Source organism: Diabrotica virgifera, chromosome 10 (genome assembly GCF_917563875.1).
Source record: "Diabrotica virgifera virgifera chromosome 10, PGI_DIABVI_V3a".
Classification (NCBI taxonomy): Eukaryota; Metazoa; Arthropoda; class Insecta; order Coleoptera; family Chrysomelidae; genus Diabrotica; species Diabrotica virgifera.
In genome coordinates this window covers 137,879,786-138,023,964 of record NC_065452.1, presented here as the reverse complement: position 1 = coordinate 138,023,964, position 144,179 = coordinate 137,879,786, and the positions used below count along the sequence as shown (strand labels likewise).

At 33.9% G+C, this 144,179-nt stretch overlaps 1 protein-coding gene across 1 annotated transcript; it reads right to left on the bottom strand.

Moving 5' to 3' along the window:
• Positions 1-81,944: 81,944 nt before the first annotated feature.
• LOC126893156 (uncharacterized) lies at positions 81,945-141,464 on the bottom strand. Its single transcript, XM_050663108.1, has 2 exons — positions 140,909-141,464; positions 81,945-82,132 (listed from the first exon to the last, which is right to left on the bottom strand). The coding sequence occupies exons 1-2, from the start codon at positions 141,462-141,464 to the stop codon at positions 81,945-81,947; spliced, it is 744 nt and encodes a 247-aa protein (XP_050519065.1).
• Positions 141,465-144,179: the final 2,715 nt, after the last annotated feature.

The window sequence follows — 144,179 nt, the reverse complement described above, 5'->3', positions numbered from 1 at the left end:
TCTCCATTAAGACAGAACGATAATGCATGGGCTCGATCAAATGAGGAAAAAGCAAGAGTTTTTGTAGAACACCTTGAAAAAGTGTTTGCACCAGTAGATTTATTCGAAGATGAAGAAATAAATAGCTATTTAGATGCTCCCTGTCAACTATCACCACCTGCTAGATCAATTAGTCCATCAGAAATTATGGAAGAGATAAAGAAAATCAACTCCCATAAAGCTCCAGGTTATGATCTAATAGTGGGAGAAATTCTCAAACATTTACCAAGAAGAGCTATCGTGTTTCTCACTACTTTATACAACCGAATTCTTCATATTTCCTACTATCCAACGCAATGGAAATTTGCTGAAATTATCATGATCGCCAAACCTGGAAAGCCACCAACAGAAGCTGCCTCTTACAGACCTATAAGCCTGCTGCCTATACTCTCTAAACTATTTGAGCGACTACTGCAAAGTAGAATAAATAGTATAACCTCCATAAATAATTTAATACCAAATCATCAATTTGGCTTTAGGGAAAAACACACCACAACTCAGCAATGCCATAGGATAGTAAATTTAATCAGAGACGGTTTAGAAAACAAGAACATTTGCACTGCAGCATTTCTAGATATTCAGCAAGCCTTTGATAAAGTTTGGCACCAAGGGCTGTTATACAAATTAAAAACAAACATGCCGAGTCAGATTTACTTACTTCTAAAATCATACCTTTCCGACAGACATTTCGATGTCAAAATGGAAAAAGATAACAGAAGCTACCAACTCATAAGGGCAGGAGTACCCCAAGGCAGTGTTTTGGGACCATTTTTGTACTTATTATACACCGCTGATATACCAACTACCAACGAAACAACTATCGCCACGTTTGCCGATGATACAGCAATAAGTGCGCTTGACCATGATCCAGTAGTGGCCTCTAACAAGCTACAAACACATTTAGATCGATTACAAAACTGGCTCCAAAAATGGAAAATCAAAGTCAACCACGAAAAATCGGCTCACATAACATTTATGAACAGACATGTAAATTGTCCACATGTTACAATAAACCACCAAGTTATCCCAGTGAAGGCTGAAGTCAAATATTTAGGTATTCACCTTGATCAGAAACTAACATGGAAAGCGCACATTAAAGCTAAAAAACAACAACTCCAAATAAAAACCAGACAAATGAATTGGCTTCTTGGTAGAAGATCACAATTATCCATACTGGCAATATACAAAATAATACTAAAACCTATATGGACCTATGGGATTGAACTATGGGGATGTACGAAACCATCAAACACCAAAATTCTGCAGACATACCAATCAAAAACTTTAAGAATCATTGCAAATGCACCCTGGTATATTTCAAACCAAACATTACATGAGGACTTAAAAATACCATTCATAAAGGATGTAATAGGACTGCATGCGAACAAACATAGAAAAAGAATTATCAATCACAACAACAAGCTGATTTCCACGCTTTCCAATCGTCCATTACCAGTTAGGAGACTCAAGAGACAGTGGCCAGAAGACTTGTGTGAGTGACATTTGTGTTAGTGAATACAGTGGTGAATAACTGGCCGGCAACACCTACAAAACATTACATAATTATCAGTTTTACTTAATACTCTTTTGTACAGAGTAGATTGTAAATCTGCAAGTTTTCAAATAAAAAAAAAAAAAATTTAGCTGCTGAACAGACAGTGGACCTGTGGAACAGTGGAATTTGCCAGCTGAACAGACGGGGTCGTGAATTGTAAGTTTTTGAATTCCCTCTTGTCTTCTTCGCTTCAGCATCCATCTGGTTTGCAAATTTTAGAAGCCATGGAGGTGTTACCAGGGAAATGAACCAATAAGTTTTCAATTAAAAATCTTTTAGTAATATTTTTAATATTTTTCAATATTATCAATGTTTCTATTAGGTTGAAAACTTTTTTAATTACAAGTTGTTAATGATCTATTTTCTTCCTCGTCTTTATAATTTCCAAAAATCTATAGCCCGCTATGATAATTTTTTGCTATTAATGTGAATTTTTATTTGAGCCAGTTGCATAAATTGATTGGAGTAATATTGGCGAGTTGGTTGCTTCGTAGTTTTAATCAGGGGATAATTGAAGAATATAAAAGGAACAGGTGGCTATGGCAGCGTCTTTGTAGCGACAAAGCAACTGTTTCCGGTTGCAGGCAAGGAGGCGGGCGACGCGACGTTGACGCTGACGGTGGGGTTGCGGTACCGTTAGTTAATGACGTAACCGAATATTAAAGTCAGCTGGGCTTCTTTCTTTATTTCTTTCTCCCATTACTTTACGCCAGCGAGTCAATTTTTGTATATAATAATATTTGAGCCGTGGTATTCCATTTAAAATTTAATAACGGGCAGTTTTTTACTTTATATAGAAATTAATGACACTCGTGCGTGGAAAACAAGATGGAAGACAAACATTGACAAAAAACTATGCTTTATAGACGAATTTGTTTTTTTTTGTACATAGACATAGGTATATTTAAAACAGTAAAGGAATTTAAAAGGCAGCTCAAAGCTAATAAAGAAGACTTAGAAGACTTGGAAGATAGATAACATATTGGATTTGATGGAGCAACAGCGACTAGCAAAAAACAACGAACCACTTTATAAAAGGATACAAAAAGACATTCGACGTAAAATACGAAAAGCAAAGAGTAAAATCAGTTCTAGTAGACGGTTTGGAATCACAGGCTCTTAATATTAAAAGGGGAGTACGGCAGGGATGCCTCTTGTCGCCCCTGCTTTTCAACGTTTACTCCGAAAGAATTTTCAGAATTCCACTTCCTGAAAAACAAGAAGAAATAATTGTGAACGGTGCAGTTATCAATAATTTGCAATATGCGAACGACAAAGTACTCCTAGCTTCTACTTCTTCTTCTTCAGGTGCCATCTCCGCTACGGAGGTTGGCCATCATCATAGCTATTTTAATTTTTGAGGCAGTAGCTCTAAATAGTTGTTTTGAGCTGCATCCAAACCATTCTCTCAGGTTCTTCAGCCATGAAATTCGTCTTATTCCGATGCTTCTTCTGCAATCTATCTTTCCTTGTATTATGAGTCTCAGGATGCCATACTTCTCGCGCCGCATCACATGTCCGAGATACTGTAGCTTTCTTTCTTTAATTGTAAGTTCAACTTCTTTCTCTTTACCTATTCTTCTCAGTACTTCATTGTTCGTAACTCTATCTACTCAGGAAACCCCCATAATTCTTCTATAGGTCCACATTTCAAAGGCGTTAAGTCGTCTCATTGTCTCTACATTTAACGTCCATGATTCCACTCCATAGTATAGTAAACTGCATACGTAACATTTTGTTAGGCGTACTTTCAGAGCTAATGTTAAATATTTGCTACATAGGACCTTTTTCATTTTCATAAAATTAGAACGTGCTTTTTCGATTCAGACTTTGATTTCTGCAGTGTAGTCATTATTTTCTGTTATAAGTGTTCGTGTGTACAGAGCCGTGCGGTACATCTTTTCAATATGATGCAAGTCTTCGAAATGTCGCCCCTTAAGTATGATTGAAACTTAACTTTTATTTTTATTAAATGAACCTACACAAAATGAAGGGCAACTTTTATTTTAAAGACAAAACCTTTAATGAAATATGTATTAACATTAAATAGCATTTACAAAAATTACAATTTTGCCCTTCTTTACTGACTTTAATTTTGGCAAACTCGTCAATCACTTTGGTTAAAGTAGCAGCTAGTGAGGACTCTATTGAAATGAGTGCTATATTTTTAGTTTTGTTTGTCTTATGGACTTTAGTAAATAGTTTTTAATAATTTTTAAGTTTGAAAATCATCTTTACCCACAAGCTACCGAGACAGCGAGTGTTAATAAAATTCTTAGTGGTACTATATTTGGGTATAAAGAAATTAGGTTATTTTGGCACAAACAGTTCAAAATCTCCAAACCTTAAAAAAGTTTTCATGGAGTACGGTATCATTAGAGATATATCACGCAATTTTTCTAGAATATCATTTGACTCTATATATGATTCTTATTCTTTTTCTATTGAAAGTATCGAATGAAAATTCACACAATATTTTTCTGGTGTTTTATCATCTATTTTCCTCCATTAAAAATATCATATAAAAATTAAAAAATTTTATTATAAAAATCGGCCATTCAAAGAATTAATGGCAATGTCTAAAATATAGATGAACCATTATTTATTTTAAATTTATCTTCCTTCGCTAAGAACTCGCATCCACAGATTCTTCGTAATCAAATTGGCGATTTTTTCTCCTGGCTCGAATTTCATTTTCAGCTGGAAATTCGGAACTTATATCAAGATTTTCTGCAATTCCATTAACAATAATTTTCATTTGGTCTTAGCCAGATTGTCTGTAACTTTTCATTTTTTCTGTAGTCTCTGACAACATTTTTACACAATCTGACAGATTCATAGTTACATGTTATAACATCTTCGAGACTGAATTTATATGAAATAGCCAAATGCCAAAGAACAACACCGCATATAAATTTATAATTTTAAATAAGTAGTTTTTGCTAATCCTCGTGCTTTGACTTTAGTTTCTGGATCTTTGTTGATATCTTCTATTGATTCGAATAAGGCATCATATATTTTACAAAATTTAAATCTTAAAGATTTCAATGCATCTATTCGATTTGACCATCTAGTTACACTCAACGGTTTTAGAGTTAGTTTGAAACATGTTTTTTCAGAACTTCCAACGCTTTGTAGAACCAGAAAAAAGTGCACCTATAGTTCTTGTATAATAAAAAAAGGTTGTTGTTTCTATAGAAGAAGACGCTGCGTCAATTATGACTAATTTTAAAGAGTGGCAAGCGCAGAGCACCTAAACCTCGGATATTTTTGCATTTCTGCTATTCTATTTTGCACACCCTTTCTTATTCCTTTCATATCAGTCCCGTTATCATAGCCTTGTCCTCTAAGCCATTCTAACTCAAGACCTAACTTTTCCCAATTTGTCAAAATAAGTTCCGTTAAACCTTCACTGGTTGAATCACTAGCTTCAAAAAAAAAAACAATAAAAAATCCTTCGATATTATAATTAGGTATTTGTTCTGACATCAAGAATTAAAAGCGACAACTCTTATCGTCAATGCGAGCTGTTTAATATGACTTACGTCTGGGGTACAATCGGCGATTATCGAAAAATGTTTGGCGATTTTTGTATTTCGACAATTTTGTTTATATTACTCATTATACTTATCAATTCATCTTGCCTACTGTTGCTTAAATAAGTCACAAACCATGTATCAGACTCTCTTTGAACTATCCTGATATGTTCTTCCATTACTTGATTAAACTCAGAGAGCAATTGTACTAACTTAAAAAAGTTTCCATTATTAGGTAGAAACAAATGATCAGTTGTTCCATGAAAAGCTAAACATTGTGAGGCCAAAAGTTTAATTCTTTTCAAAACTTCTCTCCAATAATGTTGAATTAAGTATATATTATTATATTAGATTTTACTGATTATGCCGCCCCCCTTGTGATGCCGCCTGATGCGGCTGCCTCACCGCATCATAGCACGGCACGGCCCTGTGTTCGTAGGTAAGTGTACTTTTTTACTCTTTCGATCTGCTGGCCCTCTACTATTAGCTTCTACCAGTGGCATGCGGTGACATTTTCGGAAGAGGAAGCGATTCAATAAGGGTTTAACAAATATTTTCTTACGAGGGTCGAGATCAAAACATATACCTACTTAATAGGTGTATACCTAATGTATTACCTCTTAACTTATATCGACTAAAAACAAGAACTACAAAAAATTAGGTATAGTGTTTAACCCAGTCTGAGAGACATGCACACGCCTTGAGAATGAGATTCGGGTGATACAAATTCATTGAGGCAAGGAGGATTTACTCTTATAAGCGGGCGTCACTCCATCCCGCCCCAATGCTTCATACTATCCACTTCCCCTCCGACAGCACTCTGATGCGCTATATGGGCTCTCTATCAGCAAAGTGCTTATTATGTGGGAGTCCTGGATACAAGGACTCACAAACGAAATCCTACCCCGATCAATGCAGGTTAGTGACTCTAGTGACTTAGTATATCGTATATCTAGTAACTTATCATCGATCACTGCTTGCTCAGGGTCGAGTCCCTGCTCCAGGCTTGGTTTCTTTAAACTTAAAAAGAAGAGTTCTATTCAAAATTGTTTTTATATTCCGATTTCGAATCACCTTCCATAACACACAACTTTCAACAATATGACACTTATTTACTTATACTTGAGTCCTATTCTCTTATCAACCAATGCAAATTTTTTGTCGATAACATCGTCGTAAAATTTTGGATTTTCTGATAATTGTTTAATAAATCACTCTTTTTCAATGGATAATAGGGCTAACTTGGAAAGTCTGTCTTCACTTGTAAAATTTATTGTAAAACTTTTGATGCGTTTTAATACTGAAAAACTTCGTTCAACTGATGGACTTGTAGCTGGGATAGTTAGTACCTATTACTTAATTCACACAACTTGCCCACTTCACACAGAGACTGATTTAAACCAGTAGTATTCAAAAAATTCAACCGATTCCTAAGTATTTCTTTATCACTAATTTCAGGTGTTTTATAAATGACATTTAACTGAGAATGCAAAGCTAGATTATAAAAAAAAATCATAATTTAATCGTACTGAATTAAATAGGTACATACCTCGGTGGGAGATTTTAATGAATTATAATTAGACATATTAAAATTGCATAATTCTACATATTTTATTTCTTTAAAATTTTCAAAGTGATAATTCATTTGTTGTAGAATATTATCAAAAATTTCGATGTATAATCGTCGATAGGTCTCTCTTTCGCCGACAATATCAATCATCATTATTTTTCTTTTAGGTTCGAAGCCCATATTTTCAGCTTTATCCCAATTATTTTTAAACAGCTCATTTTTTTAATCATTATACATATATATATATATATATATATATATATATATATATATATATATATATATATATATATAATCATCAAAATTGTCTTATACAAAATGCAATGTCACTTGACTTCGTCTGTAAAATGTCGTAGGTACTATAAAATATCAGTAAAAGGAAAAATCTCAAAATGTCAAATAAAATATTAGTAAAAATATTTATTAAGCAAAAAATTGAAATCGAGCAATTTTTACCTAAATACCTACCCCTTATAGCAGCAGTAACAGACTCCGCATCTCGTTTTCGAATCGGAAGCGGTCGGACGAGCGCTTCCAGGCGTATCAAAATTCGCGTGAAAGGAACATGACTAGCGAGTGAGGTTATTAAACCCTGACCAATTTTTGAACGGGACAAATGCATGACAAGCAGCGATTTTGAGATGCGCTTCCGTCAGGACCGGACTGAATCGTTGAATTGTGTGCTTATTTGAGACCGTTCGTATGCGATCAAATTTTAATAATGTTTCAATGCCTATTAGTTACATAATAGATTAGGGAAACATTGTTGATAATTAAATACTAATTAATAAGATATGTATTTTCTTATATGGAAGTATAGGGAAGCGGAGCTTCCCCCGCTTCCATGGACCGCACGCCTCTGGCTTCTACTGAAGATCTGTAAACATTCCTTGATAGCGGTGTTGAGAGCTGTAAGGAAGCAGGCCTGAATCTGGACATACGGAAAACCAAAATACTTGTAATAAGTAAACAACAGAATATAAATCGTCTATATACGTAAATAGTACCAACCTTGAGTAAGTTGATCAAATTTTTTACCTTGGATATTAAATAAATTGTAACGCAGAGGGTCACGGTGAAATTAGATTCAGAATAGAGTAGGCCAGAGCCGCTTTTAGAAGAATGTCTAAGGTATTATGTAACAGAAACTTAAAATTGGCATTGACGATCAGTCCCGGATTAAGAATCTTGAGGCCCCTATTTTATTTATTTTTTTTTATTTAGCGTATGGCTTAAGTATATCACAGAATATATTTAGATTTATGCATTATACAATGCATCACAAACAGATGTCCAATTTTTTTATATATTCGATTGACCCTTCGGTTGCCATTACAAAGTCTATAGGGTCGCCTGTGTATGCTCTGCGTGGGCAGTCCTGAACAATGTGACTGATCGTCTGTCTTGCAGCGCCGCAGTCACAAGAAGGCGAGGGGAGTTTACCCCATCTGTGGAGGGAGTCGGCGCATCTTCCACAGTTTGTTCGAATTCGATTAAGGGCTGCCCAAATCTTACGGGGACGTTCAAATTCGCCAGGTTTCCCTATGATGTCCGGTAGACTATGGTAATGCGGATCTGTCCTACTTTCCCAATCTTCTCTCCATCGGGTATTTAAGTCAAAGTTGGATTGCTGCAGCGCTTGAGCAGATTGTAGAGGGGGTAACCTGGATCGGAGACGGTTTCCAAGAATATCGGGGATATCGTTGTGGACTAGAAGCTGGCGACTGTCCATTATTTTGTTATATTCTTTAACCAATGCATGTTCGCGGCGTAGGTTGGGTGGTGCTATATTACTAAGGGTAGGTAGCCACATTGTAGGGGTGGGCTTAATTGTGTTTGTTATCATACGCATAGTACGGTTTAGTTGGGTGTCGACCAGGTGGGTATGCCTGCTATTTAGCCACACTGGAGCACAGTATTCTGCCACCGGATATATCAGGCCAAGAGCAGAGGATCTTAATGTTGATGCTGTGGACCCCCATGTAGTGTTGCAGAGTTTCTGTATTATATTGTTGCGTGTTTTCAATTTTTCTGCTGTTTTCGTCAGGTGTTCTCTGAATGTGAGCGTTCTGTCTAGAGTAACCCCAAGGTATTTCGGGTATTTATTGTGTTTTAACAGCTTGTTATTAAAATACACTCGCAATTCTCTGTTTGCCAACTTGTTGTTTAGATGAAAAGCTGATACTTCAGTTTTTGTAGTACTTGGCTGTAGTCTCCATTTCTTAAGGTATTCGCTGAGGATGGATAAGTCATTCGTGAGAGTGATTTCTGTAGTTTCTAAAGATTGGTGGCTTGTTGCAAGGGTCCAGTCGTCAGCATATCCAAACTTCCGAGATTCGGTTTCAGGCATGTCAGCAATATAGAGGCTGAAAAGTAAAGGGGCAAGGACAGAACCCTGTGGAAGACCATTGTTAAGTTTCATCTGTCTACTCGTCTCCTTTCCCATTATAACCTGGAAGGCTCTGTTGGTCAGCATGTTGTCAATGAGGTTAATTATCTTTCTGCAGGGGATAATGCGGGCCAGTTTATATATTAATCCCTGTCTCCAAACAGTATCATATGCTGCTGTTAGATCTATAAATACTGTTGCTGTCTTTTGTTTCTTTTGAAAACTAGCTTCTATAAAAGTTGTTAATGACAGCACTTGGTCCGTACAGCTTCGATGAGGGCGGAAGCCAGCTTGTTCAATGGGGACATTTTCTAGTATCCTGTGACTAATTCTGTTGAGGAGAAGCTTTTCTAATAGTTTATATACCATGCTGAGTAGAGCTATGGGGCGGTAGTTTTCTGGCTTATCGTTTGATTTGCCCGGTTTCGGAATTGCAATTATCTTTGTTCGCTTAAGTGAGAAAGGAATTGTTGCCTAAGCAACAAAGATAGAAGGGCCCTTAAGAAACTTTAGTCTTTTCCCTCCAAAATAATTTTTTATCTCAGAGCGGTATTCCTTTGATATAATAGTGGACATTTTGTAGATTTAAATTTAATTTTTGTTTCATTTTGTAAAACGTGTTACTTGAAGAAATAAAACAAAAAATAGTCAAGAAACTGTTTATTTATATAATTTTGCTTAAATTAAAACCAAATTAAGTTAAGGTATTTTAAAGCATAAAAAATTATTTTAGTTTTTTTTTTGTTATAGTTGTCAATAAACGAACGATTTATTTTAAAGTACAATAATTTTTATAGTAATGAAACAAACAGATATTTATATTTATTAAGCGCAACAGGCCTTGCAGGCCTAGGGCTAAAATGTTTACATTTTTGATTACATAAATAATATAATAAATAACTTAGTATAACTTACATAACTTATAAAACTTGTAAATTTTATTTAAATACACTTCAGTCTTTTTATACACTCCTTCACCACCTCTCTCCATCTCCTTCTGTCCAATGCTAGTTCTTTCCATCTCTCAATGTTACTTTTCTTCAAGTCTTCATATACACTGTCCTTCCATCTTTTCCTTGGCCTGCCTTTCCTCCTCTTTTGTATTGGTCTTCGTGAGAGTACCATTTTTGGCATTCGTTTACTTCCCATTCTCTCTATGTGCCCCAAGTATCGTATTCTCTGTGCTTTGATCGTCGTCGTAATCGTTGGCGCTTGATATAGTTCTTCCAATTCTTTATTGGTTCTTCTTCTCCACTGAGCTTCTATTTTCACACCTCCATATATTGCTCTTTGCATTTTTCTCTCCCATCTTTCTAAAAGGTCTGTTTCTGACTTTTTGAGCACCCATGTTTCGCTTGCGTATGTTACTGTAGGTCTGATAGCAGTCTTATAAATTCTTATTTTTGTTTTTCTTGATACGTATTTGGATTTCAATAATGTGCGTAATGCTCCATATTTTTTATTTCCTTTAGCTATTCTTGCCTTTATCTCCCCTTCTTCATGACCATTTTCATCTATTTTGGCTCCCAGGTAAATAATTTCTTTGGCTCTTTTGAACGAGTATGTTTTTTCTCCATCTATTTGTACTATGATGTTATTCTCTTTTTCTTTTTGGATCTCTCCCATTATCATATACTTTGTCTTTTCTTCATTTATTTTAAGTCCGAATTTTTTGGCTTCCGTTATTATGTTTTTCGTTAACTTTTGTAGTTCTTTTTTGCTTGTTGCTAATAGCGTCAGATCATCTGCAAATGCTATGCATTGGTGGCCGTTTTTAAATATCGTTTCTAGCATGTTTTTTCTGCTTTTCCTGATTATTCCTTCCAATGTTAGATTGAATGCCATTGTTGATAGTGGGTCTCCTTGTGGTAATCCTTCCTTGGTTTCAAACTTTTTGGATGTATACCCTTTCCAAGCTATTTCGTTTGTTGTGTTTTCCATCGTCATCTTTATCATCCTAACAATTTTACTTGGTATCCCCAGTTCTTTCATCAGTTCGTACATCTGCTGTCTATGTACTGTGTCGTAAGCCTGCTTAAAGTCTATGAACAAAGCATATAGTACTGTTTTATGTTCGTAACAGGTAGTCTGTATTTCTTTTAAGGCAAATATTTGGTCAGTCGTTGATCTGTTGTTTCTAAAACCTGCCTGGTATTCCCCCAGTATTTTTCCGAATAATGACTTAGCCTTTTTCTTATACTTTGTGCCAAGATTTTGTAAACTATTTCTAATAGTGCGATGCCTCTGTAGTTTTCGCATAGCATTCTATCACCTTTTTTATGTATAGGGCATATTCTTGCTATGGTCCACTCTTCTGGCATTTTTTCTACTTCCCATATTCTTTTTATCAGGTCATATATCTCTTTCTGTAGTCTTTTCCCTCCTGATTTTATCATTTCGGCGGATATTTCTGTTATTCCCGGGCTTTTGTTATTTTTCAAGCTCTTTATTTCGTTCTTTATTTCTTGTTCTGTGGGTATTTCTATTGCTATCTGATCATCTTCAATTTCATGGCTTGTTTCCTTTTGTACTTCGCTCTTATTTAGCAGTTCTGTGAAATAGTTTTGCCAGTTTTCCATTATTTTTTCCGGCTCATTTAGCAACATCCCTTTATCATCTCTCATATATGGGTTGTTTTTTTGATATCTCCTTTCCATTTTTTTTGCTTCCTGCTAGAATGATCTTATTTCTTTTTTTTGAAATTTTTCTTCTCTTTCTTTCAGTTTGTTCTCTTTGTATTTTCTCTTTTTGCTTCTACATTTTCTTTTCATGATTTTTCTCAATTCTCTGTATTCTTCTCTAGTGCTTTCTTCGTCATTTGTGAGATTTTTGAGTCTTACTTTTCTTATTGCTTCTGCTACTTCTTGACATTCTTCATCATACCAATCTTTTGTTTTGTGTTTTCTTTTGGTTTTCGCTAGGATTGCTTTACATTGCTTGTGTTCAAGATTGCTTCTTTGATATTTTGCCATTGTTTGTCTGGGCTTGACGTTTCTTGTTCCCTGATTAATCTGTTGGTTATTCCCTGTTCATACTTCTTCTGTGTGTTGTTATCTTTTTGTAGTCCTATGTTGAATTGTTTTCCAATTTTTTCCGTTGTTTTATTGTTTCGCTTTATGTTATGCTCGATTTTGTATTCTGCTCTCACCAAGTAGTGGTCAGAGTTACAGTCCGCTCCTCTTATGCTCTTTACATTTATTACATTACATTGTTTGCATGCTTCTTCTCTATTAAAATATGGTCTATCTGATTTACTGTCTTCTTATCAGGGGAAATCCACGTTCCTTTATATATATCTTTTCGGCGTAATTGTGTGCTTCTTATCACCATTTGCCTTTCTGTTGCAAAGCCTATTATTCTTTGGCCATTATCGTTCGACACCTCATGCTTACTATATTTCCCTATTATGTGTTCGTATATATTCTCTCTTCCGACTTTGGCGTTGCAGTCTCCCATTATTATTTTGATGTCAAACCCTGGTAATTTATCATATTCTCTTTCCAATTGCTCGTAGAATTCATCTTTTTCTTCTTCTGTGGCATCTTCAATCGGTGCGTGTACATTTATTATACTTATGTTTCGTTTGTCCCCTTTTAATCTTATTGTGCATAATCTATCTGATATTGGTTGGAATGCCATTACTCTTTCCTTCCATTTTCGCTGTATTGTAAAACCTGTTCCTAACCTTCTGGTTTCTCCCCCGCTTTTAAAAAATACCACGTATTCTATTTCTACTATTTCTGTCTCCAATTGTTTTGTCTCTTGTAAAGCTATTATTTCTACATTATATCTTTTAATTTCTCTAATTAATTCTTTGAGTTTTCCTGTTTCGTATGTGCCTCTTACATTCCATGTACCCAAGTTGACTTTAGTTTTCTTTTTGTTATCTTTACTTATTTCCTTGTCCATTGCCTGCGTCGTTTCCAAACAAACAGAAGGCCGTAGAAAAAATTTAGTATTCTTTTCACATGTAATGGCTGTTATTCACTGATGAATAACGACACTCGCCTTCGGCTCGTGTCGCAAACTTCATCATCGTGAGTATACCCATCATTACATGCTCGCTGAATAATATACTATTTACCTATTACATGATTATTACGTAATAATAAATAATTATGTATTAAATTTAGTTTGAGTTTTCAAAGCCTTATAATTATAAAGCAACTTTTATGAGTTTCATACAAACAAAACTTCTTAAACTATCTTCAAATTCCAAATTTTCGAGCACATCACTCTCAATAGCCATAATTGAGGGAAATGCTAGCCTATTTTGTGCTACCTACTTTCGAACGGTGATAGTTTTTAATTTTTTTTAAGGAACGTTCGTTTGTTACATTTTTGTAATCATTAGCGTAAAATAAAAAATCTTAAAAGCTACTGACAAATTTGGAAACTACGATTCGAATTTGGTCTCATAAATAACCCGAAAAGACCATGAAGCAGGAATAAATAATTGTTTTCGCTACAAGTCCCAAAGATGGACTATAAAATATTTGGACTGCAGTAGTTCATCTTAACTTTCAGGTTCAATATCATCAGTATCGTTTTCATGTAGTTTTGAACCACACTTCCTTATTTGAGTATCACTCAGTTTTGGAAAAACACACAAAACTCCAAATACTGAGTTCACAGTTCACTGACTTGTACGCTGTCAACTGACTACTCAGCTCAATAATTAGCTTATCCAAAATTGGTAGATTCGTTTCAACCTTACTTTTCTCCACCCTGTAGATAAACTTCATTGGGATTAGCATCATCAAAATGTAGTTCTCTTGCTCGCTTTCGTTTACTCTCGTCGGAATATTCAGAATATTGTAGATCGCAGGCCTTCTGCTCGTAATAAGCAAAATTATCTCTTTGGGATTTTAAGAACTCCAAAAGTCAATTTAGAAGCTGAACTGCAGTTTAAAGTTCAACCTCTTCTATCTGTAATGATTTTGACAGCGTTGATAAGTTCTAAAATTGTTAACCAAAACGCATTTGTTATGAATGTTTCTGTTTTGACATTTCTTTCAACAAACACTTAGCCTCATGAACTGTTTCAGCTTTCTGACTAGGGTATACAGCAAGAGTATGAAGAGCAGATTTGAATGCGTTGTAACCTTTAGACAAAGATCTTGTTGCATCAGCCATTGCAGTCAATCTAGTGCTGCGTGCTGCTTGTTCTTTTAAGGACAATGTTTAGATCGTGACGAATGGGATCGCTTAGTGGAGTTTCATTTAAGCATTTGATCGTAGCTCCCCATGGTGGGTAGAAGCTGAAAAAAATTGTACACCGACTGAACAAATCCAAAATATGATATTGCTCCAACGCAACCTTTAGCGCCACTTACTACAACTAAAGCGAGTATGCGGCACAAGAGATGTAAATTGCTAGTTTGTTAGTCTTAGATAAATGAACCTGGAGACCATTGTATTTGCCTGAAATGAACGGCATGGGTAATGAAGAAGAGGGTAGCGAGGGGGCACAGACTCATTTGCTGCTATTGCTTTTATTACTTTTCTAAGAAACCGTGCAGATTGACAGATAGTACTGTTATTTCTACCAAACGACATTCAATAGCGACTTATTCTCACAACATAGGCTTTCTGTGTCCTATGTGAAGAAAAGTATGCATTCTAATGTAGTTTTATGCGTCAACCATCACTTTTATGGTATTGCGCGATATTTGAATTTGTCAACTTAATATGATTTATAATTTTTATTTAAATCTAATTATTATTTTTTCCTCGTGTTCCTCGTAATACGAGAGATGTCGCTAGATTGCGTCTCAAAAGGTGGAATCATTGTATCGCGATGGTTTCCCTTAAATAGGCAGATTGTTTATGTTCCTTTCAGAGTTGTGACTGCATAGCTTCACTGAGGAGGCATGAGGATGCTGAAATAGCTATATGGAGATGGTGGTCCAACTCTGAACCGAATATAAACAAAAACTGCCTTTATCTTTTCCATTTTTACTCAGTTTTGAGTATTTAGAAACTGTCTTTCGGTCTTTTTCCTAGACGAAGAGAAGGTAAATGCGTGACCTAAGTGTCCTCTATTTGCTTTCTCCTATTTTCGTCGTCTCTGTGATTATATATTGTAAAATCCGGAGATACGGGATGCAGCCAGAAAGCAGTTTATTAACGAAAAGTCTTGGATTTAAAATATTGTTTATTATATTTTTATTTCAATTATTCTAATTGTTTAAAAAGTAGTAAACTTTTTATCTAGGGCTTTTCGTTGTTTTCCTCGTACTACGAGAGATGTCGCTAGATTGCGTCTCAAAAGGTGGAATCATTGTATCGCGATGGTTTCCCTTAAATAGGCAGATTTTTTATGTTCCTTTCAGAGTTGTGACTGCATAGCTTCACTGAAGAGGCATGAGGATGCTGAAATTGGTATATGGAGATGGTGGTCCAACTCTGAATCGAATATAAACAAAAACTGCCTTTATCTTTTCCATTTTTACTCAGTTTTGAGTATTTAGAAACTGTCTTTCGGTCCTTTTCTTAGACGAAGAGAAGGTAAATGCATGGCCTAAGTGTCCTCTATTTGCTTTCTCCTATTTTCGTCGTCTCTGTGATTATATATTGTAAAATCCGGAGATACGGGATACAGCCAGAAAGCAGTTTATTAACGAAAAGTCTTGGATTTAAAATATTGTTTATTATATCTTTATTTCAATTATTCTAATTGTTTAAAAAGTAGTAAACTTTGTATCTAGGGCTTTTCGTTGTTTTCCTCGTAATACGAGAGATGTCGCTAGATTGCGTCTCAAAAGGTGGAATCATTGTATCACGATGGTTTCCCTTAAATAGGCAGATTGTTTATCTTCCTTTCAGAGTTGTGACTGCATAGCTTCACTGAAGAGGCATGAGGATGCTGAAATAGCTATATGGAGATGGTGGTCCAACTCTGAATCGAATATAAACAAAAACTGCCTTTATCTTTTTTATTATTTTTTCATTTTAGGCCCTGCGAGGCCCCCTTTAGGGTCGAGGCCCCTAGGCAACTGCCTACTTTGCCTAATGGTTAATCCGGCACTGTTGACGATCCACCTACCTCGCTCCTACTTGTTCTCGGTTTTACTTTATGGTGTCTGTAGAGTCTTGGAGTGTTAATAAAATTAATCTAAATCGCCTTGAGGCTTTCAAAAGATTTTAAAAGTGTCTTGGGTGGAAAAAATTCGAATCTCCACAATACTAAAACATCTCAGCAATTCTGCTGATATTATAAAAACTGTTAAATAGAGAAAGCTGGAGTATTTTCGGACATGTAATGAGAGGTCCCAAATATAGGTTACTACAAAATATTATGCAAGAGAAAATATTATGCAAACGCAGTCCAGGACGAAGGAGGACTTCATGGTTGAAAAATTTGCGAGATTGGTATGGTATTGATACAAGCATGCTTTTTAGGATGGTAAAGGACATGGTACATGAAGAAGAAGAAGTGGAAAATAAGATAAAAGACAAACATTGAAAAAAAACTTTACTTTCTAAAAGAATTTCTACTTCGAATTATTAATTGTACTTAACTTGCCGAAATAAACACAGTTACTAGTACTTGTAACGGTGACAGAGGGAACGATATCTTTTTATAACTGTTACAAACCAAACTAACCCGACTCTACTACGTGCTCTCTTTCAAGGCTATCTGAAAATTATTTTTATTGTTCAAGTTCACACCATTAATCAAGCTGATAAAATAGAATAAAATCTTAATTTCCTTAGGACCGAAAAAGAAGCCTCAATTATCGCAACTTTGTATCAACTTGCATTGTTTTAAATGGACCATCATCCATTAATTCTATTGTTTTCGTTTTGTGAACTTTTCTGGACGTGTGACACAGATGTTTGAAGCCAGTGCAATAATTAGTATAAATTACAACTTTTTGTGTTCGTACGATCTATTCTTCGTCTAAACGAGGATGTATTGTATTCAAATTTCTGCGGCACACAAAATCAACAACACATCATTTTCATGCCAATATGCTTGAAGATTCCTTTTCAAATAACCCTAATCTTTAAATCTCATCCATAAACATACGGTGAATACAATTTTCATCAACTTTACAGACACACACACACACATACACAACGATATTTCAAAAACCATTGATTTGGAGTAGAAGACAAAAAAATATCCTGCCAGCTGCTAGCCGAAAGACTGAGCCATAGAAAGTGAGAAGAAGAATCAGAAACTAGTAAATTTGAATTAAAGAGACCATATCTGTTAATATCTGCATATAAAATATTGGGCAACGTACTTTCTGACAGTCTTAAATCCTTTATCTTGTTCTTCTTCATCTTTATAAGCAATTCTGCTTATTCATTGGCGGATTGATATCTTTATGAAAGGTTGTCACTCCTTCTTTTACGAGGTCGTCCGATATTTCTTCTGCAAATTGGTGAGTTATCTCTTGCTTGTTTTAATCACACGGGTCTCCCCTATTCTGTTTATGTAGTTATTCCATTCTTTTTTCTATTTCATTTGTCCATTTGTTTATACACTGTACGTTATACGTCATTTTCTTCACTTCTCTTTCGATCTATCAGCGTTTTTTCTGTAATTTTTCTCAGTACTCTCATCACTTCCATTTCCAGTAGTCTTCGTGTTGTAGCTCTCTTTGCCGGGTTTTGTTTTTAATGTATGTGCCATTATTGGTTTTACACTGGCTTTATTAATTCTTGACTTCATCTCTGTTGTTCAACACAAATGTTGTGTCTCATGTTGTTGATAACAGCCGCGTGACACACCGTAGTTGTCTTAAAAGCATAGAAACGGGATACTCGTGTCCGTAGGGACCCACTTTTTTAATCTTATGGCAGCCAACGTGTTAATATGTCGGTTTTGCCATGTAGTGTTATTGAGGCATCCTGCCAGTCTATTTACTATTTGTACTTCATCTCTCACTTCCTTGTCCAGGTCTCTATAGCTGGACAGTGTAATTCCAACGTATTTTATTTCCATTAGATACGTGTTCACCTCTGATGCCATTAATTTCTATTTTATCTCAATTGGTTCTTTGCTGATTACTATAGTTTAAGTTTTCTGAGATGAGATTCTCATATTAAATTCTATTGCTCTTAATTTAAATTTGTAGACATCTTCATATTGGGCTATCAATATTGCGTCGTCTGCATAACTGAATCTAAGTAATTTTACTTCTGTGTTTCCCATATATCCTCTTCCTTGGTTGATACTTTTAATAATTTCATCTATGATTAAATTGAGCCTCCTGTCTTATTCTGCTACCTATGTCTATATATTTTGTAAGTTGTTCATTTATTCGACTTCCATTTTGTTGCTTGAGGGCAGAAGAAGTAGAGGACGGTCGCGTAGAAGATGGATTGTGGAAGAAGACCTTAATATTCAAGGACCAGAAGATGGATGCATGATTTTATATAAGTTAAGTTTTTGTGAAAGTGGTACATACAAGTAAGTGATATACGGCATATTATCTACTTTTCACGTAAATATTTGAAACAATAAATATTTTTATTGTATTATAATATTCAATCGTATATACTAGTAACATTTTAGACACATTTTCAATTTTATTGCGATCTATACTGACAAGAACTGGAGTCGGTTACCAATAGAGGGACAGGGCCGCACTCAATCTTGCGGGTGATACCTGCTCTTCTAAAATGATTTCCACCGAAGCAAGCATGGATCAACAATCTCAACACAACATAAATTCACCGAAAAGCTACTCACAGGTGACAAATCAATTCAAATTCCCTTCAAGAGACCAGGCACTAGTCTTCAGTGCAATCAAAAATACTCCACTTCATGACTACCTAACCCCCCTTGGTAACATTATTCAATCTAAAAACATAATTTTCGCCTCCCGCCTCTCTAACAACCGGGTTTGCATGTACCTCGCGAATAAAAATATCCTAGATCAGTTTTTAGATAACTACATATGGCCAAATCACTATCCGAGGAGAACCTTTAAAGGCTAGACGACTTATAACACCAGCCGAACGAATTGTCATGTCAAATGTATCCCCGACCATTCCACACCATGTTCTTGAAAAAGAATTGCTAAAAATCGGTCTACATCTTGTATCTCCCATAACATTTCTAAAAATCGGCGCAAATCTTCCCGAGTACAGCCATATCCTAAGATTTCGACGGCAAGTATATATTAGCCCTCACAATTTAACCATCCCAAGCGCCATAACAATAATATTCGAAAACACAAACCAAACAATATTCTTTTCTCAAGATGGAAACATCTGTTTCAAATGCAAAAAACCAGGACATATGGCAGCAGCCTGCACCGAACCTACAAATATATCTACGACACAATAAACTCCACTAAGCTCTACAGCTTCAAGTACTACAACTGTAGCTGATTCGGCTGCACAAACAACAACAGCATCGATTCCTACGCCAACCCTTACCAGTACGACTAACCAACCTGAAACGTCCCAATCTAATCAAGCTCCAACTACATCATCACACCAAAGTACCTTTTCAGAACATACTGAGTCAAAATTACCAAACGTAAATACAGAAGTAACCGAAAACAAAGACACTCATTTAAAACGCTCTATCAGTGAAGTCGCCTCTCCAGAAACCGACAATACACTTCAAGAAAACCCATTTACAGTACCAAAATCTACAGCAACTCAAAAGAAGCCAAAGACATCTAAACTTGAAGAAACGCATTCGGATGTATCCATTTTGTCCATGATAAAGCCTGCCAAAACCTTCATCGATAATCACGAATCACCATTTCCGCTGAACAGTGATCAATTAGTCCTCCTCCTAGAAAACATAGCTGGCTTATCGAACCCCATAATCCCAATCAATGACTTCACTTCTGATTTTAGAGGTCTCAGTGACATGTGACATGTTAAAGGAAATCCGTCCCTACTTAAAAGAAAGATCGATAAAAACAAGGCTGACTAACTTGAATAAAAAAATACTTGCTCATCTTAGAGAGGTGGGCTCCAGTATAGAAAGTGATGCATCACAGTCATCATAGATCAGCATCTGGTTTCTATCCATTGTTATATTTTTTTTACATTCAACTCGTCCAGTGAAGGTATTGGTTGTGCATTTGTAACTCCATCGTCTACTTTTCAATTTAAACTACCGCCTAGTTCAAGCGTTTTCACCGCTGAACTATTTGCTCTGTATCGCGCCCTAAAACATGCAAACCTTTCAAATATTTCAAAGCCTCTGTTTCTCTGTATCAAAGCATCTGTATCCTGAAAGTCCTTTAGAGAAACTAATCAAAATTGAACTACAAATTCCCCAAGAGAACAACACAACTCCGAAATTTATATGGATCCCATCACATATAGGAATTATCGGCAATGAAGAGGCAGACAGAAGTTCTAGTAATGCAGCAACAAGTGCGAAATCCGAATTAGTGCGCGAGTGTGTATCTAAAGATCTCAAAACGTTTTTTAAACAAAAAGTGATCGGTCAGTGGCAACGCGAATGGTTTCTATCGCAATCTAAATTAAAATCGGTAAAACCAGATACACGACAGTGGAAAACAAGTGCTAGTTCGAGGTTTATTCAAACGGTTCTAACGCGCCTACGTATTATATATATAGGGCACACCAAGATTACACACTCATATTTACTTACGGCCAGTGAACGTGTCCCATGTGCGACCTATGTGCTACGCCTCTTACCGTCACCCATCTGTTAATTGAGTGTCCAAAATATCAAAGTGAACGTTCAATGAACAATCTACCAGCTTTATTTGGAGAAAACTGTCCAGTAAAAGACTTACTCAACTATCTAATTTCAATCAATATTTTTTATCAAATCTAGTTATTCTTTTATTTGTTAAAAATCATTGTTAACCTTTGTTTATCAAGTAATGCCGCTAATAACCTGTTGGTGGATGCGGTAATTTTTCTTTAATAAAAAAAAGATGGATGAATGTAGCTAGGAATGATGAGAGTGATGACTTCTCTCCGAGCAGTACAAGATTTACCAAGGATTATTGAGCCAATTATGACGATAATGAAAAGAATAACCAAATTTTAAACCTTGGATAAGAGGACCTTGGATAAAAGGACCTTACTGCAGAAATGATAAAAGGTCAGTAATTGGTTAGAAAAACAGCAATACGAGTAAACGATGCCGAATGCGACCATCATCAATTATGAGGAATCATGAGTAAATCAAATTTGCATTCCAACCAAGTAATATACTATATTTTATCTACGACTAAAAATTATGAATAAAAAATTAAATCGCAACAAAACCATTCTATTACAAATTGATTTAATATTTATTTTGTACGAGATTAGTAAACGAAAAAAAAGGGGACTATGTCTAAAGATTAACTGAATAAATTACAATAAGTAGACAAATCTTAAATGTAATGAAGAAGAGCCTTGTAAATACGTTTTATTTTAGCCGGATCTTGTATCATAATGTTTTTACGAGTTGCATTTCTCTCCACTCTCCCTCTTTAAAATTTAACCATCAACTCACAGCAAAAAGTGTTTGGAGCAAATATTTTATAAAATATAATAAAGTGGTCTCTTGCGGTCGTAGGAATTCATCCGAAATACCTTTTACTTTTACTTGCGTACCACTTTGAAATGAGAACAGAAAATTGGTTGAAACGCAGAGTGTTTTATTAATATTCATTTCTGTGTACAACAAATTAAGATCCAATTAACTGATACAAAATAAGGAGCTACTTAATTACATTAAGACGAGCCAAATTGGAGAGATAAAGTAATTGTACAATTAAATTAACGAAACTAATGAAAATATCAGTGTTTTGAAAGTCATTTTATATATCTACCCACTGATGGCCAAAAAATGCAACACTTTGTATAAGGTTATTTATTTGGATCAAAATTATTTCTTTGTAAGTCTTATCTAAAAGTATATATTATGTGATAAAGTTTTTATCTCGTTACCTTTTCTTTAACCTTCCGATGACCAACCTTTTTTTGTTACACGGATGACCAACGGGGGTAAAAAATGACCCCCAATTTTGACCGGGGGTCAAAATTGGGGGTCAAAAAAATGAAGTTGTTTTAAGAAATGTAATAATGTATTCGTAATTTTAATGTTACTATTGTATCAATTAATTATAAATAAACATTAGTAAAAACTATTTTTAATTACAACTGAACAAAAACAGGAATCATCGTTCTGAACTTAGAACTAAAGAAATTTTCAAATATAAACTAATTACTTCGCCACAGGTTCTGCAAACAATTTTTTTTTCAATATTGAAATGTTTCTTACATACAATTCCACATAATAGACGGTAATTACTTAATATAAAATTGGAATATGGAAGGCCAAGGGAGTTCGTCTTTGACCCCAAATTCAGAAAATATTTTTTTTCGTAAAATATAGGGAATTTTATTATTACAAAATATGAGGGTATCTGGAATGATATTAAAGTCACATAAAAAAATAATGAGTTTAAAATCGAAAATATTTCTGCATTTATTAAATAAAAACATGCATTGGGGTCCAAATTTACCCTTCTTGGTCATCCGAAGGTTAACTGAAGTTTGTTTCTTTTTTTTTTCGTAAAAACTAAAAAGATAAGAAAGGTTATTTCTGTGTATTTAACTTCAGTTTATTTGTAATTTTTTAGTCATTTTGGATTTTTTTTGATTTTCACCCAAACATTTTAAAATTCCAGGAGTTCGCGGTCGTCAGCAATTTCGCGATTTAAGCGACTTCGAAAAAGGACGCATTGTAGACATGAAAGAGGCCGGTTTTGCGGTGAGGCAGTCGCATCAGGCGGCATCACAAGGGGGGCGGCATAATAAGTAAAATGAAAATACATCAAAATAATCATAGAATATTTGAAAAATGTCCGATGGCGTGTGTTACTCGAGTTAAAAAGTGGCGCATGCCACTCTGTAAACTTAGTTTTAAAAGTGAAAGCGTTTTATTCTACAGAAACAAAAGCCTTTTTTGTATTATACAAGAACTTTACACTTTTTTTCTGGTTCTACAAAGCGTGGAAAGTTCTGAAAAACCATGTTTCACAACTAACTCTAACACTGTTAAACAATATTAGATGGTCAAGTCGAATAGATGCATTGAAACCTTTAAGGTTTCAATTTTGTGAAATATATGATGCCTTATTCGAAATAATAGAAGAAGTCAACAAAGATACAGAAAATAAAGTCAAAGCACGAGGATTAGCAAAAAATATTAAAAATTATAAATTTATATGAGGTTTAGTTCTTTGGCATGATATTTTATTTTATATAAATTCATTCTCGAAGATGTTGCAACATGTAATTATAAATTTGTCAGATTGTGTAAAAAGGTTGTCAGAAACAATAAAAAAAAAATTAAAAGTTACAGACAATCTGGCTATAACCAAACGAATATTACTGCTAATGAAATTGCAAAAAATCTTGACATAGGCTCCGAATTTCCAGCTGAAAATGAAATTCGAGCCAGGGGAAAAAGCGTCAATTTAATTACGAAAAATCTATGGATGAGCTCTTAACAGAAGAAGATAAATTTAAAATAAATTTTTTTATCAATATTTTAGACATTGCCATTAATTCTTTGATTTGTCAATTTTCGCTTCTAGAATTTCATAAATAAATAAATTTTTGATGATATTTTTAAATTAAGGGAAATAAATGATAAAACACTAAAAAATATTGTATGCATCTTCATTCAATACTTTCAATAGAAAAAGTAAAAGAATCGGATATACAGGCAAATGATCTTCTAGAAGAATTGCGTGATATATCCCGAATGATAACATAGTCAATGAAACCTTTAGAAGTTTTGAATGATTTCTGTATAGGTACCCAAATGTATGGCTAAGAATTTTATTAACACTCCCTGTCTCCGTAGCTAGTGGGGAAGGAAGTTTTTCAAAGTTAAAAATTATTAAAACTATTTACGAAGTTCCATAAGACAAATAAAACTAAAAAAATTAGCACTCATTTCAATAGAGTCCTCACTAGCTACTACTTTAGACTACGCCAATATGATTAACGAATTTACCAAAATTAAAGTCAGAAGGTCCTAAAACCAAAAAAAAGTTGAGTTAAGTTTTCCATAAAATGGGGGACTTTCCATTTTTTAATTTAATTTTCCATTTCCAACAATCATTTTTTCCGTCTATAGCGCCATCAATCCATAATTCGAAAAGATTTCTCGAATAAAAGTTCTTTTATTTAAGATTTTAAAACAACCTCCGTGGGGGTCGTGTTTGGTGCCATTCGATAAAATTTTCAAAAATACTGGATACGTGTATTTTGCAGTTTTTTGATCTGATGTTCATTTCGCGAAATATCACGGGGTTCGTATTTAAAATTTTAAATTTACCCCCACTCCTCTCAGTGGGAGGGGGGTCGTATTCTTACAATTAATTCCGTTCATTCCCACAATAAATACGGTTATTCTTACAAGTAATTCTATTCATTCTTACAATCAGTTTCGTTCATTCCTACTATGAACGTATTTTATATTAATAATTACTGAATGCATTAGCCCAATGTATGATATTGATTAATAATAATTTTTTAAATCCCCCTTTTTTGTCCTAAACCTAATGGACTTTACACTGTGTGATTTCTCATAATATGAGAAATCATATTATGATTTCACTTATACAGTGCGCTGGAATAAGTGTTAACCTTATTAACTTATTTATTTTTAGAACATAAGCAAAACGCTCGGACAGGTCGATTTTTAAAGGTGACAGCTTCAGGTGACAGGCATAACTTCGATTTTTTTAAATGGAAAAGTACATCATGTGACAGCTCATTTAAAAGCGTTTGAAATAGTGATTCCAAAAATGAATAACACTTTAATCCTTTTTGAGAGCGCAGGTGCAAAATTTCGATCGAATTCTTTTTAAACGCATTCATTCTTTTTGGAATCCTGAGAAAACTAATAGGTATTTTTGAAAAATTTAAAAGCAGAATAAAAGATTACATTATTAACGAGGGCTGAAAGTTCCTTAGAGTAAACAAAAAGTTTCTTTTGAATGGTATCTTTGAAATTAAAAATCATACTGAATTTTCTCTTTTTCACCCCTGTGACTTATTAAAATAATCATTATAGAAGTTCTCAGGGACTTCAGACCCTCGATACTACTGTAATATTTTATTCTGCGTTTAAATTTTCAAAAATACTAATTAGTTTTGTCAGGATTCGAAAAAAATTTAAAAACAATTCGACCGAAATTTCACGATAATAGACACACGGAAACTTCCTTCTACTACGGACTACACTTGGAAACGAAATGCAGTTATTATTGGGCACTTCGGCAGAGGTAACAGCATTGTTTAAAAAAGAATTCTTTTTTAAACAATGGTAACACAGAGAAGCTAGGGGTATCACGATAAGGAAAAGCCGTTACATTTCAAATGGTCAAGCAAAACATTTATTGTCTCAACAACTACGTTTATTGTCACCATGAACGCATTGATTGTGGTTATTAAATGCAGTAGTAGATTGATTAATGCATTCGTTGTCACAACAATCAGTTTACATCTATACAATAATCATATATTCCTCTATATTAACAACATTTTTACATTGTTTTAATGAAATCTGTACGTTGTCACGATAAATCAAGGTAATTGCTTGTCATCTACGAAATCAAGATAGTGAGTTTCTGCCAGAATTAATATTATTTATTAAATATACAAAACTAAGTTATTGGCTGAATAAATTGAGTGTTATTGATTAATGTACTCTAGTTATTTTCACAATTATTATTCAATCATTGCGACAATAACCAAATACATTGGTCAATGTCTAAAAGTTCGTTGAAACAAAAAATTAAATTGTTGTTACAACGAAATACTATTCAATAATAGAGAGATATCGCAAATGCATTTTTATCGCACGCTAATAGCGGAATACGCTATTTTGACATGTACGCAAGCGCAGAATGAATGTTACGGTAATACCGGATAGCGTGTCCCGCTATTTAGGTTGAAATAAGGGACGGTAATAACGTTAACGCTAATTTGACATTTGGGATGAAACATAAAAATAATGTATAGAATACAAATTTTATAAACTAAATACTGTGAATCATCTTATGTTGGGAAACACGTGCATTTTTATTTTGTCTACAATAGACTACTTTTTGTGGTTAGGATATTATTTATTCAGATATTTTATATTATTTTTATACTAACTATTTATATTTATTGTTGGTTAAATCATTAAAATTAAAATGCATGTCAACCAGCTCAATATCCAAATTCATTTTTCAATAAAAAACAATTACAGTATTCCTCAAAATTAATTTCTAGGTTACTTTGTAATACCAAACGTCGGTTGTCATAATAACGTTAATCCCCGCCCCAGAACATTTGCGATAACTCTCTTGTTGCCTGTGCTGAAATAGAACGTTATACGTTATTTACGTCTTGACACGATATTATCGTTTGCATTTGCGATATCTCTCTAATCACTGTTAATCAATATTACGAACTAAATTTTTTTGAGTGTATTCCGCAATATGATATGACCACTCAATTCGATCAATGTCCCATAGAGTAACTGAGTGTATAGAAAACTAAGAAGGAGTCACTCTTTATTAATTTTTTGACGAAAACGATGTTTCAAATTTGTTTAAATGTTATCAAATATTAAGAATATAACAATGTATAGTTCCATACATAAATATTTAAAAAAATAATTGTCGTTCTAGGTGTTGCATTTTTTTCGCCATTTGTATTATATAAAGTAAGGCAAATCTTTAATAATGGTATAAGTAATAAAAGTACAGTAAAACCTCGATATAACGGACCTCTATATAACGGACTTCGGATATAACGGACGAAAAATCCGGTCAAATGTAAAAAAATTCAAAACGTCCTGTTGGTATGATACATGCTTGACCTGTCATATACCAAGATACATTGAATACCAACGGGGTCCCCCGTGGACCCCAAATGCTACAGCTACCTAGAAACTTTAGTTGTATGTTTCTGCCAAAAATACAACATCGCATATTCAACCCATGGATCAGGGAATAATTTTGGAAACCAAACGAATATCTAGTAAAAAAAATTGTCTGTTGGCCAAGATACAGACATAAGATTAGAAGGGTTGGAAATTCCTGATTTCTGTAAGACAATACATATCTAATAATGCCGGAGAAAAAGTAGATAGCTGAGATGTTTTATTTTACAATGGCTAGAAGTAGATGAAGGTGTCCCTGGGTACAATATCACTACTGAAAGTGAAATAGCAGATGAAGTTATGAACCTAAAACATGAGGATGGAAGTGAAGATAGCAAAGAAGGCAAAACAACACTGCAAAAAATGAAGTTCTCAGAGGTAAGATCGCATCTTGACGATCTAATAACATTTATTGATTATTCGGACAACGAAGTTCAACTGTATTATACGCAATTTCGTAATTTTAGAGAGTTGATTATAAAAAAACAGCAAACTTCAAAAGTGCAAACAAAACTTGATTCCTTTTTCAAAGCAGGATTACCGAAAGCAAGCGTGTCGATATCAAACAACGTCACTTCACGACTAATTTCTGAAGATAATTAAATAGAATTTTGTTTGTGTTTTTTATTTATATTTAAATACAGTGTACATATTTTCAAAAAAGAAGTTTTTTTATTTATTTTAAACCTATTTTTATATAACGGACTTTCGGCTTTAACGGACACCCCTTCCCCCCAATTAGTCCGTTATATCGAGGTTTTACTGTAATATCAAATCACTAAAATTAAATAAATTACCGAAAACTTGAAAAAAACGGCATTTATGAATTTATAGTATTCTACACTATAATAAACACATTACTTTCATAAAATTTAGTCTAATACACCTCATATCGACCAAATTTTCAATAAGTCACCCCTCATATCACTGCATTCATTCAAGATCAATTTTGCTCTGATTCTATTCTGCCTAAACCAGATTAGCCTGAAGCCCTGCTGCCACCCCAAGTATCATCTTCTCATGACTAGGACTATATTATTAACTATTTCTACATTTTCATTAAAATAGGGAAACTAGGGGAACATAGGGAAACTAATAATAAGGGAGCTAATATTACAACGAAAAGAAGTTCATGTGAGAAATCCAATTTTAGACAAGCCTACGATTAGAATAAATAGGAAGCAAGTGCATAAAATAATGTATCATTCATTAAAATTAAAAAGTAATTACAGAGTGGTGTATACTGAGACAGAATATATAAAGGAATTATTCGATGATGAAAGAAGCGAACTAGAAACGCTAAATGACATAAGCGGTCCTCCAATATCTAAGGAAGAAGTGCAATACGCTATAAAGAACGCAAAAAACGGGAAGGCGATCGGACCAGATGGGATTTACGTAGAAACACTAAAGCTTTTAGGTGTCGAGGGCATTAAGATACTTACGAAATTGTTCAACTTAATCTATGAAAGCGGAAAAATTCCTAAAGATTGGCTTAAATCCTCATTTGTTGTACTACCAAAAAAACACAGAGCCATAAAATGCAGCGACTATCGCACCATCAGCCTAATGAGTCATGTATTGAAAACGTTTCTTAGAATCATTCATCAAAGAACATAATATATAAAAATTGAGGAAAGAATCTCAAGTACTCAATTCGGTTTTCGCTGTGGCCTTGGAACGCGTGATGCACTATTCGCAACCCAAGTTTTAATTCAAAGATGCAGAGATGTAAATCATGACGTTTTCATGTGCGCGATTGATTTTGAAAAGGCCTTTGATAAAGTTCGCCATGAAAAAATGTTACATATTCTCAAAACTACCGGTCTGGACGGTAGGGACATTAGAATAATCGCAAATTTGTATTGGGGCCAGGCTGCATGTATTAGGGTTGCGAATCAGTGCTCTGAAGAAGTAAAAATCAAGCGCGGAGTTCGACAAGGCTGTATATTGTCACCAATGTTGTTTAATCTTTACGCTGAAACAATCTTAAATGAAGTCTTGGAAAACGCAAAAGAGGGAATACTCATTAATGGTATGCTTATGAACAATATCAGATACGCAGATGACACCTTGTTGCTGACTGGATCAATTGAACATCTTCAAGCGTTATTGAATCGAATGGTGGCATTCTGCGCGATACATGGATTCAAACTCAACGCAAGAAAAACAAAGTTTATGGTTATTACTAAAAAGGCAGCCGTAAATAATAATAACTATAACGTAACAATCGGTAATGACTCAATTGAACGAGTAAGTAATCTTGTATATCTGGGTACTCATATTAATGAAAGCTGGAACCCTAGTACAGAAATAAAAATTAGAATTGCCAAAGCAAGAACAAGTTTTATGAAATTTAAGAAAATCCTGTGCAGTCATGATCTAAATTTGGAACTTCGCATAAGAATGGTCCGATATTATATATTCCCAGTACTACTTTACGGGGTTGAAGCATGGACACTGACAGAATCGCTTTTAAAAAACCTAGAAGCATTAGAAATGTGGGTCTACCGCCGTATTCTGAAGATCAGTTGGGTAGAAAGAGTCACAAACGAAAGGGTTTTGCAACGTTTGAATAAAAGTTGCGAAGTAGTGAACACGGTTAAAAGGCGCAAATTGGAATACTTTGGTCATATAATGCGTCACCCAGAAAAATATGACATACTTCACCTTGTCATGCAAGGTATAATAATGGGAAAAAGAAGTGTGGGCCGCCGTACAACTTCTTGGCTTAAAAACCTACGCCAATGGTTTGGGAAAACTAGCACTGAACTATTTCGTGCGGCTGTAAATAAGACAATGACTGTTAATATGCTGCGCAACATGAGAGCCAACGATCGACAAGCGGTCTCGGCACCTTAAGAAGAAGAAATATACTGAGATGTGGTGACTGTCCAAAAAACACTTACATCGGTAAAATTGGCAGAACTTTTACAAACGTATAGCAGAACACAAAACGGCTTTCAATAATAGAAAACCAGATTTTACGTACGCACTTCACCTTATAGATCATAATCATTCTTTTAATAAACAGTATCAAATGTTTCATATTCAAAAAAAGGGCCCTAAGCTATCTTTATTAGAATCTATGCAAACTATCAAATAAATTAAAAAATAGAAATATAATTCTGAAAGACCAATTAGAAGGGGTGGCTGCAATAACCAGGCAGCTCCACTTTTTTACGAAAATGAGATTTTCAGTGACTTACTCTTAACAAAAATCGGCCGATCGTTCCCTGCAACAAAAGGGTATCTCTTAATAACGGCACATAACTGGCAACGATATTTGGAGCTACCTTGCTTTCGGTTTGTAGCAAGAACCGGGCAGCTCCTGGAGCTGCCTGGTTCTTGCACTTAACTGTTGGCAAAATAATATAATAGAAAATATAGAAAAGATATAAAAATATGCATGGAATATAAAAAATAAGTTTGATTCCTTCATGTATTTGTTTAGTTTCTTTTGAATTTTATGTAATAATAGTATACAATAATTTTAATATTATTCTATTTCTAAACAGTTTGTAATACGGTCCTTAACCTTTGGCCACCCTAGAACAGATACTTGCAAAACTTGCGATATCCTTGACAATAAAATAAAATGTGCCAAAGATGATGAAACTCAAAACACATTGAAGGCAAAAAAAAGTGCACCTGACTAAATCTGATACTTTCTATAAAGATTTAACAGAAAAAACTGCTTTGGCTAAGGAAGATCCCAGAGTTGAAGTCATGTCATTTGATTTTGAACAAAACATGCCCCTGCCACATGTTCCTTCTAGTGACGTGTTCTACAAGCGCCAGTTGTGGTTTTATCCATTTTGTATCCATAAGGGCAGCGTTTCGAAGAGTTACTTTAATGTTTTCGATGAAATAACGGGTCGGAAATCTCCAAATGAAGTGATAAGTTGCTTACACGATTTTATTAATAACTACATTGATCGGCAGGTAACAACCCTTTACGTTTATAGTGACAACTGCGATGCGCAGAACAAGAACTCCGTTCTTGTTCACTTTTGGCAATCTCTTTTATTGCATGGTAGATTCAAGAGAATAAGACATCGTTATCCCGAACCTGGGCATAGTTTTTTGCCCTGCGACAGGTCGTTTGCTCTGGTGGAAAAAGAAAGAGTTTATCTGCCAGAGAAATGGAGTCGAATGATAGCAAATACCAGGAAGAAGTTTATTGTGAAAACTGTTAAACAAGATATGATTCTAAACTATAAAGTTTCCATGTTCTTGGGCCATGTTTTAAGAAAAGCAATATTAAGAATAGTTCTGGTGCAAAATTTACCATATCGAAATATAAAGTTATCGAATTTAGTGATACACATAGAGAGACTGTTACGTGTTCAGAGTCAGCGAATGGTTTTGTGACTGAGGATTTCGTTCTTCCAAAGAAATCTTGTGTACCGATTTTTCCACAAGTACACAATAAGGTTTATAATGCACCGTTGCCTTTGAAAAGGGATAAGCTATTAAATGTCATGGAATTGGCCAGACAGTATGTTGGCGAGGCTGAAATGTGGTACTACCAACAACTTGTTCCTGTAGAGCCAGAAGAATGCCAAACTTCCGAAACTGAAGATGAACACTAGTAACCTAAGAAGAATATTACCTGTTTTTTATGTTTTCATATTCCACTGATTAGTTTGTATTTTGATAATAATGTAATAAGGACATTTTATTTAGTTTCTTTACTTTTTGTATCCAAATAACATATAAATAAACCTAAAACTATTTTCAACGAAAACTTTTCGTTTATAAATTTGCAAAAGTCTGTGTGTTATTGCGTTGCCGCTCCTGCAATACTTAGAGCAGGTGTATCGATGGATTCTTATGTAGTTTTACCTTCTGAATCCAAATCTGAAAACGACATTTCGATATATCTAACCGTCTTCGAGATAATCGACCTCAAAGTCTAAAATGTGACGTCACAATCCGGTTATCTCCTACAGACGCACTAAACGTCAGCTCAAATGGTTGATTAGGAAGTAGGCTACTTTTTTTTAAATCTCGATTTGCCAAGCATAAGTTATTTACATTTGAGTTTGACACTTCGTGAATGTCAAACTAAATTTTAAATTAAGTATTAATAAACCATCAATGACATTTGATAGTGAATTTAATTATTATGTAAAATAAATAAGATGTTCAAAAATACAATTTGAGTATAAATATTTTAAAAGCAATAATTTATTAACAGTTTTAAAAAGGTTTATACCAGTATAAATACGGCCTCCCCTTTATGATAAATGGACTGTTCCATTGGCTATAAAATTAAAATATTATGTATACCTAGTCGTTCCCTAAACTCGACACAACTGGCTAGTGATTGTAGAAGGTAATTTTTTTGTTTTTTGAGAATTTTGCCGAAATTGGCAAAATTACTAATTATTTAGTAATAATTATTAACTATTTAGAAATTATTTTTTTGTCGAATTGGCAAAATTATTATCTAAAATCACTAGCCAGTATTGTGTCTGTGTACATCCTTCTAATGGAAAAAAATATTTGAAGATTTTTCTCAAATTATGGATACCAAGAACATTTTCATTTATAACTTATTTATTTTTAATTTGACAAATAAAAGTTATTCTTCATAAAAAGCTCTTCATGTTCTAAGATTTATGATGCAACCATCATATATAGAGTGTCCCAAAAGTAGGGGAACGGTCGAATATTTCGCGAACTAAAGATCGGATGGAAAAACTGAAAAATACGTGTTCAATCATTTTCAAAAATCTATCCAATGACACCAAACACCAACTCCCACTACACCCCCTGGAGGTGGGGTGGGGGGTAACTTTAAAATCTTAAATGGAAACCCCTAGTTTTTCTTGCAGATTTGCATTCGTTACGTAAAAGTAAGCAACTTTTATCCAAGACAATTTTTCGAACTGTGGATAGATGGCGCTATAATTCGGAAAAACGATTTATCCTGATACCATAGGTAAATTACGGTTTAATATCTCGAGAAATACACTTCCAAATAAGAAACCAAAAAACAGGTTTTTAATATTTTTCGAAAACCTATCGATAAACACTAAACATGACGCTCCAACCCACCCCCTGGAGGTGGGGTGGGGGGTAACTTTGAAATCTTAAATAGCAAACCCCACTTTTATTGCAGATTCGAATTCGTCATGAAAAATTAAGCAACATTTATTCGAAACATTTTTTAAAAATGCTGATAGATGGCGCTAATAAATCGTATTTTTCCAATTAAAGCGCCATCTCTCAACAATTCTAAAAAATGTTTCGAATAAATGTTGCTTAGTTTTTTATGACAAATCCGAATCTGTAATAAAAAGTGGGGGTTTGTAATATTTTAAAGATACCCCCCACCCCACCTCCAGGGGGTGGGTTGGAGGGTTATGTTTAGTGTTATTCGATAGGTTTTCGAAAAGTATTAAAAAAATTTGTTTGGTTTCTCATTTGGAAGTGTATTTCTCGAGATATTAGACGGTTTCTATAACTTACCCATGGTATCAGGATAAATCGTTTTTCCCAATTATAGCGCCATCTATCCACAGTTCGAAAAAATGTTTTGAATAAAAGTTGCTTACTTTTACGTAACGAATCCAAATCTGCAAAAAAATCTAGGGGTTTCTATTTGAGATTTTAAAGTTACCTCCCACCCCACCTCCAGGGGGTGTAGTGGAGGTTGGTGTTTGGTGTCATTGGATAGATTTTTGAAAATGATTGAACACCTATTTTTCAGTTTTTCGATCCGATGTTTAGTTCGCGAAATATTCGATCGTTCCACTACTTTTGGGACACCTTGTATAAAATTTTATTAATTTTATACGAGGTATATAAAAAAATATGAATTTCGATCAAGAGTAAACTACCTTTATAGTTCATAACATTTAAATTAGAATGATATAATTGCACATTAAAACATAATTATTAATTCTAAACTACTTTTCATAATAGAAATTTTCCATATTATGAATTAAAATACGTAAATATACAAAGTTTTCGTTATGACAATGCTCGCATTTTCAGCTTGTTTTTGTATATTTTTGGCAAAGCAGCTCCAATTTTTTTTTTATTTTATTAAAATATGATATTTATAATATTTACAAAAACTATGTAAAAACTTTTTCTTTACATGCAGGAAAAAAAAATAATCAAAAATAAACACACAGTAAAATACATCCCTTGAGAAAGGCACTCTGCCGAAACAACTGTAGTGATGTTAAATTACAATAAATTGTGTGGAAATATTGAAAACCAAAGTTTTTCAGCGTTTTTAAAAAGTTTCTTTGTTCTCGGGATATAAGGTTAGAACTACGCCTAAGGATGCTTCGGTGTTACGTGTTCTCTACTGTTCTTTGGAACGTTACAAACGTCACATCTTTGTTATTTTATTTTTAAATAATTATTTTACTTTATTTTCTTTAATATTAAATTAATAATTATCTTCTGTATTCGTTTTAACTTGTTTTTCCGTTAAAAACCTGTTTGGCGCCCGTTCTATAGGCAACTCTCTTAACATTTTAGAATCTCATCTAAACTTGTGTTCTGTGTTCATTACCTCATACTTACTTAGTCGTTATTTCAAATTTCACGATCTGTGTGTGTTTCGCTAATATGACACTGACACTTCGTCTCTCAACAACACAGAGTGATGGAATAGCTATTTGTATAACAAGGGAAGACAGTGCTACTTTTCCTCCCGAGAATGAAGTTTAGCCCTCCGCTACACGTCGGGCAGTAATCATTCATAGGAGGAAAAGGCACTTTATTCCCATGTTATACATTGATTTTTCCACCTTCCTCAAATAACAAGTCATTTTTTCATTTTTAAATAATTTATTTATGTAACTAACTAACAAAATTAATTAAAGAACTACAACTAACAAGTAGGTACAGTAGAACTGTCAACTGTCAAATATACGTCAAACTATTAATGTAATCATTGTTAAACCAAAATAATAATTTACGGTTTTTTACTATTCTGCAAAATACAGGGCGTTCTACAAATAAACGTTAAAATGTATAGATACCTACGTAATAGATAATAGAATATTCTATAGGGCGTCAATAAGTTATCTTATCAATGACATACCAGGACGTCATTTTTACTTTTCCTCCCTAGGGAGGAAAAGTACGACTTTGCTCCCTACAATCAGGTCAGGAAAAGTACACTTTCGGTAGAGATAGGTGGAAATAGCTATTTGTATAACATGGGAGGAAAGTGCTACGTTTCCTCCCCAGAATGAAGGGAATTCAAGAAAATTCAAGGGAGGAAAAGGTACTTTACTACTATGTTATACATATGGTTTTTCCAGCTTCCTCAAATAACAAGTAATTTTTCATTTTTACTTAATTTATTTATGTAACTAACCAACAAAATTTATTAGAACTAAAACTAACAAGTAGGTACAATATAACTGTCAACTGTCAAATATAAGTCAAATTATTAATGTAAACATTGTTAAATCAAAATAACAATTTACTGTTTTTTACCATTCTGCAAACAAACTGTTCTGTTCTGTTTTATAAACAAACGTAAAAATGTATAGATACTTACGTAATATAAAATAGATATTGTACAGGGCGTCAATAAGTTATATTTCATGAATGAAATACCATGACGTCACTTTTACTTTTCCTTTCTAGGGAGGAAAAGTACGACTTTGCTCCCTACAATCAGGTCAGGAAAAGTACACTTTCGGTAGAGGTAGGTGGAAAAATTAATTTATCTATAAAAGCCAGGCTTTACAAGGCTGATACCAGCTATTTATTTCCAGACTTTCATATTCTCTCTTGGGGTAAGTTTTAACCATTACTGTACAAGATTTTCTAAGCCTGTATTAATTTTTTATGCTTAACCTTTTTTGTTTCTATACCTAACCTCGACGTTACTCTCCAAGTGTATTGGTATCGTAATTTTGAATATTTCATTTCATTCATTAATATGCTTTTAGTAATCAAATTATTTGACTAGTCCCCGTTAGTATTCTTTTAATTTTCCTTTGCCAATTACTACCTTTTATGATTATTTGGCAAAGGCTCGTTTCTGTTTTTTATTTCTTGATGTTTGATACGTGTTTTATCTTCTAGTTTTTGGATAGAAATCACTTTTCTCCCTTCGGGAGCCTCCAGTCTTCATCACCGATGATGCTACGCATAAGGCAAAGACGACAGGATGCATCGCAACTAGACTGCAGCGACCAACACCACCAGTAAACTAGAGCTGCACTGACCTGAGGCCTACCATCGAGCCCAGGTCAAGAGGAGTCAACAGCTGTACCATTGGACATCAAGAAGTTACCATCGAACCAATACCAAACGCCATAAATATAAAAATTGTTAGTTTTTTGCAAGAATTTGAATATACCTATTTGTTAATGCATTTAATAAGTCACATTTTTATTATATCTTTATTGATATAAATTGAAAACATTATAAATTGAAAACGAAATATATTGAAAACAATGACAAAACAATGACACACACACAAGATAATAGAAACGTAATACTAAACGACACACAATAGAAGCGGTTAATGATTATAATATATTTGGGACAGATGATAAAAATAAATAAGGAAAACCAAACAGCGGAGGTAAAAAGAAGGGTCAGATTAGCCTGGGCAGGATTTGGAAAATTAAAATGGGTCCTAAAGAATAAAAAAATACAACAATACTTAAAAACAAGAGTGTTTGACCAGTGCATACTCCCAATTCTCACATACGCATGCCAAACATGGACCTTGACCAAGGCAAATATGGATAAAATAATGAAGACACAAAGAGCCATGGAGAGAACAATGTTAGGAGTAAAATTGACAGACAAAAAGCAAAACAACTGGGTAAGAAATAAAACAAAAGTCAAAGACGCAGGACAACATATAGCCAGACTAAAATGGAGCTTCGCAGGTCATAACGCTAGACAAACGGACAATAGGTGGATATCTATTGTACAACAGCTAGACACGATACAACAATGGAGACCATGGACAGGAAAGAGAGCAAGAGGACGACCCCAGATGAGATGGGGAGACGACATTAAAAAGATAGGAGGAACGCACTGGAAACAGGAAACACTAAACAGAAGCGAATGGAGGAAACTGGGGGAAGCCTATGTTCAAAATTGGACGAATTAAAGGGCAAAAGAAGAAGAAGAAACATGATTGGTTAAAATATTGTTTTGTTTCCTTCCATTCTGAATTTTCATAGTTCATATCTAAGATTAGGACAAGACGAACACACACCTTGGGAGACCCAGCTAAGCTAGGGTGAACGATAGCTATCTTGGTTGGTTGAAATATTATTTTCGAATGGTATTTCAATTAGCTGGGGTAGTCTATCGCGTTCTTAATTACAAGTCTCTTTATGCCTTGGACACGTGGACACTAAAAAAAACAAGTGCATTTGAATAAGTTGGCCGCCTTTGAATTTTTGTGTTACAGAAGAATCCTACGAATATCATGGATTCAAAGAATATCAAACGTGAAAGTGACTAGAAGGATAGGAAATGAAGCGGAAATAATATTAACTATCAATAGACGAAAACATGAGTACTTCGAGGAAAGCGAGATGTGGGAAGATGAAGAATGGTTTAAAATCAGTAGTACAGTACAGAAGAAGAAGGAGACCTGTTAACCACAATAAAGACAGCCAAAATCGAATACTTCGGTCACATCATGAGGAACAGCGAGATATATATGGACTGCTGCAACTAAGTTTACAGGGAAAATTAAAAAAAAAACGGGGACCAGGAAGGCGAAGGATTTCCTGGCTGAAAAATCTACGTACGTGGTTCAACACAACCACTACAACTTTTTTCAGAGCAGCAGTGTGCAAAGTACAGATTGCCATGACGGTCGCCAACATCCGAAACGGATAGTCACTACAAGAAGAAGTGCAGAACTATTTGGAGCTGCAGTCAACAGGGTTTGGATAGCCATGATGACTTCCAACCTTCGATAGAAAATTGAACGTAAAGAAGAAGAACGAATAATGAAGAAGAGATGCATTATTGGACTTGAAATATCGGAAAATATAAAGGGTTTTTAAACGGGGACGATAGTATGGTCCATTATTTCTAGATGTTTTAAAGAAATTATTGGTAAGCAAAGTCCACCAGGGCCTATTTTACCACTAGGCCCGTGAGGCACCTGCCTCGGGCACACATTTTAATGGGGCCCGGAAAGATCACCAAAAAAATGTTTATTGCAATAACAAAATAAATTTTCAAAATTCTTTCATTTTACGAACAGGGAACATGATAACAATAAGAGTTATATTCATAAACCATTCTTATCAATTTTTTTTAAAACGATATGAAAATTTTGTGATATTTTAATTGCGCAACTATCTATACAAAAAATTGCTTATAGTTTTGTAAACGATATTTTTAACATATTGTTCACAGACAATAGTGAAACAGTAAACTTAAAAACTTTTACCGAATATGAGAACGATATCGATGTTGATGATTTAGTGGAAGAAGTGGCACATTTTAAAAAACTTTACAACACATCTAATATCTTACAAAATCCGCAAATTATGATGACTTTTTTGATTGAAAATAACATCATATTGACGTTGACGTTATTTTCTGTAGAGACAGTATTTGTTTTATTAAAATTATATTTTAGTTGTAGGCAGTGCCGGATTTAGCACTAGGCCGACTAGGCCGCGGCCTAGGGCCGCAAGCAAAAGGGGGCCGCAGCGTTTTGTAAAAAAGGCTAATTGGATAGATAGGTTAGAAGTTATCGGGGCCGCTTGTGGCAATTTGGCCTAGGGCCGCAAGTGCCTTAAATCCGGCAGTGGTTGTAGGTTATTTTTGTATATATTAGTTTTTGGTAATTATTTTTTTTTGTTATCTATAATGTACCAATAATGCACTATATATAGTCGGTTCTCGAAACTCTACCAATTTGGTAAAATTTTCAAAAAAATAATTACTAAATAGTTAGTAATTTTGCCAATTTTAGCAAAATTGGCCAAAAACAAAAAAATTACCTACTAAAATCACTAGCCAGTTGTGTCTGAGTTTAGCGAACCGACATACCTATTCAATATTTACTCATGATTTAACGGATGTTTATTTATTGTTAATAAAAAATTTAATGTCTGGTGGAACTATATTTTTATTAAAATAATTAATAAATTTAAAAATAGTTATTATTGGTATTAAATTATATTTAGGGGCCCGAAATTTGTGTAGTGCCTCGGGCCTGATTTGAAGTAAAATAGACTCTGAAGTCCACCAATTTAGAAAGTAAATACAAAAATCTATTTGCATTTTAAACTGAATAAATATTTACGAACCAAAATTAATTTAAAGCAATTATAATTGCTATAATTATATACTCATGTGAACAATGTCAAATGCATTCAAAAACCTAGTAACATAGTTAAAACAACTGAATGTATAAAAATATGCTACCATCATATTTTAGAAGAATTTTTATTAGAAGTTTTAGACAGACGCAAGTAGCGTGCTCGATCTTGGGAACCCGAAAGTGTGATTCATTGTATGTAAATAAAGAAGAAGAACAATAACAAAACACGCCCGAGTCCGAGGATCCCAAACTAAAACTGTGATGATACGCCGAGCCGTTTTTTTAATGAACGGCTGAATTGGTATTATGAATAAAAGGGAAAAAGAAGGCTCAATTATACTCGGCTAACATGTGGAACTTTCTCTTGAAGAGGAAGCTGCAAGTGGGTCACTGCTTGACACTGAATACTGCGCTTAGAGCAAGCGAACCAGTAACACCAATCGCACTTACGACTCGAGATGGGTGCGGTACCAAATAACGCTCGATACGACAGTGTCAACTTTGGAAAAAAATAGAAAAGCTATTTTTAAACGCTTTTCTTTAATTCAATAGTTTGAATCTAATCTTTAGACGTTAATTTGGCTGACTTTTCATCAATGCAAATGAATAAAAATTTGCAGACATATGCATTCGCGGGAACAAACAAGAAAACAAACATACAAACAAGCATACATTTGGGAAATGTGCCGATAGAAAGGGTTGATAAATACAAATACCTAGGAACCTGGATTTCAGAGAAAAATGATCAAACAACAGAAATAAGGACCAGGATAGAAATAGCAAGAAATGCGTTTGTAAAGATGAAAACAGTTCTCTGCAACAAAGACCTTAGTTTAGAACTGAGAGCAAGAGCTTTGAGATGTTACGTGTTCTCGATACTACAATATGGACTTGAAAGCTGGACATTAAAGCAAGAACACATAAATAAGCTACAGTCATTTGAAATGTGGTGTTACAGAAGAATGCTTAGAATAGCATGGACACAGAGGAAAACGAACACGGAAGTACTGCGAGAAATGGGTAAAGAATGCGAAATAATAAACACAATAAAAATAAGAAAGTTACAATATCTGGGACACGTAATGAGGGGACCGCGATATGAAATTCTAAGACTGATAATACAGGGAAAGATAAGAGGCGGAAGGAGTATAGGAAGAAGGAGAGTGTCATGGTTAAATAATTTAAGGGACTGGTTTAGATGCAGTTCTATAGAACTCTTTAGAGCAGCGGTGGATAGAGTAAAGATAGTGATGATGATATCCAACCTCCGATTAGGAGACGGCACTTGAAGAAGAAGAAGAAGCATTCGCGGGATCAATACACGAATAGTCAATAATTTTTTTATGTTTATTAATTGTTTAAATAAAAAAAACGATTTTAATGGAAAATGCTTAAATTCTCTGGTTTTTTACAATGTAGAAACTTGAAACTTTTGCAGATTGTAGCTAATGATATGAACTATATATAATTTCACTTTTTACGTTAATTGTTTACGTTATGCTTCATAAATAAACAATAAAGTTTCAAATTTTGAACGCTCATATATTTGTTTATATATAAATCGGCCTTTATTCGTGTCAAATTTCAATATGATACGAAAGAAAACTTCAACCAAAACTCGAATTCAAAAAATTCGTGTTTTATCGTAGTCTTAGAAAAACCACCGGTAGAGACGTTTTGTGCTGCGATTAACATTAAAATTCGTTTTGTCGTATTAATTAATTAAACGCTGTTCTTTAGTTCAATCGTTTGGGTCAAATCTTTGGACGTTAATTTGACTGCCTTTTCTTCAATGCAAATGACTAAAAATTTGCAGACATATGAATTCGCGGGAACAATACACGAATAGTCAATAAAATTTTTTTTGTTTATTGTTTAAATAAAAAACGATTTTAACGGAAAATGTTTAAATTCTCTTGTTTTTTACATTGAAGAAACTTAAAACTTTTACAAATTGTAGCTAATTATATGAACTTTTCATAATTTCACTTTTTACGTTAATTGTTTACGTTATGCTTCATAAGTAAACAATAAAGTTTCAAATTTTTTGCCAATTCCGACTACTTTTCATGTTTGTACATCGTATGTTTTATACATATTTTAATAAACATGACGATATATTTTAATGTTTGAAAAGTGTAAAACTAAAAGGTAAAAAATAAAGAAATATGACAAAAATATTTTTAAGAAACGCTTTTCTTTAGTTACGAGTGACTAAAATTAAACATATAAAAAAATCAACTAAAAAGCCAAAAATAAAAAAACGAATGTGTGTACTTGTACGCACGTAAGAAGTTATACTTCTATTATATGATTTCAACGAAATCAATATACTTTAAACAGCTTCTCTACTACTTTCCAAAAATTTTAATTAAATACGTATTTTCTGAAAAAAATTATATAATAATATACTTACAATCATAAAATCTATAAAAAAATAAAAAAATGATATAACTTGCATTGGGCTTGAACCTACTTCCCGTGTATCCTACCGTACGAGAGTCGAAGCGATTTCAAACTGCACCACCTTCGCGTATACGTCATGTGGGAATATACACAAACTGAACAACATTTTGACATTTTGTTTACATGAATTTTTATTAGTTTGATTTTTGTCGAATTAAAATACAACAATATATAGAGTAAGAAAACGATACATTAGATGAAAATTTGTAGAAAGTTTGTTCGTAATCAGATTATGTAAATTAAAGTATTGCCTACTAGGGGTATAGCATAGCAAGTACTAGGTAAGTAAATTATTTTTTTTTACATTTTCCAAATAGGTATGAAGATAATTTTTTATTGGAATACAACTGAAACATTTAGAATTACGTACCTGTGGCTTTTCAAAACGATTTAAAAAGTCACTATAATTATAAATTTGATTTTATTTCTGTCCTCACAACCATAAAAACTAATATATTATACATTTTTGTTTACCGATAACCTCCATATTGAACAATTATTGACAGATCATTTCAACACCCAATCAGAGCCCGTATTAAGACTAATACCAAACTGTCGGTGTGCGCATGCGCGCAGATCAATATAAATTTACCCTCAATCTCAATCGCGCTTAAAGAAGTATAACTTCAAAAAAATTGAAAAAACCTAACACATTCGTTAAGGAAAAGCGTGGTGCGAAAACCGTTTATTCGATGAAGACGCGCCACGCTTTTTTTTTGACGAATGTGTTAGATTTTTTCAAATTTTTTTATTTTTTGATTTTTAGTTGATTTTTTATAATATGTTTAATTTTAGTCACTCGTAACTAAAGAAAAGCGTATCTTAAAAATATTTTTTTCATATTTTTTTATCTATTATCCTCTTTGCCTTTATCCTAATGCGGGTCATCTTCTCGAATTTAATTTTTCCATGATGGCATTTGTTATCTTGTATATATCATCAACCTTCTTTATAAATGCATCTTTCAGTACATTTTCCTTAAGGGGGGGGGGGGTGTTTTGAAATCAACATATCAAGCACATTTTTGTGAATTTTTTTCGAAGCTGTGGTAGAATTATTTTAATTTTTAAATTAAATAAACATATTAAGTACAATTCGAAGAATATTTAGGAAAAAATTCAATCCAAAATATTGAAAAATAAGCCATTGGTGACAAATTTTGGCAGGCTGCTCAAAAAAATGGATTTTGCGGTGGACATCAGATCTCATCACTGGATCATACGAAACAAAAAATTCAAAAAGATTTAATTAGCTTAGTTTCGAGTTTCGCGAGGTAACAACGTCGAGTTTTTTTTATTTTTTATGATTTTTGAATTTTTGGTATCACTCAGAAATCAAAAATACGAAATTTTTGATAAAAATTTTGTGAAAACCAACAGATTTAATATTGTTCAACAAAAAATAAGCACAAAACGAAAAATATCTCGACGTTTTTACCTAACGAAATGTCTAAAGAAAATCTGCGCAAAATTTCAGGTAGATCGGTCAAGTAGTTTTTCAGTTACAATGTCCACCGCATTTGAAAAAGCAGTTTTGAGAAAAATGCGTTTAAAGTTTTGGCAACTGCATCTTCATCTTCCTATTTGTCTGCCAAATCGTAAAGTGATGAAAATTGGAATATGTTTTTTGAATTGCGGAGTAATCTACAAAAGAGAAGGCGAACATTTGTTTAACGTTTCTCACTACGCTCAAGCGTGCTGGCGCGAAGCCGCAGCAAAGCGGCTCGAAGGTCGGGATACTCAACACTCTGTATCTCGGGTAATTTTACTCCGATCAATCTGAAATTTTTAGAGAGTATACCAGTTTGACATGCTTGGTGCCATACCTGGACTTACTTACTCCGTGGCGTTACAATCCTTCCTTTTAGCAGGGTTAACAACATACCTCCATTCATCTCTGTTTTGAACAATCTCCTTCCAATTCTCTACGCCTATAGCTTTAAGGTCTTCTGATATATTATCTCGCCATCGGAGTCGAGGACTTCACTTGGTCTTCTTCCAGTTGGGACTTCCTTACATACCAGCCTTGCTAAAATTATTTCGTCAGAATGTCTTTTGTGGTTTCCTGGCCATTGGAACCTTCTGGATTTTATTTCTTTTATTATACTATGTTATCGTCTGGATATAGTTCTTCGACCTCTTTGTTAGTTATTATAATCAATATATTATATTGCTGCTTCATCAAGCACCTTTCACGTTTATACGTTATTATGCGAGTATTCACTTGAGTATTCACTGTTATTATGCAAGGGATTTTGTAACATGCCCCTTCTAGCCATGCTTCTTTCTTTTATGAATCTCAGGCATTCGTTATCGAACCACTTTTTTGTTTTCTTTTTGTGTCCTAGTATTTCATCTGATAGGCCTTTATAGCAGTTTATATTAATATAATCCTCTGTCTGGATTAGCGCTATGTGTATAGCCTTGGTGATCGTTTAGTTCAGTTTTGTTAAAGTGAAGATTTAATAATAACTAATATATTCTTTAAATTACCCCCAAGGCGACTGTATACGTGGACGTCACCTCAACACACACACAAGAAAAAGTAATCAGAAACCAAATAGATTACATAATGGTGACAAAAAGATACCGTAATGCCGTGAAATCTACTAAAACTTACCCTGTAACTGATATTGGTTCGGATCATAATCCAGTAGTATCTGTGTTAGAAGCTAGACCAAAGAAAATGAGAAAAGCCATCATCCCAGCGTTAGACTTAAGCCAGCTTAAAAGTGAACACCTACGACAAATAGTGCGAGAAGAAATCAACACCAGCCTCAGTGTAGTAGAAAACCAAATCCGCAGAACAGACAACATAGATGAAAAACTGAAGTATAGAAACACTATAATAAGAACTACGGGAAAGAAACACCTAACCAAATCTACAAAGAAACATAAGGTGTGGATGACACCAGACATACTAGAACTAATGGATGAAAGATGTAAAATGAAGAATAATGCAAAAAAATACAGAGAGGTTGATAAGAGCATAAAGCAAAGAATAAAGAAGGCCAAAGAATCAAGGATTAAAGAACAATGTGTAGAAATGGAAGACTATGAAAGAAAGTATGACACATTCAATATAGGTACACAAAAAAGTAAAAGAAATTACAGGAACCCAAAGAAGACATCAAATAAGTTTGCTTAAGAACAAAGAGGGAAATATTATTATAGATTTAACAGAGAAAATTAATAGATGGAGTGAATAAATAAGGGAATTGTTTGAGGACAACAGAAATAACATTGTCCAGGTAAATGGCGAAACGGGAACTAAAATCCTAAAATGTGAAGTAGAAATGGCACTTACAAATTCCAAAACTGGAAAGGCAAATGGACCTGATGAGGTTCCTACTGAATTGCTAAAGCTCTTGAATGATGAATTAATAGGTATAATATTGCACTTATTTAACACAGTATACAATACTGGTATTGTACCTCAAGAATGGATGTTGTCTACACTCGTTACACTGCCAAAGAAATCCAATGCAAAAGAATCTTCAGAACATCGAACAATATCTTTAATGAGCCATCTACTTATTATTTATATTTCTAAAAATCATCCACAACCGAGTTTATCAAAAGTTGTAGTAGGATATTAGTAATACACAAATGGGGTTCAGAAAAGGACTAGGTACTCGAGAAGCTCTCATAGGTTTGAATGTTCTTACACAAAGATGCCTAGACGTTAATCAAGAAGTACATGCATGTGTTATCGACTTTGGAAAAGCGTTTGAAAGAGTACGCCACGATAAGCTAAGAGACATTCTTGAAAGAAAAGTCATAGATAATAAAGATCTGAGAATAATTCTCAATTTATTTGGAATCAAAAAGCTAACGTCAAAATAGAAAATGAGACATCACAAGCAATAGAAATACGTAGATGAGTACGACAGGGATGCATTTTGTCATCACTGTTATTTAATGTATATAGTGAAAGCCTCTGCCAGGAAGCCCTTTTGCAAGCAAACGAAGGAATCGTAATCAATGGAGAGATTGTAAATAATATTCGATACGCGGACGACACTTTACTAGTTGCAAGAACAGTAGAAGAATTACAACGATTACTTACAAACATAAATATTGCTTGCAACAATTATGGCATAAACATCAATACCAAAAAAACCAAGTATATGGTCTTCAGTAAAAACATGACACAATATTAGTATAAACGGCATTCAAATTGAAAAAGTATCAAGTTACAAATACTTGGGAACTTTAATAAACGAAACTGGAGTCCAAAACAATGAAACAAAAAGACGTATCGAAATTGCCAGGGCCACCTTCATAAAGATGAGAACATTCTTCTGCTACAGAGATATAAGCATCCCTCTACGATTAAGAATGCTAAGAGGCTACGTATTTAACACGCTATTATACGGTGTAGAGGCGTGGACTCTCAAACAAAACAACATAAAAAATATTGAAAGTTTCGAGATGTGGTGCTACCGTCGAATGCTGAAGATAAGTTGGGTTGAAAGAGTCACAAACTTTGAAGTAATACGAAGGACAGGAAAAGACCCAGAAATTTTGTCAACGATAAAACGAAGAAAACTCGAATATCTGGATCACCTGATGAGAGGACGTAAATACGCATTGATTCAAAATATAAGGCAAAGAAAAATAGAAGGAAAACGCAATCCAGGTCGTAGAAGAATGTCATGGTTGCGGAATTTGAGAGAGTGGTTTGGCTGCACCACTAATGAACTTTTTAGGTCAGCCGTAAACAAGGTCAGGATAGCCTTGATGATTTCTAATCTCCTATAGGAGTGGCACAAGAAGAAGAAGAAGCAGTATAGCCTTTTGAAATTCCTGGTCTTTCTCATTATCCCGCAGAACTCATCCCACGGTATTATATAATATTGTAGGCGTATCCTTGTTGATTTTTTGGGACGCTATTCTTCTTACCTTCGTTTTTACCAGAAAATTATGCACTCTACTTAGGCTTCTTACGTCCAGCCAGTTACTATCCCTCCTGGCATCTACTAGAACAAGATTTATCTGAGTTATTTTGATGTCGTCATTGGAGTTTCACGTTTCTTCGTGTATTTTCTTGTTTTCTAACATTGTTGATTTTATTAGTAGGTTGTGGGATGCTGCAAAGTTTAACCTTGTTCCATTATCGTTACCGACATCGTGGAGACTATGGTTACCTATTGTTGGTATGTACGCTGCATCTTTCCCAATATTTCCATTGAAATCTACCAAGATAATATGTTAAGAGGTCCTCGTTATAGTCTGCTGCGTTTGATTATAGAGGCCAAAATAAAAAAGATGAAAGAGATGTAGGAAGAAGATGAACCTCCTGGTTACGAAATCTAAGGGAATGGTTGAGTCTGAGCTCCAAACAACTATTTAGAGCTGCTGTAAGTAAAATAAGGATTGCCATGCTGATATCTAACCTTCCACCATAGAAGATGAAACCTTAAGAAGAAGATAATGTGCATGTCCTTTTTGGGAATATTATTTGTCAGTTTCTCTAGATATTATAGAACAATGATGAAAACATTGGATTTTTCATAACTTGTGTGATGTAAAATCTGTGTGATGATTAAATAAAAAGTATAAATGAGATTGCAGATTCAGAGTTGCAATCAGACCAGTAGTTACGTACGCAGCTGAGACAATGTGCCTTACGGAAAAAGATGCAGAAAAATTGAGAATATTCGAAAGGAAAATCCTTAGACGGATTATGGGCCCGATAAGAACGGGCAACGTAGAAATGAGAAGAAGAATGAACCATAAACTAAGAGACATAATGAAGGGAGAAGATATAGTTAGATTTATTAAAACACAGAGGTTGAGATGGCTGGTACACATAGAGAGAACTAAAAACGACCTACTGATTAAGAAGATAACCAGATGGAAACCAAAAACTGAAAGACCAAGGGGAAGACACAGAGAGAGATGGGAGGACCAGGTTATGAGAGATATCAAAATTCTGGAAGTGAGAAACTGGAGGGAATTATGCACATATCGAAATGAGTCGAAGAAAATTGTAACGAATGCCAAGTCATACAACAAACTTATACATGATATTAAACATTATAGATAGATGATAAATGAGATTTGTCTTAAATTAATAATTTGCAGAACATTATTTATAACGTAGTTGTGCTTTCTCGAAACTCCCATCTCTTTTTTTAAGTAGCATTTGTTATTAAAGTTTTGCTCAGCCTTTCATCAGTTTCTTCTTTCTAATCTATATAAGCCTATTGACGGAATTGGTTAATATTTGGCTATAAAATAATTAAGATTTGATAAAGGAATATCGAACAACTATTCTTAAGATAAAAATGGAGGTAGGTACTTATTAAAAATGTAAAGGTACTTAAATTTCTTGGCACAATGTACTTATTGTTTTGTTTGATCCATAACAGGAATAAGTTTTCACTTCAAAGAAGTTAGAATAATAGATTTGAACAACAGGTCTCGTGTTGTTGACGTCTGATTGAAAGATTTCCAAATTTTACGAGTGTAATTGAGGCTGTTATTGTATTAAGTGCACAAAAGAATCAACACAGTCTTCTTTGTTGATATCGCCAAAATAAACTCTAATATAGAAAAATAAAGCTTTCTCTTCCATAATAACCACTCTTTTTTAACGTTAGTAGCTGCAGTTCCTTGCAGTGAACATATTATACCTACACTGAACATATAGCATTGGTATTTAAAGAAGTGCTAAATTTTCGTAACGGTGTTAACAAAAAAGGGGGATTTTATTTAAAAAAATTATGCTTTGAAAACAATAAATCTCATCAAACGAACGATCACAGATAGTCCAGGGCGCATCTGTTTTGAGATGGACGTTGAGAGGTGACTCATATTTTTTTGCAGAAATTGCTTGGAATGAACTCATATAATAATAATTGAGTTATCCTCCCACTCATAAAGGTCCGGAACATTGTTTAAATAATCAAAATGTCAAAAAATTAAGGAAAAATTCGATTTTTTTCTTCGTTTTTCGATTATAACTTTCAAAGTATTCACTTCGGAGAAATATTGCACTGACATAAGTTGCGTAATTAAATTTCCTACAATAAAGTATTGATTAAAAAATTTAAAAATTGTCACCCTTGTTGCAAAATAGCAATAATTGCGAAAAAACCATAAAAAACAACTATTCGTATTTTACTTCTTTCAACCATTTATACTACACTTAGGACCTTCATATTTTACCCAGAAAAGCTTTATGATATAGTAAAGCAATATTGTAAATTACATTAAGGTCGGATTAATAGATTTTGCAAAATGAATGTTGCAATCCAGCTTTCGCAAAAAAAAATCATTTTTTCAAAATGTTGCAGGACTGAAAATAAAGTAGATAGCAAGTTGATTTTTTTTTACAGATAGAAGAATACTGTACCTTTCATTTGCAATTTGCAAAATTAAAATCGATTAACGACCACGGCGTCACTAATTTTTTTAAATAAACATTAATTTTTGGTGCTCCGCGCAGGACAGCGATGTTCGGTTCACACAAGTTGATTTCCACCAAAATTTCTTCCAATTTTTATCTAATATATGATTTTTTTACTCTATATTTCGTTGTATTTTAATATTTTAATTCCACAAAAATAAAACTAATTTGATTATTTCTTGTGAAATATTATTTAAATAATTGCATATGTTTAAAAATAATAAACTTTTATTCTTTAAGTTAAAATATATGAACAAAGAAAATTTTTGCTAAAAAAGTGTTATTTCAAAGGACAGAGTATGTGTTTTTATTTTGCAATAAACAAATTTATTTATTTATATCGAAATGTACTAAAAATTAAAATTTATCAATCATTATCAAAGGTCACTGGAATGCCCAATCAGAGCAAACGTATCCGCTGTCCTGCGCGTAGCACCAAAAGTTAATGTTTATTTAAGAAATTCCTGACGCAGTGGTAGTTAACCGATTTTAATTTTGTAAATTGCAAATGAAAGGCACAGTATCTTCTATATGAAAAAAAACTCAACTTGCTGTCTGCTTTGTTTTCAATCCTGCAACATTTTGAAAAAATGAATTTTTTTGCGAACGCTGGATTGCAAAATTAATTTTGCAAAATCTATTGAACGGATCTTAATGAAATTCACAGCATTGTTTTACTATATTATATAGTTTTTCTGGGTAAAACACGAAGGTCCTAAGTGTAGCATAAATGGTTGAAAAACGTAAAATGCGAATACTTGTTTTTTTATTGTTTTTTCGCAATTATTGCTATTTTGCAACAAGGGTGACAATTTTTAAAATTTTTAACGAATTCTATATTGTAGGAAATTTAATTGCGCAACTTTTATGTCAATACAGCGCTTTTCTCAGAAATGAATACTTTCAAAGTTATAATCAAAAAACGAAGAAAAAAATCGAATTTTTCCTTCATTTTTTGACATTTTGATTAAACAATGTTCCGGGCCTTTTTGAGTGGGAGGATAACTCAAATATTATTATATGAGGTATTTTCAAGCAATTTTTGCAAAAAATATGAGTCACCTCTCAACGTCCAATTGTACTAATATTTTTACAGATGCGCCCTGGTCTAAGATGACTTATCAACAAAACAACTTATCAGTCTATATTATCCCGCATTATTGGATCGACTCGACGCCTACTTGCAGAAAAAACCGCCCCAATTGGGGAAGAAAAAAGTGCCCTTCCACCATGACAACACACCGGCTCACACCTTCGCCGTCGCTATGGCCAAACTGGTCGATTTAAGTTACGAAATATTGTTCTATCCTCCGTATTCTCCAGATTTGGCCCTGTACGTCTACTTTTTGTTTCCAAACTTGAAAACGTTACTTGTCGGGCAGAAATTTAAGTCGTATGAGGAGTTCATTGCCGCCTTGGAAGCCTGCTTTGCAGACCTCGAGATAACGTGTGTTTCAGACGGGCTAAAGAAGTTGGAGCATCGCTGGGTTAATAGTCCAGGGTAATAAGGTTTTTTCCATGACACTTGAACAGCCAGGGTACTGAAGCGTTTTTTCGACAGGTAATACCTATAAGAGCAAATTGTAACTATTTTCTGCGTAGGATCTGGCGGCCATTTTTATTTATAAACAATTAACTGTCAAAGAACTGCCTTTTTTCCTTTTTTTTTCAAATCAATGGAAAACAGTGAAACTTGTGGTTTTTTTAGTACAAACATCTTTGAGAGTATGAAAAAAGCTTTAACAAAATTTTATATGCTCATTTATTTTTCATATAATTGCGAAAAAAGGTCGCAATTGCAAAAAAAATATTTCCGCAATAACTGTTGTAAAAATTAGTGTACAGCTTTGAAATTTTTGTAAAATAAGGGTTCTTTGGTGCTTAATATGTGATAAAAATTTCAAAGCGATTCATTCAATTGTTTAAATTTTATTCAAATTGTTTATCCCAGAGAGCATTTTTTTTGCGATAACATAAGTCAGAAGAAAATGACGTTAGAACCATTCCACAGGTGTCAAATAAAAGAGCATGAGCTATGTTTTTAACTTGGTTTAAAAAAAGTGAATAAACAATGCATTTATTGGTAATAAAGAATTATGCAAAAGTATCGTAAATCTTTCCTTATAAACTTTTTATTTTGTTATATAAGAAATTATACATATTTATTACAATTTTTTATCAATTATGATATAGATAACATTACTTGGTATTTGTGCACTTAAAACAGGGTAAAAAAGTTAATTTTTTTGGAAAAAGTTATTCAAAAAGTTTTTAAAGAAAAATTGACGATACTTTTGCATAATTATTTATTACTAATAGATGCATTTTTTATTCACTTTTTTAAACCAAGTTAAAAATGTAGCTCATGCTCTTGCATTTGACATCTGTTGAATGGTTCTAAGGTCATTTTATTGTCTGTCTGGGATAAACAATTTGAATGAAATTTAAACAATTGAATGAATCACTTTGAAATTTTTATCACATATTAAGTACCAAAGAACCCTCATCTGACAAAAATTTCAAAGCTTTACACTAATTTTACCAAAAGTTATTGAGAAAATATTTTTCTTGCAATTCCGACCTTTTTTCGCAATTATATTAGCAATAAATGAGTATATCAAACTTTGTAATACGTCATTTTAAAGCTTATTCCATAATCTCGAAGATATTTATACTAAAAAAATCATAAGTTTCACTGTTTTCCGTTGATTAAAAAAAATGGGAAAATGCCATTTTTGACAGTTAATTGTTTATAAATAAAAATGGCCGCCAGATCCTACGCAGAAAATAGTTATAATTTGTTCTTATAGGTATTACCTGTCGAAAAAATGCTTCAGTACCCTGGCTGCTGAAGTGTCACGAACAGGGTATATTTTTGTCTTATTACCCTGGCCTATAACAATATCCCGTTAAAATGGACAATATTGAAAAATAAATCACCACTTTTCCAAAAGTTTTATTATTTTGGAGGTTAAGTACAGTAGCGTACTGATAGATCAGCGGACCCTGGTTCCAGTTGGAATGCGGGCCCCCTCCCAATAAAAACACACATTGTATATCAAAAGTTTTTAATAAACATTAAATATAAATCAACATATAAAAACTCAAGTTAATTTAAAACAGTAAAATAATATTAATCCTATCGTTTTTCATACTAACATGACTGATCACTTTACTCCAGCCGTTTTTATACCTAAATACTAAATAATGAAACTCAAAAATTTTCTATATCTAAGGTCTGGATCCCGCATACCAAAAAAAGTTCATTCAATAGCAAACTTTATACAATATATGAAAAAATGTTTGTCCGACAAATATGTTAGGCATTTTAATAAGTCCGACACGTAGAACATGTCAAATGGCGGGAATTATGTTGGTGATAGATAGCAAGACAGCAGTCTGATTTTTGCATGAGAGTTTAATGAAAGGGTAACAAATCAATTGGAAGTTCTGTCCGACAAAATACATGGGACGTGTTCGTAGTCTGAAGTTCGAAACCTGTAGACTGTTCCACAATTAAAACTTCCCCTGTTCCAGTGTTCCCGTACATCAAAGTTTGTCCGACTAGACACCGTTAAGCTATTAACAAATTTTCAGCTTGCTATTAATAAACTTTTTCTGGTTCGCGGGATCCAGGCAACATCAAACAACAACAACATCAACATCATATTGGAATCAAACAACATCAGTTTTAGTAGATGGTGTGGAATCACAGGCTCTTAATATTAAAAGAGGAGTAAGGCAGGGATGCCTCTTGTTACCACTGCTTTTCAACGTTTACTCCGAAAGAATTTTCAGAAAAGCTCTTTCTGAAAAACAAGAAGGAATACTTGTGAACGGTGAAGTCATCAATAATTTGCGATATGCGGACGATACAGTACTCCTAGCTTCTAGTCAAGAAGATCTGCAAACACTACTTGATAGTGTCGTGGAGAGTTGTAGGGAGGCAGGTCTGGATCTGAACATACGGAAAACCAAAATACTCGTAATAAGTAAACAGCAGCATATAAAACCGTATATATATATATATATATATATATATATATATATATATATATATATACATATATATATATATATATATATATATATATTGTTGTGATCTTGATTATTGATATGAGATAATATTTTTATATGTCATTTAATTTAATCAATGCATTAATAATAATCTAATTAATTTACCAGATCACATATCAATATGTTTTCAATCTCAGGGCTTTTTATAAAATTAATTACTTACATACGTGGCTTCTAAGTATTTCTTAATGGTTCCTAATCGGGATAGGAAAGAAAAGAGTAAAATAATAACACATATGGGTTACAATTGTAATCAAAATATTGTTTATTTTATTTAAATGGCAATCACTGCTTAATATTTGCTATATCTTATTTTTCTTAAACATAACATTTACACATGGGAATCTTATTTTCTTTTGAGTTCCAATTGAAAGTTTTTATTAACATTTAACTATTATGATTTATTAGCAACAATTCTATTTAAGTTTGATGAAGCTTTTCTGATATTATTGATTATGTTTCTTCAATTTTAAATGTGGTATTTACTACGAAAAACCCATACATTCATGTCCAAACAAATGAGACTGACCTTTTTCTGGTGCACTGAGAATGTCTTCACACAAGACCCGTTTCCTGCTATCCTTGGCTGCAATCCAAACCTCGTCCTGGCTTCCAGTAATGTTCTCCTCTGAAACTAGCTCGTATAGCTCTCGTTTCCTGCTTCTGTCGTGATGCTGTGTTCTACCTTTTTCGAAACTGCAATCAGCTACCGGGAACTCTTGGCTCAAGGAGGTTCTTTTACTCTCAACCTGGCCTACCTCTCGTTCTACGATAGATACTTCACACTCACGGAACTACACAGGCTTTCTCACTCTCCGTACACTACCGTCTACTACTCGACTTCACTTCTCGACAGCTCAAAACATTCTGATCTCTATTTGTCATTCATTCCCCTACTTTCTAAATATCCCTTCCAGATGCACAAATCAAACTTCCACCACCAACTCTCATTCGCAGTATTCCTCAAAACCAATTTTTAAACTTTCTAAATATGCTTAATGGATTTCAAAGAAAATAGTTAATTCCCATTCTAAAATTACTTTCTACTATATACAAATTTTAATGACCTATTCTCTATTTCCACTTAGTCGTATTTAGCATCGGCTAATGACCGATCCTTCCGCGAACAAACGATAATGACCTATTAACGATTTCACTTGAGTCTTATTTAATCACTTCTTAAAATTAAATATAACAATTTGTTGTATACAGGTTGTTCTAAATTTATATGCCCGTGGTTGAGAAAATTGAAAATATTTTATATTAAATTGAATTTTGTCTATAATTATCAAATTTTAATTTTCATATCAAATAGAAATATAACAATATATATATATATATATATATATATATATATATATATATATATATATATATATATATATATATATATATATATATAAAGAGAGAATGTGTATATATATATATATATATATATATGTAAATAATACCAAACTTGAGCAAGTTGATAAAATCGTTTACCTTGGACAGCAACTAAATTGTAACGCAGAAAGTCACGGCGAAATTAGATCTAGGATAGAGCAGGCTAGAGCCGCTTTTAGAAGGATGTCCAAGGTGTTATGTAACAGAGACCTAAAATTGGCATTGAGGATCCGCCTACTTCGCTGCTACGTGTTCTCGGTCTTACTTTATGGTGTAGAGTCCTGGACTGTGAATAAAATCGATCTAAATCGCTTTGAGGCTTTCGAAATGTGGTGCTATAGAAGAATTTTAAAAGTTTCCTGGGTGGAGAAGATTCTAAACTCCACAATACTAGAACGTCTCAGCAAGACTACTGAGATCATAAAAAGCATCAAGCAGAGAAAGCTGGAGTACTTCGGACATGTAATGAGAGGTCCCAAATATAGGTTGCTGCAAAATATTATGCAAGGAAAAATAGCAGGCAAACGCTGTCCAGGACGAAGAAGAACCTCATGGTTAAAGAACTTGCGAGATTGGTGTGGTGTTGATACAAGCATGTTATTTAGGGTGGCAGTGAATAAAATTAAGATAGCTATGATGGTAACCAACGTTCTGAAAGGACATGGTACATGAAGAAAAAGAAGAAGGGATCCAGGCCTGTCCAGTTCCTGAATATCGGAAAACAGCCTTTAAAAAATGAACATTAGATGCAATTTATATCAACAAAATAGATTCTCAAATTGCACATAATATATATCATATGTATGATACATTTATAATTAAGTTAAATAATTACAGACAAACCTCTAGGAGTATGGAGATAAAAAGCTTAAATAAAAATAGCAAAAATAAAACCTTGGATAACGGTGGGGTAGATATCTGTAATCAAACGACGAGATTTTCTTAAAAAGAAATTAATATCTAAAGCCATTTTGGCCAATACTTAGGAATAGACGCAAATTTCGGCTCCAATGTATTTTAAATGCATTCATTTTTTTCGAATCCTAAGAAAGCTAATAGGTATTTTTTAAAAATTTAAACGCAAAATGAATGATTACGCTATTACCGAGGGCTGAAAGTCCCTAAAAACTTCTATAATGTTTATTTTAATAAGTTAAAAGGGTGAAAATAAAAAGAGAAGATTGAGTGTGATTTTTAATTTCAAATATCTCATTCAAAAGAAACTTTTTATTTATTCTAAGGGACTTTCGGCCCTCGGTAATAAGCTGACGGTAATAAGATAGCCGGTGGTATCCAATAGATGCCGCACAGCGTGTATTGGAGAACACAGCCTATCACGGTCTTAGCTCTTAGATATTTCAAACTGTAACTGTACTGAGTAAACTTACTAACTGCAGTGACTACTTCCACACATGAAGGGCGAAAGTTCTGATACGTACCTGTAAGTTCGGTTGTCCTCATTTTTGTCTATATTTAGAATTTAATTTCAGTTATTTTATAAGAATTACCTAAAAGTAGGAAAATCTGAAGAATGAAGGTGCTATAAATACGAACAACAGGAGCACCGAGCGTCTAATTTATTGTCTTGGGATTATTTTTATAACGCCACGTATAAAACTTACATTGAATATCTCAATTTCCAAATTTCTACAACTTTGTAGTTTACAACAACTATTCATGGATCGTGCTGATATAAACACAAGTGTTTGAGTTAGTAGTTACAGGCGGTTATTCTTTAAACAAGTGTTGAAACCAGGGCTTCGGCTTAAGCAGGTAAAAAGAGTACAGAACCTGACAAAAGCGTTCCCTATGTTTCTTAATAATTTTGTTTTCAAACCCTTTGAGAAATTGGTATTATTCGTTTTTATTTATAATTACCTACACAAGAATAAAAATTTATTAAGCAGTTACATTTCCTAGTGTGTATTTGTGTAATTCAAAATGTCCTCATCAAATTATAAAAAAAAAACAAACAAAAGCGTATTAGAGCGGGCCCTGGTTCTGCGGAGCCCGAGGAAACATGCTCAGGACGCCACTGGTTAAGTACTAAGTACTTATTGGACCATCTTAGTAGTGTACGCATTATTAAAACACATCTTTAACTAAACCTAAAATTCACAAAAATAACATTCATACCCTCATCTATTGAAAGCAGAATTAATGAGACTTAATATACAACTTGTAGATATCATAAATAGTATGCGCTGTTTCAAGCCCAAGGTGACCTACCTACGGTACTTATGACATTCCATCACTTTCTCTGCATGTACATACTACTCGACTTTGTTCAGTACTTTATCAAGCTGACATTTTTATTTTCATGGGTTGAATAGACTCTGTAGTTCGTTGTTAAAAATAGCTTCTACGTATATGTTTTGGGTTTAATATAAAATGGTACATAAAATGAATTGTTTTTGTATCAGATAAAATAGAAGAAGTACAAAAACAAAGTTAATTTACTAAATAAGGAACAAATAAAAGTATAAAAATAAGGAGAATGCTGAATCATTTATCAAAAAATATTCCAGAAAACAATACCTAACAAAGTCTTATTCGATGTTAGCGGAGCATTCGACACAACAAATGTGTTGTGAAGTTTGTTCAAGGAAGCATTCAAAAGGGGTTTGGCAATAAATCAAAACAAAACAAATTACCTAATATGCTCCGGAAAAATACAGATAATGTGGCAAAATTAAATATTGGCGAATGTTAGTTTAAAATGGTAGAACACTTTAAATATATTGGGGTCTCAGTTAATGGAAGTAATGATAGAAGCATAGTAATCAATAGTCGAAGCAATAAAGCACTGAACCTCCGAAAAAAAAAACGACAAGACGGATCTTAATAATTCTTTTTGCATTCGATTCGTGAATGCACCAGGAAACTTTGTGAACCGGAGCCATGATATAATATTGAAAAACTGCATACAAAAAATGCATTCTTAAAGTGCATCTCAAATAGACAATAAAAAAATTCAGAACTCGTCAATTATCGACCGAAGTGAGTTCAATTTTGTTACTCGGGGGTTTTTGGGGTCGCTGAAAACGAATATGACATTAACAGTGATCTCCGGATAGTGTTACCAGGTCCGATTTGTTTTTAATCGGTACATAAGCAAAAACAAATCGGGATTTAGGGTTGTAGATCGGGACAAATAAACAACAATAGCCCAGTAAATGACCGTTTTGGAGTGTAATTTTCAGTCAACTCCTAATTGCATGAAAATCTGGTTTTAGGTTCTACTTACTGTCTACTTCAAAGTTGAACTTGTACCGTTGGTTGCTTTTACTTGAGAGGTGGCAGTTACAGTTACTCCTTTTCGGGGGTAAAAAACGCTCGTTTAAAGTAAGTCTCAAAATGGATCAACTGACTAACTCTAAAAAACTTTGGTTCTATATAATTTTTAATCTAAGTCAATACTTATCGAGTAATTTTATCGAAAAAATATTCTTAGTAAAAATGTAGCTTTTAAAAAAGCAAAAAAATTTGTATGTTCAGAAAGTCTATAAAACCAGTAAAAGCAAATTTGTAGGTCATCAAAAATACGTTCTTATTAATCGCATTCCAAATCGAATTTTTCAACTTGAAACAACCAAAAAATTAAGCAATTTTCGAGAAAAAAGTGTTTAAAAAAATCTTTAGCCCCTTTTTTGGTAAAAAAAATCGTGAAAATCTCCCCCTATTTAGCACCGTAAATAAGGTTAATCGTTACCGCTTACCATTTACTTTATATGTGTATTGTTTATACGATCTGTAAGGTTTACCGGTTGGGAGTGCTTAGTTTTGAAAAAAATTGGTTTTATATTAAAAAAAATTTTTCCCAAAATATTGGAAAATAAAAATATTAGGGATACTAAAAATCTCAAGGAGTAAAAAGTAGGTGAGTTTTGCTTTTATAAATATGATAGATTCATTTTGTTTTTCTGTAAGACAAAAATTGATTAAAATACGGCTGTCCATATTTTGCATACACTCGTAATTATTGACTCGTTCAGGCCCTTTCAATCATGTAAAAAATACAAATTGTTTGTAAAGCGGTAACGATTAATGTCATTTGGGGTGCTAAGCAGAGGGAGATTTTCACGATTTGTTTACCAAAAAAAGGAGTCAACTTGATTTTGAGCATAACTCGCTTAACTTTTTTAAAAATAATAAAGCTTTATTAAAAAAGATTTAATTGGGTTTTCCCGAAAAGTGCTTTATATCTTGGTTATTTCACGTTGAAACATTTTATTTGGAATTTGACGAATAAGAACGTTTTTTTCATGAGCTACTGCTTTTGCTGGGTCTATAGCCTTTACGAGTTCACAATTTTTTTCATTTTTTTATATTATGCTACATTTTTGCTAAGAATATTTTTTTCGATCAAATACTTATTTTTGAGTTATTTGTGAAAATCGCCTGAAAACGTGATTTTTTTGTCGAAAAATAAACATTTTCAATCGTAAATAACTCGAAAAGTATTAACTAAGTTAAAATTCTATAGAACTAAAATTGCTTAGAATTAGTCAATTTATCCATCTTCGGACTTATTTTAAACGCGCGGTTTTTCACCCCCAACTAGGGGTGACTGTCACCCCCCGAGTAAAAGCAACCAACGGCACAAGCGGTCCAAATTTTCCCGTTCATTACCCGTTCCCGTACGTTCCCGTTCATTACTGCACTACAAGTTGTTTCTATAATTAATCTGTATTTAATCCTACATAATAATAATAATCAGACGAAATTACAAAAAAAATCGTAGATTAAGTAAATTATTAATTTTTTATTAAAATTATATTTTTCATTCGATTTTGTCGCTTTTAAGAGTGCCTTGTTTTTATAACGTAGTTATAAAATTTACTGTAAGTCCTCCTAAAAATTGGTTTTCGTGGGTGAAAATCGGGACATTTAGTGTCCCGATCAGGTACAAATCGGTACGCGTCCACAGACCCTTTAAAATCGGGACGTCCCGCGCAAATCGGGACACCTGGTAACGCTAGTCTCCGGAGTACCTGGTGCCTAGGGTACCTACTGTGTACCTCGTCTTGTGGAGTTTTCGGCAAATTCATTAAAGTTAGTCATAAATCATTTCTCGGGGGCATTTGGGGCCGTTAACGACGAATAAGACATCGGAAGTAATTTCCGGAGTACCTGGTGCCCAGGGTACCTACTGTTTACTTCGTTTTCTGAGGTTTTTGGCAAATTCATTAAAAAATTAGTCAAAATTCATTACTCAAGGGTTTTTGGGGTCTCTGACGACGAATATGACATCGGAAGTGATCTCCGGTGTACCTGGTGAACAGAGTACCTACTGTTTATCTCATGACTAATGATTTTTGACTAATTTTTTAAGGAATTTGCCGAAAACTCCAGAAACCGAGGTAAACAGTAGGTACCCCGGGTACCAGGTACTCCGTAGATCACTTCCGCTGTCATATTCGTCGTCAGCGACCAAAAAACCCCCGAGTAATGATTTTTGGCTAATTTTTTAATGAATTTGCCGAAAACTCAAAGGGAAGTAGGTACCCTGGGCACCAGGTATTCCGGAGATCACTTCCGATATCATATTCGTCGTTAGCGACCCCAAAAACTCCCGAGTAATTATTTTTGACTAATTTTTTAATAAATTTTTGCCGAAAACTCCACAAGAGAGGTAAAAAGTAGGTACCCTCGGCACCAGGTACTTCGAAAATCACTTCCGATGTCATATTCGGCGGTAGCGGCCCCAAAAACCCCCCGAGTAATGATTTTTCACTAATTTTTAATGAATTTGACGAAAACTTCACAAGACGATGTAAACAGTAGGTACCCTGGGCATGAGGTACTCCGGGGATCACTTTAGACGTCATATTCGTTTTCAGCGACCCCAAAAATCCCGAGTAACAAAATTGAACTCATTTCCGCCGATAACTGACGAGTTCTGAATTTTTTTTATTGTCTGTTTGAGATGCACTTTAGGAATGCATTTTTTGTATGCAGTTTTTCAATATTATATCATGGCTCCGGGTCACAAAGTTTCCTGGCGCATTCACGAATTGAATGCAAAAAGAATTATTAAGATCCGTCTTATCCTTTTTTTTTCGGAGGTAAGGCCGATTTTAGTGCTTTATTGCTTCGTCTATAATAATGAAAGAATCCTGACAGGAAACAGAACCTACTGGAAATACAGCAACTTCTTCAAAGATAAGAAGCTTACTGAGAATACTAAACTGAAAATTTACAGAGCAGCAATTAGACCAGTAATCACATAGGGTGCTGAAGTAATGGGTCTGACTCAGAAAGATGAAAAAAAATTGAGGATCCTAGAGCCTAGAGAAAATAATTCGGAGAATAGCAGACCCACTAAACTTTGAGAATAATAATGAATTTAGAAAACTGATGAATTACGAAGTAAGAGAAATAATATATCGTCGGATTTATCAAGGCACAGGTGCTCAGATGAAGGGAACATATAGAATGGAGAAATCCAGAAGCAGTTATCAAGAAAATCACCAAATGGTGTATGGAATACCTGGTGCCCAGGGACCTACTTCTTGTGGAGTTTTCGGCAAATTCATTAAAAAATTAGCCAAAAATCATTACTCGGGGGTTTTTGGGTAGCTGACGACGAATATGACATCGGAAGTGCTCTACGGAGTACTTGGTACCCAGGGTACCTACTGTTTACTTCGTTTTCTGGGGTTTTTGTCAAATTCATTAAAAAATTAGTCAAAATTAATTACTCAAGGGTTTTTGGGGTCTCTGACGAAGAATATGACATCGGAAGTGATCTCCGGTGTACCAAGATCAAGGTGTTATCAAGAAAATCACCAAATGGAGACTGGCATCAGCCAGACCACGAGGAAGAACCAAAACCATATGGGAAAACCAAATAGTTGAGAACCTTGAGAAGATGGGAGTTAGAGAATGGGCAACCATAAGCAAAACCAGAAACGAATGGAGAAATATTGTAGAAGATGCCAAGTTACACAACCAATTGTAAAACCAAAATGTTAATGGGGACTTATTCTCCGCGACAAATAAATCGGAAGAGCCCAATGAGGACAGCAATCATTCCGCTAGGAATGTAGATGCCATGATGCTGATTCGACATAACTCGTAACTGTTCTCCCTGTAAACTATGAATCTCATACAATCAAGCCAAAAATCTGGGTGTCTTCTTTAAGCCAGATTTAAAATCTGAATCTCATGTAGATGACATGTTACAATAAGGAATGTATATTTATATAAGGAAGTTTGCTTGTTTTTTGGCTTTCTTGTAACTTGTTTGACATTTCTTGCATTTTCTTTATGTTTTGCTTTTATTTTTTCTTTCGCCCAGAGCAGCTTTTCCTGAGTAAGATATTTTCTTTAATTTTTACCCAGCTTTCCTCGACTCCATCGCTTTGGATGGTATATATGTTTCTACAATTTTCTCATATTGTTTTTTGGTATAAATACTTTGTTTTGTCATCCTACAGATTTTCAACTTTCATCTTTGTCAAAAAGAATGCTAGAAACGTCAGAGATGAAAACCCCTCGAAAAATCGATGGTAAGACACTATGGTACAGAGCTATAAATGCAGATATACGACGGAGATGCAAGGTGGACAGCAATAATAACTGGGTAAAAAACAGAAGAGTAGAATGGAACGACCACATAAGTCGAGTGACAACAAATAGAGTAGCAAGGACAGCGAGAGACGGTGATTCAATAGGAAGACGATCAGTGGGAAGACCACGGAAACGATGGAATGACAACTTACTGGAGGCACATTGAAAAACAAACAGGGTCATGTCTACACAAAAACGCTTATGCGTTTCTTAGATCAGGTCAACACATGTTCTTTCTTATTTATTCTCTGGATAAACCGCGTACTAGTTTCTTCCACTCTCCTCTATGTCTTGCTCTATTTTTGGCTTCGTCCCATCTTAGTCCAAGTTTTTCGTATTCTCTCGTTGTAGTTCTTTTGCAGCTGTTATCTGATCTTTCTCTCTCCTTTTCCTCCTTTTTCTCCTTTTCTCCTCTGGTTGGTATTTAACTGCTTGCGTCGCTATGTTGCTCTGATCTTTCCTTAAATATGGGCAATCCATTTCCACTTTCTTTCCTTTATTGTAGTAGATATGTTACTTTTGTTCAGCATTTTGTTCGTTCCGATAGTTTTGTGTTAGTTATTCTTTTGGGCCAGTATTTTTTCAAGATTTGTTTACCCAAATGATGAAAGGGTTGCCAATGCGAGTCCATTATACAAATAGGATATAGTAATTGAGTCAATACTCGCAATCTTAAGTAATTAACAGTTGTTAATGATAAAAAAAATACACCACTTCGAACACAGGAATTTATGCCAGGTTCCACATTGAACATAACAAACAATTTAAGAGACTAAGGGCTGTTTGACTGGTCAACTGTTCTTATGGGGCTGATGACTTCCAGGTACATCTTTGGCTATAGAACAGTTTCAGTAGCTGTTATGTAAGTACATACCGATTACTAATAACTTTATATTATGTCGTTTGATCGCATACCATCTTGTCAGGACTCCTCTTCTAAAAGTGCCTATCTTCTAGAGATGTTGGCGACCACATTGACCCATCTTATTCTATTTACGGCAGCTCGAAATAGATCAGTTGACGTTAGACCAGTCCACTTCCTAAAATTGGCCAGCCAGGATATACGTCTACGTCCAGGGCCTCTCCTGCCCTCAATCTTGCCTTGTAGAATCAACTGCAGCAGTCGGTATTTTTCATTACGCATAATGTGGCCGAAGTAAGCCAATTTTCTGTTCTTTACGGTGTTAATTATTTCTTTGTCTTTTCCTAGCCTCTGGAGAATAGTTATATTAGTTGTGTGGTGTATATATGAGACCCTCAACATACGTCGGTAGCACTACATTTCAAACGCCTCTAACCGTTTTATGGCATCTTCTGTCAGGCTCCAGCTTTCAACTCCGTATAGGAGGACACTAAAGACGTAACATCTAAGAATTCTTATGCGTATATTGATACTTAAAGACAAGTTGCAGAGAATTTTCTTAAGACTGTTAAAAGAGCTTCTGGCTTTTTCAATACGAGTTTTTATTTCGTAGCTATGATCCCAAGTATCCTTAATGTTGCAGCCCAGGTAGCATATTTTCTGTACTCTCTCTAGAGGTGTATTGTTTACTGTAATTTGGGCGTTTATGTTGGTGTTTTTACTAATGATCATTATTTTTGTCTTCTTACAGTTTAGTTTTAGGCCGTATTTGTTACATGCTTCTACAACATTATCCATGATCCTTTGGAGCCCCTGCGCACTATCCGCCAGCAATACTGTATCGTCTGCATATCTAATATTATTTATAAGTTGTCCATTTACTGCAATACCATCTTCTGATTCGTCCAAGGCCTCTCTAAAGATGTTTTCAGAGTATATGTTAAATAATGTTGGTGACAGTATGCAACCCTGTCTGACTCCTTTTTCAACCGTGAAGATTTCGGACAGTTCATTTTCGAATCGAACTGTTGCTTTTTGTTGGAGATATAAGTTTGAAACGAGTCTTATATCCTTACCATCGAGTCCTGATGTTTTTAGGATATCGATTAGTTTTCCATGTGGGACTTTATCAAATGCCTTCTCGAAATCTATGAAACATGCATACACATCGCAATTGACATCCCTGGCTCTCTGGTACATGGCTCATCAAACTAATTAATCTATGTTCTTCACATTTTCTAGCGTTGGCTTTTTTGGGAAGTGGAATGAATATTGATAGTAGCCAGTCTTTTGGTAAGTAACCAGTCTCGTATATGTTGTTGAATAACTTCGTAAGAGCTGTAATTTGTTGTGCCTCTAATAGCTTTAAAATTTCATTATGCACCTCATCAGGTCCTGGTGATTTCCCATCTTTAATCCGCTTAATGGCCATAGTTACTTCTTCGTTTGTTATTTCTGGGCCATAGGGATTGTCTATTTCATACGGACTTCGTGCAGCATCTTCGAATAATTCTTGCATATATTCTTTCCATCTTCTTAATTTATCTTCAATTGTAGTCAAAATTTGACCTTCGACGTCTACGACTATGCCTATATTGCGTTGTTTTCTGATGTTCTGTACTTCTTTAATCTTTTTGTGCATATGGAAATCGTCATGTTTGCGTTGTAGTGTTTCAATTTCTGTACATTTCTCCATCAGCCATGCTTCTTTTGCCCCTTTTATTTCTCTTAGTATACTCTTATGCAACTTTTTGTATTCATTGTCATTTCTACCTTTTAATTTCCTTCGCTCTTCCATCATCTGCAATATTTTATCTGTCATCCATTCTTGCTTCTTTTCTCTTTTTGATTTAAGATATTCATGCGAAAGTGTGTTGATAGATGTCTTCATTTCGTTCCATTGTTCTTCTACGCCACTAGGAGCGTCTTCAACTATTTTCGCAAAATTCTTATTAATCTCTGTTTTTACTTTTTCCTGGATGCTATTTTCTTTCAGTAGTTTTATATCTATCTTGGGTCTTACTTTCTTTTGAATTATTTTGAGTCGTATGTTGATATTTGCAACTAACAGACTATGATCTGAGAAGACATCGGCGCCTGGATATGTTTTTGTTGAGGTGACAGAATTTCTAAACCTTTTGCTTATGTTAATAAAATCAATTTGGTTTCTTATGATTTTCCCTGGGGTATCACCGGGTGCTTTCCATGTATAAAGCCTTCTTGGATGTAATTTAAAGAATGTGTTCATTACAACCATATCCGTCTCTTGGCAGAATTGTATCAGTCTTTCTCCTCTTTCGTTTCTTGTGCCAAGACCATATGACCCCACAACATTCTCGACTGTACCTTGTCCTATTTTGGCGTTGAAATCGCCCATGATGATAGTTATCTCATGTTTTTTTTGTCACCTTTAGAGAGTTTTCTAGAGTCTGGTAGAAATTTTCTATTTCTTCTTCGGTTGATTCGGATGTCGGTGCGTAGACCTGAATGATATTTATATTAGAGGGACTTGAATTAATCTTCAATAGCATAACTCTATCTGATATGGGCGTAAATCCTATTACTGCTTTGGCTATTTCCCTTTTTACTATCATCGCTACGCCATTTCTGTTTCTTGTTGTGTCATCTCCCGAATAATAGATATGGTGTTCACCTATAATTTGTATGCCAGAATTTGGCCATCGAACTTCACTGCATCCTTAAATATCTATGTTTAGGCGAGTCATTTCTTGAATAATATTTGCTGCCTTGCCTGCTTGATACATCCTTCGAATGTTCCACGTACCGATCTTTTTCACTTTTGGGACATTATTGGCTGACCGGGGGATTCTTAGCACCCTCTCCCCATTTAAGGGTTGCCCGGGACTGAGGGCCGTTTGTTTTGGGTTTTCAGCCATTGTGGTGTCCTGGGGATATCCTTATGGATCTTTAATGTGGTAGTCATCCCGTGGCTTTCCACATCTCAATGCCGTTGGCTAATTTAGCTCATCCGTCTTCGGAGTCAATTTCCCAGCTCCAGGGCAATGAAGTGCCCTACCAAATGTCGGTTCTTCCACCCGTAGCTGTTGACCAATAAATGGGAGATTACTTATACCGGTAATCGTTCGGTTAGTAGAGGGTGTAGTAGCAGGAAATATAGTGACCCGTCTGCCTTCGGAAACCTAATCGCCATTCGGGGTCGGAAGAAACAAGAGTTAGCCAAGAAAGGCTGATAGGAAAGATTAAAAGACATTTCACTCAAGACAAGTTGAAAGAGAGTAAAATGCGAAGGCCCTTATGATCCGCCAGGTGCGTTTCATAAGCGTATGAGTATTAATACATTTTGTGTTCCCGCTCATACTTCGGGGTCAGGACTCCATCAACCCTTAACTATTTAAGGATTGACGGTAGTATTATATTAAATTATATACCAAGCAATTCTCATCAGATTGGTCGCTCCCAATGACAAAATGTCTCATTTTTACATGATATAGACTATTGAGTTCAATACTATACAGTTGTTTGGCTTTAGTGTATGTGATTAAAACCAAGACAAAGTTGTTTTTTATGTTTTATATATGTATATGTACATGTCTCTCATTTTGTGATTTTAGCTTGTAGTTTGTATTGTGAAGACTTTTTGTACTGGGCCTGATGATGAGTCATATATTGTAAGACTCGAAACCGGTTGCCCCATGATTATATAACAACTAATAAAATACAAACTTAAGATTGCGAGTATTGACTCAATTACTATATCCTATTTGTTTACGCAAGTTTGCAGTTTTTAAGTTGTAGTTTCTTCCTGTTTCCATATGTTTCTACTGCGTAAAGTAGTATACTTTTGATGCAACCATTAAAGATTTTAATATAAAAAAAACTATAATAATTATTCTTAATTCATTCATAACATATTTATTTTCGTACGGAATATTCATCGCAAATTTTTAGTTGTCAAATTTGACTGGCCTATACCGATAAACAAAATGACTGCATAACATAGTTATCATTTTTGTAACCGTGGTTGTATGTCACTATGAACTTCTATTGTTAGATAATGTGCAATCAGCAGATTAACAGTAAAGTGTGTCACAATTTTTTACTATACACTGAATAGTTTATTACCCGGTATGGTAGATATTTGTTTCCATATAATGAATACTTTTCCCGCAGCTATCAATATTCAAAGACCAATTAAACAAGTAATAAACAACAAACAATAAAAAGGACTTCAGTGTCCACAAATGAGAAATGAGAATGTACTATAAAAATGTTTGGCTGATTTTGCAAAAGTTTATATGGGGAAGACAGAGAGACCAATAAAAAAATGTATTTTAGAACACCAGAATTTCGTTCAAGAATTAACAACATGAATTTAACCAATCCATATATTTCAGCATTTTGTGTGATTTGTCTAATTTGTTAATGCAGTGATATTATAAATGAACGTCTGCTGCAACAAATCTCATAATCAGGGCCGCCGAGAGGGATGAGCGGGCCCCGGTAAGAAGTGGAGATCGGGCCCCGGCAAAAAGTGAAGAGCGAAAAAAATTGTTTCATTTTTATAGAAATAAAACTATCAATAATAAATAATAAGAAACATTTCAAATATAGCTTTTATTAAATTTTGACTATATTTTTATAATAGTGAAAATATTTACAATACCGGTACTTTTTGAGTTTTTTGATTGGCAAAGATGTCTATAATTTTCGAAAAATCGCATGATTTTACCAAATTGTTAGACCAGTTAACCGATCCTGTTTCATTCTAGATCTCATAGCATTTTTTATGCGAGAAAGAACTAAAGGTTCTTTTCCCTTTTGCGAGTACCACCGGGAATGTGCAAAATATTCTTGACGCTATAACGACGTTAGGAAATAAAAATTCCAATTTGGGATGTTTAATTTTATTAAGTAGGTAAATCCATTGGAGAAAGTTGAGAATCACAATAATTCTTCTTGTACATCGCTCTATCGTCTTCTTTGTAAAACTCGCTGAAAGATAATTATTAACCTCATTGACAATATGCTGACAAACAGAGCCTTCCAGCAGGGCCGTAACTACGATGTTGGGGGCCCTGGGGCAAACGTGATCTGGGGGCCCCCTACCGGGGATATCGGGGGTTTACCCCCCGAGGAAGGGTAAACCCTCAATCTTTCATTTGGAATCATCTGGAAAACGTTTTACGAAGTCGATTGCTTTGTTTTGAAGGTCTTGTTTGTTGGCATTTAAAATAAAATCAGGTTGAACAATTCGGTACGTATCTTACACTGCTTTCATTCCTTGAAAGCGAGTGTCTAGCTGACAGCATCATAATGTGTCGATCATTGAGTAAAACACGGTTACTCTAAAGCATGACTTGGGATCTTGAAGTCTTTTATCTTCGCACAGTTCATCGAAATATTTTTCATCTTCTACATTCTTTTTGGAGCGAACCCTAATGGTATTCCCCAACGTTGACACATATTTGAAGCCACTTCAAAGAAGGTTTCAAATTGTCCTCTCATTTCAGATAGTTTTAAGAGGCTCTCTATAAGTAAACTGTAAGCTGTTAAAAGGTCCAAAAATTTTGATTGCAGTGTTTTCGAGAATATGTTGAGGATTTCAAGGATTTTATTTTGCACAACTAGTAACAAAACAAATTTGAATGGTTCTATTTTCTATTTTTCAGTTGTGCTGCTTTTTTTTTTTTTTTTTTTCCTGGAAGCCGTCTGTTGTGAACCGGTTGTACTGCAGCCACTTGGCTTATTGTACATCTTCCATTGTTTATGAAACCCATTCCAGAATTCTGGAACCCTGTACCAGCTTGTACAGGTCTAGTGGGTGGGTGCCATATAATTTTGGAGTCATTTCGATGTCTCCGAAAAGTGTTTGCCGCCTCCGATCTAATGCCTCACAGTCATGCAAAATATGGTTGACTGTTTCAGGTTCTCTGTTACAGAGTCTGCAGCTCAAGTCTCCATGAAACAGCCCCATTGTATGCAGGTGACCCTTAACTGGCGCATGTCCAGTGAGGAAACCTGTTATGACTCTGAGCTGATTCCTGCTTGTTTTCAGCAGTAACTCAACTCTACTAGCACATGTCCGTCCGATATACATCTTGCCATGTGTTTGACCGGGTACACTCTCCCAGTGTGAGTTGTGTTGGCTTCGGATCCAGGCTTTTTTTCGTTCGCGGACGGTGCTTTTTGGCACTCCCACGGCCGGCTCTGGACCCAGGTATTTTGTAGCTGATGCTCTCTTGGCAAGTGCATCAGCTCTTTCATTGCCGTATATGCCCCGATGACCTGGAACCCATACCAGTATAACACTGTTATGTTGTGCCAGTCTATCAAGTTCTTGTCGACATTCCCACACCAGCCTAGAGTTCACCTTAGGGCTTATAAGAGCCCCAATGGCTACTTGGCTATCTGTGCATATGTTAACCCGCTGCAGTTCGAATGCCCTCAGGTTGTTTTCTCTTGCACACTGCAAGATTGCAAAAATCTCTGTCTGAAATACGGAGGTACATTCTCCCAGTGGAATAGAAATGTTGAAATTTCCACCACTATAGAATATTCCTGCGCCCGAACCGTCTGCAGTTTTAGACCCGTCCGTATACCAGGTGCAACCCTGCAGTCTGGGTCGAGAGTTTCCTCTGTCCCATTCGTCTCGTGGGCAAATGTCCACTTGAAAAGGTACTTCAGGCATATATCTTGATGTCATATGGTCAGAAATCATCATCCATTCGGCATCATTAATTTCATTCGTTATTTTACTATGTCCTGATTTAACTGGTACGTTGCTCAGGTTTTCTCGCAGTCTATAATAGCCCATTCTCGCCTCACCTCTTATTGTTATATGTAAAGGAGGGAGATCCAGTAGTGCCTCCATAGCTGCCGTAGGTGTGCCCCTCATAGCCCCCGTGATCCCGCTGATAGTTTTGCTGCTTCGTCTCATTCATTTATTTTGTTACTTGTCAGAACTAGACTTGAAAAGCATTTCAAAACATCGCATTGTCTGTATTTCAATGTATTGACTGCATCAAATCTTCAGCCCAGCGTGTTGAATTGAGAGGTTTTAGAGTCACTTTCGAGGAACATCTTTCAGATTGGTATGAGGACTTCAGTGCCTCCCAACGAAGGGTTTAAAGAAAGATAAGAAAGAAAGATATGAAGGTTATTTAAAGAAAATGCAGTAAGAGGTAAACCAGATTGCTGAGAAGATACAGGAAATTGAAAAAGTGGAAGAAAATTCTAGAATGCGTTAAAACTCTATATGGAAAAAGTGGAAGAAAAATTGAAGAAGATGGATAATGTCAAAAAGGAGGAGACTGTCAGAAAGTAATTGTAGACAGCTCTAATGAGAGCAGAATTCAATTTGGCAGAGATTTAATTTAGAAAACGATATCCGATACCTTTCATTAAAATCTTAAAAAACAAATTCCAACATATGCTGCACTTCAAAGACTGCAAAGAAATTAAAAGAAGCCATCTAAAATACGGATCTGCTTTGTGGTTTGAAAGCAAAGAAAATAAGATGACTTTATGAAGAGATTTTAAAACAAATTTTTTTATAATGGTGCAGGTGAAACAGGTTAAAATCGATCTTTGAAGTTGTTAGAATTAATATGCCGTGTACCTATTTATTACAATCGGACAACTCGAAGTGGAACTTGACTGAAAGTACTTAAAAAGTTTATTGGACCTCGTTACAATCTATGCAAGGCCAACCAAACGGGGGCCCTCTTGGCCGGAGGCCCCGGGGCACTGCCCCGGTTGCCCCAATGGTAGTTACGGCCCTGCCTTCCAGGTTATAATGGGAAAGGAGACGAGTAGACAGATGAAACTTAACAATGGTCTTCCACAGGGTTCTGTCCTTGCCCCTTTACTTTTCAGCCTCTACATTGCTGACATGCCTAAAACCGAATCTCGGAAGTTTGGATATGCTGACTGGACCCTTGCAGCAAGCCACCAATCTTTTGAAACTACATAAATCACTCTCACAAATGACTTATCCATCCTCAGCGAATACCTTAAGAAATGGAGGCTACAACCAAGTACTACAAAAACTGAAGTATCAGCTTTTCATCTCAACAACAAGCTGGCAAACAGAGAATTGCGAGTATATTTTAATAACAAGCTGTTAAAACACAATAAATACCCGAAATACCTTGGGGTTACTCTAGACAGAACGCTCACGTTCAAAGAACACCTGACGAAAACAGCAGCAAAATTGAAAACACGCAACAATATAATACACAAACTCTGCGGCACTACATGGGGGTCCACAGCATCAACTTTAAGATCCTCTGCTCTTGGCCTGATATATCCGGTGGCAGAATACTGTGCACCAGTGTGGCTAAATAGCAGGCATATCCACCTGGTCGACACCCAACTAAATCGTGCTGTGCGTATAATAACAGGCACAATTAAGCCCACCCCTACAATGTGGCTACCTACCCTTAGTAATATAGCACCACCCAACCTACGCCGCGAACATGCATTGGTTACAGAATATAACAAAATAATGGACAGTCGCCAGCTTCTAGTCCACAACGACATCCCCGATATTCTTGGAAACCGTCTCCGATCCAGGCTACCCTATCTGCAATCTGCTCAAGCGCTGCAGCAATCCAACTTTGACTTAAATACCCGATGGAGAGAAGATTGGGAAAGTAACGCAGATCCACATTACTATAGTCTACCGGACATCATAGAAACACCTGGCGAATTTGAACGTCCCCGTAAGATTTGGGCAGCCCATCATCGAATTCGAACAAACTGTGGAAGATGCGCCGACTCCCTCTACAGATGGGGTAAACTCCCCTCGCCTTCTTGTAACTGCGGCGCTGCAAGACAGACGATCAGTCACATTGTTCAGGATTGCCCACGCAGAGCATACACAGGCGACCCTATAGACTTTGTAATGGCAACCGAAGGGTCAATCGAATATATAAAAAAAACTGGACATCTGTTTGTGATGCATTGTATAATGCATAAATCTAAATAAATTCTGTGATGTACTTCTGTAAGCCATACGCAAAAAAAATAAAATAAATATAAAACTCGCGCAATATATCAATTCTTTTCTTAATATTGGCGTTATCTTCACCTCAGAATGCCCACAGAATATTAAATAGCGAATTAATTTCAATTGCAGCATTAAAACTTCTGGTTAAGTTGCTTATTATACAATCTATATAAGCGAAATATTGCGTCTGGCTCAAAATAATTATCAATCGCTTCAGTACTAAGCCCTATATTTCAAAATAGAAGTAAGGTCATATATTAAATTAACTAAACGCATTATGCACATAAAGTGAGGAGCAAAAAAATGGGAAAAATTACGTCTTTGGCCTGGTCGACGCCGGGCCCCTTACATCGCCGGGCCCCTGTAAAATGTACCGGTTGTACCCCCTCTCGGCGGGCCTGCTCATAATTAGCTCATAATTAGTTATGAACAGAGGTGTAACTGATAAGAGACATTAGATTATGAGAAGGAATCCATTATAATGATTTATAATACTTTTTTGATTGACGTTGTTGTCAGTATTTTTTAAGACGAGTTTTGAGAATACATCATCATCATCATGGCATCTACACTCCTGGCGGAGTGATGGCAGACCCCTTTGGGCTCCTTCGATTCCTTTGTTGCAGGCAATCAGCCCGCATTAATATGTTGGTTTGACAATTGGTTATATGACTTGGCGTCTTCTAAAATTTTTCTCCATTCGTTCCTGTTTTTGCGTATGGTTGTCCATTCTCTAACTCCCATCTTCTTAAAGTCCTTAACTGTTTAGTTCTCCCATCTGGTTTTGGGTTTTCCTCGTGATCTGGCTGATACTGGTCTCCATTTGGTGATTTTCTTGATAACTGCTTGCGGATTTCTCCTTTCTATATGTCCCATCCATCTGAGTCTCGGTGTCTTTCTAAATCTGACGATCTCTTCTCCTTTCAGTTCTCTTACTTCGTAGTTCATCAGTTTTCTAAATTCTTTATTACCTAAGTTTAGAGAGCCTGCTATTCTCCGAATGATTTTACTTTCTATGATCCTTCAATCTTTCTTCATCTTTCTATGTTAAGCACATTGCTGCTTTGTAAATTTTCAATTTGGTATTCTGAGTAAGCTTCTTATCTTTAAGGAAGTTGTATTACCAGTAGACCCCAAGATATGTTCTATCTTTTCAAACTGATAGTCGTCAATATTTAACCTTGTCACATTAACTGTATTTTTTATTGAGCATATTATTGAGCATAGGTATTTTGTTTTATTTTGAGATACAGTCGAACCCGCTTATTAGCATACCTTTTAAAGGAATATCCTGGTTTAAGGAATAGAAATTTGAGGTCCCGAAACATTTATAGTAGCAACCAATGATCGGTTATTAGAATATCCCGGTTAAAGGAATAATTTTGCTTGGCACAAAGGCTATTCCAGTAAGCGGGTTCTACTGTATTGCCAAACCTCTCTTGGATGCTTCTTTGCGCGACTTCCCAAATTCTTCCTTTAAACTGTTTCTGCTAATCGATGCTATGTCATCAGCGTACACCACAAGTTGCGACGTCGATATTATAATTTATTGTGTAAACCATAACATCTTGACTGACAAATTACAGCACTATGGATTTAGGGGAAAGGCTCTTAAATGGCTTAAATCATATCTTAATAAAAGAAGTCAGTTTGTAAGGGTTGACACGAAGACGTCTTCTTGCATGCCATTAGAATGTGGGGTACCTCAGGGTTCAGTTCTAGGCCCTATATTGTTTCTGATATACATAAATGACATCTCTAGTCTGAACATTAAAGGTAAAATATGTCTCTTTGCAGATGATACTAGTATTACTTGGAGTAACACGGATATTATGGATCTTTGCAATACCATAGCTACAGACCTAGTCATCATTAAATCGTGGTGCGATTCGAATCTCCTGTTATTTAACGTTTCTAAAACCAAAGTCCTACCTTACAACAGTATGATGCAACCTTTAGTACTTAATAACAACAGTCTAGAGGTAGTTGAATCGGTGAAGTTCTTAGGGCTTATTGTGGATAAGTCTCTAAAATGGAACTTGCACATTGATGCCTTACACAAAAAATTAAGTTCTGCTTGTTTTGCGCTAAGATCAGTTGCTACGGAAATGAATTTGTCAACATCTAGGACCGTTTATTATGCCCTTTTTGAGTCTCATCTTCGGTACGCCCTTCCATTCTGGGGTATGTGTTGTGCGACTCAATTTGAGCGTATTTTTAAACTACAAAAGAGAGCTCTTCGTTACTCCCTGAGACTCAATAGCAGAGTTCATTGCCAAGAATTCTTTAAAAAATTTAAAATATTAACACTTCCTTCTTTGTTTGTTTTTGAATCCGTTTGTTTAATCCGCAAACATGCATCAGAAGGTCCAGAGAGACCCACTCACAACTATCCCCTTAGAAACGTGGAGCATAATCTTTATCTGCCAACCCCACGGTCTGAGCTGGTTAAGTGCTCTATACTATACAATTCGAGAAAAATGTACAATCACCTGCCATCTAACATCAAATCTATTGCAGCATTTCCCGCTTTTCGCAAGGCCTTGAGAGCATATTTGCTGGAGAGAGCTTTTTATACAGTGAATGACTTTTTTATAAACGATTTGAATTCAGCAAATTGACTTGCAGGATTATTACTTTCGAGTACTTTTATACATATTTGCAGCGGCATAGAACTTTTGATTTACTTTCCCTTTCCCTTTTCCTCGTTCGCATTCTTTTTGCTCTGACGTTGTATACATATTTTTGCAAAATTTTTAATTTTTTAATGTGTACTTAATAACTATAAAATTTTATTAAGTAGTATAACTCACGCCATTTACTTGGTGTCTGTTTCTGTTTTTGTTTTGTTTGTAGTTTTTTATTTTTTTTTATTATTTTTTGTTTTTTATTGTATTTTTTTATTTTGTATAAGCTTTGTCCACAAATTGGAAAATTTTTTGACAATAAAGCATACCTTACTTACTTACTTACTATTGTACCTTTTATTTCGATAGCTCTTATACGCCAGGGAAATAAGGCAAAAATATACCATGTTCCGGATACTTGAGCAGCCAGGTTGCAAATAGGTTTTTTGGGTACTATATACCTAATGCATTATAAATACAAAAATACCCGCCACAGTTCGGACGAGAATTTTAGTTCTTAACAAATAAGTGTCAAAAATGGCAGTTTTTTCGTTTAAGTCGCCACAGGTAAAAGTACGATAATTAAATATTTTATTTATAGTATCCTTCTTTTAGTAGATGAGCAAAGGTTAAAAATGGCAGTTTTTGAATTTTGTTCCGATCATTTGTTGCTTAGGAAATTTCAAAATAAAACTAAAATTTCCAAAATAAAAAATTTGCTATAACTTTTGCGAAAATGGCCGTAAGACTTTCATATTGCATGAAAAGTTGACTCAAACAGTCCATATAATGCACAAAAAAGTTTAAGACGATTCGTCAATTAGTTTAAATTTTATTCAATTTGTTTATCCCAAAGAGCTTTTTTTGCAATGTTATTGTACAGAAAATAAGAATGATATATGTAGCAGTTCTGTGGAAACCACGTGAAATAAGAATAGATATATTTTCAACCAATTTAAAAAAAGATCAATAAAGAGTCATTTTTATCATTCTGAAAATATGTTACTAAAATAGGGTCATTTTTGGCTTATAAACAATTTGAATAACTTTGTTAATATTGACTCTAGACTCTAGATTAAAACTACTTTGGGATTTAAAAATATGGTATTTTTACACGAATTTTCAAAAAAAAACTTATCGCCTAGGTTAATTACGGTCAAAGTTAGCCACTTTTTTATTTAATTCACAGCTACTTTGTTTATAAAAATTAAGCAACCTATCTAGCGCCATTTTGAAGCTCAAGATATATAGTTTATGTGTAAAAGTTTGAATAAACTTTGAACTTCAACAAAGCGGTTAATAAAGCTTTTAAAGTTACGTCCTAACCAAGTCGATACGAGGACGGTGGAGGGGAAGTATTAAAATCCGTGCACTCCAAAAATAAAATTTATTCTTCAAACATATGCTGCAATCAATATCTCCGGAGCTTGTTGATGGATTTTGATCATAATTTTCTCAATTTGTATATACTTGTAGTCTTGCAGAGTACGTTATGTACACATATCCCTACCTAACGTTACAAAATGTTAGGGGGATTCCCCTTATCACTCAGGGATATGAAAAATAGATTACGACTGATTATAAGACCTACCGAATATTCATATATAATTTCATAAAAATCGGTCAAGCGGTCTCAGAGGAGTATGGCATCAAACACTGTGACGGAAGATTTTTATAGAAGTAAATATTTAAATGGCTATTAAAAAATGGGGGTTGGCGATAGAAGAGTGAAAATTAAGGGTTGTATTTATTTTTTAATTCTACACGATATAAAATTAAGGTAGACAATTTTGTCCAAAAAATAAAAAAGAATGTCAGGGGTGCTACCCTCTTATAATTTAAGGGTATGAAAAATATATTAAATCCTACTCTCAGTTCTACAGGATATACGTGTAAAATTTCATAAAAATCGGTCTAGCCGTTTCGGAGGAGTATGGTAACTAACACTGTTACAGGAGAATTTTATGTATATAGAAGTAACTGTGAATTAAATAATAAAAGTGGCTAACTTTGACCACATTTAACCTAGGCGAAAAGTTTTTTTTTGAAAATTCGTGTAAAAATACCAGCTTTTAAAATCCCAAAGTAGATTGACTCTACAGTCAATATTAACAAATCTACTCAAAGTGTTTTTAAGCCGAAAATGACTGTACTTAAGTAAAATGTTTTCGGAATGATAAAAATGACTGTTGATTTTTTTTTTTGATTCTTTGAAAATATAAGTGTTCTTCTTTCATGTAGTTTTCACAGAATTGCTGTATCGTTATTAATTTCTGAGCAATAACATTGCAAAAAAAGCTCTTGGGGACAAACAAATTGAATAAAATTTAAACTAATTGACGAATCGTCATGAAATTTTTTCTGCATGATACAGGGTGTCTGCGTAACTTGGAACCATATGGGAAACTTTTTTATTATCAATTTTACGAAAAAAAGTCATTCTTTATAAAGTGCTCTGCATAGTCTAAAACCTAAGACGCAATCATCAGATATCAAATTTTGTCAACAGTATACGAGGTATGTCAAAAAATATGAATTTCGCTCAAGAGCAAACTACCTTTATATTTCAAAATATCAAAAAATTTTATTATGAAAAGTTATTTGTAATTAAAAACCATATTCAAATATGCAATAACAGCCTTCTACTTGAAAAAACATTTCTGAAATTTTCCTAAATTACCGATTCCGAACATCATTTTTATTTATTAGACATGTAATAACTATTTTATTAATAATTTTAGGAAGAAAAGTTATTATTCATAAAAATCTGTGCATCGTCTAAACCTCAAGATGCAATCATCAGTTATCCAAGTTTGTTAATTTTATACGAGGTGTGTCAAATAATATGAATTTAGAAAGAATTCTAGAATATTATTTGACACACCTCGTATAAAATTAACAAACTTGGATAACTGATGGTTGCATCTTGAGGTTTAGACTATGCACAGATTTTTATGAAGAATAACTTTTTTCCTAAAATTATTAATAAAAGAGTTATTACATGTCTAATAAATAAAAGTGATGTTCGAAATCGGTAATTTAGGAAAATTTCAGAAATTTTTTTTTTTCAAGTAAAAGGCTGTTATTGCATATTTGAATACGGTTTTTAATTACAAATAACTTTTCATAATAAAATTTTTTGATATTTTGAAATACAAAGGTAGTTTGCTCTTGAGCGAAATTCATATTTTTTGACATACCTCGCATACTGTTGACAAAATTTGATATCTAATGATTGCATCTTAGGTTTTAGACTATGCAGATCACTTTATAAAAAATGACTTTTTTTCGTAAAATTGATATTAAAAAAGTTTCCCATATGGTTCCAAGTTACGCATACACCCTGTATGTACTGGTTGTCTCAACTTTTCGTCCAATATCAAAGTTATAAGTTCATTTTCGCAAAAGTTATTGCAAATTTTTTATTTTCGAAATTTTGGTCTTATTTTGCAATTAGCGAATCAACAAATGATCGGACCAAAATCCAAAAACTGCCATTTTGAACCTTTGCTCATCTACTAAAAGATGAATGCTCTAAAGAAGATATTTAATTACCCTATTTTTACCTGTAGCGATCAAAACGAAAAAACTGCCATTTTTGACACTTATTTGTTAAGAACTAAAATTCTCGTCCGAACTGTGACGGGCATTTTTGTATTTATAATGTATTAGGTATATAGTACCTAAAAAACCCATTTGAAACTTGGCTGCTTAAGTGTCCCGATAAAAACCTTATTTCTCTAGACTATTATTGTTCCATCGTACTCCATTTGCTATTTTTATATTTTTGGAGATGCCGTCATCTGTTATTATTGCTGCCGTTGTTCCTTCCATTGTCGTTTTCGTGAGATTTCTGAGTTTCACTGGGATATCTAGGTTTTTGATGTCTTCTATTAGGTCGAGTCTTATTAAGCTGTCAAATGCTTGCTTGAAATCTATGAAAAGGATGTGTAAGTCGATATCATGTTCGTAACATTTCCAATTGACTGTGTGATTATGTGTACTGCGTCTTTTGTTGACCTTCCCTCTCTAAATCCATCTTGGTAGTCTCCTATTTTAGTTTAAGTGTATTTTGAGAGTCTTTGACTGATTAATGATGTTAATATTTCATAGCAGCTATTTAACAATGTTACTCGTCTGTAGTTGTCGCATTTTGTGCACTTTTCTTTAGAATAGGAAATACCCATATTGTTTTTGAGAGTTCATAAATAGATAAAAAAGTAATGCACTGCGGCCGTTTTCGGCATATTTGTCCTTTTTTACATACCCTTGATGAAACTGCCAAATTTTTTATAACTCCTTACTTTCTAAATTTCATTGTAATCAAAAACGAAAGAGTTCCTTAAATTTTTTAAATAAATTCAATATAAACGTAAATGTTACAGTTAAAAAGCAATTTCTTCTGCTTTTTTCTTCGGTACGTGGATTTATCAATGCATAAAGTATACTAAAGAATATTTCTATGGTTGAAAGACAGCTTAAATGTGTATTAATTACGGAGAAAGCACTGCATTATTTGCATTGGAATTAATTTGTTTAAATTCAGGTTAATGCCAATTAATATTATGGAAGAGAATTCAAGTGTTGTTCTCGTCGATGAATCAGGACGAGTGTAAATAAAAAACAGTTGAAGATCTACAGTTTTTTTATTGGTATTTACTGAAGCCACTTAAAAATTTACATTTTAAAAAGTTAAAGGAAAGTTAAATTTGAAACAGTTTAACGATAAGGTTATTGAACAAACTATGCAAAATACATTAGGGTGGAGCGCAAATTTATTTTTTCTAATTTCATTTTCGCGGGGTGCGGAATTGATACGTCTTTCATTTTCGAATGAAAAACTTAGATGACATTTTTTCGTATTTTCAGTCTGAAAAGTCCCCACGTGGATTGCAATTTTGGAATTTTGGAAAAAAAAAATTCGATAGAGTTAACTAGAGTCAAAGCTAATGTTTTATTCATTTATTTAAGCTATTAGGACTATAATATGAAGAAAAAGAAAAATAGTCGATATAAAGTAAAAAAAAATGATTACAAATTGAAGAATAACATAAAAGCTCATTGTGAACGACAGTCTTTCTTGGTATCAAATTTAGGCATCAAAGGGCATGATTTCAGCTAATTCTTAATGAATCCGCCTCTCCTCCGTGACCCACAGAAAGCAGCACTTGCTTCTGTAACTAATTTGACACACCTTTCAGAGGATTGTGTGTGAAACGGAATTTTTCCGTGATGGCCTATGATGGCCTGAGATATCCTTTCGTTACTTAAATTCTTCGTAAGTGTAGGTTCTGTCTTGGTTTTCCAATCTATCATATCGATGTAATCATCGGCATCCATATTTAAAGTAGGTACTTGGAAAATATGTAAGGCTCCTATGTGTGATGTCTCTCTGATCTTCAATATTCTGCGGAATGCAACTTCTCTGACGTACGGTCTGTTTTCGGCTAACATTCCTAGTAGTAGATTCTCTGAATGTCCAAAGAATGCATTTCTCTGTATGACTGGGACAATAACATTCTTCAAGTGGTTTGTCAAATAGCGCGACAGTTTTATCGTATCATATAAATGTTTTGGCACCAAAAATACAAATTGGCCTAGTCTTGATCCTGAACCACATAGGAGCATAGACCGTTAAAATAAAAATGTGCTTAGTATAATTAGGTTTTCTGACGGAGTTTGGCTTGAGACATAAAATCTCAATAGCCGATTAACCATTGTCAACCATCTAGGGTGAACTAGTTTACCAGGATTTTTTTTCACAAAATTTTCATCACAATGTCCACTATTGATAAACTGACATATTTGTAGTAGATATAGTTAATCGGTGCTTAATTCCTGTGTTGATTTGGTAATATCGGGCAACGTACATTTAATTGCATGAAACGGAACAATGGGTAATACCTTACAGTTAGCAACTGCCTTGCCGATGGGACCTGTGAAACCTTTTGGTCCACTTCTAGTGCCATCTAGATGTTGAAAAAGATGACTCAATGTCAGTTGATTGCCGTATAGTTGACATATGAACCATTAAGCCGATGCCGTACTGCAGGATGCTAGATGGTGGCTTGGAGGGTGGATTTTAAAGGTGGATGGTGGAGGGTCGCTGCATCCTGGACGCAGTGAAAGAGTGAAATGAAGTCAGAAGTCAGTATCCAACTGACTGGTGAGGAATCGTTTGTTTCATTTGTTACGTTACATTTGGTTTGTTTTTTTTAGCATATCGTCATATTAGAGGTAAAACTCACTCAATAAACTTTTCAGAAAGTTGAGGAAAATCGACTTAAAGGCAAACATTGTTTTTTAAATTCACCTGACTTGAATATTGGATTTTTTTTAATGCAACTGCAAAGAATAAATAAAACAGATATTTTCAGCCATGTTTCGTCACATAGTGTGTCTGCTGGGTCCCAAATTGCCCTTCTTTTATACACAGCACTTATTACGCTTTCATCCATAGCGAGGCTACCCGGATGGATTATCAAACACGACTGATATGGGGGGTGGACAGACGCCTGGCGGACCACCGGGTGGGTAGATGGTAGTGGGAGGCCACTGCGGCTACCGTCGTTGTATTATTCGTCGTATAAAGTAGCTGGATGGTCGCCAGGCGGGTATCTACCATCCACCATCCTAGCAAACTTCCTGCACTGCGGCATCGGCCTTAGAGTGGAGGTGGAAACGAATTGGTGATTTCCAATAAACGAATAACGCCACCTTTGTTTCCTTGGTTAACGACAGTCCCATCAGAACCAACAGCCATTATTTGATTTACATCGATAGAGTTCGAGGAAAGAAATGTCAGAATAGAGTTACAAAGTAGTCCTAGCTTTAGAACGAGCTTTTCGAGCAAATCGTTTTCAGTAATGAGACCAATGTCGTGGAAAGCTGCAGAAATGATTGCTACTCCAGCACAATCTGAAACCCCAAACCGATCTAATGTTCTGGCAACAACCGGAAATGTGACATCAGTCATTGTGAGTGAAGAAGTAGAAATAATCGATTGCGATTGGAAGTCCTCAATTTCACCGCTTTTGTTTAATGTATCTGCCTGTTGAACATTCGGTCGTATCTTTGAAGTTGTAGGTAATCTAGAAGTACTAGGAATGGATTCCACCCCTATTTGCAAGACTATTTGTCCTTCACGTTGCTCTTGTTGGTGTAATCTATGTAAATCCATCTCAATATTTTTGGTCGCTTCACGATTTAAAGTATTAATCATTATTTTATGGTCAGTTTGTTGGTCGATTAAAAAATTTCGTTCCGGTATTGGAATCTTTCGGTTTCTAGGACAGTTGCAATCTCTGAACTGCAAGTTTCAATATCAAACAATTTCTTGCTATCCTCACCAAACTTTAATAGCTTCTCTTTGTAACCGTCTTCGTCCTTCCTGCCTTCATAAGGTTTCAATAATGTTATATACTTATCGTGGAAAACTATAATAATTCTAGCTAATATTGTTTTGTGTTCTACTTACTTATAATTGAAATTGAGTGGGAGAGTGAAGGTCGACTCCTGTGACAGATTATAACTCTTTTGTTGCAGCGTTAGGTCGGAGGGTTGGCGCGAAATTCAAAATATATCAATTTAAGCAGCGCTGGGGCAGTTATTCTGATAAAAATAGAAATAAGTGTTATTGAAGTTTTCGATTTATATCCTAGAAGCGAATTGATACCGCACCCCGCGTAGGTAAAAATGCAAAAAAAAATTTTTTCAAATTTTAAAATTTGAATCACGTTGGGGCAGATGTTAGAGTCATAATATAAAAAAATGACAATTAACTCTTCCAATCCTTTCCCACAGTAGCGTCGACTCCGCACCCTGCGTTTGTAAAAATTATTATTTCATTTTTCTCCATATAACAGCGCTCCACCCTAAATATGTACATACCTCGTGTCGTCTATTATCTTATCCCAACTCTTTTTATGATCTCTTCGATGATATTCCAGGTTGAACACCTTTTACTTTAAACAACTAAATACTAAGTGGGTTTGAATGTGGAGACCTAGGAGGTCAAGAAATTTCCAAGAAAACTCTCTGATCTACATCTAACTCTACATCTAATCTGATGTGACATTGGGGTCATCCTGCTGAAACCACATTATCCAAGTCAAGAAGCGACAGCTTCTTTTTCTTCTTCTTTTTGTGTAGACATGACTCTGTCTGTTTTTTTTAACGTGTTTCCAGTAAGTTGCTATTCCATCGTTTTTGTGGTATTCTCACTGATCTCCTTTCTATTGGGGAACCGTCTCTCGCCGTCCTTACTACTCAATTTGTTGTGATTTGGCTTATGTGGTCATTCCATTCTACTCTTCTGTTTTTTACCCAGTTATTAATGTTGTCTACCTTGCATATCCGTCGTATATCTGCACATCTAGCTCTGTCCCATAGTGTCTTACCATCGATTTTTCGAAGGGTTTCATCTCTGCTGCTTCTAGCATTCTTTTTGTACTCTCCGTATCAGGTCGTGTTTCTGCCGCGTATGTCATTACTGGTCTGATGACTGTTTTGTAAATTCTGCCTTTCATTTCTTTTCCGATATTTTTTTCTTCATATTGTTTCATTCAGGCACCTGCGACTCTGTTTGCTTTATTCACTTGATCTTCCACTTCTGTTTCGTGCTTTTCAAACTAGATAGTGTGATGGCTAGATATTTAAACTCCATGACTTGTTCTATTATCTTACCCTCTAGCTGTAATTAACATCTTATTAGATTTGCTGTTATAACCATGCATTTGGTCTTTTTTGGAGAAATTAACATGTTAAGTCTTCTGGCTGTTATATTAAATTGGTGCAGCATACGTTGTAAATCATCTTCACTTTGAGAGATTAACTGTTTAGATGGGAAATAAGCCACAATTAAATTGAAAAAATAATTTTATTAACGTTTCGACGCTCAAATCGCAAATTCCTCGGTAGAATGCAGTAGGATGTGGTTACCCATACTGAAAGAAGAAGTCAATAGAAAGAAAGTACCACGATTAGTAACTCAATAACATATCGAGTTAGTACATATTTTATATTTTAGTATTACTTACTGTATATCTATGTATTATTAATATTATTTATAATTTAAACATATTAAAGTCAGAATTTGGTATTATAGATTTGAAAGTAAATTAAATGTAAGACCAAATACTTACGATGACGGGATAGTATCACGAGGTTTTTTCCTGGTTTTCCCTCGTGTTTTACTATGGAATCTCTAACGCGAGAATTTTACTGTCATCGTTGCATTTGGTTGTCTTTTTAAAGACAGATCACATGCCATGATTTTTTTGTGACAGATATTCTTGAGTTGAGATTGATTTCATGTAATCGAATGAAATATCTTTTAGTAAAGTCGTCCCAGGAACGCAACAAATAAATATTGGCGATATCATTTTAAAGTTTTCTACTTTAAAATGTATAATATACATCTGAATTGCCAATATAAATGAGTCAGATTATATAAATATTAGAAGAATTTTTTTACTTAGCAACAACATTTTTGTTTAATTTAGTACTATTTTGTATTTTGACAACGACACCCGATTTGGGCGTCGAAACGTTAATAAAATTATTTTTTCAATTTAATTGTGGCTTATTTCCCATCTAAATAGTTAATCATAAAAATGCCACAAGGAAATAGCTTCAGAACAACATTGAGACATTAGTATTGCGTCGTGGCATAGCAGATTGTTTTAAGTTGATCAGGTTAAACAATAAAGGGAATCCCTCTGTCTTATCCAATTGCCAGTTTCAATTGGGTCAATCAGTTGTTCTTCTTATACTTTTACTTTTATTGTGTTAATCTGGTAGATAATTTCGATCGTTTTAATTATTCCTAGAGGTACCTCTTTTGAGTAAAATAAATGGATAACGTCCTTTAATTTCACCCTATCAAATGCCTTCTTAAGGTCCACGAAACATAAATATAAATTTGCCGGTTTGTTGTACTCTAATGACTTCTCTTGAACCTTCCTCACTATAAATATAGCGTGGGTGCATGATCTCCCAAAAAAGCATAGAATTTTTTTTATCGTTTTTTATCATTTTGGGGATATCCCTTATCAATGACAAATGACTTATGACTTTATGACAAACAGCAATTTGGAAATGACAGACGGTACAAGAAAGTCATAATTTAATTGAAAGGTTGACTTAAAAGAAAAATTTCATTTTACTATGTAACATTAACAACTGAATCACCCACTATGTTTTTTTTACCCATTTAAGTTAGTTTTACAATAGCCAATTAATGAACTGTGTTTAAACTCTACAAACCTATTTGATTGCTATCAACAACTTCGTATGTAATATTTAAGTTGCCATTAAACTATTTCCAGGAGTACGTCACGATATCTGTCCGAAACACAAACGAACACAAGACGAACATGATAATATGTTGAAAATTGGTTAACTCCATGTAATTTAACTTTATTACAACCAAATACAAAGGCTACATACTACAAAACAGATGTGTAGCTAATAGAACAGGCAACCGTTTCAATACTTGTATCTAGCCACCAAAAACAATTTCAACTAGATTAAATTGTTGTAACATTTTGGAGGGGGGAGGGGTATGGTTTAAAATCAATATTTCAAGCACATTTTTGTGATTTGTTTTGAAACTATGGTAGAATTATCTTATTTTTAAATTAAACAAACACATTGAGTACAATTCAAAGAATATTAAAAAAAACTCAAGGCAAAATGTTGAAAAATAGGCCTCCCAAAAAAAAATCAGAATTCGTCATTAGATCATGCGCAACAAAAAATTCAAGACGATTCTATTAGCTTATTTCTATTTTTTAGCTATTATTAGAGTTTCACGAGGTAACGCAGTCAAGTTTTATAGTTTTAAACGATTTTTAGTTTTTGGTATCACTTAGAAGTCAAAATAACGAAATTTTTTGTAAAAAAGGGTGAAAATTAACATATTTATTATTGTTAAACAAAACATATCTCAAAAGCGTTACCTCACGAAATTTGTATAGAAAATCTTTGCAACAATTCAGGTGAATCGGTCAAAGAGTTTTTGAGTTACAATATTTACCACCTTTGAAAAAAGCAGTTTTGAGAACAACGCGTTTACAACAAGTTTTGACAAATTTTCTTTTCAATTCCTTTTTTGTCTAACAAATCGTAAAGTGATGCACACCGAAATATTTTTTTGAATCGCGGAGTTATTTACAAAAGAGAACAAGAACAGCTTTTGAACGTTTTTCACTACGCTCAAACGCGCTGGCGCGAAGCTGATGCAAGGTGAGTCGACGGTAGGGATATTCAACATGTTGTACTTCCGTAAGTTCCGTAATTTTGCTCCGAGTAATCTGAAATTTTCAGAGAGTATTCTTGAAGCTATGTACTTTCATTTAAAATAATAAAAAATAGAAAATTTCAAAATTTTCAAACCATACCTCCACCCTTAAGTCACAAGTCGCAATTGATTGTAATGAAAATTACATTTTTAACTGCTGTTTTGAATTAATTTGACGATAATACCAGACACTAATCGATAGAAGCACATACAAATATTACTATTTTCATGAAAGAAAATACTGTATTTTATCCCTCGGTCTAAAATATGGACTAGTTGACTTTTGAATAGAAAATGTATGCGTGACAGAATGTATAATCGCATGTAACATCATGAAGAATTCTTGCTATTTATAGTGTACCTCGTCTAAAATACTTATACTCCAGGGAAATAAGGCAAAAATATACCATGTTCGGGACACTTGAGCAGCCAGGTTGCAAATGGGTTTTTTGGGTACTATATACCTAATACATTATACATACAAAAATTCCCGTCACAGTTCGGACGAGAAATTTAGTTATTAACAAATAAGTGTCAAAAATGGCAGTTTTTTCGTTTAAATCGCTACGGGTAAAAATAGGGTAATTAAATATCTTATTTTTACTGTTATTCTTTTAGTCGATAAGCCAAGGTTTAAAATGGCTGTTTTTGAATTTCGGTTCGATCATTTGTTGCTTCAGAAATTGCAAAATAAAACTAAAATTTCGAAAATGAAAAAACTGCTATAACTTTTGTGAAAATAACCTTAAGACTTTTATATTGCACAAAAAGTTGAGACAAACAGTCCATATAATGCACAAACATTTTTAAGACGATTCGTTAATTAGTTTACAATTGATTCAATTTGTTTATCAAAATGAGCTTTTTTCGCAATATTGTTGTTCAGAAAATAGTAATGTAATAGCAATTCTGTGAAAATCACATGAAAGAAAAAGAGTAATGTTTTCAAAGTAATTTAAAAATCATTAAAAAGTCATTTTTATTTTACCGAAAACATTTTACTAAAGTAGGGTGATTTTTAGTTCATAAACAATTTGAATAACTTTGTTAATATTGACTGTAGATTAAAACTACTTTGGGATTTGAAAAGCTGGTATTTTTATACGAATTTTCTAGGTTAATTACAGTCAAAGTTACCCACTTTTTTTATTTAATTGACAGCTACTTTATTTATAACAATTAAGCAACCCAGCTAGCGCCATTTCGAAGTTGAAGGTATATAGTTTATGTGTAAAAGTTTGAGTAAACTTTAAACTTCAACAGAGTTGTTAATAAAGCTTTAAAATAACGTTCTAACGAAATCGATTTGTGGTCGGTGGAAATGAATTATTAAAATCCGTGCACTCAAAAAATGAAACTGATCCTTAAGACATATGCTGCGATTAATATCTCCAGAGCTTGTTGATGGATTTTGATCATAATTTTTTTAAATTGTATGTAGGGGAGAGTTGGATAAAACGGGATAGTCAGATAAAACGGGATACCTAGCCTAGAGACCCAACTAGTGGTGCTATTAATCGGACAACAACGGAAATTTGTTATCAGTCGTCATTTTAACATTCTCAGTTCGTTTTACCTCGATGCCACTATTTGATGAAAAGTTGTTGTATTTAGAATTGTTTGGCTCTATTTTTTTGATACTTTGTACTTTTAAGTGCGTTGTTTTCTACATTATACTGCCTACATTATATATAAAAATATAATTCCGGTGACTATTACATTTAATTAAGCAGTCATTAACGAATATTCTCACGTGTAGTCTACCTAATTTTACCTTTACGTTTAGGCAGCAGCCACTTTCGTTTTGAAAAATGTCTGAGTTGGACAAAACGGGACATTTATAATTTGGATAAAATGGGATACAGTTTCTTATGTCCCGTTTTATCTACCTATTTATTTGTTGGCATATTATTTTTTTAAATAAAGATATGAAGCGTTTTATCCTACCGCAGAGAAGAGCAACATATTTTTATGTGACTTTTGTTCTGATATACGTACCTAGTCCTAAATAAAAGGTCTTATTTCCCATTTTGCCATAAAACATAAAAAACGCCTATTTTTAAGTTTCTGACTACTGAAAATATTATTCTTTCAAACGTAAATTTTACTATACAGTTTAATGTCTACTTAATTTAGACATAAATTAAGTTTTAGATAATTTTATACAAAAAATTAAATATTATAAACCTATCCCGTTTTATCCAACCTTGGTTAGGCTAGTTATTACCAATTAGGTATATAGTACCCAAAAAACCCATTTGCAACCTGGCTGCTCAAGTGTCCCGACAAAAACCCTATTTCACTGGAGTATTATTGGTTTTATCGTCTCATACAATTGCACACAAACGTAATTGGATCAAAAGTCAATATATTTTCATAACTATTGACCTTTATGTAGCTAAAGGAAGATATTAATTGGTGTTTAATTCTTCTATTATTTACTTCTTTATATAAAATAACAAAATAGAGATTCCGAAGGGTTGTTTCATCAGTCGTATCACACAATTTTTCTCATCAAGTATTCGTTTTTAAATAATCTTCTTCCGCGGAAAATAAAACTTTAGAACGGTTTTCTAGGAGAAACAAATGAATAATACAGAGTTCACGAATTCTCCTGCTTTACGACCACATCCAACGTTCTTTTTCGTCTTCTTTTTCGTCGGTTCCGAGGCAGTCGGATGTAAATTGGAACGTAAATTACATTGAGGAAGAGTATGGTCTAATTCCGTTGATTGCTCTTATCCAGATATTATAAATCAATTATTAAGTAGCTGTAATCGAGAAAAATATTCATCTTAAAAAATCGATATTAATAATATAGTATTTTATGTTGTATATTGTCTATTTTATTGAATATTAATAACAAATAATGGAGAAAGAGAAACAGAAATCAGCTTAAGAAAGAATGGAAAGAAAGGTATATTGATGAGAACATGAATACAGGAAACCATTATACAGCAATCAGAAACTACATAACAGATAAACCTTGGTTTTCTAAAATGGAGTCGACAAAGGATATGACAAAAACCATAGAATGAGATTTAACCACTATCTTACACCATCATATATATTTAAACTTAATCTAACTGATAGTCCACACTGCATTTGTGGTCAGTTGGATAAACCTACAACACAAAATTTTGACCTGTTCTTTTATTTTTAATAACGTTAAAATGTTCTTAAATACACTCTATTCTTTAACTGATGTCACCATCCCATTAATTTAAGATTTAAACTATTTATTAACATTAGAAAACAATGAGTTGGTATACCGACTATTGTATAAACATATTTTAGATATTAAACTTAAATTGTAATTGTAAAATATAGAGTAAGTATTTCTTGTAGATTGTTATATATTAAAAAAAAAAGAAAAACATATAATAAAAAAAGTATTAAAAAAATATAACAAAAAAAAATATAAAAAAATATGTATATAAAAATGAATGAAGAATTTGGACAGTCCATAGTAAAAAGCTTCCGAATTAAGTAGAGGGCTAAAGAAGAATGTTGCTGTTTTTACTGTGGAACTCTGGCAACATTATTTAAAAAAAATACAAAATAAAATATATTATAAAAAAATATAAAAAGAATTATTTATTAGTAGAATTGTTTATTAGAGATTCATATTAGTATTAGTTTTAGGATAAGATACGAAAAATGACTAATAAAGTAGAAAATCGTAAAATTGGCGAATGGATTTAGTTTCCGCAGTCATATAAATCCAAACAAACAACAAACATAAATCAAAGAAAGAATAATTGCCGCAAATAAAATCTACCATGCAAACAAAAAATTACCAAAAATAAAATACTATGCAAGAAATCGAAGCAGAAAGCGAATGGGATTAGAGATTAATACCAAAAAGACCAAATTCATGATCATCTGCAGAAACTTGAATGCAATTGAAAACTGCACCATAACACTGAATACCAAGTCCATTGAAAGAGTGAGCAAATTTAAATAACTGGGAACGTGCCTTTTTGAAGACTGGGCATCGGACAGGGAAGTAAAATGTCGCATTGAGCAAGCTCGACAAGCTTTCGTAAAATTCAGGAAGGTTCTGACCTGTTCAGAGTTCGATCTTCAACTGAGTGAGACTAAAGGTAGACTTCCGCACCAAACGACCGAGACAGGAGACCGCGACAGGCGACAGATAGGTCGCGATAGACGATAGTTGGTCGCTGGTCTCGGTCGCGGGCTGCAGAACTACCCTGATATAATTGCATTGAGAGCAGTCGTGGGAAGACCTCGCCTATCTGTCGCCTGTCGCGGTCTCCTGTCTCGGTCGCTTGGTGCGGAAGTCTACCTTTAGATTTACTAAGTACTACCAACGGTCGGTTCTGCTATATGGCGTAGAGGACTGGACACTCAAAACGAGGGATATAAACATATTAGGAGCTTTCGAAATGTGGCTTTATCGCCGTATCCTAAAGATACCATGGACGGCGAAAGTCACAAATGTAGATGTCCTTAAAAGAATCAACCAAGAACGCCAACTTTTCGAAACCATCAAGAAAAGGAATACGGCGTATCTAGATCACATCATGCGAAATGAAAAATACCAGTTCCTTCAACTTATAATCCAGGGTAAGATTGAAGGCAAAAGAGGAATAGGATGCAAGAAAATGTCCTGGCTCCGAAACATACATTGGACAGAGATTAACGACATCTCGGATACATATTGCAAGAAACAGAGAATTAATGGAAAATGTGATCGGTAACATCCATTAGTGGATTTTTATCTGAAGAAGAAATCGAAAATGAAGATATACAAAACAATAATTCGACAGACGAACAAAACAAGAGAAAAACCTTAGAATACAAGAAAAAATAATACTAAATGAATTTAGACAAAGAACGAAGCTTGAGCTTCTGAAAGAAATTAAGGAAGATTCAGTGTGTAAGATAAAACAGCAAAGAACAAAATGGCTAAGACATATATGGAGATCAGGATCATGTACGTCGATATTCTCATTATTGGAATAGACACCAGCTGGCAAAAGAAGACGTGAAGATCTATATGGTTACAAGACGTAATAAATGGCCTCAACAGGGCGGGTATAGGACAATGGGAAGAATACACCAGAGATAGGAAGCAGGGGAGAAAAATAACAAGAAAATGAGGACTGGTCTATCTCATAACGTAGATGTAGAAAATTTCACTACTTGTTTGGGTCTTGAAGTCAAACTGGGGCTTTAATAAAGTACACTATTATCTGAATATTCAAGCTTTCGGAAACGTTTCGAGTCAAGAAGTAGAGAAGTAGTCAAGAAGAAGAAGAAGATATTCATTGGCCGTTTTCGCTGCTGAGTTTGTTTCCGTTCAGTTCTTCTTCTTCTTTTGGCATCATAACCCTGGATGGGTCTTTGTCTGTCTGGTTATGTACTTCCATTAGGATCTCTCTTGTATCCTTCTTCTCCATTGTCTTATGTTCATGGTTTTCAGGTCGTCTTCTAACATCATCCAACTATTTCGTTCTGGGCCTTCCTTTTTTTCGCCTTCCTTGTTTCCGTCCAGTATACAAGGTTGTTTACTGAGATTGTTAGAATATAATTTTGTTTTTCAGGTGCTGAGGATTAAGGCTACGGCTACACGGACGACAAATTTACGCTAGCAGTAGCCGTAAAACGAACTTCCGCGGAACGGAATAGGAATAGCCGAACTGAACCGACTACAGGGTTCAGTTCTGCTATTCCTATTCCGTTCCGCGGAAGTTCGTTTTACGGCTACTGCTAGCGTAAATTTGTCGCCCGTGGAGCCGTGGAACTAGAGTTGCACAAGTTTGACTTGAATATTTGAACTTGACTTGAGTTTGACTTAATTTTAAGTCAAACTCAAGTCCATCCTTCTGACAAATATTTCAAGTCAAGTCAAACTGGTCAATCGTATACAGGTTTGAAAATTCAAACTGTTTGTCAAACTAGTTTGAAAGAGTTTGAAAAATAATTTATTTAGTAGATATACTTTTTTGTCGAGATAGACATGTTAGTTGCCAATTAAGATAAGAAAATTAATAATACAATGAGTGCCACATAAAAATCAAAATTTTCAATATATTTTAATTTAAAACTTTAAATGTAGATATTTATTTTTTTAGAATCCTGAGAAAACTAATAAGTATTTTTGAAAAATTTAAACGCAGAATGAAATATTTCGTTCTTACCGAGGGCCGAAAGTCTCTTAGAATAAATAAAAAGTTTCTTTTGAATGAAATATTTGCAATTAATAACAACACTAAATTTTCCATTTTATGTTCACCCCTGTAATTTATTAAAATAAACATTATAGAAGTTTTCAGGGATGTTCGTCCCTCAGAAATAATGTAATCTTTCATGCTGCGTTTAATTTTTTTTTTAATTCTTATTAGTTTTCTCAGGATTTGAAAAAAATTATTACATTTAAAACACATTGAACATTTTGATCAGCGACATGTTACGCCTATGCCCTTAAGGGTTACAATAAAATAAGACTATTTGGTTTTCCAATGGACAGCTCAAAATATGTGATTTGGAATTTGTATGACTTTCTTTTATTAAAAAAGCATTTATTTATCTTAGGGCCAGTTCGAAAAAATATGTGGTACCAAGCTGCTAGTTCACTCGAAAATATGTACCACAATACAAAAGTTAGTATTGCTGTATATTCGTTGGTATTTCTTTAAAATTCAAAACTAACCATAGGGTTATTAGACCTGGATCCCGTACCAAAAAAGTTGATTAATAGCAAGCTGAAAATTTGTTAATAGCTTAACGGTGTCTAGTCGGACAACTTTGATGTACGGGAACACTGGAACAGGGGGAGTTTTAATTGTGGAACAGTTTAAAAATTTGGAACGTCAGATTACGAAAACGTCCCATGCATTTTGTCGGTCAGAACATCCAATTGATTTGTTACCCTTTCATTAAACTCTCATGCAAAAATCAGACTGCTATTACTAACCAACATGATTCCTGTCATTTGACATATTCTTCGTGTTCCACTCATTAAAATGCCCAGTTGGTGATAAACACCAGTATGATTTTTGCATGAGAATTTAATGAAATGGTAACAAATAAATTGGAAGTTCTGTCCGACAAAATACATGGAACGTTTACGTAGTCTGACTTTCCAAATTTTTAACCTTTTTCACAATTAAAACTTCTTCTGTTCCAGTGTTCCAATACATCAAAGTTTGTCTGACTAGACACCGTTAAGCTATTAGCAAATTTTCAGTTGCTATTAATCAACTTTTTTTTGGTAAGCGGGATGCAGGTCTATATGGTTTTATATCTACAATTTAAATTTTTTTCGGATACAGGCTACAAAAATGTTGGGTTTAAATTAAAAAAAAATAATGTGTAAATATGCATTAAGCATTCTTAATAAAATTATTCTAACTGGGGCGTTTATAGGGTTTCATTTGTCTGTCTGCGGTATAAATATCGTATCAGCCAATACATTTCTATGTTTATTGAAATTTGTCAAAAAATTTTTTTGGACCTTGTTGGGAGGGGGGAAATTTCCCCTACCCCTCCCCACCCCTTGTTGATCCTCCACTGAACAAATAAAGGCGTAGGCGGTCTCATTTAAAATTGAAAATAAACACGTTTTGCGTAATATTCAAACTTTTCAAATGAAGATGTTTGAATTCAAGTCAAACCTAAAGATATCGAAATCAAGTCAAGTCAATCTTTTTCATACAAAAAGTTTGATTTTCAAGTCAAGTCAAGTTTGTTGAGTAAAATCAAACTAGTTTGACTTGATGCATCTCTACGTGGAACCGGGCTTGGAACCAGAGGTAGAACTTAAAAATTAATTTAGAGTATTTTGTTGAAATTAATAAAAACGTGTTTTATTTATTTTTTATCATGATCATATTTATTTATTTATTTATTTATTTATTTATTTACGGGTTTCCCCAATTTAAAAAAAATATACATATATAAACAATAAGTAGAAGTAAAAGTAGTATTAGTAAAGTCCAGTAAAACAGTAAGACTAAAAATAAAATTAAATGAATTAAATGAAAGTGTGACAGCATAAAACTGTAGTAAGTACATTACAATAAAACTAAATTTAACATACACACAATCCACGTTATGCAGTGACAATACATAATAATATAATATAAACTGACATTAATCAACTAACTACAGACAATAAAAAAATTAACACATTACATAATACAAAAGCATTATCCATGGCAAAAATTAACAAATCCACTGAAAATATAATATTAAATATTAAACATAAGTGCTGACCGGAAAAATTGATTTTAGTCGGTTTTTAAATACTCGACTGGAAGAAGAGAATAAATCGATGTCCAAATCATTCAGGCGACTTAAAGTTCTATCTATTGGTGAGTTAAGACCATAGTTTGTTGAATGATGAGGTACATGGGACAAGTTATTATTTCTCAGATTATGGTTTGGAATATTAAAGTTTATTAATTTTAATAAATCAGGACAATTGATTTCACTATTTAATAGTTTATAAATAAAAGCTAGGTCATTTATAATTCTACGGTCTTTTAAGGAGTGCAAATTGAGATCACTACGGATGATGGTATAGTTGTGGTTTAGTTCAGTAACATTATATCCCAATCTGTATGCTGCAAATCTTAAAAACTTATTTTGAACTCTCTCGAGACAAACAACATGAACATTATAAAATGGTGACCAGACAATAGAGGAGAATTCTAATATAGATATAACCAATGATGAGTAAACAGCCTTTATTTTATTAAGGGAAAGATCAGCACAACTGCGAAGTATATAACCCAGTACTTTTGAAGCCTTTGCTGTCACATAGTTAATGTGATCCACAAACGTTAAGTTTTCATCGAATATTACTCCTAAATCCTTTACTGTTTTAACATAAGAGAGCGCTTTACTGTCGATGACATATGATGATTGATATTTTTTTGCAACTTTGTGGAAGCTAATGAAATGACATTTATTAATGTTTAAAAAGAGTCTGTTTTTGTTACACCACTCAACTAAATTATTGAGATCGTTTTGAAGGAGACACAATTTTCATGATCTTTGATAGATCTGTAAATCTTCAAATCATCAGCAAATAGCAAGTACTTAGAGTGATTAAAACATTCACCTATGTCGTTAATAAATAGATTGAACAGAAGGGGCGAGCAATGAGCACCTTGTGGAACTCCAGATTTTATTTGTATTGCATCTGACATAAATTAACCCAGTTTGACTTTTTGTGTGCGACCTATTAAATAGCTATCAAACCACTTTAAAAGCTGATCGCTGAAACCATATGCCTTAAGTTTATGTAGCAGTAAGTAGTTAGTTCAGAGAAATAAGGAAAAAAAATATCGTGTTGGTGACACATCCCCCTCCAGGCTGAAACCAAATTTTTCGAGTAATATGGTCATCTATAATAATAACCTATATGTTTCCTGCAGCCGATTTTGATGATATACATAGTTATAAACAAATGAAGATCAAAAAACGGTAAATTTTCGCTTTTTTCGTCTCTTACTAAAAAATTGGGCATTTTAAACAAATTTGAGAGTAATAAACTCATAAACCGTATAAAAAACTTCAATATGGCGTTCGCTGAATATGTCTATCCTTATTGGTTACTTAGAAAATTGCCAAATAAATAATAAATTTTGAGTTTTTTTAAATATTCATAACTTATGTAAAAATTAACTTAGAACCTTCTTATTACATGGAATGCTGAGACTTATGGTGCTTAAATTACACCCTAAATTCCAAAGCAATTGGTCAAATAGTTTAAAAGTTATTTAATTTGTTTATCCAAAATTAATTTTTTTTGCAACACTGTAAGTCAGAAAATGATGAAGTTACAGTAATATTTTGGATAGTTTATGAAAGAAGAAAATTTACAGTATTAATTTAATTTAAAAAAAATGACAAAAAATAATTATAGATATTGCAAAATAATTTTGCAAAAACATGTGAATTAAAAAAATGGGGGGGCTAACTTTGTCCCTAAATGTCCTAGAACAGTTGTTTTTCTTTCTAAATGTGTATAAAAATTCAGTCTTTCTAAATATGAAAAACTAATTTTTCTACGGGTAACGGTTAAAAAGTTATTCTAATTGTTTATAAGTAAGCAAAAAATGGACATGTTTTTGCAAAATAATTTTACACTGTTTAAAATTATTTTTTGTCATTTATTTTTAATTAAGGTAATAGTATAAATGTTCTTCTTTCATAAACTGTCCGAAGTATTATTGTAACCTCATAATTTTCTGACTTACAGTGTTGCAAAAAAAATGAATTTGGGAAAAATAAATTAAATAACTTTTAAACTATTTGACCAATTGCTTTGAAATTTAAAATATAATTTAAGTACAAGAAGTCTCGGCATTCCGCGTAATAAGAAGATTCTAAGTTAATTTTTACCTAAGTTACGAATATTTATAAAAACTCAAAATTTATGATTTATTTTGCAATTTTCTAAGCAACCAATAAGGTTGGACATATTCAGCGAATGCCATATTGAAGTTTTTTATACGATTTATGAGTTTCTTACTCTCAAATTTGTTTAAAGTGCTTAACTTTTTGGTAATAGACGAAAAAAGCGATAATTTACCGTTTTTCGATCTTCATTTGTTTATAACTATGTATATCATCAAAATCGGCTGCAGGAAACATATAGGTTAATAATATAGATGTCCATACTACTCAAAAAATTTGGTTTCGGCCTGGAGGGGGATGTGTCACGAGAAAAACCTTATTTCTCTGGACTAAGTGGTCAATCCTATCAAAGGCTTTTGAAAAGTCTGTGTATACACAATCTACCTGACATTTTCTTTCCAGATCTCTGATAATAGATGTTTCATAAGATAGTAAGTTTGTAGTTGTGGATTTCTTGTGCATAAAGCCATGTTGATAATTATTTATTAATTGTTGACAAGTAAAACTAATATGGTTATAAATCAACTTATCAAGTAGTTTAGGAATGGTCGATTGTTTAGATATACCTCTGTAATTTTCTATATTTTCTCTTTCGCCAGATTTAAAAATTGGAATTAAATGGCTAGTTTTCCATTTATCAGGAAGAATGCCTAATTTCAATGATAAGTCATATAGAACAAACAATGGTTGAGTTAGACTGTAAGCACAGTTTTTCAAGAAAAAATCGGGAAGACCATCCGGTCCAGCTGTTACATTATTAGAAAGTTTTGACAAACCGTCAAAAATAACTTCCGCTGTCAAAGAATCACACTTTATTGATGAATAATTATTAAATGTGTCATGATAACTTACATCCAGGGAAGAAACATAAACTTCAGAGAAGTAAACAGCAAAAAGTTCACTTATCTGATCACCATTCACAGCTTTTTTATCAGCTAGATACATATTATTAGGAACATCATATAGATTATTTTTTCGGCTAAAAAATCTCCAAAATGACCTGGGATCGGTATTAAAATTATTTTCAAGGTCTTTTTTGTAATTCACAAAACATTATTTAGATAAAATATTACATTGACTACGTAACTTTAAAAATTCTATGTAATAACAGCGATTGCCAGTATTCTTGTAATTTTTGTGAGCTATTTTCTTTTGGATGATTAAATTTCTCAACTCAGCATTGAACCACTTTGGGAAAGTTGATACCTTACTTTTCTTTTTGGGCACAAAAAGATTTAATGCCATACTCAGAATATGATAGAAATTGTGTACTGCAGTATTTATGTCATTTAAATTTAAATACTTGTGCCAATTGATAGGTCCCAAATAATTCTGTAAGCTAATATAATCAGCGTTTCTGAAATTATAGTAAAATTCTTGGCACAGTAAATTATTTGTAATGCCCGATATAGGTAAATCAAAGGAGTATGGTTTGTGATTGCTAGATTCAGAAAAAATAGGATCTATTGCAGATGAAACTAGAATACTATCCACATTCGAAAATAGTAGATCTAAAAACTTATTATTAGAGTTAGGAATAGTAATATGCTGTTTAAAATCAAGAAAAGCATAACATTGTGCTACACTAGAAATGTTTTCATTCATCTGAGATGGTGATATATTATTTAAATCGGAAGTTATATTAGGCAAGTTAAAATCACCAAAAATATAAAAGTTGCATTTATTATACTGAATTCTCAAATCTTCAATCGTATTTTGCGTATATATTTGCGTGTATTATATTTCTGAAACTGATGCTTTAGAATGGTTTAAAAAAGGCTTTGAAGCTTGAATTATTTGCAGCAGTGTATTTGTTCCGATGGTCTCTGTTGTGGTGCATACATCCAGTTATGTATAACCATTATTTTATATTGGCATTACCATTTCGATAACATTTGCGAGGCTTGGGATTCGAATAGAAAGTAACCTAAAATCACCGATTCGAGTCGCTATAAACATTAATTTGATTTTCTCTGAATGTACCTCAAACGAACGTATATATTTAGTTAATTGCTTAATTATTTAATGAGTACTCCACTTTAATATTCAGAAGGTTAATATCATTTATTTTCGGTAATAAACAAACTTCAAAAGTGTTGCTAGAAGATGATAAACTAAGCGCTTATTTGCGATTTTATGATCTCATTTATTTTGCACAATTCTCTTTACGTTTGGGTTGGTGTTTCTAATATATAGGGTGTAACAAAAAGGCAGGTCATAAATTAAATCACATATTTTGGTAATAAATAATTACACTTTTATAAAAAGAACTTTTTTATAATAAAACCTTTTAATTATTTACAGGAAAGAATATAAAATTATTTAACGATAAACGATTTAACGATAAAATGCTTAAAATTCCAAAAATTATACTCTAATAAAAATAGTTATTTTATGAAACAGTTCGTTAAGTATGCTTTTTGCGAACGCACGCGATATTTAGAGTACGAGCGACAACGGAGTGAGTGCTATAAATCGCGTAAGTTCGCAAAAAGTACTTTACGTACAGTTTCATACAATATTTTATCTACGATAAACAAATATAAAAACTGTAACTCTTCGTCACTGGAATTCATTTCTATTCTACAATTTTTAGAACTTTGACATTTAAAAATTCTAACTACTTTCAAACCACAAAACTGATAAGATAAGGATTGCGACCATGACAACGCGAAAGTTAAAAACAGTGCGAAAAAGTAAATCCCATTTAAAATACATTGTTACTTCACGCACACTTTAAATCCTTCACGCACTGCTATCTATAATGACAATTTTCACAAACTAAAAACTTATACATAATATGACATAGAGTAGAAAAAGTACTTTTTATAATATCACGGTTTTGTTATTGTACATGTACATATTTAAAACCAAACAAATGAAATAGAGAATGTGGAAAAATCCCCTTACGAATAACTCACACATCCACTATTTCTGGCTGGGAAAAATTTTTCGAATAGAATCAAAGATCCAAACACCAGTTCTTAGAAATGTGTTTCGCCCTCTTCAACCTCCGTGGGCTCATCGGTAAAGATGAGAGGTTGAATATCTTTAGACACATTCCATCAAAAAACAACATCCGAGACATAGACATAACAGAAGCGTAAATCTACGCCCAACCTGAAAATGACAGTCTCAAGTTTTAATTCCCTAATTACTTTAGAGTAAGTAAGATAATGTTTATGAAAAAACAAAAGATGTAGATCTTTGAAACACACTCAGTAATCAAAAGATCCACAGGTACTGGTTTAACGACCACTCGTACGGAATCAAACAAATGAAATAGAGAATGTGGAAAAATCCCCTTACGAATAACTCACACATCCACTATTTCTGGCTGGGAAAATTTTTCGAATAGAATCAAAGATCCAAACACCAGTTCTTAGAAATGTGTTTCGCCCTCTTCAACCTCCGTGGGCTCATCGGTAAAGATGAGAGGTTGAATATCTTTAGACACATTCCATCAAAAAACAACATCCGAGACATAGACATAACAGGAGCGTAAATCTACGCCCAACCTGAAAATGACAGTCTCAAGTTTTAATTCCCTAATTACTTTAGAGTAAGTAAGATAATGTTTATGAAAAAACAAAAGATGTAGATCTTTGAAACACACTCAGTGATCAAAAGATCCACAGGTACTGGTTTAACTACCACTCGTACGAAATCAAACAAACGAAATAGAGAATGTGGAAAAATCTCCTTACGAATAACTCACACATCCACTATTTCTGGCTGTACATATTTATGTAGGGCACAACATATTTGAAAAGAATAATTAACATATAAAATATAAATTTTTAGTAGATGTATTAACTGTTATTTATAATTATAATTCCAAAAATTACACTAGTATAAAATAGTATTTTTTAAAATACCAAATACCACTGTTGTTTAAAACGGTATATATAATTTTAAGTATATAAAGTTTTAATTATTTATTAAAACAAGTAAAAAAAGATACGCAACAGCCGGGTTCCAACTGGGGACCTCTCGATCTGCAGTCTAATGCCACTTAGGCACCATCAATTTGTAGATATCGATTTATTAACGTACTTTAAAATATCATTGCAGTAGTCACATTTTTAAAATAGTTTGAAATTAAAAAAAATGATTTATCCATACAGCGTGATTGGTCAGTAAAGCTTTGTAGATCCATTATAAATAATAGATAGTAATAAAAGTTAATAACAAAAATTGTAGCCAACTTTGATTACATATTGATAATCAATAATCGTAAATTGTAAGTTTTAGACAATTATTCAGTCATGGCTTACTTAAAATTTGGAAAGATTTAGACTAGTAATTATTAATAATTTTGCTCTGAAAAATAAAAATATCTCGAAAACTAATAAATGTACACATAGGGAATGTTATAAAATTATAGTATGGTAATGGTACTTTTCGATAATGATATAAAATACAGGGTACAGGATACTATTTAAAATTACTGAGAAAATAATGTACTTGCGTTTTGTCTCACCCAGTATTCAATATAAACAAAATTAGCAAAACAAACATTTACGAAAATTTTGACAATAAATAAAAAAATATGACGTCAATAAACCATTGACCTTGTGCTTGCTTTTATTTATACAGGTAGTTAAACTTGTTATGATTTTCATATAAAATTGGTTATAACTTTATAAATACCCCGTATAACATACCAAACCTTTATATTTTTGTAATCGAAAAGTTATGAGGATTTCGAATATAAAATAAAATACAGGGTGTTCTATTTTAAAAAAAACATAAGTTTGGTCTGCCACTATTTTATAACATTCTGTAACATTCTAGCTAATTTTGTAATGTGAAGCTCAAAGTTCGCTACAATTTTTGTTATTAAGTATTATCGCTATCTATTACTATAACGGATCTACGGAGCTTCACCACACTAATAATTAATCACCCTGTATATATATATATATATATATATATATATATATAATCTTTATTCCTTCTACCCTGAGGTGTAGGGATCACCCTGTATAATAGCAGTTAAATATTGCATTGTTAGCTAGTTCTAAGCTATCCTGAAAATTTCAGGTGTCTAGGTAGCCTAGAACTATTTTTAAAATGGATTACAAAATTTGCGGAGTCAGTGACACCAACCATGCCAAGTATATAAAAAGATTTTAAAATAGTTCGACTGAACCTAACTTACCTTAGTACAAATGTGAACATAACAAAGTTACAGCCCAGCCGTTTTTCAAAAATCAATTTTTTCCAATATATCGAAAACTATTAGAGATTTTTTTTTGAAAATGGACATGTGGCATTCTTATGACAAGAACATCTTAAAAAATAACAGTGAAATTTGTGCACCCCATTAACATTTTATGGACGTTTTGTTCCCTTAAACCCCTCCAAATTTTTGTGTACGTTCGAATTAAATTATAATTGTGGTACCATTAGTTAAAAACTGTTTTTCCACCTATCTTTACCGAAAGTATACTTTTCCTGACCTGATTGTAGGGAACAAAGTCGTACTTTTCCTCCCTAGGGAGAGAAAGTACTTTTTCTCCCTAGGGAGGAAAAGTAAAAGTGACATCGTGGTACAGTGGTGTTAAAAAGTCCTGCATCACCTAAGCGCCTTATAGTTTTTGAGGTTTAACACAAGTTTTTTGTATGTTTTCGCTAATTCATTTTGAGTTTGTGCTTGTAATTAGCATTATCGGTATACTTACTAATGTTTTTTAATTACTAGCTCAAAATTCTATAGAAAAGATTAAAGTAATATGATTGAAGGGATTTCCCATAATCCGAGAAAATTATGAATTGATTATTAAGTCGTTAGAGTACTATTAAATTGAATCTTAATGACAAATTTGCCACATATTTTGACTATATAAACACTTTAGTTACCCTAACACATTTATTCGCTCTTTGATTTTTGATAAAAAGGTCAAAATGTCATCCCAGACCAAACAAACTAAATTATCGAACGAAAAGCGTTTTGAAATTATTTTTCACCATCAGAACGACAAAAAATCTAGTCGCGAAATAGCATCCGCAGTAAACTGTAATCAATCTACAGTAATTAGAGTAATTAAGAAGTATGCTGAACAAGGAAAAATCAACGACAAACCGCGTATTTGGTAATGTGATGCAAGACTTTTTAACACCACTGTATGTCATTGATGAAATAACTTATTGACGCTCTATACAATATTCTATTATCTATTACGTAAGTATCTATACATTTTAACGTTTATTTATAGAGCACCCTATATTTTGCAGAAAGGTAAAAACAGTAAATTGTTATTTTGATTTAACAATGTTTACATTAATAATTTGACTTATATTTGACAGTTGACAGTTATACTGTACTTACTTGTTAGTTTTAGTGCTCTAATAAATTTTGTCAGTTAGTTAGATAAATAAATTATTTAAAAATGAAAAAATTACTTGATATTTGAGGAAGATGGAAAAATCATATGTATAACATGGGAGAAATGTGGCTGTTCCTCCCTCGAATGATTACTGCCCTCCGCTACGTGTCGGGCAGTAAACTTCATTCTCGGGAAGAAAAGTAGCACTTTCCTCCCTTGTTATACAAATAGCTATTTAACACTTTTTCGGTATGCCAGATTTATCGAGATATTTTGAACATTTGTAAAATCCACCACACATTTGTAAATCGTTTAAGGTTATGGAATATTATTTTCATAATATTATTACCAGGTCTCTAATATAAATGAATATAAAATAATAGCTATTTGTATAACAAGGGAGGAAAGTGCTACTTTTCCTCATGAGAATGAAGTTTACTGCCCGACGCGTAGCGGAGGGCAGTAATCATTCAAGGGAGGAAAAGGCACTTTACTCCCATGTTATACATATGGTTTTTCCACCTTCCTCAAATAACAAGTCATTTTTTCATTTTTTTACTTAATTTATTTATGTAACTAACCAACAAGATTTATTAGAACTAAAACCAATAAGTAGGTACAATATAACTGTCAACTGTCAAATATAAGTCAAATTATTAATGTAAACATTGTTAAATCAGAATAACAATTTACTGTTTTTTACCATTCTGCAAAATACAGAGTGTTTTTAAATAAACGTTAAAATGTATAGATACTTACGTAATCGAAAATAGATATTGTACAGGGCGTCAATAAGTTATATTTCATGAATGAAATACCATGACGTCACTTTTACTTTTCCTCCCTAGGGAGGAAAAATATTTTCCTCCCTAGGGAGGAAAAGTACAACTTTGCTCCCTACAATCGGGTCCGGAAAAGTATACTTTCGGTAGATGTAGGTGGAAAACATTTTTATTAGAAATATCTCAATAGCTTGTAAGAAAATTAAAAGAGAACTCTAGAGAAGTCAAAAAATGGTAACAAGAAAAAAATAAAAACTAATTTGTTGGCCCTAAACTCTCAACAAAGTAATCTTTAGGTTAAGTTAGTATAGTGTATGACCTCCACGGTTGTTGATTACTGTCGTACCTCTACTAGGCAAACTCATGATCAGATGGTCAATGTTTTGCTGCGGTATTCTGTTCCACTCCATTGAAAGACCCTCAAACAGTTGCTATCTTGTATTGAACGCAATATTTTGTTATAAAATGTGTCTGCCCAATATGTACCATACATGCTCAATTGGGTTTAAATCTGGTGACTGTGCAGACCATAATAAAACCTCAATTTCATTATCTTCCAGGAATGTTCGCACGACCCTGGCAGCACGCGGACGCGCATTACCGTGCATTAACTGAAATTGGCTTGTTGTGCAAAGGGTACAAAAATAGGTTCGAGAATAATATCATGGTAGTCTGTCGCATTTAGAAATCGTTCCATACAAGCGAGATTGGTTCTTCCACCAATAGAGATGCCACCCCATACGATTATACTGCCGTTTTGCTGTCTATGAACCTTCTGCATGGTAGCCAATCGTACAGCATTGCCAGATCGTCTCCAAATTCTTTGCATCTTAACAAATTGAAGAGTCTCAGATGCAGAATCCACCATAAAAATGGTAAATAGTAATTTAAATTTGAGACTTTTCATGTTGAAAGTTCTTTCTGGGACGTCCTTAATTTGCGACTTTAACAATTTATAAGACCGCAGACGACGAATGTAGAAAACAAAAAGCATTCCTTGCAATCACATTCCGTTTTCATTCGTCTCGGAAAAGGACAGAAGAGGAACTTTCTAGTACTCAAATCTGAGTAAAGATAGAAAAGTAAATGATGGTTTTGCTTGTTTTTGATTCAGAGGGATGTACAATCACCGGACAGCTGTTTCCACCGTTTCAGGCTTTTTCAACAGCGCTAGTGTGCACTCCTCTGAATCTAAAAACAGCTCAACCATCAATTTAAGGGGAATTTGAAAGATCATTCAAATTCCCATTGGGAGGCGATCCAGCGACATCTCTTAACAAATTGAAGAGTCTCAGATGCAGAATCCACCATTAAAATGGTAAATAGTAATTTAAATCTGAGACTTTTCATGTTGAAAGTTCTTTCTGGTACATCCTTAATCTGCGACTTTAACAATTTATAAGACCGCAGACGACGAATGTAGAAAACAAAAAGCATTCCTTGCAATCACATTCCGTTTTCATTCGTCTCGGAAAAGGACAGAAGAGGAACTTTCTAGTACTCAAATCTGAGTAAAGATATCTTCTGATAAAGATCTTTTCCATCTTGTTTCTGGTGCAAATCAAAATCGGAACTCATCTGTGAACAAAGTAGAGGTCCATTCTCGTCTAACACAATTTGCGTGTTCTTGTACCCACTGAAGTCGATGAGTGCGATTTCATTTATATAGAGCATTTAACCCTACTTGATGCAGTCTATTTCTAATAGTTTGGACACTTACAAACACCTGATGGATCTCTTTCAGCCTCATTTTTAAGTGTGATGCAGTGTGACTTCCCAAATCCTGCAACCTAATAAAACGGTCTTTAATCTGGTTGGTTATCCTTGTACGGCCTGTATGACGTTCAGCAACAGTACCAGTTTCTTGAAACCTTAACCACAAACGATTAATGACACGTGTGGAGCACGTCTCTGTGACTTCGGCGAGCTTGAAGCATCCCGATAGCACGGCACTGTGTTTTTCGCATTCCCATTATTGGCAATTGCAAAACTAAATAAAAATCCACACAGACATCGAAAATAAAGTACCAATAAAGAAATATTGAAGTTTTGTTAAATATTTCATAGGCATTCTTATTAGCATTTACCGTCCAAGTTCGTAAAATAATAGACAAAACAACAAAATAGATTAAAAACATATTTTTTGTATTTGCAGCTAACATTGATTTAAAGCTATTAATATAGGTGTCCCCTAGATTATTTAACGCTTTTATTTAGTTCAATAGTTTGCATCAAATCTTTAGACGTTAATTTGACTGCCTTTTCTTCAATGCAAATGAATGAAAATTTGCAGACATATGTATTCGCGGGAACAATACACGAATAGTCAACAAAAAAAATTGTTTTTATGTTTATTAATTGTTTAAATAAAAAAAAAACGATTTTAATGGAAAATGCTTAAATTCTCTTGTTTTTTACAATGTAGAAACTTGAAACTTTTACGTTTTGTAGCTAATGATATGAACTACATATACATAATTTCCAATTTTTACGTTAATTGTTTACGTTGTGCTTCATAGATAAACAATGAAGTTTCAAATTTTGAACGCTCACATTTGTTTATATAAAAATCGGCGCTTATGGTAGGGAGTCCAAGCGGGGATTTTTGCAGTTACTTGAGCGCGTCAGATTATCATCTGGGGAGAAACCTGGTACCCTGCAGATGTACCTCTGCCATATATTGGCTCTTAACACAGGAAAGTTCGTTATGGAGGGCCCGAAAAAAAAATCTATCCTTAAAAATACTCGAAATTGTCAGATTAAGATAAGGTAAGTTAAGTATATCGGATAAGTCGATCGGATAGCTCAGTGCGACTAGCGGCTGACCCGCACTTCACTTCGACGTGAGGTACGAGAGTTCAAGCCCAAGCCAGGCCATCGGAAAAACAAAAAGGCTAACGCGTCAGTATAAAATTCTGAATATGAATCTGGCGCTTAGACTGGAATATGCGGGCATCTGATCGACCTATGAGGGAGCAGTACGGCAAGGGATAAGGGCTTGCGGCTCGGTGATACTCCCCCATAGATCCCTACCGAAGGGCGTTGACGCCTAAGAACGGTGTATATACATATACAAGTTAAGTATATGCAAAAGAGTGTATATTTTAAAAATCTGACGATTTGAGCGGGGCGTAAGGAAATGCGTGAATCAAAAAGTTTCACAAAAAAAAGCGAATATTTCGCGAAATGAACGTCAGATCGAAAAAAACTAAAAAATACGTCTTCAATATTTTTCAAAAATCGATTGAATGGTACCAAACATGGGGGGTAAATTTAAAATTTTAAAATCAAACCCGCGATATTTCGCAAAATAAACATCAGATCGAAAAACTGCAAAATACAATTTCATTATGTTTTTGAAAAATCTATCGAATGGTATCAAACATGACCTCCCACGGAGGTGGGGTTGGAGGTTACTTTAAAATCTTAAATAGAAGCCCCAAATTTTTATTGCGGATTTGTATTCTTTACGTAAAAATAGGCAACTTTTATTCGAGACATTTTTTCAAGCTATGGATAGATGGCGCTATAATCGGAAAAACGATTGTTGGAAATGGAAAATTAAATTAAAAAGTGGAAAGTTCCCACTAAAATGGAAAATTTTACTTAACTTTTTTTGGTTTTAGGACCTAATAATCACAACCCAATAGGTCCCCATAACGCTCGAGTGACTGCAAATTTAGCATACTTTGCTCCCCTATTATTCGTGTCAAATTTTAATATGATACGAAACAAAACGATAGCTTTGTGTGAAAACCTCGTATCTTATTTCACAGAAAATTTTACAGGAGAGACTTTAAACTTAATTTCTGCATAAAATTAAAAAAACTGTGTTTACATATTTTTGATTCTGAGTATGTTTAGATCATTACACATACATTTTTCATATATATTTTGGGTTAGGTTAGGTTAGAGTATGCAGAAATTCAGTTTAAAGTCACTCATGTAAAATTTTCTGTACAATGAGATACGACGTTTTCACACTAAGCCATCGTTCAACCAAACCTCGAATTAAAAAAATTCCTGTTTTTATAGTAGTCTTAGAAAAACCACAGGTATGGAGGTTTTTTGCTACAATTAACATTAACGCATTCGTTTTGGCGTATTAATTAAACGCTTTTCTTTAGTTCAGTCGTTTGGGTCAAATCTTTTGACGTTAAATTGACTACTTTTTGCTCAATGCAAATGACTAAAAATTTGCAAACATATGCATTCGCGGAAACAATACACGAATAATCAATAAAAAAATTGTTTATGTTTATTAATAATTGTCTAAATAAAAAAACGATTTTAATGGAAAATGATTAAAATCTCTTGTTTTTTACAATGAAGAAAATTGAAACTTTTACAGATTGTAGCTAGTTATATGAACTATACATAATTTCACTTTTTACGTTAATTATTTATGTTATGCAATACAGTTTCAAATTTTTTGCCGATTCCGACTACTTTTTATGTTTGTACTTACATCATATGTTTTATACATATTTTAATAACATGACGATATATTTTAATGTTTGAAAAATGTAAGACTAAAAAGTAAAAAATAAAAAAATATGAAAAAAAATTTTAAGAAACGCTTTTCTTTAGTTACGAGTGCCTAAAATTAAAAATATTATAAAAAATCAACTAAAAAGCAAAAAATAAAAAAAAAATTGAAAAAATCTAACACATTCGTTAAAGAAAAGCGTGCGGCGAAAACCGTTTATTCAATGAAGACGCGTCACGCTTTTCTTTAACGAATGTGTTAGATTTTTTCATTTTTTTTTATTTTTTGCTTTTTAGTTGATTTTTTATATTTTAATTTTAGGCACTCGTAACTAAAGAAAAGCGTTTCTTAAAAATTTTTCTTTCATATTTTTTTATTTTGATGTGTGTATTTATTAAATTCATCGAAAATGTTTGGAATAGACATTTTTAGGAAATGTTTTGGTAGTGTAGACGAAAATCGTAGTCAGTATCGTAGAAAGTCACTGGATTAGCAATCCGAGATAACGTCTAACGAAAATTGCTCAAACTTAACTTTCAGTCCACGGCTGGAGCGTTGGATCCGGGTGTTATCTCCAAAAATTCATTGAAATTCAGACGACGTAAGTAATTCTTGTAAAGTCGAACTGTGTTACATAACTCCGTGAATAAGCTATTGTCGTATATATGTTAAATTTGCGTCACAATTGTTTTGCAGCTTTCACTAGTTGATATCAGGTACCCATATCGTTGCACCCGGATACGAGAAACTTTCAACTACGGAACAATGAGTAACAGTTACAGCTCTAGTCACAAGATGCATCCCACGCTGTTCTGGCAGTAGACCATTTCGCGATACGCGGGGGATTCAGAATTGGATGCAGAAGAAAGTGATGACAAATTATAATTCTACTTCTGCCTCGTCATAACTCTGGAGTTTGAAAAGTATTGGCCTTCGTATTAAGTAATATAGACAACACTCTTCTCTTTCTAAAATACCATATAATAATAAATTTTTGTGCGTATTCTTGTAACAAAAAAATATTATTAAAGTAGACGCAAAAAAATATTAAAAATAAGCCATATTTCTTTCTTTCTTTCACCCCTTCCTTATATCCTTTCAGGTGTCGGATTTGGATTTAGTTATGTTACATATTCACTATTCACCCATCTTTTCCATTCTTTTCCGCCATGGGCTATTATTTTCATTTCTTCAAGCGTTTTCTCTTTAATATTTTCCGCATCTACTATTTGATGTATTCATTTTTTCCGCGGTTTGCCTTTTTCTTGTTTGTTTTGTGAATTGTTCTCGTTAGTCTACTGGGTTTCATTTTCATCAGATGTCCGTACCAGTTTAATTGTCTCTTTATTATTTTGTTCATTATTGGTTCCTGTTTGATTATCCCTCTTATTATATCATTCCCTACCTAGTCTATCACATTTGGTCTATAGCTCATAGATGTCTTATCTTCATAGCGTTTATCCTACTATGTATTATGTTTTTTCTGCAAAGACCAATTTTTTACAATTACATATACAGGGTGTTTGGTAAAGAATGGGCCATAGCTTAACCTTCGATTCCTGAGCTTAAAATAGGTCGATTTAAGCTAACTTACTTTAGTACCAAAGTTGATAATAACCGGAATACAGGGTGTCAAAGTTTAACTTTTATTTTATTTATTTTTGAATATTTCGTGACAGGCATGGGACAACAACACGAAATTTGGTAAATGGTGATGGTATTGCACAATCTACTAAATAATGTTAAACAAACGTTTCTGGCTACTACCAGAGGCGTACGACGGGGGAACATGAATGATTGACCCTTCCCAAATTCTACACCACTGGCGGAATTGCTATTTTAGTGCAATTTTTTGATTCTCCAATACTTTATATGAAATAAACATACTCTTCATTCGTAACGATAAAGCCATTAGTTTTAGAGATATTTGAAGCTAAAAACGAAGAAGCATAATACATTAATCAAAATTAGGGTTCTTTTTCATTTTTAACTTCAAATATCTCGAAAACTAATGACTTTATCTTTACGAAAATAGAGTATATTATTTTCATAGAAAGTATTGGAGAATCCAAAAATTGAACTAAAATAGCAATTTCGCCAGTGGCGTAGAATTTGGAAAGGGTCAATCATTCACTTTCCCCTGTCGTACGCCTCTGGTACTAGCCAGAAACGATTATTTAACATAATTTAGTAGGGTGTACAGTGCCTACACTTTCTGCCAAGTATCATACGGATATGTCAAATTATTTTAAAGTATTCTTTTTTTTAATAATTTGTTCTTTATTTAAAACTTTAAGAACTATGTGTGCCCGGTACTATAAAACTATTTGACATATCCTTATGGTACTTGGCAGAAAGTGTAGGTACTGTACACCCTACTAAATTATGTTAAATAATCGTTTGTGGTCAATACCAGAGGCGTACGACAGGGGAAAGTGAATGGTTGACCCTTCCCAAATTCTACGCCACTGATGAAACTGCTATTTTAGGATAATTTTTAGATTCTCCAATACTTTCTATGTATATAACATACTCTCCGTTCGTAACGATAAAGTCATTAGTTTTCGAGATATTTGAAGTTAAAAATGAAAAGGCACACTTATTTTGATTAATGTATTTTTAGCTTCAAATATCTCGAAAACTAATGGCTTTATCCTTACGAATGAAGAGTATGTTTTTACATAGAAAGTATTGGAAAAGCAAAAAATTGCACTAAAATAGCAATTCCGCCAGTGGTGTAGAATTTGGGAGGGGTCAATCATTCATGTTCCCCCGTCGTACGCCTCTGGTAGTAGCCAGAAACGTTAGTAGATTGTGCAATACCATCACCACTTACCAAATTTCGTGTTGTTGTCCCGTGCCTGTCAGGAAATATTGAAAAATAAATAAAATAAAAGTTTAACTTTGACACCCTGTATTGTTATTATTAACTTTGGTACTAAGGTAAGTTAGCTTAAATCGACCTATTTTAAGCTCAGGAATCGAAGGTTAAGCTATGGCCCATTCTTTACCAAACACTCTGTATAGTATCGTCGGTACCACAATCGTATTACTTATTTTCTAGAACTGTTTTTTTTAGAACTGGCCCTAGTGCGTAGTACAGTTTTGTTCGATTTTTTTGTACTGTGTGTTACTTCGAGGTCTATTTTTCTATGATTGGTAATTATACTTCCAAGATAATCATATGCGGTAACTTTTTCCAGTTGAGTATTTTTGCATTTTATATTTATTTCGTTTTACTTTTTTCGATGTTAATTTCCATTTTTAGTTTCTCTATTTCGTCTGTCCATAATATGTTAAGTCTGTAGTGGACGACCATATAATCGAACAGGAAATGGATTGTAGATACTTGGGTGTGGAAATATATAGCGACAGGCATCTGTGGCAAGAAACAAAAGAGCAGACAACGAAAGCAGCGAGAATGTCTGGTTTTCTGAGGGATATAATCTGGCGGAATAAATATATGAGCACCGAAAGCAAAGTCCGCATTTATAAGACATGTGTTAGACCCATACTGACTTACGTAGCTGACACAAGGGCCGAGACAACAAAGACCAACCAAATAATGAGAACAACAGAGATGAAAACCCTAAGATCCATACGAGGTGTTACACTCAGAGATAGAATACAAAACGAAGACACATTGAGAGAGCTAGGTGTTCAAGACGTAGTGAGATGGACAAGAGCACGACGACGCATGTGAAGAGACCACGTAGATCGGATGGACCCTGAACGTATGGCGCAATGGGCGAAGACACAGAAGTCCAACACCAAGCGACCCATAAGAAGACCCAAAAAACGATGGTACGAGAGCTGGAGCTCCGGATCGCAGCAGAGACTGTAACGGAAGAAACAAGACATAGTCCTATTACAAGTAGAAGAAGATATGTTAAGTTTTTTGCATTTTGGTCAGAGAATCTGCTATAAGGACGATTACACCAGGGAAATAAGGCAAAAATATACCATGTTCGGGACACTTGAGCAGCCAGGTTGCAAATATATTTTTTTATGTACTATATACCTAATATATTATAAATACAAAAATGCCCGTCACAGTACGGACGAGAATTTTAGTTATTAACAAATAAGGGTCAAAAATGGCAGTTTTTTCTTTTAAATCGCTACAAGCAAAATCATTGTAATTGAATATCTTATTTCGAGTATTTATCCGTTAGTAGATGGGCAAAGGTTTAAAATGGCAGTTTTTGAATTCTGTTTCTATCATTTGTTGATTCGGAAATTGCAAAATAAAACTAAAATTTCGAAAATCAAAAATTTGCTATAACTTTTGCAAAAATGAACTTACGACTTTGATATTGCAAGAAAAGTTGAAATAAAAAGTCCTTATATTACACAAAAAATTTCAAGATAATTCATCAATTAGTTTAAATTTTATTCAATTTGTTATCCCATGGAGCTTTTTTTGTAATTTTATTGCTCAGAAAATAATAATGATATATCGATTTTGCGGGTAGCACATGAAATAAGAACAATATTTTCATTATTTTTAATAACAAATCAACAAAAGTCGTTTTTACTATTGCAAAAATATTTTAGTAAAGTCATTTTCAGCTTATAAACAATTTGAATAGCTTTGTTAATATTAACTGTAAACTAAATCTACTTTGTTGTTTGTAAAACTGATATTTTTGCACAAATAATCCCAAGAAAAATTTAGCCTAGATCAATTAATGTCAAAGTTTTTTTATTTAATTTACAGCTATTTTGTTTTAACAATTAAGCAACCTAACTAACGCCATTTTGAAGCTCAAGGTGTATAATTTATGTGTAAAAGTTTGAGTAAACTTTGAACTTTAACATAGTGTTTAATAAAGCTTTAAAAATGACGTCTTAACGAAATCCATTCGGGGTAGGTGGAGGGAAATTATTAAAATCCGCGCATTCAAATAATGAAATTGAATCTTTAAAAATATGCTGCGATTAATATCTCCAGATCTTGTGGATGGATTTTGATCATTATTTGTTTAATTTGTACGTACTCGTAGTCTTGCAGAGTACGTTATGTACACATATCTCCACCTAACATTACAATATGTTAAGGGGGCACCCCCTTATCAATCAACGATAAAAAATAGATTACGACCAATTCTGAGACCTACCGAATATACATATATAATTTGATAAAAATCGGTCAAACCGTCTCGGAGGAGTATGGCAACTAACACTGTGACATTACAATTTTATAGATGTAAATATATGAATGGCTATTAAAAAATGGGGTTGTTGATAGAAGGGTGAAAATTAAGGGTTGTATGTATTTTTTAATGCTACATCATATAAAATTAAGTTAGACAATTTTGTCCAAAAAAATAAAAATAAATATCAGGGGGTCAACCACCCTTAAGACTTATGGGTATGAAAAATATATTACAACCTATTCTCGGTCGCTCGGTCCTACAGGATATACGTGTAAAATTTCATAAAAATCGGTCAAGTCGTTTAGGAGGAGTATGGTAACAAACACTGTTATATGAGAATTTTATGTGTATATAGCAGTAACTGTGAATTAAATAAAAAAGTGGCTAACTTTGAAGGTAATTATCCTAGGCGAAAAGGCTTTTTTTTTTAAATTCGTGTAAAAATACCATCTTTTCATATCCCAAAGTAGATTTAGTCCAAAGTCAATAGGTTTGTTCTAGCAAACAGTCAAACTAGTCAGAAACCGTCAGCAAACAGTTGGTCAGTGAGAAAACATAATACAGTCACCAGTGCTATCCCCTCTACTCGCGCTGGTCCACTATTCGCTGATGGTTTCAAACCGTTTGAAACTGATGCTAGAACAAACCTAATATTAACAAAGTTATTCAAATTAGTTATAAGCCAAAAATTACTCTACTTTTGTAAAATGTTTTCGGACTGTTAAAAATGACTTTTTATTGATTTTTTAAATACGATGAAAATATAGGTCTTCTTCTTTCATATGATTCTCGCAGAATTGCTGTTCCCTTATTATTTTCTGAGCAATAACATTGCAAAAAAAAGATCTCTGGGATAAACAAATTGAATAAAATTTAAACTAATTGACGAATCGTCTTGAAATTTTTTGTGTATTATACGAACTCTTTGACTCTACCTTTTACGCAATATCAAAGGATAATGTTCATTTTTGCAAAAAATTTTTAACTTTCGAAATTTTGGTGTTATTTTGCAATTAACGAAGCAACAAATGATCGGACCAAAATTCAAAAACTGTCATTTTAAATCTTTGCTCATGTACTAAAAGATTAATACCCCAAATAAGATATTTAATCACCCTATTTTTGATTGCAGCGATTTAAACCAAAAAACTGCCATTTTTGACCCTTATTTGTTAATAACTAAGTTTCTCGTCCGAACTGTGATGGGCATTTTTGTATTTATAATGTATTGGGTATATAGTACCCAAAAAATCCATTTGCAACCTGGCTGCTCAAGTGTCCCGACAAAAACCTTATTTTTTCTCTGTACTATATGTCATTCGCTTACAATAACGCTTCTATTTTAACTTCTATTTTAACTGTTATTTTTGGTATCTTCTCATTGTCCGTATAAGAAAATCGTTTTCAAAAAAGAAAAAAATTTAAAATTAAAAAAGGAAATATTTTGCAGACAGATAGCAATGTTTTGGGTTGCTTTACCTTAGTAGCCCGATCAAAGAGCAATCTGACCCTAAAAAAATAAAGGAAGGATTAAAATTTGGGAATACTTAGTTAAAATTGTCTATTATTATATAAGAAAAAGTTTACAATTCTACATCCCCTTCATTTTACAAAAATAGAGGGGAATACCCCCCTCTCTAAGGTGAAAAATATACATTCAAAATAAGACCGGAGTTAGATAAAATGACTAATTCTAAACAACTTTTGTTCTATAGAGTTTTTTCACTAAGTCAATACTTTTCGAGTTATTTGCGAGTGAATATGTTCATGTTTAACAAAACAAAACGTGTTTTTGGACGGTTTTTCGGAGATAACTCAAAAAGTAAGTATGTTAGCGAAAAAACTATTCTTAGCGAAATATAGCTCATAAAAAATTGAAAAAAATAGTGTATACATGAGGTCTGTAGACCCAGAAGAAGCAGAGTTGTAGCTGATGAAAAGTAGGTTCTTCTTCGTCAAATTCCAAATCGAATATTTCAATGTGCAGTAACCCAAAAACGGAGCACTTTTCGGGGAAAATTCATTTTAACTTTTTTAAAGTTTTTAGAAAAAGGTTTATTTTTGTTTTTTAAAAAAACTTATAACATTAAAAGTAAGTGAGTTATGCCCAAAATATTGTTGGCCCCTTTTATTTTTTGGTAAAAAAATCGCGAAAATCACTCCCTAATTAGCATCACAAATAAATTTTATTATTACTACTTCACACGTTACTTTTTCTATGTATTATTTATATGATCTGTAAGTTTCATCGGTTCAAAATGCTTATTTTTGAAAAAGCTGTAGTTAAAATGGCCTGAACGAGTAACTAATCACGAGTTTAGGCAAATTTTGAACAGCCATAGCATAACCAATTTTTGTCAAACAAGGAAACAAAAAATCAGAAATATTCAGAAAAGCAAAACGTACATTTTATTACTCTTTTAGATTTTTGGTATTTCTAATAATTTTTAAGTTAATTCCACAAACAATTCCATTTTTTTTTTCAAAATTAAAAAATGTTTTATTTTAAATCCAATTTTTTTTAAACTTTTAGATAATATAAACAATACATAAGTAAAGTAACTTGTGAAGCGGCAACGATTAATTTTATTTGAGAAGCTAATTAGGGGGTGATTTTCGCCATTTTTATACCAAAAAATAAAAGGAACCAACAATATTTTAAGCGTAACTCACTTAATTTTAATGTCAGAAGTTTTTTTAAAAAACAAAAAAAACCTTTTTCTAAACACTTTAAAAAAGTTGTAATGAATTTTTCCCGAAAAGTGCTCCGTTTTTGGGTTATTTCACATTGAAATATTCGATTTGGAATTTGAAGAAGAAGAACCTACTTTTCATTAGCTACAACTCTGTTTCTCCTGGGTCAACAGACCTCATGCATACACCATTTTTTTCAGTTTTTTATAAGCTATATTTTTGTTAAGAATATTTTTTCGCTAAAATACTTACTTTTTGAGTTATCTCCGAAATACCGTCCAAAAAATGTTTTTTTTTTGATAAAAATGAATATATTCACTCTCAAATAACTCGAAAAGTATTGACTTAGTAAGAAAACTCTATAGAACAAAAGTTGCTTAGAATTAGTCATTTTATCCAATTCCGGACTTATTTTGAACGTATATTTTTTCGCCCCCGAGAAAATATTTTTCACCCCGTATTTCCTAACTTTTGTAAATTGGAGGGGATGTAGAATTGTAAACTTTTTGTTATATAATAATAGACAATATCAACTACCTATTCCCAAATTTTCATTCTTCCTTTATTTTTTTGGAGGTTTTCGTAAAATTTTGTGTTCCCTGATCGGGCTATAGGGTCGATATGAAATTCTGATATGCTGTGTCTTGTATTGTGTGTTTATGTGTTGTGTATTTTATATGGATAGATATTGTGTCTCTGACTTTCTACTAATTCATTAATGTTAATATATTCTTGTTGCTGACTTCCTCCTTTAGGATTGGCAATCAGAGCCTGCTACATTTTGCTGATAGGATTCAATATCATAAAAATGAAAAAATGCTACACATTTTTCGGACATCTTGGAAATTAGTGCACCCTATGTAACGCACAGCTGAATCTTATGTTTGTGCGTCACAGTGTTGCCATGCCATTTCTTTCATAATTTCAATCAATGTTAAATGTACCTACAAGAATAATAGAATAAGAACGTTTACTTCTCCGTCATTATACTAGGTAGAATGACAAATGAGGTGTCAAATGAAAGCTTATAATCCAAGGATAGTACTAAAAGTGAGAAATTAGACCTAGATTGTCTGTCCCTCAAAAAATAAGCGTTATTTTGAGGATTTCTAATATAGACATTAAAAGTTGCACTATTTTTTTTCTATAAAACATTTTGATCTAAAACTTACCAGAAAACTTCTTTGTACTCTCTAATTTCAAATAAACGTGATTAATAAGCTAAATTTTAAACTTCGTCACACAACTTTTGCGATTAAACTTTGCAATGCACATATCCGCACCTCTTTCTTTGAAAAATTCATAATCTTTATCGTGATAAGAATAAAAACTTGAAGCAGGTACCTTTGTCTTCAGAAATGTTAGAGCTATATACTGTAAAAATTTCAGAAAAAAATATTAAAATGGAACAGAGTTGAAGCGAGGTAAACGCAAAAAACGTGATTTCATTTTTTTTATTTTTAGCATAAAATTGCGATTTTGACAATGTTCACCCACATAAAATTCAAAATAAACCTCATTTTCGTTTTCAGCACCCTCGAAAATATAAAGTATGAATAAAATTAGCCATTCACCCCTCCGTGGTCAGTATCTCGAAAACTAAGCACTTTTTTGAGGGTGTCCCGCTCGTGTATAATATCACAAAAAATTGTAACGTGATAGTATGAAAAAATAGAGGATACGGCAACGGTGTTACAAGTGATGGTCGGATCCAATGCCAAAATCTACGCAGACATATTAGGGTGCACTAATACCCAAGATGTCCAATTTTTCTTTATTAAATAAGATAAAAGTTGCTTCTTTGATTTTTCTGTTTTTCATGGTTATTAACGCATCTTTCCATTGTACCTACTCCATGCTCATTGTCATAGGCATGTTTGGATATCTGTGATACGTCGAAGTTTCTGTTTTTAGTCTTGTTTTTGTTTCAATGGAAGTGACACATTTTATTGATCTAAAAGCTTTATAGAAACTGACCTCAACTTTAAAACGCATGTTGATTTTTGTCGATAAGATGCTCTGATCAAAAGGTTTTTTACCATCGACTTAATATAAATTTTATTTAATAAATTGACCTCGCGCGCGTAATTTCAAAATCGCCGGTTGCTTCAAGCGTTTTTCCTGAGAGAACAGTTCATTTTACACAAAAGGTGTTAATAAACCTCCATTTTGAAGGGGTTTTAGGGGCAAGCCCAGAGGTAGGAGTGGTTATTATCTACTACGTATACAGGGTGTTTCATTAATAATTGTCCATATAGTAACTGGAGAAACCTTAGCACAAAATACGAAGATTTAACCTAAAACACTTAAATAAAATGTGGTTCCTTACTGAGTAACAGGGTGTTTTATCTAAAAATTTAAAAATTATTTTTGCTCAGCATTTTAAAACTATTCGACTTATCCTTTTCATGCTTGGCAGAAAGTGCGACTACTATACACCCTACTAAATTATGATAAACAAACGTTTCTAGCTACTACCAGAGGCGTACGACAGGGGCTAGTGAATGGTTGACCCTTCTCAAATTCTACGCCACTGGAGGAATTAGTTAGATTCTCCAATACTTTCTACGTAAATAATATGCTCCTCATTAGTAACGATAAAGTCATTAGTTTTCGAGATATTTGAAATTAAATATGAAACGGCACAGTTATTTTGATTAATTTATGATAATATGATTCATATGATTAAAATTTAAAAATTATTTGTACCCAGTACTTTAAAACTGTTTGTCATATCCTTATCATACTTGGCAGAAAGTGTAGGTACTGTACACTCTACTAAACTAGGATAAATAAACGTTTCTAGCTACTACCAGAGGCGTACGACAGGGGATAGTGGCTAGTTGACCCTTCCCAAATTCTACACCACTGACGAAATTGATATTTTAGTGTAATTTTTTGATTTTAATACTTTTTATGTAAATAATATACTCCTCACTCGTAACGATAAAATGATTAGTTTTCGAGATATTTGAAATTAAAAATGAAGCGACACAATGCATTAATCAAAATAACCGTGTCGTTTCATTTTTAACTTCAAAGTTCAAAGATCTCGAAAACTAATGACTTCGTCGTTACGAATGAAGAGTATATTATTTTCATAGAAAGTATTGGAGAATCCAAAAATTGAACTAAAATAGCAATTCTGCCAGTGGCGTAGAATTTGGAAAGGGTCAACCATTCACGTTCCCCCGTCGTACGTCTCTGGTATTGGCCAGAAACGTTTGTTTGACATAATTTAGTAGTTTGTACAGTATCTATACTTCCTGACAAGTATGAAAAGGATACGTCGAATAGTTTTAAAATGCTGAGCAAAAATAGTTTTTAAATTTTTAGATAAAACACCCTGTAACTCAGTAAGGAACCATATTTTATTTAAGTGTTTTAGATTAAATCTTCGTATTTTGTGCTAAGGTTTCTCTAGTTACTATATGGACAATTATTAATGAAACACCCTGTATATGGTCCCAAAATTAACATTCTCAGAAAAATTCAGCTTGCTCATACGATTTTTAGAGATTGAGTGGCATTTTCGGGTCTGATGACTGGACTACTTGTATATAGACCTTTTAATACACCAACAAACTAATAAAATTAATAAGATATAAAAAAGGAACAAAATAAAAACTTTAAAACGAAGTCCTGGTAGTTCATTGATCCATTTGTGGGAGTAATTGCCAACTCGCTGAAACTGGGGACTAAAAGGTAGTGAAATATGTCAATCACAACTGTAACCACATTGTTTCAAAGTTAAATTTATCAAATTAGTCCCCGAAACAACTACATCCCTTCTTGAATCGATTTTCGTAATGTACATATGCTACGAAATATATTGTTTATCCTGGATGTGTTTGCTAACTTTATTTGTTGTGTTAGGTTCATTTAATTTACATTTTTAGTTTAGTTGACGTTTCGATAGGTATTCCATGTCTTTATCAAAACAATATTTAAAATTAATCAATTATTTTTGTCATTTACTTCTTCTTCTTCTCGTTGTCCTTATACCCTATAAGAGCGTCAGACTTTGGTATCACCCATCTTTTACCCATTTCTTCCACGCCTTCCGGTCTCCTGCCATTTCCTTCATCTGTTGCACTGTTTTCCCTCTCTTTGTCCCGATTTCCTCGATTTGTTCCATTCACCCCTTTCTAGGTCTACCCCTTCTTCTTTTCCCCTGTCTTTTGGCATCTGTCACCTTCTTTACTAGTCTGTTCTCGTTCATCCTAGTTATACGAGCATGTCCAAACCAATTCAGTTTTCTTTTTTCAATTTTTTTCTTTATTGGTTCCTGACTTCGCACGTTTCTGATGTTTTCGTTCCTTTCCCTGTCCATCTTCGTCTTTTCAGCTATTTTTCTCAACTGCTTCATTCTTGATGCATTTATGGCACTTTCATGTCTTTTATTTGTGACCCATGTCTCGCTTGTATATAGAAGAGTTGGTACTGTGATTGTATTATATACATGTATTTTTGTTTCCTGACTGATTTCCCCTTTTCCCAGTATCGTATTATTAATCGCATAATATGTTTTCGTGGCTTTCTTTGTCCTATTTGCAATTTCTAGGTCTAGCTTTCCGTCATTCGATATTAGCGTGCCCAGGTACTCGTAGGCCGTCACCCTCTCCAATTCTTGTCCTTTACAGAACACTCTTATTTCGCCTTCCAATCTCCTGCTCCTGCTGACCTATTTTCATTGTCTTGCATTTGCTGATGTTTATTTCTAATTTAATTTTCTCTATTTCCTCAGTCCCTACATCAATCAGTCGTTGCATCTTTCTCGGGTTGTCTGCTATGAGAACGACGTCGTCCACATACAGTAATCCTTCTATCATAACTGGTGTTAGGTGCGTGTAGCCTATTATTGTTTTTAAGTGGTTTGTTCTTCTTTTCACATTTTTAAATAATTTATCCATAATTATGACGAATAGGAGTGGGCTTAGGCTATCTCCCTGTTTTAACCCCTTGTTAATCCTAAAATTATCTCTAATAGTTTCCTCGGTATTCCCAGCTCCTCCATAGTATTCCACAATACTTTCCGGTCTACTGAGTCGAACGCTGCTTTAAGGTCTATGAAGGTTATATATACGTTTGTTCCCGGATCATTATTTCTCTATATTATATTTCGTAGTATGCGTATGTTGTCAAATGTTTGCCTGTTGGCTCTGAATGCTGTTTGTTCGTCTTCAAGTTTTTCTTCTACTTTGAAAAAAAAAACTAATAAAAATTGTCATTTACAAAAAAACTAATAAAAACTTACCAAAACGTAAATTAATCCAATTGTCATATATATGTGAATTTAATATAGAATATAGGTGCTGATTTGTTTGACCAATATAGACTCCTTGACAGTCTTTACATGGAATTTTATAAACAATGTATGTTTTCTTAGATAGGGGAGTTTTATCCTAAAGTTTACTAAAATATTTATTAGTAAGGTTATAACTTTGATATGCTATTCGATAGCTATGCAAATCCATATTTAAATTGCCCAGAAAGACCTTTTTTGTATGTCAAAGTTAAATAGGTACATGGATAACTTCATTATTTGCTGAATTGTTGGTTTTATTGTAATGTCTATGAATTCTCGATTTAAAGATTTTGTGATTAAAATAGTGAGGATAATTATCATTTTTTAACATTGCTTGTTTTGCTAGGTTCATTGCATGTTGATCACCCACTGTTTAATGATTATTTAAACCCTGATAGCTAAAATAAAGAAAATAATTCAAGAATGTCGATAATTTAGGCATTAATTAATGATGACCTCGAAATTGTCCGTGTAGACATATGGTAAAGTGAAGAAATATAAGTTTAAGACCACAGTACGAATCTAAATTTATGTCGTATGAATCGGCCATATGCTTTATTTCTTTTCTGCATTTCTTCGGCTCCTCGAGAGATTCTTGACAGCTGATAGGAAAACGTACCAGGTGTTGTAAAAGAAAGTCATTATTTGGCGAGATGCTAGTTGTTTAAATCATTTGTGCAAATTGGTGCGAATGCGAGAATGTGAGTTACGAAAAAACTTACTATGAACCTGGTACAAAAATCGTGGATTGTATTAATGAATTTTATATTGTATCAAGAGTTAAGTTGTAAATGCAGACAGTTTTTCATAACAGACAGTTAAAAACTTAGCTTATTGACAATAAATTATGTTTTAGATTTTACCATGTTCTACTTATGCTAATAACAAAGAAATTCAGAAAAGGTTAGTAAGAAATTCTTATGATTTTTTGAGAAAATATTAAATGAAAGCAGAATTATTAATGAGAAATAAAAGGCAGAATTCACAACACAGTCATCAGACCAATAATGACATATGCCCCAGAAACACGACCTGGTACAGAGAGAACAAAAAGAATCCTAGAAACAGGAAACAGCAGAGATGAAAACTCTTAGAAATATCGATGGTAAGACACTATGGGACAGAGCTAGAAGTATACATATACGAAGGATATGCAAGGAGAACAACATTGATAACTGGGTAAGAAACAGAAGAGTAGAATGGAACGACCACATAAGTAGAATGACAACAAATAGAGTAGTAAGGACGACGAGAGACGGTTCCCCAATAGGAAGACGATCAGTATCAGTGGGAAGACCACGAAAACGATGGAGCGGCAACTTACTGAACAGCTCATTGAAAAAACAGACATATTCATGTCTACACACATAGAAGAAGAGAAGATAATTGAAAATATGAACACTCATCTATTTGAATATTTCAGTTTCTTCTTCTTCATGTACCATGTTCTTTCAGAAAGTTGGTTACCATCATAGCTATCCTAATTTTATTCACTGCCACCCTAAATAGCATGATTGTATCAACACCATACCAATCTCGCAAGTTCTTCAACCATGAGGTTCTTCTTCGTCCTGGACTGCGTTTGCTTGCTATTTTTTCTTGCATGATATTTTGTAGCAACCTATATTTGGGACCTCTCATTACATGTCCGAAATACTCCAGCTTTCTCTGCTTGATGCTTTTTATGATCTCAGTAGTTTTGCTGAGACGTTCTAGTATTGTGGAGTTTCGAATCTTCTCCACCCAGGAAACTTTTAAAATTCTTCTACAGCACCACATTTCGAAAGCCTCCAGGCGGTTTAGATCGATTTTATTCACAGTCCAGGACTCGACACCGTAAAGTAAGACGGAGAACACGTAGCAGCGAAGTAGGCGGATCCTCAATGTCAATTTTAGGTCTCTGTTACATAACACCTTGGACATCCTTCTAAAAGCGGCTCTAGCCTGCTCTATCCTAGATCTAATTTCGCCGTAACTTTCTGCGTTACAATTTAATTGCTGTCCAAGGTAATAGCTATTTGTATAACAAGGGAGGAAAGTGCTACTTTTCCTCCCGAGAATGAAGTTTACTGCCCGACGCGTAGCGGAGGGCAGTAATCATTCAAGCGAGGAAAAGGCACTTTACTCCCATGTTATACATATGGTTTTTCCACCTTCCTCAAATAACAAGTGATTTTTTTATTTTTACTTAATTTATTTATGTATCTAACCAACAAAATTTATTAGAACTAAAACTAACAAGTAGGTACAATATAACTGTCAACTGTCAAATATAAGTCAAATATAACATTGTTAAATTAGAATAACAATTTACTGTTTTTTACCGTTCTGCAAAATACAAAGTGTTTTTAAATAAACGTTAAAATGTATAGATACTTACGTAATAGAAAATAGATATTGTACAGGGCGTCAATAAGTTATATTTCATGAATGAAATGCCATGACGTCACTTTTACTGTTCCTCCCTAGGGAGGAAAAGTACAACTTTGCTCCCTACAATCAGGTCCGGAAAAGTATACTTTCGGTAGAGGTAGGTGGAAAACGATTTTTCCACCTACCTCTACCGAAAGTATACTTTTCCGGACCTGATTGTAGGGAGCAAAGTTATACTTTTCCTCCCTAAGGAGGAAAAGTAAAAGTGCCGTCATGGTATTTCATTCATGAAATATAACTTATTGACGCCCTGTACAATATCTTACATTTTTACGTAAGTATCTATACATTTTAACGTTTATTTATAAAACACTCTGTATTTTGCAGAATGGTAAAAAACAGTAAATTGTTATTTTGATTTAACAATGTTTACATTATTAATTTGACTTATATTTGACAGTTGACAGTTATATTCTACCTACTTGTTAGTTTTAGTTTTAATAAATTTTGTTGGTTAGTTACATAAATCAATTAAGTAAAAATGAAAAAATGACTTGTTATTTGAGGAAGGTGGAAAAACCATATGTATAACATGGGAGTAAAGTGCCTTTTCCTCCCTTGAATGATTACTGCCCTCCGCTACGCGTCGGGCAGTAAACTTCATCCTCGGGAGGAAAAGTAGCACTTTCCTCCCTTGTTATACAAATAGCTATTTCCACCTACCTCTACCGAAAGTATACTTTTCCGGACCTGATTGTAGGGAACAAAGTTGTACTTTTCCTCCCTAGGGAGGAAAAGTAAAAGTGACGTCATGGTATTTCATTCATGAAATATAACTTATTGACGCCCTGTACATTATCTATTTTCTATTACGAAGTATCTATACATTTTAACGTTTATTTATAAAACACCCTGTATTTTGCAGAATGGTAAAAAACAGTAAATTGTTATTTTGATTTAACAATGTTTACATTAATAATTTGACTTATTATTGATAGTTGACAGTTATATTGTACCTACTTGTTAGTTTTAGTTCTAATAAATTTTGTTGGTTAGTTACATAAATAAATTAAGTAAAAATGAAAAAATGACTTGTTATTTGAGGAAGGTGGAAAAACCATATGTATAACATGGTAGTAACATGGGAGTAAAGTGCCTTTTCCTCCCTTGAATGATTACTGCCCTCCGCTATGCGTCGGGCAGTAAACTTCATTCTCGGGAGGAAAAGTAACACTTTCCTCCCTTGTTATACAAATAGCTATTATCAACTTGCTCATGTTTGGTATTATTTACATATATAGACGGTTTTATATGCTGTTGTTTACTTCAGAGCCGGATTTAAGGGGTGGCAGGCTGGGCAGCTGTCCGGGCCCCCCACAGAGCCCGAAACTTGAAAAAAGCTGCACATTATTCACATAGAAAAATTTTTGGCAATCAATTAACTCTGATATTTCGTTACATGGAAGGTTTCTCTCCTGTTGAAAATGTATTTTTGCGAAATCACGATCATAAAGCAGAACATATATTTAATTCTCTAATTCTTCTCTTTCAAGAAGATGATATCGATTTGAAAAACTGCATGGGACAGTCCTACGACAACGCGTCTGTTGTGAGTGGAAAATATTATGGTGTTCAGGCTGAAATTAGATAACATAATATTTTGGCGTTGTGGATTCCTTGTGCACCCAACTCTCTAAATTAGTTGCAAAAGCTGCAACAGTGTTGTCCTGCTGCCATAACATTCTTTGATTTCTTAGAAGCACTATATGAACTATATGTATTGTTCACTTCCTCTACATATAGATACAACTGTTTAATGGAGTATTTAAAAGCTGCGTCTTTAAGTGATAGCAATGCCGACTGTGGCAGGAATATTATTGTTCCTAAAGGAGTAAATACTACTAGATGGTTATCTAGAAGTGATGCCGCAGAAGCACGAGTTATACGTTATAATCAGATTAAAGGAGCATAATCCAAAATTTCAGAAGACGATGAGGAACAATTTACAACTCGTAACAATGCGAATGGTTTGTATAACCGAATGTGTTTACAGGAAACAGGAATATTTGCAATATTTTGGAATGAAATCTTAGAGAGGACAAACAGCACAATACGTATTCTCCAATATCCAAATATAGACCTTAATTCAGGAGTGGCGGCACTTAGATCACTTAACGAATTTATGTTCTTTTAAGGAATATTCGACTGACTCCACTGGATTATGGAACATCTCTAGAGACTGAAATGACAAAATCAGAGAAATTTAGGACTCAAAATTGTATCGCTATTATAGATCACTTCATTTCGTCTTTAAGTCAGAGGCTTTCTGCATATGAATCCATTCATTCCAATTTTGGATTTTTACATCATTTGTAAAATTTAACTCCCAATGAAATTGAAGCTCACTCACTGAAGCTGACCGACTCGTACAACAATGATTTAGTTGAACACCTAGGTGTCGAACTGGTATAATTTGTAGAATTTTTCAATTCATTTAAAGAGGAGGTTGGCTCATCAATAATAGGTAAGTAAAGAGCTTCAAATGTACCGACTGATAAAAGAAGAGAATGTGAATTATGCGTTTCCAAACGTTGAGGTGACACTTAGTTTATACTATGTATTTAGTTCTGATGCTAACTAACTGCATTGCGGAGAGAGATCATTCTCAAAAAAGTTAATTAAAAATCGACTTCGGTATATGATGAGCCAAGAGCGTTTGAATCATCTCTCTATAATAATGAGCTTGAACACGATGTTTTAAGATATCTAGACATATGTGTTCGACATAATCAAGGAATTTTCAATTAAAAAATATAGAAAAGTACCGTGACTCTAACCATGCATCACCTATGTTTACTTTTAATATTTTACTTAATAAAATAAAGCCCTTGTATTTTTTATTATTTGAAATATACTGATAAAAGTAGATCAACATTTTTTTAATATTGTTCTGAAGCTATTTGTTTGTGGCATTTATGTAATTTACTATTCTAACTGGGAAATAAATTGGGGTTTAAATGTTGTAGTGATGCAAATCATAAGGTGTTGCTTCCAGATAACACCTCTAGCCTCTTCTACTCAATTCCTATCCTCACCTCCGAGAAGTGTGATCCGGATCACACGGGTGAACCCCGGTAATCCTGAGCAACCCTACTGGAGACTGGGTAACCAACCCCAGTGGAAGGTGGGGTCAAGGCTGACGAGGAAGGGAGAAATGGTCCTCCGAAAAGGGGGTTGGGCATGAGGCTAACTCCCTCATCCCATAAAAACCTATTGTTACGAAATCTCGAGATAGAAAGCTTGAGAAGGTCGAGGCCCTCTAAGGGCTGTAGCACCAAGATGATGATGATGATGATGATAACTGGGAAATAAGTCACAATTTAACTTGAAAATGAATTTACTAACGTTTCGGATTCCACTTCGGACGTCATTATCAAAATACAAAATATTAATTTTATATAAATAAGTACATTAATATTTTGTATTTTGATAACGATGTCCGAAGTGGAAGTCGAAATGTCAATAAAATCATTTTATCGTGGCTGAATGGATCAAGCAATCCAAATTCAATAAGAAAAGGAAAAAAAATAATTTTTCAAGTTAAATTATGGTTTATTTCCCAGTTAGAACAATATTTTTTTTAATTTCTAAAAGGCAAAACCCTCTAGTTGACTATGTAGATACCATAGTTATAACAACAATTTTTTTAATGGCAGGATGTAGGGCCCCCCACCAATTCTGCCCAGGGGTCCCCACTGCCTTAAATCCGGCTCTAGTTTACTTATTACGAGTATTTTGGTTTTTCGTATGTGCAGATCCAGACCTGCCTCCCTACAACTCTCAACGACACTATCAAGTAGTGTTTTGGTTAGGAAGCTGTGTTTGTGGATGTTGTATTTCAGTTAGGAAGCATATTATTTAAAAATAATGATATAAAAAATCGTTTGAAAAATGAAAATGTTGAATCTGTTTTTGAACTGACTGCAGATCTTAGTTTCTCTTTCATACATTTGATTTCTAATGAATAGTCCCAATTTTCATTAACGTTCGTACCAAGATAGGCATACGTTTTTTCTCGTTCTATTTGTCGACCGTTCACACTGATTCGTCCAAACTGCTGTTCTTTCTTACAGATCATCATACATTTTGTTTTCTTAATGTTTAGTGAAAGTCCTTATCTCTGACTTACTTCTGTGATTCTATTCATTATCTTCTGTAGGGCTTCAGAACTGTCAGCGAGTACTATCGTGTTGTCTGCATATCTTATGTTATTGATACATTCTCCGTTAATTCGAATTCCGGATTCAATATCATCTAATAATCTACTGCTTCTTACAAGATTTCCTCAGAGTAGATGTTGAACAGCAGGGGTAATAGTATACATTTCTGTCGGACCCCGCGTTTTATTTTGATATCGTCGGATTTTCCTGTCTCTGTCCGGATAGACGATGTTTGATTCCAATAAAGGTTGCTAATGATTCTTAGACCACAGGTGTTTATTCCAATACTGGTTAATATATCCATCAGCTTGTCGTGCTCTATATATAAAACAGCGCTAACAGCCGTTATAGGCCTACGGCTTCTAAATTCTGGATAATATTTCTCCATTCTTTTCGGTCCTCTGCACCCTTTCTCCAGTTATTAACCCCGATTTCTTCTAAATCCCTCTCTGCAGCCTCTAACCATCTCTCCCTTGGGCGACCTCGTCTTCTTTTTCCCAATGCTCTGTCATTCAATATTCGTTTGACGTTTCTATTTTCTGGCATTCGAGTAATATGTCCCAGCCATCTAACTCTTTGGGCTCGTATTTTTGTCGTTATTTTTGGTCTCCCATACATCCCCATTACTTCTTCATTTTAACTATTTAGAATGGGAAATAAGCCACAATATTATTAAAAAATGATTTTTATTAACGTTTCGACGCCCAAATCGGGTGCCGTTGTCAAAATACAAAATACTATTAATATAAACATAAATGTTGTTGCTTAGTAAAAAAATTCTTCTAATAATTTATTTAATTTGACTCATTTATATTGGCAATTCAGATACATATGATACATTTTAAAGTAGAAGACTTTAAAATGTATCATATGTATCTGAATTTGTTCGTCTCCTCCAGGTTTTCTCCGCTATCTGTAAGTATACCTCCAAAAATCTTTCTCAGGACCTTCCTTTCCCATATTTGTATCTTTTTCTCCTCTTGTTGATTCATTACCCATGTTTCCCTCGCATACAACACTGTGGGCCGTATTATCGTTTCATACATTCTGATTTTCGCGTTTCTTGATACAATTTTTGCTTTTAATATCATTTTTAAGGCACCCACAACTCGATTTCCCTTCAATAATCTTTTATCTATTTCTTTTTCTTCCCTTCCAGTATTGGTTACAGCCACTCCCAGGTATTCGAATTCTGATTCTTCCTTAAATTTATATTCATCTCCTTCTCCTTTCATTTTTATATAGTTATCCTCTTTATTTATATCTCCTTTGATTACCCTGTATTGTGTTTTTCCTTGGTTGATTCTTAATCCATACCTTTTTGCTTCTGCTTCGAACTTTTGGAAGATTTTTTGGATGTGTTCCTTTGTTCTTGTTAGGATGACTAGATCATCAGCGTAAGCTATAAACTGCTGTCTGTTGTTAAATATGGTACCGCTTGTGCTAATTTTTATCCTTCTTACTATGTGTTCTAGTACCAAGTTAAGTAAGTCTGTGGATAGAGAGAGGGTCACCCTGTTTCAGTCCTTTATTCACTGTGAATTGTTTTGAAAAATTTACTTCCATTGGTATCATGTTTTTTGTATTGTTGAGCGTCATTCTCACTAATTTAACCAGCTTTCCTGAAATACCTAAGGATATCATTGCTTCATATAGCATATCTCGGTCTACTGAGTCGTAAGCCTGTTTAAAGTCAATGAACAACATGTGTAGTCCCAAATTTTGTTCGTAGCTGTTGTTCTGTATTAATTTTAATAAAAATATTTGATCTGTCGTGCTTTACTGTTCTAATTTTACCATTCTCTTATAAATGAGGTTTTTTCTTGGGTTCCCTTTGTATTTTTAATAGTCACTGTCTCTTTATCGATTTACTTAATAAATTGTATACTTACATATTTATTTATTACCAAAAATATTTATTACTAAAAATATGTCACCAATTATTCGGATAGAAATCGATAATACAAACTTCCAACACATGACTCAATAACTCATATGAGCACAAGCTGTAGGCAAAGGTTAATATATCAATTAACACTAAAAAATCGCTAATAAATATTAGTAGTAAAAATAAATATATTGCTGGAAGGTATATATACATAACGTACATAACAAAGCACGACTCACTTTTTGTGCGGAGAAAACAGAGTGGGCGTACAAAACAGCAAATTTCTTGACCTCTGATGAATTTTTAATTGAAAAATCTTTAATCTTTTCAAAATCAATAATAGTTCAAGGCAGCGAAAATAATATGATACCAAACTGTGATCCATACTAAATACGTAGGATTTAAATGTGAAATTGGGGCAATTACAATGAAAAATATAGCTATAGAAAAAATATATGAAAATTGAAACACACAGTATAGATTACAACATAAATAGTCATACAAAATGGAGTAAAACACTGTTTGTTCCTAACCAAAAACATGCTTCAAAACTAAGAATAGCACAAAGAAGGATGGAGCGTTCAATGATATGAGTAACAAAAATAAAACACAAGATCAAAATTGAAGACCTACGAAATAGAACCAGAATTACAGATGTTGTGGACAGAGCTTGCAAATTGAAATGGGGATGGTCTGGTCAGGTTGCACAGATCAAGGATGGAAGGTGGACACGCAAGTTAACTGAACGCAGACCAAAAACAGAAAAACGAAACAGTGGAAAAACAGGCTGCCGATGATGATGATGATGAATTCTAAACCTTCTACCAATATCTGTCAGTGCGTCCTAGTGCTTTTATACAGGGTGTTTCATTAATAATTGTCCATATAGTAACTGGAGAAACCTTAGCACAAAATACGAAGATTTAACCTAAAACACTTAAATAAAATGTGGTTCCTTACTGAGTTACAGGGTGTTTTATCTAAAAATTTAAAAACTATTTTTGTTCAGCATTTTCAAACTATTCGACATATCCTTTTCATACTTGGCAGAAAGTGCTACTACTATACACCCTACTAAATTATGATAAACAAATGTTTCTAGCTACTACCAGAGGTGTGCGACAGGGGATAGTGAATGGTTGACCCTTCTCAAATTCTACGCCACTGGAGGAATTACTATTTTAGTGCCATTTTTAGATTCTGAAATACTTTCTACGTAAATAATATACTCTGCATAGGTAACGATAAAGTCATTAGTTTTCGAGATATTTGAAGTTAAATATGAAACTGCACAGTTATTTTGATTAATTTATGATATGATTCATATATGATTAAAATTTAAAAATTATTTGTAGCCAGTACTTTAAAACTATTTGGCGTATCCTTATTATACTTGGAAGAAAGTTTAAGCACTGTACACCTTACTAAATCAAGATAAATAAACGTTTCTAGCTACTACCAGAGGCGTACGACAGGGGATAGTGTCTGGTTGGCCCTTCCCAAATTCTACGCCACTGACGAAATTGCTATTTTAGGCTAATTTTTTTATTTTCCAATACTGTTTATGTAAATAATATGCTCTTCATTCGTAACGATAAAATGATTAGTTTTCGAGATATTTGAAATTAAAAATGAAGCGACATAATACATTAATCAAAATAACCGTGTCGTTTCATTTTTAACTTCAAAGATTTCGAAAACTAATGACTTTATCGTTACGAATGAAAAGTATATTATTTTCATAGAAAGTATTGGAGGATCCAAAAATTGAACTAAAATAGCAATTATGCCAGTGGCGTAGAATTTGGAAAGGGTCAACCATTCACTTTCCCCCGTCGTACGCCTCTGGTAATAGCCAGAAACGTTTGTTTGATATAATTTAGTAGTTTGTACAGTACCTATACTTCCTGCCAAGTAAGAAAATGATACGTCGAATAGTTTGAAAATGCTGAGCAAAAATAATTTTTAAAATTTTAGATAAAACACCCTGTAACTCAGTAAGGAACCACATTTTATTTAAGTGTTTTAGGTTAAATCTTCGTACTTTGTGCTAAGGTTTCTCCAGTTACTATATGGACAATTATTAATGAAACACCCTGTATAATCCTATATACTTAAAATTATTTTGAGAGTTCGTATCTTGGAACTGTTCAAAATGTCTCAAATACGTGACGAAGCACAACTACAAATTTTGTTATTGATGTCAGAGTATACTACTGGTTTAACAACCATACGTGTGTCCTAGCCTCTTCAAGAATTTCCCTCCAGTCTTCCCTATCTATTTCCTTGCTTCATCAAATGTGTATTCCCATGTTTCTTATGTCTTCGTCGATTTTATCAAGAAATCATGTTGTGACCTTTATATTTTCTGTCCAATAGATCTATCGAGAAGCATTTTCTTACCGGGACATTTTGCTTTATCTCCATTACATGTCTTAAGCATAATATATCTTTGACGTCGTTATTACTTTTTCTAGCGATAAATTGAACAGTATACAGGAGAGAGGGTCTATAGTATATTTTCTTGTTTTTTTAAAGATCAGAAAATTATGGGGCTTTAGTTCATCGGTCAAACATGTTTCTGAAGACTTTATCTTTTGGTGGCATATTCGTATTAAGCGACATCAAAAAACCCTCCAGTAATTCATTTACATCAATTAAATGCCGAAAACCATCGAAACTCCAGAAGATGACGTCCCTTGCGGTGACCCTGGGCATCAGCTGCTTCGGAGGTCGGTTCTGATTGCGTATTCGTGTTTAGTGACCTCAAAAACCCTCCTGTAATCCATTTTCATCAATTTGATGCTGAAAACCCTCGAAACTCTAGAAGATGACGTACCCTAGTAGTGACCCTAGGCACCAGGTACTCCGGAGGTCAATTCTGATGGCATATTCGTATTTAACGACCCCAAAACCCATGAGTAATCCGTTTGCATCAATTTAATGCCAAAAACCCTCGAAACTCTATAAGATGACGTCCCTTGCAGTGACGTTGGGTACCAGGTGATACGGGGGGTCAGTTCTGATGGCGTATTCCTGTTCAGTGACCCCAAAAACCCCCCGAATAACAACATTTGGTCCATAGTATACTGATTTTGACATGTTTATGCATTTTTGAATGCATTTTATGCACTTTAAAGTGCAATTATGCATTTCCACCCATTTTTGAATAATAGACTTTTTTCCTGACGTGAGCGTCATTCTGAACATAATTTATTTATTTATTTATAGTAAATACAAATGACCTGGCCTCTGAGACTAATCCAGATCGTTTCCTGATCGGATTACAGTAGTTGATACATATAATTTTTATTTTAACAATTTTCTAATTTAATGTAACTAATTAATAATGAAAATAATGAACATAATGCAAAAAACTAAGTCTGTAGGGGCTGTATTTTAAAATCCATTTATTCGGGTGTTTCTAGTGCTAAATGCCCCGGCCTTATTGATGGCCCCCAGTAAACAATAATTTTCTCTGTAAATGACTAGTAACTAGGTCTTTGAGCAAAAACTTATTGTCGAAATAATAAAGTACTAGTTTTATGTTCTTGTACTCGTAAATATAATATATAAAGGTCAATAATTCTACTAGCTTCATTAAATGATTTGCATACATCTGGGTATTACAGCAAAATGCAGATAAGAGGGGAAAGTTGACATGCAGAATAAAACTGTAAACATTTTAATAATTATGTTATTCAGATTTTATTGAAACTATCGACAAGAAAATGATGGTACTACATAAAATTAAGCGAAATTGCAAAATGCTTTGTAATGGATACAGGGAGAGATAAATAATATCAAGTATTATTAATAATATTTGTATTGAATGAATTTTTTAAATTTAAAAAAATATTTCTACGCGCCGCGCGCCTATATCGCCGTAATCGCTGTAGAAATTTAGCAGTAACTACTCGAAAGGAATATTCGAAATTTGTGGCTCCATGTTTTCAGCGAGTTTTCATTGTCAAAATATTTTTACTTGTACTTGAAGGCTTAAAGATTATAAAACTTTTTGTAGAATTACAATTCATTTAGTAGTTTAAAAGAAACAATACCAAAATCCCCAATAAAGGTATTTTTCAACAAAAAGTTGTAAATAACTCAAAAATAAAGCATTTTTCGAAAAGAAAGAAAACCTGTTCCTTTTTTTCTTTGTTTCAGAAAGTATTACAGTGTATAAACTTGCCAGCGCCTTCAATACCTTCTTTTTTACTTTGTTGGTTCCATATTCATTACACGTTTTCTTTGCTGCTTTCGTGTTCGTTTTCTGAGACCTTTGATTGCAGTTTCTTGCTATTTAAGACATTTTTCCCGAAGATGAGGCACCTTCAAACAGTCTAAGCAACGAAATAGAGATATAGACACTATAATATCTTGCGCACGTAATAAGAGGGACAAAATACTAGCTTCTGCCATAGAATACGATGAAAGAGGGTCTAAGAAAACGTAGCGTTGTAGCATTAAAGACTATTTTAAAAACAGTATTTCGACGGTTAAACTGCAAAACTTTTATACTTTGTTGGTTTATACTTTTACATATCTTTTAAACTACGAAAGCTTGCAAGTCAATATTTAAATTTAATGGTACTAGCGACATCTACAAAAACCTCATAAGTAAGATTTTAAGTTACAAAACCTCGTAAGTTGCATTTTTATGAGACAAAACCTCGTAAGTTTAATGCTAGTTTAAGATTTTAAGTAACAAAACCTCGTAAGTCGCTCTTTGACAAAAAAAAAACAATATTACTAAATTTTACTTAATGGTAATGGAATCGTTACCTAAAGAAAACCCTGCACACACAAAACGAATAAATTGAATCTTACATAAAGAAGCCAAAATGTTTTTCGTCTCTCCTCTAAAGTTACATAAAACTGACTTAGGATGTTTTGCAGTTTAACCGTCGATTCAACCGCAGTTCAAAACAGTCTTCAATAAATGGTCTGTAGATATCATGTTCTAACTGACAACTCAACACTATACACACCACATTTTGCTGACGATCAGGTGGTGATTGCTCAGGATAAAGATGATTTAATATTTATGACAAACCGGCTGTTTCGAGAATACAAAAAATGGGGTCTATACGTTAATATAGACAAAACCAAATATATTTGTATAGGAGGAGAGAAAAATGAGTTACAACTAGAGGATGATATGATTATCGAACAAAGCTCTCATTATGTATACCTTGGAACTTTGGAACAAGAATCCAACAAAGGGAAAGGACAGAATTCGAAATAGAGGAAACAATTATGGAAGGAAAGAAAGTAATAGGAGCTTTGAACTCACTACTATTGGTAAAAAACCATATCAAAAGAAAAGAAAAACCTCTATATAATAGCATCTTTAAAAGCATGGTACTGTATGGATGTGAAACCTGACAATTGTATACACGAACACAACAGAAGTTGCTCGCACTGAAAATGGACTTCTGGCAAAGATCGTCCTGCATCTCTAGAGTCTCACATATAACGAATGAATGAGTACGAGATATTATGAATAGGAAGACGAACATAATAGAAGAAATCCAAGAAAAACAACTTTGTTCGTAAGGCCATGTACAAAGAATGGAGGAACATCGACACCCAAAGCTGATAATCGAATGGCAACCCCCGGCAAGAAGGAAAAGGGACAGACTGAAAACTACCTAGATAAGTGGAATTCAAAAAGCAGTATCTGAGAGATATCTATGACCAGGAGGTTGGACAGATCGACGCCAGAGCCTATTTTACTTCAAATCAGGCCCGAGGCACTACATAATTTTCGGGCCCCTAACAAAAATTTAATAGTAATAATAATAATAACTTTTTTAAATGTATTAATTATTTAATAGAAATACAGTTGCACCAGAAATTTAAATTTTATTAACAATAAATAAAATTTATATTTAAATAATTAAACAATGTTTAATGTGCAAAAACTACCGTGGAATTTCTCTACTATGTACAGCATGTAATGTATAAAGTCCTCACGTAAGTATTTTATAAACCAGCGGCTCCAACCACTAGCAGAAAATATTATTGGAGACTATTGGAGAGTATCAGACCGGCTTCAGACGGGGAAGATCGATAATGAAACATATTTACAGTCAATCAGGTCTTGAACAAATCATGGGAACACGACATTGATGTTCACAACGTGTTTGTAGACTTCAAACAGGCATACGATTGAGTCAAAAGGAAGAGACTATACTATATATTGGCTGAATTGGTAATACCATACAAGCTAATGAGACTCATTAAAGCCACAATGGATGAAACTCAGGCATGTCTACGGGTACAAAACCACCGGACAGATTTTTTCAAAAATTTCGCAGTGACTGAAGCAGGGTGAAGGGCTGGTCCCAACATTGTTTAACCTGGCAGTGGAGTATGCGGTTAGGCAAATGCAAACTGGACGAGTAAACCTACTGACCAACAGAACCGTTCAAGTGGCCGTCTATGCCGATTATATTAATATTATGAGTAAAACATCAACAGGAGCACAGAAAACACACACAGAGTTAAAAGCGCAAACGAAAAGGCTAGGTCTGGAAATTAACACAGAAAAAACAAAAACAATGATACAGACGAGAAGAAATGTAGTTCCACAAAACATTATACATCAAGATGACATTGAAACGGTTGGAAAGTTTATATACCTGGGAGTAGAAATATATGCCGATGGATCAGAAGATGGAGAAAAAATACGGAAGAGAATAACGCAGGGAAACAGAGCTTATTTTGCCCTCTCCCATATATTTCGGTTTAAAAGTGTCCACCGAAATACAAAAATGAGAATTTATAAAACATTAATTCGACCAATAGCATGCTATGGCAGTGAAGCACGGGTCCTGAAAGAAACATCCAAAAACAAACTCGACATATTCGAAAGGAAAGTACTGAGGAGAATACTAGGACCTGTGAGGGAAAACAGAATCTTTAGAATATTCGATGCAACAATGAGCTTTATCAACTTTATAAGGAAACACCCCTGTCAGACTTCATTAGAATACAAAGATTGCAATGGGCCGGCCATGTGATAAGAATGGAAAAGGATAGGCCACCAAAAAGAGCAATGAACGCTAGGATGCAGGGAAAGAGACCGGTTGGAAAGCCAAGAAAGTGCTGGGAAGACACAGTAAGCAGCGATGCACAGTCATATCTAATAGTCCGTGTACGGAGAAGAGCAGCCACAGATAAACAAGGGTGAAGGCAAAAACTAAAGGAGGCCAAGGCTCAATTTGGGCTGTAGTAAATTAGAAGAAGCAGAAGAACAGGATGTGAGGACGAACTTCCTGTTTGTGCACTGTTTTGAGATGCAAAATATGATAATATGGCATCTTTTGGTGCCTCCGTTCCTGCTATTTTAATTGTTGGGTTTTTCGTTTTTCGCTACCACTTATATATGTTAGTAACTCATGATAATAATGAAACGATTACTCAGTTAAGAATAATGAGTGTTTAAAGGAAATTAATAAAACGACTAATGATTAATGAATAGATTAGTTGAACTTTAAATTAACTTAAAAAGCACAGAACTGAAAACTAATATGTAAAAGCAAGCAATACCTTATCTTTGCAAGAACAAGAAAACGGCATCAATCATCAAACTAAATATTAAATATAAAAGTGCATTTTGAATAAATATTATGACAATACGCGACGATACCTCTTGTTAATCCTACCTCTTGGTAATCCTTCGGAGTTTTGTCTAAATTTTGCTTATTGTTATGCCGACAAGGCAGTCTACCTACTCTTATTGCAGTTTTATGATAAGAATGGTTTATGTTGGTTTATGGTTTATGAATATCACTCTACCCCAATTTGTTATCATTTATCATTGCCTGTTCGTAAAATGAAATAATTTATTTTATTTTATTTTATTTTAATATTTTGTTTTTTCAATAAAAATTTTCTTTCAGTAATCTTTTCGGGCCCCATTAAAATACGGACCCGAGGCAGGGGCCTCATGGGCCTAGTGGTAAAATAGGCCCTGATCGAAGCGGCTTGAAAATAGGAACCGGAAGGAGAAGGACGTTACAAACCGGTGTTATATATCTCAAAAATATATAAAAGTGATTCTATTAAGAAAGACTAAAGCCGAACGGTAAGAATCGTTCTAGTAATTAAATAAACAATGTGTGTTCATAACAAATTGCACGAGAAACACAATTATTTTATAATTTCATTTAAACATTTGTAATGTCAAAAGTGAAATAGGCTGTGCTCTTAGTATGAATACACAATAGCGTTGATTCACACAAATGAAATTCAGGAGAAATTCGCTACAGAATGTATAAACCATGTACAGAGTGGATTTCTAGTTTCGTATGTCGAGCAATTTGTAGAGTGGTTGCCGGTTGCTTGAAAAATAAATTGGGATGACAAGTTTGTAATAATATCAAATAATGTATTATACACAACAACAAAAATTGTTTTACCTTATATTTATTTATGGAGAATTCGAAATAAATAAAGGAGTGAGACAAGGTGACTCACTGTCAGCAACACTATTTAACCTGACAGTAGATTTTGTGTTAAGAAAAATCCACAAAGGAAACCTAAGAGCATCAGGTTATTAACTAATCGCCTATGCAGATGATATAGCGATAGTAACAAAAACACGAAAAATCATGAAAAAATTATTAATGGAGATTAAAAAAGAGGGAAAGAAGTTGGAACTAAGAATTAACGAAAAGAAAACAAAATTAATGAGACTCGGAAAAACAGAACAAAACAGAGAGATAAGGATAGGAAATAAAAAATTCCATGAAGTACAGAAATTTAAATACCTGGGCGTTATGATAAACGACAAAGGAGAAAGAAAAACGGAGATCGAAGAAAGAATAACTGCGACAAAACGGGTATACCAAACAAATAGAAAACTACTGAAGAGTAAAATATTGACCAAACAAACAAAAATAAATACATATAAGACAATAATAAGACCAATAACGATGTATGCAGCAGAAACGATGACTATGACAAAAAAACAAGAAGAGAACGAAAATGAACGAAAGATAATAAGGACAATACTGGGTCCAGTGAAAATCGAAGAGCAAGAGGAGAACGAGTACACAAATTTTAGAAGAATTAAATGGTGAAGATATAGTAAAGAAAATAAAATACAAAGAACCAAATGGCTGGGTCATATATGGAGACAAGGACCAGAATCAGTATCAAAACCTATGCTATTATGGCAAACAGGAGGAAAAAGGAGACGTGGTCGACCCAGATCGAAATGGTTAACGGAAGTAGAGGAGAACCTAAGAGGGACAGGAATTACAAAATGGAAAAAGAAGGCAATAGATCGGAAGAAATGGAGACATATATTATTAGTGAACAAATACAATGATCATGGGGACTGATCCACCCCGTAAAATGGATCTAGAAAGCGAAAGCGGCGAAACCCTACATGGGGTGTTAAGCCATATACTACTAGTTATTTACGGCGTTTGTAGACCTTAGGAAAGCCTACGACACCGTGCCAAGGCAAGAACTATCCAAAGCAATGACAAAAATAGGGATACCAGCTAGCCTAACATAAGCAATCAAGCACACAGGGGAAATGAAGTAAGATAAAAATCGGAAACAAGATGGTTACCAACTTCAAAATAACAAAAGTACTACTACAGAGATGTCCAACGTCACCAACTCTATTTAAAATATTTTTAGAATACGCACTAACAGCGTGGACGTCACAATTTAGGGGTACGGGAATACCCATAAGGGGCGATTATCCCTACACATTCTGTTTCGCTGACGACAAGGTGGTGATGGCTCGAGATGAGGGAGATATCAGTTGCATGGTAAGAAAGCTAAAAGAGGAATAGAGAAAGGTATTCCTCTGGTATTACAGAAAGGTATACAGAAAGGGCCTGGAAATAAATATGGAGAAAACGGAATACTTAGCCATATCGGAAGAACAAGTCAAAAACTTGGAAATAGAGGAACATGTAGAAATAAAAGGAACGAAGAAATTTAAATATTTGGGTTTTACAATACCGAAAAACGCAACAGAAGGAAAGATGAAACGTAGATTGAGAGAAACAAGATCTTGTATAAGACAACTCCATAGTGTAACCGGGAACAAAAACACAAGAAAACATATACCAAACAATAGTAGGAAGTATCATGACATCATCATCAGCAACCCGTACTCATCCACTGCTGGACATAGGCCTCCCTCAGCTCCTTCCATCTTTCTCTGTTTTGTGCGGCTTGCATCCAGTTGCCGACAATACGCTTCAGAATGTCAGCCCATCTAGTTGGTGGTCGTCCTCTGGTCCGTAGTGCTTCTTCTCGTGGCCTTCACTCGACAATACGTTTTGTCCATCGGTTGTCTGACAATCTGGCGACGTGTCCTGCCCAATTCCACTTGAGCGACGCGATTCTTTCGACGGCGTCCGTTGTTTTTGTTCTACGAAGTATTTCTTCGTTTGGGATCCGGTCCCTCAGGGAGACACCCAACATCTGACGCTCCATAGCCCTCTGAGTATGCGAATCTTGTTCATTACCTTTTTTGTGAGTGTTAATGTTTCCGCTCCATAAGTAAGTACAGGCAATACACACTGGTCAAAGATTTTCCTTTTCAGGCATATGGGTAAGTCCGATTTAAATACATAGCTCAGTTTACCAAACGCTGCCCAGGCTAATCCTATGCGACGTGGGAGCTCGCACGTCTGTTTATTTCTTCCCAACCGAATTTCATGTCCCAAGTACTTATAAGATGCAGTCTGCTCAATATCCATTCGATCAACAACAATATTACGATTTAGCACCAGATTAGTCATTATTTGCTTCTTGTTGATATTAATCTTTAGTCCGACCTCTAAGGAGGTGTGATATAACTTGTTCAACATTATTATTGCATCATCCATACGATCAGCTATAAGGACGATGTCATCTGCGAATCTCAAATGACTGTATGACTTTTTATGACAAATGACTTTTTATAGGTACTGTAACCAAATTTAAATCTGGTATCAGGGCTACTGATATACACAGCGCGCCAAAATTTTCAGACACTAGCCGGTCCCGAGCGACAGCGAGGATATAACCATTGTAACCACAAATGAGACTGGTAACAGAGTATAATAAAGTGCAACTGAGTCACATAAACTCGCCAATATTTTCGTGTGTCTACGAGTAGTTGGCTATTTACTGAATTAAGTAATATTAATACATAATATATTGGTACAAATATTGGTAAATTGGGAATTATTCATCATCATTCTCTTTGCCTTATCCCTATGCGGAGTCGGCTTTCTTAATTGCATTTCTCCACACAATTCTCTCTTGGGTCATATCAATGTTAATCCCCTTTACCAACATGTCCTGCCTTATCGTCTCCTCCCAGGTCTTCTTTGGTCTTCCTCTCCTACTCCTTCCAGGAATCTGCACTTCAGCTATTCTTCGTATTGGGTGATTATCGTCTCGACGTTGAACATGACCAAACCATCTTAACCTATGCTCTCTCATTTTAGCATCAATTGGTGCCACACCTAGACTTTCCCTAATATACTCATTTCTAATTTTGTCTTTCTTTGTCACTCCACTCATCCATCTAAGCATTCTCATTTCCGCCACATGCATTCGTTGTTCCTCTTTCTTTTTCACTGGCCAACATTCAGTTCCGTGCATCATAGCCGGTCTTATGGCTGTTTTATAGAATTTTCCCTTCAGCTTCATTGGAATTTTTCTGTCACACAACACACCACTCGCTTCTTTCCACTTCATCCATCCAGCCCTAATTCTACTGCATGCATCTCCATCTATTTCTCCATTACTTTGTAATACCGATCCTAGGTACTTAAAACTATTACTTCTCACAATCATTTCACCATCCAAAGATACCATTTTATTTGTAGTAACTCCATCTTTAAATGAACAATCCAAATACTTTGTTTTTGTCCTACTAGGTTTTAAATTGGGAATTATTCATCGTCATAAAATATTTATTTGCAAGATTTTTAACTGTTACCAATGGTAACAGTGGTTACATGGACGCTTCGCCAGTGCAGCGTACATTAGGGGCGCGCCCTTATACTACAAAAAGTGTATGTAACTATAAAGTGTAAAACTAGTCGAATTTTATTTGGCGGAAATTAAGTGGTAGAAGGACGCAGACAGAAAAGTAGTCCATCATGAACATATACACTTTACAAATTTTGGATTACGAATAGGAATTATAAAACATTAACTATGGTTTCAATTACATGCGTATAAAACGCAGATTATATTATGTCACGTTTCTGTTAGAATCCTCTTGGTAAGTATAGTCCGTCTGCCAAAACCGCGGATTTGATATACTTTCGATTAGATGACGCAATATTTTACGACTGTGTACTGGACAATGGGTTCGATTATTTGGTCTTCGCTACTTTTAATTTCTTGCTTTCGATTGTTCTAGTTCCTCAAAGGATCTCTTTTGACATTTCAAAACGGTAACAATGACTCATAGTATAAAAATTATTACAAATGTATATGCAGAATGTGTTTGGAATAATTCATACATGAGAGGATCTAAATTATGGAATAAATTCATTTTCTCTAAAATGGACGACTTTGGAGAAAAATCCTGGAACAAGTCGATTTTTATTTTTAAATTACAATTGTTTGGCATATATTTACGGTGACCATATATTTTTAAAGAAAAATAAGTACAAAAAAAATGTATTAAAAACGCAAAATGTATCTTGTTATTGGACAAATATAACTTTTTGGCATTAAAAATAGATAAACCATGTAGCTAGACATAAAAAATTATGTCAATTAAACTAAACATAACACATTACATTAACTTTGAAAAAGTTACAAGCCTGTAATTAAGAGTTTTTAGACGAGGGACCTGGAATAGCCTGATCTTCTTCCGGTTTTTTGCATCATTCATATTTTTATGAACTTAAAATTAATTTAAGAAGGTCCGGCTTCGACTGAAGTAAATGAAACATTTCATACAAGTCTCATCAAAATTTGCGTACACCAGCATCGCTGCCTTGAGAGTGGATATGGACATTTGTGACTTTTGCGACGTCCAATAATAATTATTTATTACAGAAAATAAATGTTCGATAGCCGCACTAGTACCCGGAAGACAAAAAATAAATTCGCATAATATTTGTAAGTTTTTCAGTTTGAATTGATCTACACACTTAAAAACTTTAAGCCATCGATCCTGACTATTTTTTTCTTCTCTGTTCCACTCAGCAATTTTTTCACTTGTAGCCACGTCTTTCAAAATTCCCAGTTCATCAAAGAGTTGATCTTCGTTTAACATGGTTGCCTTGATATACAATTTAAAAGCTTCGAGAGAATAACAAACATCGTTTCATGTTATTTCACTTCTTATGCGAGCTCCACACTCTCGCCGAAGTCGATCGAGGTTCAACAAGTACGAGAGTGTAGACGGCCAACTTGTGTAACTTTGCCTCACTTCGTTCTACTTCCATTCTCTGTTGGTCTGGTCAAAGGGATCTTTGTCGGTATCGCACCGCTCTTTGTCGGTATCGCACTTCCTCGCGAAGTAGAACGAGTGTGTAGAGAGGGTACTTCGAACTTCGGTCAACTTTGGCGAAGTAACTTCGCCGAGAATGTGGAGCCCGCTTTAGATCTATGCTTTTGAATAGTTTAAATTCATGAAAATTTGTACTCCAGTTTTCTAGGTAGGTTACACATTTTGTGTAAAAATGTTTCACTTGCGCAGTGAAGTTTTGTGTGCGACCACCGCACCATAATCCTGATGTTTCACACACTTAAAATGTTTTTAAAGATCATTCATAAACGCATTTACCAAAACACTTGATATGGATATCGAAGAAACCCACTTTGAATTTACACTACTAATCCAGAGATGCTTGGATGTGAACCAGGATATGTACGTCCGTTTCATAGATTACAACAAGGCTTTCGATAAAGTCCGCCACAAAGAGCTAATGGACGTCCTCAAAGCAAAACAATTACAATTTCTTTGAATTATAACAAATCTATATTATAAAGAGCAGGCACACATACGCATTAACGAACATACATCAGAAGAGTTCGAAATTAAAAGAGAAGTGCGACAGGGGTGTGTATTGTCACTACTATTATTAAATGCATACTTTGAAGAAATTATGAAAAAAGTTCTTGAGGGAGAAACAGCAGGAATAAAGGTACCTAAATGAAAGCCAATTAACAACATTAGATATGCGGACGACACTATCATAATAGCGGACAACCTCCAAGACCTCCAAAAGCTAATGAACAAGATAGTTGAGTATGGAGAACAATATGGATTATCAGTAAACATCAAGAAAACTAAATTTATGAGGCTATCAAAAACCCAAAATAATGATAAAAGTCTGACAATTAAAGGTAAAACTTTAGAACAAGTTGAAAACCATAACTATCTTGGCACAATAATTAATCACACAAATTATTACTCCAAAGAAATCAAATTTCGAATAGAGAAGGCAAGAACCAACTTCAATAAAATGAGAAAGGTAGTTTGTGCAAGAGAACTGAAATAATTAAGACTTGGGAGTTAGGCTGGCAAGGTGTTATATTTTCTCG

What these genes read in the sequence shown, in the direction of transcription:
- LOC126893156 (XM_050663108.1), bottom strand. Translation starts at nt 141,464, where the DNA reads ATGATTGTGAGAAGTAATAGTTTTAAGTACCTAGGATCGGTATTACAA. An exon ending in CCAAGAGAGAATTGTGTGGA is followed by an intron (nt 82,133 to 140,908) that starts GAAATGCAATTA and finishes GAATTATTATAG; the next exon opens with TTTTCCACGATAAGTATATA.